Below are 120,688 nucleotides of genomic sequence, written 5' to 3' on the forward strand. Positions count from 1 at the left end.
ACTGACATGAAAACCAATGCACACAGGCAAGTTACAAGTAATTATAGCTTGCTTAAAGACGGAAACCTATAAAAATTGCAAACTTTAATGAACAATATCCTTGACTCTATTTAAGATTTTAGGAATTCCATTAATTTTCAAGGCGTTTAATATTTTTCAGAGGCAAACAAAGAGAAACTTTAAAACTTCAACGTGATTATACTTTGATGCACTCAGCACAAAAAACGTTACAACTCAAAAAACATAAGGCATAGCCAAATTTGTCGAAACATTCTTGAAGCATGCATGAACACTCCTAGAGTGGTAATATTTAGAATAAAACGTTTCAACTTTGTTTTATAGAAATAATTTGATCGCTACTTTCGAACTAAGAGAAAAAAATGATAGGTCACCGAACTCGTTTACGAGAAAACGATGATTTCTCTATCTCGCGAGCCAAGCCGCATAGAAAAAAGCCGCCATTTTGTTTATGTGCGCGCGCTAATTACGCGTAAAATTCTGCGCAGTAAGGATGCGCAATGCAATACTAAGGAATCACCTTAAAACTCAACGGGACTTCTAAAAAATATTTTTTAAGCCTTTATTTAGATTACAATACGTTCCAGGACTTATTCGGATGGCGAACGCTCATGTCAAGTTTGATCGGAATGAAACAGGAAATGGATGATAAGAAATACAACAGATTAAAGGATAAGATTTACGAAAAGACTAAAAGAGAATTATCTTTTCAAATTCTGAAACTCAAACTGTGATTGGAATGATTTCAACACTGATACGGATTTATGGATTCTTTCGCGGTATTTCATTTATATACCACAAGCTTGCACAGCAACACTATGTTCCAGAGGGTTTTTTTTTTTTGCGGCGATCCAGAATACTGGAGAACCAGGCGAAAAGACGCATGTATACAGAAAGAGAAACGAAAAATCGGACAGAGAACAAGGCAGACTCTCGTTGTTTTCTGACGCTCTTTGCGCAATCCAATAGGCTATTTATAAATCTACGCTTGTAAACCGGTTTCCTATGACGGAAAATAAACTAGGCACGTGACACGAGGCAAAAAGTAAATTCGAAACTCGAAACTGAAAACCTTGACCTTCACCGAAACAGAAACCAGGAACTTGTCTTGTTGAAATAAGGTTAAATGATGTCATCTGCTAATAACGGAACTTCCTTGGCGAAGTAAAATTAGCTTTAAATTGGAAACCGTGAGACGGTGGCGTTTTCCGCTATACTAAACTGAATCCCAGATAATCCGACGAGACTAATCTGGGGGATTAAAAGATAAAGTTTACTCGCGCGCGAAAAAAATTAACGCACTCTTGCCCCAGTCGCGTGCGAAAAGTTTCTCAAAGATCTGCTTACAAAAGCAAATTTGGGATTACAAAGAAAACTGAATTTATTCATAAAGATAAAGACAATACATACCTGCTACGTGTTCCAAGAAATAAAAATAGCCTCCCTGAAAAAAGGTAACAAAATAAAAGTGGTTAAAAAGGCGGTTTTTGACAAGGATTCCTGTAGTTCTGTAGCGTGATGAATATTTAAAGGAATGCTAATTGTTCTAAAGTGTTATTTGTTTGATTATTGCTGTTTCATCTTGCTTTTGTTCGTTCATGTTGGCAGCATGCCTTGCACTCGGAATCACAAAGAAACGAATCAAAACAAACGGAAATGATATTGGAACATGATTTTTGTTATGTTATGTTGATATTGAACCAAGGAAATGTTCTAAATTGTTCGCGCACATGGAAAAGGTAAACAGTTTTACGCCCTTTTGCGGCAAACTTTACAATTTTCATTAACATTTCCTTGGGAAGTTGTAAAGATAAACTAATGATAGCGTTTTGGCGCTTGTGTTCAGGGTAGATGTAATTTAAACATTCATAAGATGTAACCGTGACTCGACTTATTATAATTATATATAGAGCAAGAAAATACTGTATGGCACCACCTTGACTTTCCATTCACGCACGAAAAGGTCCTGTCAATTGTTTAAGATTAACTGGCCTGTACATTAGTGTGGTATGTGAACAGGCTCTCTGTTGACAGGCTTATTGATAAGGTATCTTTTCAATCAAGTTTTCATGCCCATCATCTTGGCTTTACTTTCCCCTTTGCTTGTTATTGATACTTCAAAGAACTGAGCGCACATTTCAATATTCGGTTCGACTTCATCTAGTCTCCAAAAACAATCAGAAATAAACCGTTTCTGAGAGCCGGAAAAAGAGATCTTAATAACACTTGTAAATTCCTTGATACATCTCCTGGCTGCTTTATCTGTTGTTTTGACCCAAAACGGGTAAACAAAATTTCAAAATATCGGTTTTAACGTTTGAGCAGCTACTACGCGATGCAAAGGTGTTTAATGCGACACTTTCCAGAAAAAAACCCCCCAAGTAAAAACTTCAACTGACTGACATAATAAATATAATTTTAAGCTTCGCACAAATATGGAGATCAGAGCATTATCTATCATTAGGTGGAAAGGTTATCATATGCTCGATTTTTTAAAAACGTAAACAAAATTCTTTCGCGTATTCTAGCTTACAAAAACAGCCAAATACAAGTTATTTGCGTTGGGCTATGTAATACTTCCGCCCCACCTAAAATTTTCAGGAAGTGTACTATAAAAAGAAAGGGGTTTTAGCGGGGTTAGCGAACTCGTAGAAACACCATTACACACAGTATTTAAAATCATGTCACAACATCCGCATGTCAGGAGATGTCTAAATTTGGTAATTGCTTTTAACGCTCTCATTGAGGTTGAAATAAATTCTCTAATGTGTGGCTTAATTATATCAATATAACTCGAGGTTTTCTTATATTGCCCTTACTTTGATCCACGCCAGAAAACACGCACATTCTTGGAGCTTCGCCTCTGCCTTTTTGAACAATCCAGAAAAAGCCACCCCTGGGCAATTACTTTTTTTGACACTTATTAAAGCGGCGAGCGTTGTATGAATTACTCGTTGACAATAAACATGCAGAGAGAGGTGGCTTTGAAAGACCCCGGGCTTGATAGACGATGTTGGCGGGCAGATTAAGAAGAAACCTTTTATCACCTACCCCGTTTTCATACTTCATACTTTCACGAACACACGTAAAGAATTCAACTAACAGTATCCTTACTAGCATCGGAATAAACTAAACCTGGACATTTGCGGATACATGCTCATTACTTACAGGCTTTAAAACTCTCTTGATTTCCGACAATGCTGCCTCCATGTCGGGCACTGAACACAGGGTTAAAGTGCAAACAACTGCAGCTACCGATTCGTCTGCGATCCCTTCCATGTTTTCCGCGAAGCCGGGAACAATTTCCTTGAGATGCAGGTTTGGAAACTTTTCCGCGTTTTCCACAAGATACGGTTCCATGTGCGGATTGGGTTCCAGTGCGATGACAGAGCTTCCCTCGGGTAGAAACTCAAAGTTCGCCCCGGTTCCTGCTCCGATCTCTAAGATGTCGCCGTCAGCTACGTTCAGGGTCTGTTTCATGTGCGCGAACATTGCCTCTTTGCGTTTTCTTACGGCTCTGTTGTGAATCCGGCTGAAGAGGTTCATGTGGACGGCAAACGCTTTCTTGTAGGTATTTGACGATATCACAGCGTCTCGAACTTTTTCGCTCATCGCTGCAGCTATCACTAACACCACAAGGACAACCGCACAAATTTCGAGTATCATTGTTACCAAATGCGTTTGCGAACGTTCTTAAGGTGTTTCTTGCTCAGTAACAGCGACAGACCAGATAATGCGTCGTTGGTGGACCTATCGGACAAAAGACAGTTAATGTTGACGCTATGAGGAGTCGACGAGATAATAAAAACTGCCAATTTCATTCTCTTACAAGAGGTCAACGTTTTGAATAGGGCACTTCAACAACTCACGTGTCGATTTCGTAGAGGAATTTGAGATGACAAGCGATAAGTGTTTGCAGCGTAATATTTCCTGTGAAATACCGGAAGGTCAGAAACATGCAACGCTGTGACAAAACCACGAATTGAATTTTCAAACAGGTTATAGCTTACGAAACGGCTATGTATGGAAATGTGCTTTTTCGTCGCACTTCAGCGGCTTACGTGTTTTGTTGTTGTGCAATATACCGTGAAACGCTGCCCGTCTCCCGGGGTTGGAACATTAGTCACGCAATACTGATTGAAAAGCGCGTAATCCGATTGGCTAATTACTCCATCTGCTATGGCATTTGCGCCGCGTGAGCGCCGCGTGTGTTTTGTTGTTACGTCGATAAATATTGCGAAAGTAAGCGCAGTAACACTTGAGAATCATCTAGTGTTATGAAGAAAATGACAACGATGAAGTTCTGGCACGTTGTTCACTGTTTGATAAACAATTTAATAGCTTCTGGGTCCTGAAGTGTAAGAGTCGTGATGAAAGTTCTGTAAACTATTGAAGCTCAGGAGGTTAAATAAATTAAACTATGACGTCTAGGCTGTTTAGTTGTTTGAAGGTCACTAGGTGCTAAAGTAAACATACGCGCTCTGCGTTGTTCTTGTGCACCGGCTATCCATAAACGTCAAATAAACAAAAACTGCCGTATGGGTTTTTAGCGAGTACAGTCAAATCCCGATTTTTCGACCCATGGTTTTTCGACACTCCTGATAACTCGCACCAAACTGAGTGCTTTACCTTCGCTCACTCAATTGCAAACTGTGCACTTTGACCCCTGTTTTCTCGAACTCCCCGATTTCGAACCATGCAATCCTCGTTTCTTTGGAGGCTCAAAAACCCCGCAGTCCATTGTAGTAGTTGGCCTTATTTTGTTTCCAAGCTGTTCTCGAAAATCTGACTGACATTAAAACTTCGTTTATCCGGCCACAACGTGCGCAACAGCACAACATCAGTTTTGTGTCCAAACACCGGAACACCCCAATCTTTGAAAACAAGCGTAGAGATACACAAAGACATTAACTAGTTTGCCTGGGTTTTATGTTCAACATTTTTTCGGCAAGAGCTCTGTGTAGTTTCAAAGTATTCTTTAGAAACAAGCGTAAGTTCCTGTTATTTTCAATTAAAGTTTCGACCCTGGGGGCTGGGTAAGCTTGACCTGAATAGAGGCCCTGTTAGGGTAAATTCCGACAGGCGACAAGGCTCTGAAACGGCGACATAAAGGAGCTGAAATGACGACGAACGACGAGATACTCCCGTGAAATAACAACAGCGACAAATAAATAAGCAAAATCGACAGGGACATTAATAAATTCACTCCATGTTCTCTTTGTACCGGGCTACCGGCTCAGAATAAAGGAAAACACGTCTTAGCTACTTCAGTTTTTCAAAATTTTCTGGGGGAGCATAAACCCCAGACCCCCCTACGAGGTGTCTCCTTCAGCGTCCCAAAAAACCTGCAACGCTGTCCCAAATCAGAGTCAAAGTCTTGCTCTTTCCCAACAAATCTAAATGAGAGATCACGAATGGGGATTTATGTGACAAAATTATGAGAACGCATTATTTCGTGTTATGCACTCCGGACTCGAACATTTCCTACATAATCAGTAGCTATGGGCGGACGAAATTCCGACAGCGACATGCGAACCTTTTGAAATTGCGACGAAAAAAGGTTTGAAATTCAAACGGGGGACATGAAGACCCCCCTAACAGGGCCTCTGAATACAGCGTGCAGGATAATCCAGATTTTGTAGCAAAGATTTGAACATGAGTATTTTTCAAAGTATTCAGTATTTTTCCAGAATTATATTGCGCACAATTTTGTGAATTGATATTAACCGTTGCGGTAAACGTTACCTGAATGAAGCAGATACATAGCGGTATAACTTTTCCGCCTGTGTTTTGTTTTTGATGCATTCTTTAGCATAATATGGCTGTATTGATTTTGCAATGATTCGTTTGAAAACAAGCATAGTAATCTGTGAAATAATCAGTAACCCGCTGCGTTCGTGTATTAACTTTACAAAGGGTCTACAAAAGGCCATATCCGTTTGATTGTTCATGTTGTGTAACGAATGTTCACAAAAAGAAAAGGTACGACAGTGATAAATTGCTCAATAAAAGCCAGGGGGGGGGGGGGGGTACTCCAGCTTGTAAATGACGGGGATGATCGAATGGAGGCAAAACTCAGGAACCAAAAAAATCCCTAAGTCTTCCGACATTACCCAAAAAAATCCCTGGACCAAAAATAACCCCTCGAAAAATCCCTTGTCAAATTACCCCTAAATTGCCAGGAGCGGCAATAACATAACACAAAGAACGCTCGTTTTGTTTATTCATCATACCATAAAAACGCCAAGGCCGCGCCAAGGCACTTTAGTTCGTTTTTAATACCCAAAAAAATCCCCTATCTAAATCAAGTCACCCAAAAAAAATACTTGCCAAATTTTCCAACCCAAAAAAATCCCGGAATCAAAATTTCAAACCCCAAAAAATCCTTCGATCATCCCCGTCATTAACAAGCCGGAGTACCCCCCCCCCCCCCGGGAATAAAAGTAAAGAAACTGTGTAAAATAGGTCTACTTTAACAAAAGGAAGCAATTATTTTTTATAACAAAAGCCTTCACATGTTGTACGCATCATGTCAGTAGGCATTGTGGGAAGAAGACGGTGCGGCTTGAAGCATATTACATTTACTACTGGTACAGTAAAAAAACCCGCGAGTAAGAACCTGCATTATCTGAAGTTAGCTCAAACAGGTTCTTACATAACTGATAATTAGCACAATTTTAGGCTATTTAGCCTAAATAGCCTTTGCACATCAAAATTATTCTACATGATGACATAATTTTTGTTGGCTTTGACGTCATATGACGTGACATGACGTCATTAGAAAAATGACGATTTTTTGGCCAGACCTGCTAGTAATTATGATGTTGCCATGGCAACGTCAGATATTATGGTTGACCCCCACGCAAGAACCCTCCAGGTTGTCAGGGAACTGTTTTGGTGTCCATCTCCTAATTTTTAACTCCAAATTCTTATTTAAAATTACATTAAATCTTAAATATTTCTTATTTCTCTCGATTCCACTACTTTGAGAAAACTATTTCCTCCCAAATTTACTCAAAAATCACCCAAAAATTGACAAAACACCTTATAACATAGGTCAGATAGGCTCACGTAATGAGTGAAGGGTTTTTGAATGGCTTGAAACGCGAACGAGATATTTCCGTTAAATCAATGTTGAGCGGCATAAACACGGCCTTCTTACGTTACTGAAGGAGACTACTAAGTACCTACAAGAACATGCAGCACTTTAGCCAATGTTCCACGTCTGCAGCGGATTTTCCCACCTATAACTAGGTACAATGCAACGAAGCTTTGAGTTTCAACCGGCTCTAGAAGTCACGAAGGTCCATTGAACAGGCAGTTGAAATAAGCAGCTTTTAGCATTTAACCAACTTTCGACTTCCGACTTCCGACTTCCGACTTCCGACTTCCGACTTCCTTCTTCTGACTTTCGACTTCCGACTTCCTTCTTCTGACTTTCGACTTCAAGGTAAATCACGATTTTCGAGCTAGTACGACAAACATTGTAGATGTAGAATAGCTGTACTATTTCGTTGTTTGGTTGCATGTGGAAGTATGCTGAATTTAACATATCATAATCTGATCCACCTACTTATAGGAATGCAGAAATTGAAACAGCTACTAATTACTACGCTGTATACGTGTGTACTGTGCATGTATACTTTATTAGCAAGCTTTCCGGACAGTTGCCTTTTAAAATAACACGTATTGTTTCACCTATTTTTCAACATTTTAACTTGTTGTTTACAAATTTAATTCCCGAAACACAAAACAACAACTGTTATACGTCTACAATATTTGTCGTACTAACCCGAAAAAACGAAGATTACTATGAAGTCGGAAGACCCTCCTCGGCTTTTATGAGCAACTTTTCCATTTTCGATAAAGTAGCTTTCAAACATTTGTTTTTGTTTGTGTCACGTTTGTGGATTGCTCCTAAGAACGACCAACGTCTTTAAGTGAGACACATTTTCTAAAGTCGTGAACAATGGACAGGTAGAAGAAAATAATCACCCATTTGTCATATTGATAGAAAGTAAACAGTGAAGCTGTTTATATTTTTGGTAGATGCTACATATTTTAAGTTTTTCCAGCTTGGATGCACAGAGAAATTTTGCCCTTTCAGTTATAATTGTCAATAATTTGTAACCGTAAGGGTAGCGCCGTCTAAATCAAGGTACTTCCATAGTAAATTTTTCGTCCGAATCTCAGAAAAGTACGGAAACAACACAGCCAGCGAAGCTTGCAAAATAGAGAATATGGATAATATTTTTATGAATGATCATTGGTAAACGATTATATTGTAATGGAGCATCAATGTAATTTATACTCATGGCTTGTTAATTACATTCAAGTCAGGATGTTGCAATACGTGTATACAAAATAATATAGAGCGGTTATCACTTCATGAGTGTCGAAAGTAATTCGCGCTTGCTTTTGTTTTGTATTAATACGCTTAGTGATTGGTTTAAATCTCTCGCGACACCTTCTCAGCCAATCAGAAGAAAAACCAAAACTAATCGTGACTCGCTCGCGTACGTTTTTCCGGCTACATGCGTTTGCTTTGAGCTTTGATTCGTTTACTGGATTGTCTGTGACTTTGGAAAGAGTGAATAGCCGGGTTTTGGTTTTACGAAACTCGACTGAAAACTGCTCGTTGTTTAACATAAACGCAGTTATTTCGACAAATTATCCGAGATTCTGGACCACCCAAACGTGCATTACCCGCCGTCGGAGAGCTGCTTATTATATCGACCGTTACCGACTGTCGGGATTCTACAATGTAGAGTTTATAATTGATGAGGTGATAATAGTGAAACCGTCACATTTTCGAAATTTTTTTGTCAGATTAAGTCGGTCTCTGATGGAGTCTCAGCAAGTGACATATTATAGTTTCAGTCTATAAAAAACATTTTTAATAATTGTTAATTAATTAATTAATTAATTAAATAAGAGCGATTTTCTTTTGAGTGTCGCAAAACCAAAACCAATGATATCACTATGTTCAATCACAATGGAAACAGACAATCTATTGAACCAATCAAAACAAGGTGCAGATGCACGTCACTCAGCGCGGGAAAACGTGCGCGAACGAGTCAAGCGATTGTTGGTAGAGAAAGTGGCGCGACTTTTTTAACCAATCACTAAGCGTAGTAATGTAAAACCAAAGAAATTGCGAATTACTTTCGACACTCAAGTGAAAACCGCTCTAATTAATAAGTAATTGAAGTAATTCCAAATAATACCAGAAACCCTGATTAAGGGTGCCGACTAGACCTCTGTTTACGGAATTTACGCGAAATGGAAGAGCTTTTTTTGACAAAAATAGAAAAAAAAATATTTCACACTTTACGATTGCTTACGACACAACCTCGCCCCGAAAACCATACCATTTGACGCTGCACAAACCTAGATAACTTGTATAAGGGAGTACACCCCCCACCCCACCCCACCCTGAGTGGTCGCAAGGCCTTATGAAATTAGCAGTGCTAAAGTACTGTTAGCAAAAGCAGTAATACCATATCTTCATTAACAAATCAAGAAAATGCAAAGTATTTATGGCCCTTTCATGGTTTCACTGTTATTTTTTGTGGGCCGGCTACAATGGTTGATTAAGGAGCATTCACGGGAAATGTAAAAGCCCATCGCCAACGGCGGTACATTGCGTGCGTTGTACACGAAATTAACAGTTTTAATATAATAACAATAATATTTACATTTATATTTACAGTCTTTTGGCTGAATAGTAACAACAAGTAATCTCCCTTCCATAGTTGCAATTATCTACAAATTCTAAAAACACATGTTCAGCTTCAGAAGAGACCGGCACTCTTGGATAGAATATGCGGAACATTTCCGACGGTAAAATAAAAGAAACACGAAACTGCCTTACTCTAGCTTTAGGTAAAGACTGTTTCCATTTTAAGTTGTTCTTGTCTCAATGAATTCGATTTTCCATGGAAGGAGACGGATTATTGAGACAAAATTTCGAGACGGATAAACGGATAAAAAGAAATCAATACAGTATGATCAAGGACCCTTTATTTCATTCTTTTCGGAAAACAGAAAACCTATTTAACCACCTTTTAATTTTATGACATTTTGAATTAAACTTGTTTTTGGAACTCAGGTATTTAACGTTAAATCGTTTTGTAAAACATGCTTTGCATTGTTTAGTATTCTACGCAGTTCTGTCATAATGGTCTGCCCATAATGGGGAAGCTAAAAGACCTGCTGTAAAGACCAAGGAGTAAAATAAGTTCCAGTTCATTTATCCAGACTGCTATTATTCACATTAAAGTGGCAACGGTCGAAGAGAGTCAGCAAGGTTCCATACACTTCTTAAGCGTTTGTTTCGAGACTATAGTTTTCAATTCGAGTTTCCTGTCCGCTTGAATTACATATCGTGAGCCGGAGAATCCCAGATTTCTTCATAGCTCTTGGGTATTTAAGGCTCCTTTACATTTTCTTTAAAGCTTCACTTGCATGAGCCTATTACATATTATGCTGCCAAGGGATACTTCTGCTTGGACGGGCTTTTGCCCATCGCGAGACCGGCTGCTAAACATTCTATATATTCCCCGGGTATCTATCATGGACCGAAGCCTTATTTGCCGCGCAAACTGGCTCAGCCAAATGGGTCGCTTATGTTTAAGTTGAGCAATACTATTAACTAATCTTACCTAAAGAGAAGAATTGTAGAAGAACTCGGCGCGTGCAGCTGTGCAGCTATTTCCTGCGCTGTATTTCAAGTCAAGTATTGGGTTAAAGCTTTTTATAGGCAACTCCGTTAGCAACGTGATATAGCAAACCACAAGGACGTAACATAGAAAGCTTAGCCATTTAAATGTGACTTTGTATTAGGATTATGGACACAGAATAAATACACAGGTCACGTTAAAAGCACGTACTAATCATAATCAGTCCCATTTAGAAGCGAATTAGACGCAATCGCATGTCTCTTGCGTGTTATTACACGATTCTTGCAAGTCTTAAAACACCTTATCTTTTTAATTCTTTCAGCATGGTAATTCCCGCGACCTTTGCTCGGCTGACAGTCTATTTTATTTTAAGGGGGGAATCCAGATCAGCTCAGAAATTTCCGCTCAACGAAGTATCACCTGTCAAGAAGCACTTTTCGGCATATTGCGTGCAAAGGATGCTAAATACACCGGGACCCAATTAATGGCGCAAGGATGGAATCTAAAGGCACTTTGCACTGTTTGTTAAAGTTGACCGTAGGTCATTAATCTATAGACGTCGTGTTTTGTGTTGACGTCGTTACATGTATTTGTATTGACGTCGTGTTTTGTGTGGACGTTGAGTTTTGTGCGGACGTCGATTTTGTGTGGGCCTCGAGTTTTGTGTGGACATCGTGTTTTGTATTGACGTCGTGTTTTGTGTGGACATCGTGTTTTGTATTGACGTCATGTTTTGTGTGGACATCGTGTTTTGTATTGACGTCGTGTTTTGAGTGGACATCGTGTTTTGCATTGACGTCGTGTTTTGTGTGGACATCGTGTTTTGTATTGACGTCGTGTTTTGTGTGGACATCGTGTTTTGTATTGACGTCGTGTTTTGTGTGGACATCGTGTTTTGTATTGACGTCGTGTTTTGTGTGGACGTCGTGTTTTGTATTGACGTCGTGTTTTGTGTGGACGTCGTGTTTTGTGCGGACGTTGAGTTTTGTACGGACGTCGAGTTTTGTGCGGGCCTCGTGTTTTGCGGACGTCGTGTTTTATGTGGACGTTGAATTTTGTGTGGACGTCGTGTTTTGTGTAGACGTCGCGTTTTGCGGACGTCGTGTTTTATGTGGACGTTGAGTTTTGTGTGGGCGTCGAGTTTTGTGTTGACGTCGAGTTTTGCGTGCGTGTCGTGTGTTTGATGTCGAATATTTTGTACGTTGAGTTTTGTGTGGAGGTCGAGTATTATTTGGACGTCGACTTCTGTACGTGTGGAACTCGAGATTTTTGTTTGGTCGAGTTTTGCGTAGTCCAGTTATCTGTGGAAGGCAAGTTTGCCGTGTCGAACGCGAGTTTTTTGTGGAGTCGAGTTTTGGGATTACGATAGTCGTTAGGTGGAAGTGAAGTTTGGTTTGAGGGTTGGGGTTTGGCGGGTGTCGAGTTTATGTGGACTCAAAGTTTCGACGTGAAATTACGTGTGGTTTTGTTTCTGTGAGTGTTCACTCGGAAAACGTTTAAAAACTTTACGAGAAAGAAAACCTCATAGTATATGCTCCGGAAGAATTAGAGAGATTAAGCATGACGTTTGTTTTTCCCGTGAACGACAAAAATTCATCTTCTGCCGTTTTCCATTTGGCGTTCGTATGCGGAAATGGGTAGTTTTGTGTTTGTCGTGAACGTAGGATTTTTTCCCTATTTTTATGAGGGATAAATTTTAGAATTCGATAAAAAGGTAAGAAAATTGAAGGCAAGCTCCCGTTTGCCGTTTGCCGCATAACGTCATGCTTAATTAATGTCTCTATTAATATGACAACATGTGCGCGCGTGTGCTATATATGTCGGGGCTTGGAGTATTGTTGGAGTATTGTTAACCATGGTACAGCCAATTACATTCAGTTATTCGCAATAAACCGCGGGAAGTTTCTAGTCATTCTTTAGTAGAATATAAGAAATCAGGAGCTAAGACGTCATGCATGAGGGCGGTCTCTGCATTTAAAGGGAAACAAACCACTGACACCACCCCCCTCTTACTATTGCGATAGTCAGTCTGGAATGCAAGAATGTCACGACAATTGATTAACCCAGCACCATTTATTGAGTAGTTGATATATATAAACTGGATATAAAACTAAGTTGAACATTTTAATGTAGCTTTTTGAGCAACTACAAAAAATGTTTCACTGTAAGGAAGCTCACTAAAACAACCCCGATTTCTAACCAGTCTTTTTTTTCTAAAAGTCCAACCACAACCAAAGGTTCGGTCTCTATTGTTCTTATACATTTGCCATATTTCACCTTGAGAGAATTTGTTTTTAAGGTCATCATTTTTACGCTTCACTTTTCCTTTTTCTCCTCTCTGTTTCGAAAGTCTGATCTTCACCTTTTTTCTGTTAAGAAAGGGTTTTTTTCTTCTCTTTTATCCAATCAAATTTCAATAAAAAAAATCTCTTAGACCACTGAACAGAAAAAAGGTGAAGATCAGACTTTCGGAACAGAGAGGAGAAAAAGGAAAAGTGAAGCGTAAAAAGGAAAACTGGCATCAAGAAACGGAATTGTCAAAAAGGCTTCCTACTATACTTAATAACAAATATCGCACAGCGGTACACAGCAGTTCAGTATATCAGCTATAAACGGCAAAGCAACTCTATTTATACACGGTTGCTATTTGCTAAATTACAAAAAGTTCACGCATCACGCGCTGATCATAACGATCGTTTAGTTAAAGCTAGACTATTGGTACTGCTTTGCTATGCTACAGGTCTTACTGGATTGGTCATTACATTGACCAGTAAGAGTCAAACTGTCTGTATGCCTATTTACATTACAGGATCGGTCAGTACAAATATAATTGACCTCTTTCAGGCAAGCACATCAAAAAGTCGGTTTATTTCCTGCTGTTTCTTGGCCTTTCCAGTTTGAGCATAGTGATTTTTACTCTGGACTAGCGTGGCTAAGCCGACAACCTTAATTAATGATGTTTTCTATTATGCGTTAAATGTTGAAACTTGCACTTAAAGTTTATCGTATTTTTTTTGGTGCTTTTTAAGCACTGGATAGTAACGCTACGTAATGAAAGCATAGGTAATCTTTCTATGGAAAACAAAATGAATACAATCTACTTTACGTCTGTCACTGCAAGGTAACATTTTAAATGTTGTAAACTGACTAATTATAAAATAAATTATAATACCGGTACACAAATGCCGGGTGTTCGAAAAAAAGCAAATGATAATTTTTTAACTACAATTTATCATGCTACGACGTTAAGTCTACCAAGCTTAAATGATAGTTCTGTCGACGGTTTAAACGGACACGATATGGTTGTAAGCAAAGTTATACCTCTAACAGGAAAGCCACCACGAGACCCTAGTTTGTAATTCGTTTGGCAGGCAATTTCATGTGAGACGCTCTCTAAATAGCCGACGCACGGCAAACCAAAACGTTAGGTAAGCCTCGGGCCAAGCGGTCCAGGAGCTTATCCCGGTTTCAGTAGCATTAAGCAGCTGTGAATATTTTATCCTGCGTCGCAGACGAACTTAACCCTGGACAGGTAAATACTGAGGTTTTGTGACATGTCCAGCCGCAACGCAGGCTAGGAATATTTCTACCCCCCACCCCCCCCCCCCCCCCCGATAGGATGCTAGTCCATCACAGGGCTACCCCAAGCATTATCGCCGGTACCCATTCTGTACCTGGTTGGAGAAAGGTACTATTGGAGTTAAGTGTCTTGCCCAAGAACACAACACATTGCCCCGGCCAGGGCTCGAGCCCGGACCGCTCGACCGCTCGATCCGGAGTCTGGTGCACTATCCATTCGACCACTGCGCCTCCCACAAACCAAAAAAAAGAAAAGCGGAGAACAGAAAACTCTATTCCACGACTATGCCAGAAAATTAATCAACCCAGATAATCCCCCTCTACCTCACGAAATTCGTGCTCTACGGTACAGGAGGTCGACTGTCGGCACCGCTGGAAGCCCCATAAGCACCTCGCAGTCGAGCAAAGAGATGAAAGGAAAACGCGAAACCTGATGATGAGAGTTCAAATCAAATTAAGTGGGCTAATCATAAGTGGTCGCATAAACAATGACACGAACAATGACAATGGATGAATTATATGGAGTTTGCCAGCCTTAATAGTTTTCTATCCAGATCACAGTGAGATTTACGGAGTTCGTGACTATGAATGTTTGTGATCAGTATCGGATACAGATTGCACTGTCAAATACTCACAACCGCAGAAAGTGTTTGAAAACCGAAACCCATTAATAACGCGAATCTTTATCAGTAGTTGGGCACACAATCCGATATATAGTTATCTAAGTGATTCAAATATGCACCCAATATGATCGATATAACGTTTTTAGGATTTTTGTGGGCTCACAGTGAAACAAGAAGCTACAGATATCGATCCGATTACGATCTTTTTTAATTTGTGGGAGTACTTCAAAAGGCGTTGAATATTGCCCGTGTGTCAAGTTAATAAGATCTTACAAGATCAAAATTCATATTTTCATGATCGTTGCTTTTAAGTTGTTTGTGTCGTAATGTTGTTACTGAATTTTAAGAAGAGCTCGATTTTTTAAAGAAAAACGAGAATGTTTTCATTCAACAAAGATAGATTTTTCTCTCATTAAGTTAAATCAGTTCCAAGACTTCAAGGCTTACTATGAGCAAGTTTCCACAAAATCCGCGTATTAGAAATTGCTGCATAGTTGAGTGCTGCATCTTAGCTTCGAAAGAACACGCTTGTGTATTTGCTTCTGCTGTTGTACCTCCTAAAGCTTTGCTGAATAATCTGAAAAGATAGGAAACTCCCAGTTAAAGTTATAACCAAATGAAGAACAACAAGAAATTTATGTTTGTTTGACTTGTGTAAAAACTGCCGATTCCCCCATTCTTTATTTCTTATTATGATACGATCAAGCAAAATGCGAACGACTTCGCGTAGTTCCAGGCGTGTAGCCTCGACGAAGGTCGACGAATTTAGGTCGTAAAATTAGCTACTTAATGGCTTCCATTTTACAAATGCTTTGAAAACCCTCGGGTTCAATAAATTGTTCAAAACTAAAATTATAATTACCCTAAAAGCCTAAGCTGCTAAATATATTCTCTTTTCTTCACTTTACTTACTTTCTTTCACTCCGGTAAGGGTACAAGAGACGGCGAAAGTGACAAGGGGCCGGGGTTTTCAAAATGGCGGAAGCGGGATAAACAAGATAGCATTGATAATATTTTATGACGACAAAAGCGAAAGAGGAAAAGTCAACAAAAGAGGGGGGGGGAGGGGTAGGTGGAAACCAGGATTGATAAAGTGGCGAAATGATGACGTCATTATGATGTCAGCAAAATGAATGAATTCTGATGGATTCTTGCTCGTGGTCAGTCGTGGTAATTCGTGGTCGGTCGTGGTCAGTCGTGGTTACTCGTGTGTAATTTTATACACAATCCTAATTTTTCAGTAACTTGAAAGAAGGAATTAAGACGCCATTCATGTGAGCAAAATCTCAGTCTATATATAAAGGAAAATAAATCCTTGTGTGTCTGAAATGCAGCAAATTCATGACAATTGATTAACCCAGCACCATTAATTATTTTATTAAGTAGTTACAACCAAGCTGATTATATAAATGTAGGATGTATGAGCAACAGTTATCAAAAAATGTTTCATTGTAGGGAAGCTCACTTTAACAATACCGATTGCTTAAAGCCTTGGCCAAACGGTAACCCAAGTGGAAGCAAGTAATCACGAGTTGCGTACAGACTTGCGTTGGGTGACCAAACGGTGAAATACTTGACGAAACCTGCGCTGACTTGCGTGCAAATTTGATCTTGACCGAAGTGAACGTAAGTCATTGCAAGTCATCGCAAGTGCACGAAAGTCCTTCCGAAACGGTGACGCAAGTGGACGCAGGTTGAAAACTTGCGTCTACTTGCGTAACCGTTTGGCCAAAGCTCGGTCACAGCTCTCTCATTATCACGACGTCTAGATCTGTTACCTGCCGCTTTTAATTTAGCGCAACATTTAGCGCAAATAATTTGATCGTTGCCGCCAGTCTTGGTCCCAGAGATTTTCCTTCTTAAAATGTTTTTAAGATTAAAGGAAAGAAACAAAACCTTTGTGATAAGAGACTTGTGGAACATATGGGAAGGCGAAAAAGGGAAAAAAAACATAAACGAGAAACTCGGCATTGAATAATGGAATTGTCAAAAAAGCTTCCTACAATACTAATGATTACAGATATCGGACAGCACAAATATCTCACAGCAGCAAACACCAGTTTATATCAGCTTAAAAGGTAAAGCAAATTCATATGTAAACAGTTCTCGTGTGCTAAATTACAAAAAGTTCATAAAACACGCGCTGATCAAAACGATCGTTAACTAAAAGTCAAACTATTGGTGCAGCTTTCCTATTTTACAGGTGTTACTGTATTTGTCATTACAATTGACCAGTAAGTGTCAAACTATCCGTGTGCTTATCTACATTACAGGATCGGTCATTACAAGTACAATTTACCTCCATTAGTCACGTACAATAAAATGTCCATTATAGGCGCCGCCGCTTATAAGCCATTCCTTTTAAGGTGCCATCTTTTTGCTTATGGAGATAGGCCTTCCCATCCAATTTTTTCCGTATTAACTTACTAATGTTCTCACAGAAAATTGTATTTTAAATAGAAATAAAAAAAATGGATAGGTTTGCAAGCAGAGTACAGATCTGATATTTTGATCAGAGATGAAATCGCTCACCCAAGTCTCAAAGTTGTTTTGTGTCAGCTTATTCACAAACATGCCTAACTGGAGCATAAGGCCACCCAGAAACGTCCTCCATCCTTCACGGTCTTTTGCTCGCTGTTCCACCACATTCCAGCTAGTCCAGCCCAGGTCTTTACGCTCACCTTCCACAGTTCTTCTCCACGAAATCTTGGGTCTTCCTCGCTTTCTCCTACCTTCAGGGGTCCAGGTGAGAGCAACTCGGCAATTTTTGTCTTTTTCCCTCCTCAAGATATGACCTATCCATCTCCATCGCCTGACCTTCACGGTTTCTGAGATGGGTCTCTGCTTAGTTCTTTCATAGAGGTCACAGTTAGAGATGGTGTGTGGCCAGAATATTCCGAGGATTCTTCTTCCCCGGTTACAAACCAACTCAAATCCCCTTAAAGTTGTATAAGCTCAGGGCTTCTAACGGCCATTTTACGGTAGCTAAGGTTTTCTTTATACAAATGCTTACTATACAGTAAGGGATATATCAGCTCAGTACAGTTAGAGCATCGTGATTTTTACCCTGGAGGCAGCGTGGTTAAGCCAGCACTCAGCCTCTCGCCTGGGCTCTATTTAAATACTGTTTTATTTTACTTTACAGTGTTCTAAATTGGCACTACAGTGAATGTAAAAGGCATAAAAAATTACACATAAAGCTGATGGTACTTTTTGGTGTATCTTAAGCAGCTCTACATGATTGCGTTTTCTCATTTAGTGCCTGACTCCCGCTTATTTGATAAATAGCGTTACATAATAAAAGCGAAGCTTAACTTTCTGATAAGAGCGAAAATAAATGCAGTTAGGTTTTCTCTGCACGATGACTTAACTATTTTGCAAAACTCCTTGTAGAATTCATTATAATGCATGAATGTCTAGTGCTCTAAAAATCAAAGTATAGTTTTGAACTACAGTTTCACCATGCTACGTCAATGAGGTTAAAACCAATGTCGCAACATTAAAAAGCTTAAACAGTATTTCTGACCTAGTTTTGAAGGGACACGATACTGCTTGTAACCAAAGTTATATACCTCAAACGAAAGCCATTACTTGTAGAAAACGCGAAACGAAAAGCGTTTTTTATGTGAAAGTTAGTCTAAAATTAGTGACGAGAATTCAAATCACATTCGGAAGAAAACAAAAAGAATTTTTTTGGATTTACTAATAATGAAAACTAACATATAAGAGTATGTAATAATAATTCTGAAAGAAATCGGAGGAAGTACCAGTAAAACGCTGATGTACCTTTAAAAAAGTGAAAACGGCCCGGCCACCGCACGACTCTCTATAAAACGGCAAAGAAGTAAAGTAAACGAAAAGTTAGAGCAGTTTTCAATTGAGTGTCGTAAAACCAAAACCAAAGTAATCACTCTGGCCAATCACAAAGGACGTAGAGCAACCCATTGTCCAATCAAAACTCGAAGCAATTACACGAAACGCGGGAAACCTTGAGCGAGCAAGTCACGATTGGTTTTGGTTTTAGTTCTGATTGGTTGAGAAAGTGGCGCGAGATTTTTAAGCCAATCACTAAGCGTAGTAATGCAAAACCAAAGCAAACGCAATTTACTTTCGACACTCAAGTGAAAACCGCTCTATCGTGGACGAACTTAGGAATCACTTGAAGTGTAGTATGGGTTGGTGAAACCAAGCTCGTATTTCTCTCCTTGTGGCGGTTCCACATAATCGTATATTGCATCATCAGCAAATTTCTCCTTGAGATCCTTGCTGGTAGCATACCCAATGTTGTCGTAGAATTGTTCTGGCAAGTCTGTTTGGTCTTTGCCACATGCAGAGGGGCTTGGCTCGTACACGTTATCCTCTACATTCTTTTCTGGTGGAAATTCACTGCAGTCGTAGGTGGGATTTTCATGACTTGTCACAGCTGATTCAGCGGTAGGCTTGGTATCCTTCGCTCTTCTCTTCTTGGTGCAGAAAGCCACCAACAAGGCAAGTAAAACTGTCGATGACAGGGTGAGAAATCTGATGTTACTACGTGAGTTAAATATTTTCAAAGAGGGTCAGGGATTGGTGGGTGGGGGGGGGGGAGGTATTTTAACAGGGAAAAAGGGCACGCTAATAACGGTAAAAGATCTAAGTCATGCAGATTTCTCGTATTTAAATAAAATGAATGCTCAGTCCAGAATTAAAAAACATTGTAAACGCAAATACAACAATTTATGCACTACGTCTTCACAGGGTAGCTAAGCCGCATCAAGGTTGTATGAACTGGATTATTTGAAAATGCATTTTTTGTATGGAAATTATTTACTAAGTTCCTAAGGGTGTGGTTAAGAGGAATAAAAGTGTTTCGCTTACTCAAGACTACTATAGATGGTACGACAATAAAGACAGGAAGTTTCCATGGCGACTCCTCAGCAGTTTCTTGTTCATCTCTTTTACCCGCATTCTTAGTTGGAGGTTCTTCAGTGACACTTTCCTGAAAATGGAAAAAAAGAAAACATAACCAACAAATAAGTAACCAAGAAAGCACCAGAGACGAAGCAAGTCATGTTGGTGGTGGTAGGGTGGTGGTGGTGGTGGTGGTGTGGTCGGTCGGTCGGTCGGTCGGTCGGTCGGTCGGTCGGTCAGACAGATAGATAGACAGACAGACAGCCGGCCGGTCAGTTGACCAGCCAGATAACAAACCAACCAGCCAGCTAGCTGAACAGTCAGTTAAGAGCATTGTGTTAATGTTCCACTAAATTATTTCAATTAACAGAGAGTTGCAATCAATTAGCCGGGCTACCCAGATTAAAATCTTTCACTGGGTATGCGTAGTAGTGGGCTTCTGGGTAAAAGTTTAATTTTTGTCCTGTTTTCTAATGATCCCTCATGCTCTGTCTATTTTTCTCTTTCCAGCGTCGATTTGTGATGTCGGCGAATCGAAAAATGTGCTGCGGTCTATTAGTTATCATCAGTCAAGGCTTATTCACATTTATCCCCCACCGTATCTGTACTGTGAGAAATGTTCTATACGTACCGATGTTGCAGATGATTTAGTAGTTACAGTGGATTGTTCTTTAGTTGCCGGAATATCAGTCGGCGGTGGTTCAATCTCTATAATATCAAAATAAAAATTGTCTGAGCACCGGGTAAGATATGAATGGCATTGTTAATGTCAACAAACCCGAATAGCTCCCTTAGTTCTTTTAAGCAACTGTCTAGCTACATGACTCAGAGCCCAATGTGATTGTAGCAGCGAATTCATTCCATGAATTCTACTTTAGTGCCCATGACCCGAGCCCTCAATCACACTTTCGACCATTTTCTGCAGATGCGTTCGTTTCACTGAACGCACTGGAAAATCAATTATGATATCGAAGTACTTGAATCGATTCTGTTACTTAGACGAAAGTTGTACGATTATTCGCACTTTACAGTTATTTTAGGTACACATTGTCACGGGTAATGTAAACTTACTTATGCATTGCGATCTATTCACCGCTCCAGTTAAAGTCGTAGTGAGACCCTGTCCACAGGGAAGGCAATCTTTTTCACCGTCGGAGGGCTGGTAAGTGCCAACCGGACACGGATAACATGTTCGGTTAACTGTGCTGTGCGAGCCAGCTGGACAATTGGCTATAAGAAAGCATAAGACAGCAATGTGAGTTCATCTTTTAAACTAAACTGGTGTTTTTACAACCGATCTCTATTAAAAACTTCTTTTCTACAATGAGGTAGCCTACGGGGCAGTCAATTCCTTTCCAAGCTCTCGGGGCGAACGAACGTGCGAGCAAGCGAGCAAGCGAAAAAAAAAAAATGCGACGTAGCGGGAGGGGATAGGGGGTAGGGGAAAAGGATCGACTGCTACGCAGTCATATAGAACGATGCACTTGTTCAGCTTAGTATTTACAGAACCGTTGCGTTGATTTGCTTGTTCTATACCGAGCTTTTTTCGGTATTGGTGTTCATCAACAGTGAGGGACAATGACCCAAGAGCCGTATACGTTCTGCTTGCTTAACCATGTTAATACAAATAAAAAGCGTTGAAATCTCCTATAAACTTACCAATGCAGTGCATTTCTTCCACAGTTCCATTTGAGATAGTAGTGAGATTTTTACCACAAGTAATGCATGAAGGTCGTCCCCGGGAAGGTTGGTATGTACCAAGTGGACAAACAGAGCAGGTTCTGTTCTGTGTACTGTATGACCCAGCTGGACAATCAGCTAAGAAATAAAAAGACATATCAAGCTATTAAGGGCACTGAAATGGAAGTATAGCGTCCCAAAGAATATCAAGCTATATATACAACGTAAAAGTAACGATAAATGTACAGAAACATTACCAATGCATTCTGCTTCTTCCACGGTTCCATTGAAAGCTGTTGTCAAGTTCGTACCACACGGAATACATTCTGTTTGACCTTGAAGAGGTTGATACGTCCCGGGTGGGCATTCAATACACGTGTCATTCTCCGAACTGTAGGATAAACCAGCTGGGCAGTTTGCTATGGAAGTACAAGGATTGCATGTTAGCTTAGAAAGAAAGACAGTATGAGCTATAGACGTTTTTGACCATGCCATTAACTAAGCAAACAAGCACTGACGGAGAAAACAGCGTAGTAGTAAGCTCAGGGAGATGGTTACTTAAATTACGTCTTGTTTGAATTGGGCCAAAGCTTTAAGAAGCAATTATACTCACATCCCATTAATAATACGGAAATGAATAACGCTAACTCATTGATGTACTTTGGTAAAAGCCGTAGAAGTTTACAAATGCTAGGCAGGTGACAAAAGGTCTCGTCGGTCGAGAAAACAAGTCAGCGCCTATTTATATATTTTCATTATTCTTCTTGTCGGCCTCTACCTTAGCTTGGAAAATGCCTTATTTAATGTATGCGCAACAACAGTGTTATTTGTATATCTACACTACGATTTAGCAATTAACTTGATTAATACTAAAAGTTAAAAGATGAAGCTTACCACAAATGTAACCATTTTCACTGAGAGCCTGTCCCTCAGGACATTCCGGAGATAAAGGGTAGACTATAAGGCTTCCAGGTTCTCCAATAAGAGTGGTGGTATTCCAGGGCACTTTAAAGGTCTTGTTTAGTATGTCTGAATTGAACCGTTCCAGTTTCTCAAGCAAGTTAGTCTTAACATCAGCAAGGGTTTCTACAATTTCTATGTACGATGTAAAGTTGTCCTCTTTCCAAGGTTCCTTATCAATGTCTATGATGAATGCGACGGTAGCTGTTGAAGTATTTCTTGAGTCGTAGTCGAAGTCAGAGATTAGCTCAACAGATACGTTAAGCGAACTTGCCAGTGAATGAACAATATCACCCGTCATGTTCTCATTTATCGATGACGGCAATTCAGCTATGGAATCATTGTCACATGGCAGTGGATCTTGCACGGTGGAGCTGTTGGAGGAATTCGTTGTCAGCCAGCAGCGGGAAGTAAGATTTAGGGCAATAAGCAGCCTTGGAAGACCAATGGTGTAACCCAAGACGTCCAGTCGGGCCTTTTGGCTGACTGCTGCACCATGCATGTTAGATACCTCACAATAGTAATAACCTTCCTGATGACGGCGAGGGTTGGTCATGTATAACACAGGTTTGGTCTCATTAACTCGAAAAACGGACGAGTTGGTTGATTGAAAGAACCACTGAAAACTAGGAGTTGGCTGGCCCGTTGCATTGCAAATAAACGTCGCAGGCATTTGACTTCCGAGTACCACTCTTTGTCGCTGTGGATGTTGAGTGATGCTGGGCTTGCTGTGGACTTTTACAATCGTCACGTTGGAAATTGTGCTGCCTTTGTTGTTTGACACAACGCAAACATAAGCACCCTCGTGTCGTTTGCTGACGGCACGTTCATAGAATGTTCCATGCGGTGATTCCTTGATCAGCTTATCATTTCTCTTCCAAACATATTTTAATCCCGCTTCACTTTTAGCAGTACAACTTAACAACAGACTGTATCCTTTCAAAAGAATAACTTCCTTCTGAGAGGAAGAGGTTATAACTGGCTTTCCTCCACACAAAACTGATTCGTCGCGAGTTTTCTTTAATAATGAAACAGCGCGATGGAGAGCTTGTTCAGTTTCTACCATTGTTAAGGCAGCCGTTGTTAACGAAGTCACCACTTCTCTGAGCTGAGGAAGAGCGTCTTTAATCACCAATGCCCTTGGACTGTCTTCAAATTCATAAAATTCCCTTTCTCCTTCAAAAAAGTAGTCGATGCAGTCCTGTGTGCCAGAACATTCTTCAAATCCATTATTCGAAGTAAAAACCTCAAGAAACGCCCTCCAAGCCTCCAGAGTGTCATTCCATGATTGAGAGGAGTCATTAGTCAACTTCGTACTTTCATTTTTCAGAACCTCTATCATTTCAATGTATTCTGTCACGAATGAGCTGTTCTGATTTGCTGAGGTGTTATTCACTGATGAATTACTGGATGTCATACTGCTAAGATGAACTCTGTCAGCTAGAGTTTCAAGATCATGGAATCCAGAGGATAGGTTTGCGTTCAATCCTTTGACTGATAAAATCAAGTTTTCCAGTGATTGAAAAATGGAGCTCAGGTATAGGTGTGTTGTATTGGCAAACAGGCATGCATATGGGTAATCCGTAAAGCTGGAATGCAAGGAATGTGTGGAATTTGCTTGATTGTTATTGTCTTCAGGAGTTGATCGTTTCTTCTTTGAATTCTTGTTACCAAATAGTTTGGTAAGTATGATCTTGGATGCGGAACTGACCGAGCGTTCAACTTGGTCAAAGTCAACCAGAAAACTGACGGCCTTTTTTTGACCATTACCAGAGCTAACATCAGTTTGAAAAATAATCTTTTTGGTGTCTTCTGATACCATGGAAAGTGCAAAGTTCATGTCTCCAACATCGACTGCTTTCTTGTTATCCGACTTTGAGGCGTTTATAGCTTGTGCTATTTTCAAGCCAAAGCCAACCATTCTTCGGACATGGAGCATGGAAGCATTGACAATCTCTACCGCTGACTGACGCTGCTCTGTGTGTGATTTCACCTTATTTAATATGCTAACTGCAAACTCATGGCGGATTCTGGCTTTCTCGTAAACAGAAGTTGCCTTTTTCACATCATCAACAGAATTTCTTAAAGACAAGTATGCCGATTGAAACGTTTCATTCATTGCATCAAGTGTGAATTTAAGCTCAGTCATCGCTACCAGACATTCTTGATTATTTATTACACAGCGAGGATCTAACACTTTTGTTTGGCATCCGTATTTCTTGCAGCAAGGGTAAGGAGGACCATATCCACCGGGCTTTGTCTTTTCTTCCTGACCTGTACACCTTACTTCCTTGATTATCTTTTCAATTGCTTTTGCTTCATAAACTTTGTGTTCGTACTCAACCAGTCGCGGTTCAGCTGGCACTCTTTCGTAAGTATTGGAACATCCAAAAATTTTCTTACTGAAATATCCGACTACCCCTCCTAAGACTCCTCCAGCAATTCCTCCAACAACTTTTCCAACGAGTTTTCCAACAGGTCCAAAGAACCCTCCCACGAGCCCTCCAACAAATTTTCCAATTTTAAATCCTGTTTTAGCATACTTAAATATTTTCTTCAAGGGGACTCCCGATCTGCAGTTACCAGTATATACGGTTTGAAATGTAGCAACTTCAAAACTGCGCGTTTCGGTACTCTTCTGTACAACTTGGATCGTAATGGGCTTATCAACCGTGTCACAATACCTCTCAAGATACGTTATGTTAATGGGATCCTGGCAGAGGTCTGGGATAACACAGCCATTAAAGCAAGTATAGTTGCACTCCCTTATTTCGCACACGAAGTTCTGGATGTTTTTACGAAAGTACACGGTGTTGTTGAAACGCACTTTTGCCAGATGATATTGTAAACGTGCAACTCGAAGTTCCTCTGCGGCTCTTTCCTTTTCTATCCTTAATTCTTCGACAGCAGCCTGTTTTAATTTCAGGACTTCCTTGGCGGCGTCCGCTTTGATTTTTGCATCATTATAGGTAGCTTGGGCTTTCGATAATCTTTTAGTTGCCTCCATGGCCGCCAAGGCAGTTTCGTTTGCAATCATACTCTCGAGCATGGTATATAGATGCGATGACTTGTTCATTGAACCTTCTACTTCAAACACTACAGATTTCCAGTCCACAACGTTCTCAACGTCAGCTGTGACATTCAAAACTGCCTCAAATTGTCCAAACATGGGGCCCGTTATAGCAAAGAACAACTCATGCCCAATCATTCTTATAGTTGTGGTTCGCGTCATTCCAAGCAAGTTAACAAGGCTTTCAAACGTAGTCGTGAACGGTTCGCTGTTACGACTTATTGCCATTCTTAATGGTCGCCCAGCTTGATAGGTTATAACATTACCTAAAAAGATATCTTTCAAGGCAGTTCCTTCAACAATGACACCCGCTTCTTGTCTTGAAGAGTTAGTTACACAAGAGTTGTCACGTAAGGCCCAGACGCTACATTTCATGTTCTTAAAGCACAGCCTCTTATGACATACCTGACCAGTTAGGGTAAAGCGCACACCCAGAAAGTTTTGGTGAATGGATGACTTGGAAAACGAAAGAGAGATGGTTTTTGGGAGGTCTTTCTTAAGTCTGATGAAACTATTAATTGCAGTTTCGATGCTTGTTCGATTCCTGTAAGGCTGTAACTGGGCCACAAGGAGATCAAACACTCTCGATATAGTGTCGAGATCATCATCAATCTCTGCGACAAGCACTTTCAGCTGCAAAACGTCAGAAGAGGAAGAGAGCAGGCGGCGAGCATTGATGACATTAGTGTGCATTTCTTCAACCTTTGCAGACCACATCTGTGTACTGGGTTGTAACTCAGGCACATACTGCTGAACATCGAGAAGGACTCTTTTAATTTCCTTCGTCTGCCATTCCAAAGACCTCAAGTTGTTTTTAGGATCGTGGGCTGCGATATTTTCTCCACCAGTTATTGAGTGGTAGATTTGCAAATATTTGGATCCTCCATAGGTCTGAACGACAGTTGATAAAAGGCTATTTTCGAATGGTTTACAAGATCGATCCAGAGTAAAGACCAATCCTTGAGCAACTCGACAATTCGATGCAAGAAGGGGCGTACCTGCCGAGTGAATAAAAACATACATCTTAAGTAAGCTAAAATCTTCAGATAATACATCTACCCATTGGTTTTTATTTGAATACAAGTAGCTCATTTAAGCACAGTCGAATGTCTTTTTATTGATAATGCGGACACCACAGAGAGAAGGAGAGACTCAAGTGTTGATAATGAGAGAGCATATTATATTTGAGTTTTGGTCTCTCTCCTTTTCTGTGATCAAAAGATGTATCATAGATGCATTCAATATCAAAATTTATATTCCTTGGCCAATGAAAGTTTTTGATTGGAATGTATGGTTATTTGCATCTGAGCAGAGAAGGGAGAGGTCAAGGAGAAGAAGAGTATTTAGTAGATGAGAAAGTAGAATTGGACAAATATAACAATAAAAAGAAGATGAAGACAAAGAAGAAGAAGAAGAAGAAGAAGAAGAAGAAGAAGAAGAACAAGAACAACAACAACAACAACAACAACAAGAACAAAAAAATACAACAACAAAAAATAAAAACAACAACAACACCCAACAACAACGACGACGACAACGACAATTAAATATAAGGCACATTTCTTACCTCCCAAAATTGTTTTTCCAATCACGTCGTTGGCTGTAAACGTCAGAGAGAATTTCTGCCCAAGAGCACGCACTGTAATGTTAAACTCAACTGATCCATGGAAAATACATTTTAGTGGCTGCGAAAAATAGCTGGTAAATAACTGAAAGAGAAAGGACATTTGGTGGTATTACAAAAAATAACGTCTTACGTAATATGTATGTTGTGGAACAAATAAATAAAAATAAATTAAAAAGTAAAGCTTACTGAATCATTCTTATGATCTATACAGGGTGTAACCATGAAATAGTTATGAAATAGTCCTGTCTCGCACAAACACACATTCCTTAATTTTGGATTTAGCGAAATTGGCATTTAACAGAAGGCAGACTTAGAAACATAAGCAAACATTTTGGGATACCTCAACAAGTTTCAATATAGAAAAAAAGAAACAAACATCTATGTATACTTTAACGCCAGCAGAAGGTGTTTTAGCTGAATTCACTTATCCAATTGTCATTTCACCATATCCACGCCCTTCAATTCTTTAAACTACTTAACTAGCTTCAAAGAAAAACAAGATTGTACTCACGCTATCTAAGTCTTCTGCAAATGCAAAAGCTTCTCCAGTCAGTTTCATATTCACCAAAAAATCACTGGAATTTTTCAAGAGGATGTCGGCGCTTCCTTGCCACCACATGTTATAATGATAATCGGAAAAGTGCTCAGCCCACGGACCAACGGGAATGCGATTCATGATGGTGCTGTATTTTCTCCGAGTGGTAAAACGGAGTGATGAGAGTAACAATTTCCATCCACCATCGGCCATCTCTTTCATAAAAGGCATCGTGCTGATTTCTTTGCCAGCTTCTTCGGACAACGATAGGAATGCTCCACCTTTGCAAATGTCATTAGCGAAACAGCAGCCTTTGCTTGATAAAGAAAGCTGCTCATTCTGAACGGAGATGCTAAAATTGACTATTGGATGGTACATGACCACAGCAGAGTTGCTATCAGTTGATGGAAACTTGCAGATTGGGTGGATGTATCGCTTGCCTGTGGTTTGAACAAGGTGAGCCAGCGTATTCTCAATGGCAAAAATATCGCTTTCTTCTCCAGTCATAAGTTTCAACCATAAAGGCACTTGACCCGTAAAATATCTCAGGAAGGACTTAGGCAAGGCGTCTTTCTGAATGAATTCATTTAGGGTTTCCGCTGTTTGATGGAAAGGAGAGCACCCCTGGGTCATTTGTCTACTGTTGTCTGGTAGCGACTGCTCCATAACTTTTGTGTGGCTGATCAGTCTTTTTAGCATTTCGGTTTGGCGTGCTTGAAGAGGTGAGGAAAAATCATACCCCTCTACACTTAGAGGGATGTTTTTGTTGTCTGAGGTAATAATGTGGACAGGTCCGGACTCAATACGAACATCATGTGACACAGTTGAAGTCGATTCAAAAGCCACAGTGACATCACATGGGAAATTGTCCAGTTTTTTCTTTTGGCATCCTTTTGGTAACTCGCCAGCCAACAGGCCCAGTCTGGTGTAAACACTTTCTTGTTTGGATGTATTGTGTCCAATAAATACCGAACTGTTCTTTGGAGAAGCAAAACTGTGCATGTCTACTCCTGTGAGATCATAGGCCACCATTCCAACACCTGGCGTGTGCCCTGTCACTTGAAAATCTGCTTTGGACGTCGGGTACTGAATTACCAGTTCCTTAGGCTCGAAAGTTAAATTCATGGTTGGATTAAACTGAACAGTCAATGAATTGTCAGGCCTTGCCAGCAACGTAAGATTGTCTGAGGGGTAACCAGTCATAAGTTTCGGGAAATTAGGCGGCATAACCACACCAATTTCGCAGAGATCGCCTTCGTATCCAGTGTGTTGACAATCACATGAAAATTTCCGTGAATTAATAATGATGCACTTTCCACCATGGCGACAGGGGTTAGGCTTGCAAAGGATGATCTCTGAAAATGAGTAAACAATTTAATTAGTAAAGTTAGTCTGTCAGTCAGTCAGTCAGTTAGTAAAGGGATAACTAAATTAACGAGAAATTAAATCAAACATGACACTCGTTTAGGTAAAATTACAACCTTTTCTCTTTGCGCATTTTGCGCCTCCCCAGAAGTTTGAAAGGGGGATGGGGTTTTAATTGAAGAAAGTCTTCTATCAGAGTCATTTCCGTTTCCTTTGCTCTGTGCTCTTGCTTGCCTTTTATTTGAATTTCGCGAAAACCTGTTTTCGTTTTACGCTTTAATATTTGCATTAAAACAGATTGAAAATAAAACACTTACCTTCACATGTAAAATTTCCGATGTCCCATGCAACATTACTTGAATTAATCAGTCGGCAAGTGGCAAGATTGTCACCAAGTGCCACATAACCGTCTTCGCAGTCACGTGTACAGGTGGAACCAAAGGTGGTGTAACAGGGTAGCAAAACTTTTCCCTTCTCTGGTGGATAGAGTGTGCCACAACTTTTCACTGTGTTGAGCAATAAATACAAAAATCAGAAACGATGACCGAGATGTCAAGCGACCAAGTAGACGAAACGGCAGCAGCAGCAACAGCAGCAGCAGCAGCAGCAGCAGCAGCAGCAGCAGCAGCAGCAGCAGCAGCAGCAGCAGCAGCAGCAGCAGCAGCAGCAGCAGCAGCAGCAGCAGAAGAAGAAGAAGAAGAAGAAGAAGAAGAAGAAGAAGAAGAAAAAGAAGAAGAAGAAAAAGAAGAAGAAGAAGAAGAAGAAGAAGAAGAAGAGGAAAAAAATGAAGATCAGAAAAATTCAAAATGAGTTATTATATATTTTTGCTCCCTGTAAGAAAACCCAGGACACCTTTAAAACGTACCATCTGAGTTTAAGATACTTAATCTGACCTTTTAAAGCAAATTTATATGTAATATAAATGCCAATTTACATGTAATATAAATTAAAGTTAATGTGACAACCATGGAAGGAGTTCAGAGAAGTCATAAGATCACTCTATTCAAATACGCAGATCTGTCACGCTATATGCTGCAAGACTATCACTCTTGCGTTACATTCAAAGGTCAAACTCACTTCCAGAGTGTGATGCGCTATTCGGGCTGGCCAATCACATCGCCCCTTTTCTATTATGTCAATCAAGGCCATGCGGTTTTATCTAGACTTGAGTAGTTTTACTTCAAATTCTCTGAGCTCCCTAAAAGAGTTTCACAATAATTATTATTGCTGTGATATCCTCCGATTGTTTTTTTTGCTTCAACATCGCTTCATCAGTACTTTATGAGTTATCCTGGTATCTGCCCACGAACTACGTTCCGGTTTTACACATTTTATTCTGTCGTTCGAAGATAAATATGCGGACGATCTGTCGAAGGACTCGCACTACTGAACAGGTATTCGGTCCAGCAACTGAGGAACTTGATATGCACACACAGAACAGATTACCTCTACCGGAATATGGCCACTCTACCGACTCGGCTTCAAGATCCTGTGGTCTCCAAACCGCGGCTAAAACCGACAGTACAGCAAAAAGCATGAACCTCACAAAAACATTATTTGTATGGTGGAGACAACATGCCTTCGTTTGCCCGATCGAGATTATGCAAGCTTAATGTGAATGAACGACTTATAAAGAACAAGACGATTTCTTCAACTAGAAAATACTATTCTCTTGTCAAGCCGGAGAACAGTCAACAAGGATCAAGGCCGTCGTGAATGTCTTTCAAGCCTCGTCTGATCTAGCGCCTTCTCTCCCGCCGAAAGTGGTCAGTAAAAAATTGGACAAGCAATCCGGATTTCCCTAGGGTGCATCTTGGCCAAGTGGAATCCAGGAGCTTGCTAAAAGCTAAGTATAAATATTTATAAGCTGATTCTATTTTGCGTTATATTAGACCGGCGTTAAATGAGATTTCAATATGAAAACAAACGAAACTTAGAGCAATTTGCAGGCTGCCGTTTTCCACCAGCCGTCGTAAAGCCTAAAGGGCTGGAAATTACAAGAATCTTCTGTAATGTTCGAAGTCATGTCTTAATACCTGAGTAGACGAGACCCTTTATAATTTGGCTGCTCAAAGTTGAGGAAGAGCGAAATAAACTTAGCTTTGCTGGAGGCTAGGGTGGTGAATTCTCGTCCCTTGTCACTAAAGTCAAAATAGGACAAATAACAACTCAAAGCAACGAAAGTTCTCAGCTTATAGAATACTTTATGAAGTTTCTGAAAATGTAAACAGTTTTTACATTTAATGCAAGAAATTTGAGGTATTTAAAGGTGCCATTGTCACTGCCATTTTGACAAAAAAATAGGTTATAACTCAAGGGGAAATTGAACAATAATATTATTGTAGCAAGAATTTGATCCAAGACATACAGGGGCGTACCTGCCTTTACTACCACTAAAATTGCCTAGGAACGGCCCTGACATAAAATACAATAACAGGACTTTTTACGGGAGTATGTCACAGGAAATATAAAAGTGAGGATTCTAGGATCAAAACATAAAATTTTGCTTTGTAGTGAATACATTACTTTGTTCATGCAGAAGCATTGAACAACTCATGACATACTCGAAATTCTGACCATTTCAAGCCTGCCAAGTTTAGTGGCACAAGGATAAATCCAACAGGAGCTACTCTATCTACAATGAATGCATGCCTGTGTAGCAAGTGTCTTAATTGTTCAAATACGCCTTATTTTTCGCACCTTCTACCCTGATTGATTCTTGTGCGAGTTCTGCCTTCCTGCCATGTTTCTTAGGTCAGCAATGTATAATTCCAGTGGTGAATAACAAACTTTTGCTCTGTATAAGGTCTTTTATTCCCGTTTTTCCCAGCACTCATTGAATTCGTGCTGTATCATTCAATGGGAAACCATGAATAGGGCATTTTTAGTATTAACAGTCTTGTATTTATATATCTACTCCTTTACGTGTATGAAATGGCTAGATCACACCTTACGGATGCCTTCCTGTACCATCAAAAGGCAAGCTTTGACCTGAAATCCTCAAGGGAGTCAAAAGAGAGGTCGACCATGAAACACCTGGAGACGTTCGCTAAAAGCAGAGATCAAGTCCATGGGCAAGAGTTGGTACCAGCTAGAGAAGGATGCACAGGACAGGATGCTATGACGAGAGACTGTTGATGGTCTATACTCCTGAGAAGGAGTTGAGTGAAGGGCTACTGCTACTTATTTACATGTTAACTTAAACCTATTTTATATTTTCGTGCTGTTCGTCTATGGGGAATACACTTCGTGTATTTGTGGGGATGAAGTGCTCTGTACCATTCGCCCTTTTGCCCCATAGCCTCACAGGGTCAGCTTTCCCCTTATAGTGGAGCCCCCCAGTGTTGCTGTTGTTGGTTGTTGTGATTGCTTCCAAGGGTCCTAGAGATTAGGACCCCAGTTTCTTGGGAACCAGGGCATGTGGTTGTGTTTGTTCCCAAGGGTCCTAGAGATTAGGACCCCAGTTTCTTGGGAACGTTCCCAAGGGTCCTAGAGATTAGGACCCCAGTTTCTTGGGAACCAGAGCATGTGGTTGTGTTTGTTCCCAAGGGTCCTAGAGATTAGGACCCCAGTTTCTTGGGAACTAGGGCTTCCTGAAAGGAAGGAGAGGATTCCAGTCTCTCGTTGCCAACCAACTAACCTGTGATACATGTACCCTGCATGATTCCTATTGATGATTCTGATTGGCAACTCGAGCACTTCATCCCTTACCCCTTTTCTCCCACTGAACTTGTTGTCTTGTTTTGACTTCATGGGTTGGGAACATTAAAGCAAATTTATATGTAATATGAATGCCAATTTACATGTAATATAAATTAAAGTTAATGTGACAACCATGGAAGGAGTTCAGAGAAGTCATAAGATCACTCTATTCAAATACGCAGATCTGTCACGCTATATGCTGCAAGACTATCACTCTTGCGTTACATTCAAAGGTCAAACTCACTTCTAGAGTGTGATGCGCTATTCGGGCTGGCCAATCACATCGCCCCTTTTCTATTATGTCAATCAAGGCCATGCGGTTTTATCTAGACTTCAGTAGTTTTACTTCAAATTCTCTGAGCTCCCTAAAAGAGTTTCACAATAATTCCCACCCACCCAACCCTCTTTGGTTCTCTTTTAGCTTAGTATTTGTAAAAATGTAGGCAATGTTCTAGTTCTATGCACATATCCGGCTATGTTAAGGGTGTTTATTATATTACTATTACTATTTGTAAACGTTAGCCATAGCTGATGGACCAAAGAAGCAAGCCCGCATTTATAGACATTATTCTAATAATTATTATTTCCATTTTGTATGCTTACTTACGTTTAGAGCTGATGGACTTAAGCAGCATGCCTGCTTACAGAAACATTGTTTTTTATATTCTTGGTTTTCACGTGACGTCATCAGAATTATAAAATCCAGAATCGCAAGACCCCGGAGGTTTTATCCTTCACTGACTATTACATGTCTTTAATACATATCTTGTTGGAGGTTTTTAGCACGATAGCATCCGCCGTCTTTAAGAAAGAGCATTTTGAATTTCGGAGTTTCATGCCACACGAGATCAAAGATGGCTGCCAGAAGGCTGTCGCGTATACTTAAAAAAGTGCTTCATCTTGTGATTTGTAACAACCTGAACTGTTAAGATTTTGTGAGAACTGCTTATCTTAATGTTTACTTGTTCATGATGGTGATCTAACCGCTTTTTGTAGCAGAAGTGAATGCCAGATGTTTTTGTTGATTTCCGGCCGCCATGTTGGAGCCCAAGCAGTTAGGCTCCAACATGGCGTTTCCATACTGTGCTCTCTAAATTTGCATGAAACATTTTCATGGATAACTCAAGTACGGAATACCTTACAGACCTGAAACTTAGACAAGTAGTTTATATAGTAGTTTTCTACAACCTGTAATATTCTTAATTTTTTGACTCAATAGTTTTGGATTTATTTTTTCGCAGCGTGACAGGGAAAACCACCTATTGTTACCATTTTGTATGCTAGCTCAGGCTTAGAGCTGTTGGACTTGAGCAATGTGTCTGCTTTTGAGATATTGATATACATGTAACCGTTAGCTTTAGTGTCGAGCTGGCATATACTTACTCGACCATTCTGTTATTCGATTACTGTCTCTTCTGAACTTCTTCAATAGCTTTAGACCATCTTAACTAAGCACTGTCTTTTCTTATAGTTAATAAACCACGGGAGGGGATGAAGTGCACTGTACCATTCGCCCTTTTGCCCCATAGCCTCACAGGGTCAGCTTTCCCCTTATAGTGGAGCCCCCCAGTGTTGCTGTTGTTGGTTGTTGTGATTGTTCCCAAGGGTCCTAGAGATTAGGACCCCAGTTTCTTTGGAACCAGGGCATGTGGTTGTGTTTGTTCCCAAGGGTCCTAGAGATTAGGACCCCAGTTTCTTGGGAACGTTCCCAAGGGTCCTAGAGATTAGGACCCCAGTTTCTTGGAAACCAGGGCATTTGGTTGTGTTTGTTCCCAAGGGTCCTAGAGATTAGGACCCCAGTTTCTTGGGAACTAGGGCTTCCTGAAAGGAAGGAGAGGATTCCAGTCTCTCGTTGCCAACCAACTAACCTGTGATACATGTACCCTGCATGATTCCTATTGATGATTCTGATCGGCAACTCGAGCACTTCATCCCTTACCCCTTTTCTCTCACTGAACTTGTTGTCTTGTTTTGACTTCATGGGTTGGGAACATTAAAGATATACTACTACTACTACCACTACCACTACCACTACCACTACCACTACCACTACCACTACCACTACCACTACCACTACCACTACCACTACCACTACCACTACCACTACCACTACCACTACCACTACCACTACCACCACCACCACCACCACCACCACCACTACTACTACTTTAACTCAGTCAGTATTACAGCGTGTCGTCTATTGAATAAAAGTCATTTTTTGCGCTTCTTTGGACACCTTTAAAACGTACCATCTGAGTTTAAGATACTTAATCTGACCTTTTAAAGATATACTTCTACTACTACTACTACTACTACTTTAACTCAGTCAGTGTTACAGCGTGTCGTCTATTGAATAAAAGTCATTTTTTGCGCTTCTTTGATCTAAAACTTTCATCTAACCCTTGTTCTAGATTCCCACAAAATGATCATTTTTTGGCAATGAACTTGCAAAACAAATATGATAATCTCAAGACTTAGAGAGGCCTTTTTATATTAATCATATTTTATTTATTTTTTTAAACTCAAAGTAAATTGTAAATTATTTAATTAATATTTTACTTTTTAACATTGTCAAGCGCCCTTGAACGTATGGAAAGGGCGCTATACAAATGATTATTATTATTATTATTATCATTATTATTATTATTATTATTATTATTATTATTATTATTATTATTATTATAACAGCGGTTACCATTGCAGGAAGCTTGCTGACCACTCCATTCTGAAGAGTTTAGGCAAGTTCTGTTTTCAGAGCCTTGTATGTCGTATCCGTCCTCACACGTAAACCAACAGGTCTCATTAGTTACCAAGCCGCTGCAGTTCATGCGCCCATGAGGTGGAGCCATGATGGCCTCACAAGGAAGACCTAAATGTAGAAAAGAACAAAGTATGTTAGCCGATATCCATCTGAAAGCGGTTATCGCCAATCAGAAGTTGTCCCGACAACATTAATTATTAGAGTGAATTTCCAATTTAAGCAATAGAAATAAAGAAGCCTGAATAAATTCAGGGCTTCAACGGGATTCGAACCCGTGACCTCCGCGATACCGGTGCGATGATTTACCAACTGAGCTATTGAAGCCACACACTGGGAGCGAGGTCAATTGTTAGTTCATATTTTCCCGGTGGAAATATGGTAAGCGATTTCATATTTTCCTGGTGGAAATTCACTGCGACGATCATTTATCACTCTCATATACATCCGCAGTTCATATATGAATCATTTCATATACATTACAACATTCACTTTGCCCTAACAAATCGGCAGTACCTATTTAACAATGTTCTTCGTGTACTTATTGTCTAATAAATCACAAGAGATTATGCCGAGATAATATATGAAACACGAAGTATGAGCATTTACCTTCACAGGTCCTCAAATCAGCTCTTAGTTTGTAGCCATGGAAACATGAGCAACCATAGGAACCCGGAGTGTTGTGGCACTTGTGTCCACAAGAATGGGCTCCTGTTTTGCACTCATTTATATCTGCGTGACAAAAGATAAATTTTAAGTATGTCAGTCATAGAAAACATGCGTAAAGGTAATAGAAATACCAGAGAGCAGTCAAATTGTCAATCACTTCTAAGTCAGTTACGATCAGTCATGCAGTCGGGCAGTCGATCGGTTGGTCTGTCTTTTGGTCAGTCAGTCAGTCAGTCCGTCAGTTAGGTCAGGCTGGTAGCCACGCAGGCAGGCTGGTAGACAGGCAGGCTGGCAACTGATCGGAAGGACCCCAGTTATTGATAAGTGTTTTAAGTTTTTGTTTTAAGCTTCAAAAAACCACAGAAACTTATACATGTACCTCGGCACCGTTGTCCATCATATAATAGCTGAAATCCTTGGTTGCAGCTGCAAGTGTAATTTCCTAGCGTGTTATGACAAAGTTGATCGCATCCTGCAGGTATTATTGTTTTGTTGAGACTCGCTACATACACGGGATCGCATTCATTCACGTCTAAGAAGGAAAAAAGCAAAACAAAAATAGTTACTTGCTCGCCATTCATAGGATTTCTTATGACGTTGAGTAAACACGAATTTGAAATACATGTCATTTATTTATCGTTTATAGGTCGGACCGAAATATTATTTTGATAGCTGTCGGGTCTACTTATGGATATGCTAACCAATTCAATATTACCTCCTTTATGCTTTAATATGTATTTTTCTAAGAATCGTGCTTCTCACGTCAAACGAAGGAAGAAATAGACCAGCAAGAAGACCAACCAAAAACACAAGCATACAGACAGACAGACAGACAGACAGACAGACAGACAGACAGACAAATAGACAAAGAAACAGCCATAAACTTTTTGAGACCACTACTCAACTGTAATTTCAATCGTAGGGGCTGTTTGGCTCGTCACTTACTGAATAACACAATAGTAGGATACTAACCTGAACAGGTCTTGTTGTCGTTGTTTAGTGCATATCCACTACGGCACGAGCAAAAGTAACTTCCAAGGAAGTTTTTACACTCATGCTGGCAACCATGGTGGCTCAACAAACATTCATTGTGATCTGAAAAGAAGTTAAGAGAACAAAAATTATCTATTTTTTTAATTTTACTTTAGGTTCACCCCAGCTATACCACCCATGGTCTGGTCTGACGCTAATCAGAGAAAGTTACACAAGTACCGTACACTGCATCTGCACGCTCGTAAAATATTTTAATAATCTGTAACCGTCGTAAACATAAAGCGCCACTCCCCTATATCTCCAGAAGTCAACACAGCATGACAACACAACAAGACTGGCAAAGTGAAAGCGTACAGCATCCAGAGTTGGTGTATATTTTGTCAATACATATTAGAAAAATAATATCATCCTTTTTTAAAAAATCGTTATTTTGGTTCCGCCATCTTGGATTTCAAAAGTTTTCAAACATGTCAAAAAGCGAATTTTAAAACGCCAAAAGTAACGTTTAAATGACAAAACTGTTAAGATAGTGCATGGCCCACTAATAAATACTTTTCAGACCAAATTTGGCTTAAACAACGAAATGTCATGTCACGTGAACGAATAGTCGACACATCAAAACGTTTCACGTGTGGTCCGTAAAGTATCATAAGTATGAAACCATAACATGCAGCGTTAGATAGAGTTTGTACCAACAATACCGCCGTACCTGAGCAAGATCTTCCATTTGAGTCCAAGAAGAATCCCACGGGACACTCACAACGATAAGAACCCTCAGTATTGACGCACGTGTGAGTACAGAAACCGTTACTTGACTGGCATTCGTCTATGTCTAGAGTCATGAAAATTGCAACAAACATCTTTCAGGTAAATTGCTGGTGTAGTGTATGTCACTTAAGCCTCACCCTCCTCACCCCCCATGTATATATTACCCAGCATGACACTGGAGTTTTGATGATTAAATGTACACGAGTGTAATGGCGTCGTTCTATTTTATATTGGTTCAATCCGGATCATCCACGGTTAAATTCGCACATCCACTACAGCTGTGTTGCTGACTTTCGATTCTTTGTATTAATCCACTATGGGACTTCATTCATTATGGGATCTGAATTCGCTAGGAGTTTATTTTCAACTCCATCGACGGATTTTGTTTAGCCGGTGTGTTCAATGCACAAAATCACAAAGTTCAGTGCTACGTTGTGTTATCGTCTTCAAGTACTAATATATCAAACACGAGAGAGAGTGTTCATTACATTTTCGAACACCGAGAAGAGAGTAGAAAATACGACGCGCACCGGAGGATCTTTGACAAACTTCGAGGTGTTTGGGAATGTGATAAAACACTCTCTCCAGTGTTGTTACATCTTTTCAATCGAAACTAAATCTAAGGAGACAACGAGATAAAATCGTTAAAATCTATTCTAATCAAAATCGCTTACCTAAATCGATGAGTTTAAGAAGCGAAATTCGATTCGGTGCGTTGTAGTGCAACAATATCTCATGGAATAACTGTGACAAGTTGGACGCTCCATCAAGAAAATATCAACTCATGAAGAAAAAAAGATTCCTGTCGTAAATAAACGCTTTTCCTTCGTCGAAGAACGTTTCTTAATTTAAGACCTTAGGGAGAAAATTTATATTGTACATGTATTGACCGGACCCAACCTTCTCAGATGGTCGATTTCGCCTTCATTATCAATTCCTACATACATAAGACTTCAATAAAAGCCGGTACTTCAATTTCAAAGGATATAATTTATATTAACACGAAACTTATCATACCTTCACAATGAGTAGTACCATTGCTGTGGCTGATCAAGCGATATCCACTAAAACATCTACACAAGAATTTTCCAGGGAGATTGTGGCATATCTGTGGGCATCCTCCGTTTGCTGTTGCACACTCGTTGATATCTACAACACCAAACAACCAAGTGAGACTCGTTTCTATTTTAAGCAAATGTCTTCACTTGCAAATACGACAATTTACACCATTTCAAAAGCAACACCAAGATACTCAGCAACCGAGAGCAATAAGAATAGATTGGCTTATTGACACTTCCCAGGCAAAGCACGATTAAGGAAATCCAGGATTAGTTCGTGAATTTTAAGCTTTAGAACTTTAAGAGTTTGTGTCCGTAAAATCGATCTAGTCGATCTGGCTTGAAAAAAGGTTTCGTACATTTCTTTGTCTTGCAAGATTTTCATGTACTTATACTAAAACCACAACTTGCTTGATAGAATCATTTTCTTTTTGAATTTTAAAGGATTTTTTGGTTCAGACCAGGCCTGGGTTTCCGTCACAGCCTCTTAATTTTCAACGAGGCTTCTAGTTAACAGTTTCTGTCCTTCAGTTTTGGCGACGACTAATCTCAACCTTTACAAAACTGACATCAGCAATAGGGAATACTTTTGTAAAAGAAAAATTTAAAAAATTCGATCACTTGTTTTAATTCTGGATTAAACGGCTTTCAAAGAAACCGGCCTAGCTGTCTTAGTCGTGATTTGTGACACATCTCGTCAAAAAACAAAATTTTTACCTCTCAATTGAAGCTTCAAAATCAAATTGTAGAAAGAAAAAAGGGTTACCATCACAGAATGTTCCACCACTTCGGAGCTGGAATCCTTTTGCGCATGTGCAAAGGTAGTTTGGCACAGTATTTGTACAACTTGCGCCACAAGGCTGCCCAGGTACTCCACAACTGCAGGGACTGGGAACTAACGTCTGACACTCATCAATATCTGAATAAAGAAATTAACACGTTTAGGAACGTGACTCAGTAGGAGGTTCTAGAAAGTTCTGAAATGGTCATTGGCATTTGTCAAAGATCCGGCTTTATTCCGCTGCTGCTTGACCAAGTGGCCTTGAATTATCCTAGAGTTACCTCAATTACGATATATCGTGACATTGTTATTCCATTAGGATTTCCTCATAGGTGGCTGCTATTGAAATCGGAGTAATGCGAAAGAACTGATCTGCCGAAAGACGAAACAGTAACCTAAAATACTTTATATGTGACAGGCGCGATTCCAGAAAATTAAAAAAAGGAGGTAGTCGAGGAAATTGTGGCGAGGGCGAAGTGCCCCCACCTCCAATGAAAAAGTAACTTCATGGACATGTTGCTTACAACAATCTAGGAACATTTGTGACGAAAACATAGAGGTTCGGATGATAAAAGAGCGGGCCACGTCCCCTTTGGTTTCCCCTCTTTCTGTAATAAATTTTTGTCCAGGATATTGTGAGACAAGCTCCAATCATTTGACAAATTTGGACAAGGTCTTTACCTTGACAACTATGCCCATGTTTGGTGTATCCCATGTGGCAGCCACATCGATATGAACCAGGTGTGTTGGTGCAGATTTGGTCACATCCGCCATTGTTTGTAGCACATTCATCGATGTCTATGGATAAAAACAGAACGGACTTCTAACAACTTCCAGGTATGCTTGTTGAAAAAATGTTTGTGGGGAGCTATTGATGTCCCCCTACCCTTATCGATCCTGCTACCAATCCAGAATTCCTAATCTTTTCTTTTAGAATCAATGCAAGGTTTCGTTACCTACGACAAAGATGTTCACCACTTAGGAACTAAAAGAAACACTGAGATAAGCAAACTGAGCCAAAAAAAAACAAACAAACAAACAAACAAACAAGCAAACAGAAAAAAAGAAACAAAGACGTGAGCGAAAAAGAACAAACAAACGAAAAAAAAAAAGGATGTAGAAACCAAACAACCAGCCAACCAACCTACAAACCAACTAATTAACAAACAAAAAAACAAACAAACAAACAGAAAACAAATAATTAGGTAAAATGAACACCATAGTGTGTTGAAAAAAAAAAAGCAGACAAAATAATCCCACCATGGAGCGTGCAATAAAGTTTCATGTACCTCTTACACAGGTATTACCAGTCCATCCAGTTGAACATCGGCACGTGTTGGGTGCGATACAGGATCCATGACTGGAGTGACATCCTTGGGAACAGATTGCTTATAAGGAAAAAAAAGCAAGCCAGTATGTAAATAAGTTAAATGACCAGTCAGTATCATGCCAGTAAGTAAAGGGTCAATGAGAAAATGAGTTAACGAATTTGTGATTCAAATAATCCAAAACTCAATGAGTGGGTCATTGGGTTAATGGTGGGTCAATGGGTAAATGCTTTAAAACATTTTCCTTTTTTTTAGCCGCGGCGGTGATTTCTGTCTCTATCTGGACTTGAAAGTTGTGTTGAAATCGTATTCAATGAAAAGTTTGACATCGATATTCTCGCAATCATGTTGATCGGATTAATCACGTGATGGTTGTTTTGTGTCAAGGTCAAATGCTCATTGGCCATACACACGTTGGCAATGTTTTGTGAATCTGGAACTACTTACTGAGTGCCCCAGAAATAAATATTTTCATATTTACCTTCTCTGCATTCTCTCGAACTGGAGTAACTCTTTCTCCATCCACTGCAGCAAAAAATTACTTTAACACTGACACTTCTTGTTCTTTGGACATTGCGGTACACTGTCCTCGGTCTTGAAAGCAATACGTCGGATACAGAACATTGATCAGTAACGATTGGTGGGAAGTCGACTGATGGATCCGCCATTAATTAACTTCCTCATGTTTGAAATGAATATAACATCAAGGCCAAAATATCAACAAACAAATCATCCCAGCTGGTCCCATACCTTTCTTGGTGGTTATTTCCTTTTAATAAACCCTTTAAGCCCTGAATATCAACAAGCAAATTCTACTAGCTGGTCACCGCATAACTCTTATGGTAAGGCTGGGGGAAGTTAACAAGAGGTCATGTACTTTATTTAATTACAGTTCATGGTTCGCCAGGGTAAGAGGTAATGAGATCTGCTTATCATTATCAGGGCCCAAAGGGGGTGATTATTGCATAGCTATAACATTGCTGAGGAGTGGGTGACAAAGTGCTCCACCAAAATATGTCAGCCCCTTGTACTCCTGGAGTGTCAAACTAAAAAAACCTACAGCCCAGGGAGAAGGACATGCCGGATGGAGAGGAGGGAGTAGGGACACCTCTCAGGGCCGACAGTGAGCATTCCTGGGTAGAAAAGAGGAAGTTGGGCCCCTTCTCTGATTGGAGGGAGTTGGGCCTCCACTAACCTAAATCCTCAAATAATATGGGGTCTAGATCTATGGGGACAAAAGTGTGACAGGAAAAGCACTCCCCCATTGACGAGCCACAACAGTAGAATACTGACTTAAGTGTTGCTCGTGTTGAAACTGAAAAAAAGACAATTATGGGCTTTGAATACGCTCTTTACAAAAGGCCCGATGCTATTAGACGGTCGATGATGGTTTTGGACGATGCTATTTGACGGTTTCCTGGGGTACTCGCGTGAAAAGATCACATGAGGTAGATTACTTGACAAAGAGCTATTGATTAAATGAAATTTATTTCTGATGGTCAATAAATTGTGATAATACTAAACGTCTTTTGTGTCTTAACTATTTAAAATATATATACACTCAAGAAACTTGCAAAGAGCTAGCTATTATCTTTTTCGCCAATTAGAAGCAAATAAATAAAACTGATTCGCTATTTTGGACACTAGCGTACATCTATAAATTTTAAGTTCTTATTGGTCTGCTTGTCCTACTTTTCGCCGTCGAAGTGACGGTAATTTCGATAATTACTTGCTATAACAGCAGGCGATCATGACGTACAAGGAGCATAAAAGTGTGATCACTTTTAACTACTTCACATTCTTGTAAGCTCTTCTAAAGGGTGGTAAAGGGTACTTTCGTGAGCCATGATCGGCCCTTTTTATTTGCCATGAATTGTGAAATGGCCTTTCCCCCAGTAACTGTGAACCGTGATTTTCCAAAACTCTTTCTTTTATTTCCTGTGAAGCGAGAAGTGTCAACATAACATTCTCTGTGAATCGTGAAAAAGTCGTTTTATTTCCTGTGATACGTAATTTTTACCCCCTTTACAACTCTCCTTCTAGGGTCTTCTAGTGTTCAGATTGGATGGCGATTGCAGGAACGAATGTCAATTAATTAAAAGTGATCACAATTTTTTTTACTGTAATATCATCTCATAAATCGCATTTATGACTAGCAGTACAAACAAACATGAACGCAACGCAATACGAACCAAGTGAGTGCTCCAGCATGATATGTGTCTTACCTTGATGAGCCGCATCTACTCCATCCCCACCACCCACAGCTTGTAGTTGTGTATGTGTAAGAGGTAGTTGCTGTTACTGTGTAATACGACTCGATCTGCGTAGTTTGCCTGGTACAAACGTTCCGCCTGAAAAAAAAAAAAAAAAAAAAGGGTTAATTTAGAACATTCTGTTTGAACTCAAAAGTTTAGTACACACCTTTTCACTTTTAAGTAGAATTCTAGTAGTTTACCAATGCATATGCTGCAATTTGATTAGCTACTCTAGTTGTACGGAGTCAGTAACTATATGAGCAGGAACTGGTTTGTACTGTCGTGAATTGTAATAAACGTCGTGAATTGTAATACCTGTCGTAAATTGTAATAACAGTTGTCGTGATTTGTAATAGCTGTCGTAAATTGTAATAACAGTTGTCGTAAATTGTAATAATGCACCTATCGCAAATTGTAATAACATGCTGTCGTAATTTGTAATACACCGAGCTGTCGTAAATTGTAATAGCACATTGCCGTTTTTGTAATAACCAGTATTATCATATATTATTTTGCCATTTAACTCTGGAAATCTGTTTATCTATTAATTGCAAGCATTTCACAGCGAAGGGAGTCAGTAAGTGGTTCCGATATTCTTTTTAATAAAAATTGCATAGAGTGATTTCATTTAACCCGTGAAACACTATCTACCAGTAGTCGCAATAGTAAAAATATACAAAAGAAAAATGGAATAAGTTCTAATAGTATCAAAAAGTGTAATAACTAACGGGTTTATGAAATCACTCTATTTGATTAAAGGACTAGTCATGGATTTTAGCCAGAATTAGGCATCGGAAATGACCACCAAGTTCGGTATAAATAAGCCCCAAAAAAGTGAAGGACATTCAATAATGTAATGAATAATCTTGTAATCCCCGGTTCAAGACCTGCCTCTGCCACTAGCTGGATTTTTTTTCGGTTGTCCCGAGTTCAAATCCTCGACCACGCTAAGCCCTGTGCCCCCTGCCAGTTGGGATTTTCTTGTTTTTTTTTAAAATTTTCATGTTTAGTGGCTCTTTAGCTTGTAGGAATAGTGGACTACAAAGAGGTGGAGGCCAAAAGTGATAAGATTGAATTCAATGGGTTTTTTGAATGGCGATTTTCTCGCCGGGAGAAGGGATTTGGAGGATCGATAATGCTTAAATTTCTCAGCCGTCCAGTTTTTAAAGAATTAGTGAAATAACCTACCCCTTAAAAAATAAAGAAGTGTTGTAAGGGACGATAGAAATCATTTTTTATGCGCATTCAGTGAGAAAATAGTTGATAGCCTAGAGATATCAAGAGTTTTGCCCGCTTTTTTAAGAAAAAAGTTAGATTTTTTTTTTCAGGGCTAGAGAGGAAGAGAGGCCTGCTTTTAAATACCCAAAATTAAAAAAAATTTCAAGAAATATCAACTCTGAGAGAGCTTGGGCTGCCCCACACCCACTTGAAGATTTGCCGTTTAGGTTGTTGTTCGGGTAGTACAAACGGCTTTTTTCATTTACGACAGCAGAGTTTAATTCGGCAGTTGTTTTACAATTTGCGATAGGTGCATTATTACAATTTACGACAATGTTATTACAATTTACGACAGCTATTACAAATCACGACAACTGTTATTACAATTTACGACAGGTATTACAATTCACGACGTTATTACAATTCACGACAGTACACTGGTTTTCAAATGTTTAAAGGGCACCAGTTTCGCTTTTGATGTTTCTTAAGACGATTTAGTGCTCAGTGATGCAATTCCACAATGGACAAAAGAGGCAACAAAATTTCCCACGGTAGGAAACTTTGCTGAATATTTTTTGATTGCAAATGATAAACAGCAAATAATAAACAGCGTTCCGTATACGATAGCAATAAATTAAAACAGTTTTTTTTTTATCAATACTACATTTCTTAATCGATTCTTGAATGAAATTAGTAAAGCTACGAAGTCACTAGAAAGTGCGCAGTGTGGAAATCACGTGAGAGTTTTTTTGTCAATTAACAACATTAAACCTGGCTTCATGTCAATTAGCAAATTTAAAACTGAAAACGCTAATTCAGTTTCCTCAAGAAAGCATGGTTTCGACAGTTCTTTGTGTTCTCATTGATTCCGTTTACTATTCAATTACAGTGAAAAATCCTTCGGATAACTCGAAACAAAAGTTGTTTCTCTTTCCTCGAATATTGCAATTTTTACCCCGATTTCACGAACCAATTTTCGTTTCCCCTGGAGATTCGAGAAATCGGGATTCTACTGTGGAATATTAGCTATCGATTTGTATGCGTGATAGTTAATTAAGCCTATGGACTCGTCAACCATCATGCAATAGATCTTATTAGGCATTTAAAAGAGTGGTATGAGTTTGTTTTTCTCGAGGTTTGCAGTATTTTTGCGACCCGCAGGCAGAGTTTAAATGGCAAGTAAAAATGTAGTGACACTACACGCTGAAATTCCTACAAAGATTCATTCACTTAGCCTTTATCTTTCTCCAAATCCTGAGATTGAACTGTGTTTATTCTCAAAAGAGGTCTGCACTGAAACCTGATCGGACGCCCAGGGTAAAATTACCGTGGGATGTTGAATATTGATGGATATATCGCATTTCATTTTTCGTACCGCACGTAAGTTAAAGTCTTAGCTTCCATTAAGTCAGAAATTAAACTATGCTAATAGTTTTCTTCAGTTTATAAATCGCCCATTACCTGCCTGTGCGCCTTATTATTATAGACACCAAGAAAATTGTTCTAGCTTTATGGTGGATATATTTCATCTTCAGGCACAGATTAATAAATTATTCAATGCGATGTTATTTTTCATAATTCTCGGAAAGTCACTTCCCTGTTCTGGGAAACCCTACTTGGACTGATGATTTGTGACAAGCTGCCTTTGTTTTGGCTGAAACCAAAACATTGTTTTGCATGGGTAGGTTTCAACTTATAAGCTTATGCTAATAACTTGTTTTTGGTCTCCAGTTTTTAATTTGACGCGATTTGTGTTATTGATTATTTTGTCATACTCCAGTAAATTGTATCACACTAGTTAAAGTCGTTCTTTCCAAGAAAGCAGATCAAAACATTCAATTCAGGCTTGCCTGAAGTACACTTAGCTCTTTATAGCTATAAACTGGCTGTTTGAAAAAGAAATGATGGGTTCGGCTAGCAAGATTATCAAAGACTTCTTCGATTTTTCAGACCATGGGTACCCCCCATCGAGAAGTCAAAAGCGAAAGTAGTATGTACTTTTTGGACCACCGTCAATTTCTGTGCTTTCGAAGATCTTAACTTATATTTTTTGTACGCTGCATCTGAAGACTGAGTACGTAACTCAACTTTGACATACAAAACGTTTTTCTATTCCACAAAACTTATCCTTCACGAGAACTTGGTGCCAACCAAACGGAAGTACTTCCGGTTAGGTCTTTATTTTCTTAGCGCCGTCAACTTAAACATAACTTTAAAATATAATGCGACTAGTTAACAAAGCTTTATAGAGGTATTTTGTTTTATATATGCTTAATCAAGTCAGAAAAACTTAAATTTGCCATGCAAGGTGAAGATGTATAAACAATATTTCCTTGCCCCAGGTGCTTCCTGCACAAACGCACTTAAGTTCGATCTAGTTTAAATGCTAGAAAGCAATTATACAAACTTACCCATATTGATTGAGATTGGACGGGTTTATAACGGTTTGTTGCGTTTTCTTCAAGCATAAAATAAAACAGATAACGAAGAACACTTCGCTGGTAAACATGACGAAACGCAGTCACATGTCGTCAACACACACCCTAGTGATCTGACTGCGTATCATTTCTGTTCCCGTTAGTGCGGGCTGATTAACATTATCAATTCAGAGCCACAGACTATCGTTTGTTTTAAGATAGACGATTGGTCAGCGCCCGTCGTATTATTTTAAATGACAATAATAATAATGACAATGTTTATTTTTGGGTGTCTATTTAGACACTCGATTTCATTAAATAACTAAATTTAAATAACAAATTGGAATTATAAAATTGCTCAGCTCTGTAAAAGAATCGCGTCAATGCTTTTCCATCTTACTCTGTGGCTGGCGTTGCAGAGTTCTAAAGGAGAACTAAGTGCTACCAATCAAGCGAAACTGTTTTAAGACCTGTGTAGAAATTTTCTCAACTAAATTTGATTGCCGCTTCTTAATACAGCTTCAATTAGCAAGTCAAAAGTCATCAACAGTTCCCACGAATCCATCAGCTAGGGTGGCTGTATGGCTCTCTCAAGTGGAACAAACGAAACATATCTAATCGTATAATCTTTGGCTATTAAGCATTACAAAAAGTATAATAAGAAAAGAACAGTGACTTTCGCTTTGTAAATCGGATTTTTAATTTGCCCGATACCCTCCTTTTGGCCGCCACCTTGGATTTTTGGGAAAGGCTACAGAGTTGCTTGTATTCTTTTAACGGAAACGAATCGCTTTTTAGAACGAGTAGGAACTACAAACATGATTTCTGTTTATTTTTGGGTTTAAATTGTAGCTACGTGACAACATATGTGACGTCGCGACAACTGATTATTGGTCTCAAAATGACCCTTTTGCACGTATAATCATTTGCAAGAAAAAGGCTCACTCTTTTTGTTTTGCCTAGACATCTGTTTGGATGTGACAAAACGTGGACTCCGGGTTCCGTGCTTAAAGGCCCACGCAAGATTGCCCCGTGGACAGGTAGCTTGGGCCCTGACCTACTTTTGAATTGCAGGCCGGCTGGAGGGCTGGCTTAAATCAGCTTTTTGGCTTGCTGTGTTTCCGCAAATAATTTGGTTTGAAATGTGGCAAGGACTGTTCCCGGCTTTTGTTTTTCGGGGGGAAGGGCTCAGAGGCCTCCAGCTCAGCTGTGACCGGGCATGGGAAGGTTTCCAAGCAGTGCCCCTGGGTTCTCTCAAACCCGCAGGGGGGAGGGGAGGGAGGGGAGGGCTAAGAGAGTTGAAGGCCTCTTGCAAATCCTGGGGCCTTGTCAGGACATACATATATTGCTTAGATGATACTTCAAGTGTGGGATCATTTGGGGTAGCTATACAGCTAAGCCTCCATCCTAGCATTAGCACTGCACTGATGAGGCCCAGAAGGCCGAAACAGTACTGTCGGTAGTTATATTTAGAAAAATAAATTTCTGAGAAATGGTTACGGTTATTTAAGCATGCTGCATGCCGAACCTGCCTCTGAACGCTTCTGTCCTCCACTTTGACACGGGGAATTTGGCGATGTCAGGCTTATAATTGTTCCATGACTTCACCGTATGGGCAGGGAATGTGCTTTTGTATTGTATACTGTCAGAGATGGACACCCTTTTCAATCTTAATATATTCTTGATTGATACCTTAAGATACATCTACGCGCCTTATGCCGGTACTCGTTGCCAACTTAAACACTATCTCAGTGACCACATGAAACGTAGCTGCAGAGAGATTTTTCAACTTCGAATTCTGCAAGACTGCTATTCCATCTGAAATGCTGTTTGCGTTCTCTGGGCAGTTCTCGGTGACTATGATGCCTAGCTCTAGCTGTTGGGTGAGTTTGACTTTCCTTGTCTTTCGCGGGGTCCATAAGGACCAGTTAAAAACCGAGCGAAGACTCGGGAAAGAGGATCAAGAGGTACAGGTAAAAACTACTTTCATGTCAATCTGATTAAACTGTCCGGACAACCAGTGGCAGCGGAACGAAGGTCGCGTCACATGACCTCACTGTTTACTCCGGTCGAGAGGCACTGGTTCTATTTCTTAAATGTTTCGATACAGAACTATTATGGAAAAAGTTCTTTAAATTTGCGAAGATTGCCCGAACACCCCGCAGCGCAGAAAATTCCGATCATTTTTAGGCGATGACAAATCGCCTTATGCTGTGGCCCTAGTTTGGTGTGAGAATTACCCTCGTCCCCAGGTTCTTCTCGGCAAGGAATTTTCGAGTTAAGGATGGTACCTAAACACATGCGACACGTTTATCTGCATCTCGTCCCCATATGGAGACCGAGGTCAAGTTTAGGACAAGAAATCACCGCAAAGAACACAAAGAAAATACCAGAATACTCCTGAAATTAGAAAGGAATAAAGATATAAACGAAGAGTCAAATTATTTTGCAGTTTTAGACAGTAAAAAAGACTTCACTTTTTTCTGTTTAAAACAATTACGAGACCGCGTTTGACCTCGGCGTCAAAATATCTTATATCATATATCAGGCTTAAGGAGATGTCACGCAAGGAGATAACACATTTTTTTGATGAACAGTCATTTAATACAGAAGTTGTCATGTTATTTAGTGTACGTTATTTTTTTTAACAAATTTTCTGAAATATTAAAGATATTTATTTAAATGTCATCGCCTCTGCATGCACTGCATGCCGTTTATTGAAGAATGCCGAAGAATCATTCCGCAATGTGTCTAAAAGATTGGCGAGAAAGACCGTACCTCAGGCGTACGTTTATATACGAATCTTCTCAGTAGGAAATTTCTATTTTCGCCACCAGTTCTCGTTCCGTAAACGTCGCATATGCTCAGAATATCAGAATATTGCGAATGTGTGCTATCTATCGGCACTTGCATGCTATTGGGGTTTATAGTTCACCACTAAATTTTCTCCGATTCTGATTAGTTTGAATGATCACGTGACGCAATAGTGTTCACCACTAAATTTTCTCCGATTCTGATTGGTTTAAAGTGAACACGTGACGCGATAGTGCCCGTCCGCCGGAGGGCACTATCAGCCCATAATACCCTCCCGTGAAAAATGCCCGGATCGATAGTGACCGCCCGTGACTGTTTTTTGTAAACAAGCGGCCTGCAGACAAAAAAAAAACAACCAAATTCACTGCATTTCGTGGGTTTCTCATTTGGTTTTGTTTCGTTTGTTAAATTTCGGCTTTCAATTGAGTTTTTTTTCCTCAAAAGTAAAAATAATTCTCGATGCTTGTTTTTGTATGTGCGCGCGGAAGAAAATTTAGTGGTGAACAATAAAGACAATAGAGTGTTTCTGTCTCGGAACTATCGGTCTGATAGTTGCCCCTTGAAAATTTGATGTTCTTAAAACTAGCATATTTGCCCTCGAAGCTTCGCTTCTCGGGCTAATATTTGTTTTAAGAACATCAAATTTCCGCGGGGCAACCATCAGACCGATAGTTTCTTGACAGAAACACTCTATTATTTAAATAGTTAACCATGGTACAGCCAATCAGAAGGAAGCCAATCACGTGAAGTGCCCAGTTATTCATCGGTAAAATACATCTTAAATCAGTAGTTAACAAGTCATGCATGAGATCGAATCTCAATATATAAAGGGAAATAATCCCTTGTGACAATCAGTCTGAAATGCATCAAATTTATGACAATTGATTAACCCAACACCATTTATTAAGTAGTTGATATATATAAAACTGGATATAAAACCAAGCTGAACATTTAAATATAGCTTGTTTGAGCAACAATAGTCAAAAAATGTTTTACTGCAAGGAAGCTCACTTTAACAATTCAGATTTTTGGCCACCATTTCTTTTTTGAAAGTCAGACAACAACCGAAATTTTGTTCTTTCTTTTGCTTACATTAGCTTTATTCCAACTTGTGAAATTTTTTTCGTAAGATCAAAGCTGCTTAATTATAAGAAGACTAGTACTGCGATTTCCGCTTTTAATTCAAGAGAGTTTCTTCTAAAAGTGTGATTGGATTGAAAGAGAAGAAGTAAAATCTTTGTGATCAGAAAAGATAAGAGAAAAGGAACAGACTTGCGGAATGGAAAGGCGAAAAAAGGAAAAAGGGAACTGCCATCGAGGAACGGAATTGTCAAAAAAGCTTTCTACTATACTTAATAAGAAATATCGGACAGCGGTTAACCGCAGTTTATATCAGCTCTTAAAGCCAAAGCAACTGCATTTTTACATTGCTGTCTGCTAAATTACAAAAAGTTAATGAAACACGCGCTGATCAAAACGATCGTTTAAGAACACACTACTGATATGGCTTACATGTCTAATCGGACTAGCTAGCCATTAAGATTGACCAGTAAGAGTCAAACTATCTGTGTCTATCGATATTACAGGACGTCCATTGATTTTTGGTCGCAAACGGTTCGTATACAACAGCGATAAATTACAACAGTTTTTTTTATCACTAGTTGGCTTTCTTGATCGATTCTTGAATAAATTTAGCAAAGCTACGAATTGAAGTCACTGGAAAATGTGCGGTGTGGAAATCTCGTGAATTTTTTGTCAATTAACAACTTTAAACCTGGCGTCATGTCAATAAGCAAATTTGAAACTGAAAACTTTAATTCAGTTTCCTCAAGAGAGTATGGTTTCGACTTTTCTTTGTGTTAATTCATTAAGTTTTCCATTTTCTATTCAATTACCGTGGAAACACGTTTCTCGATCCCTCCATTCCTCGAGCCTTCGGATAAGTTTAAAACAAAAGTTGTTTCTCTTTCCTCGAAGATTGCAATTTTGACCCCGATTTCACGAACCAACTTTCGTTTCCCTTGGAGATTCGAGAAAATCGGGATTCTACTGTGCAATATTAGCTATCGATTTGTATGCGTGATAGTTAATTCGGCCTATGGACTCGTTAACCATCATGAAATAGATCTTATTAGACATTTAAAAGAGTGGTTTGAGTTTTTTTTTCGAGGTTTGCGGTATTTTTGCGACCCGCAGGCAGAGTTTAAATGCAAATGACAAGTAAAAATGTACAGTGACACTACACGCTGAAATTTCTACAAAGATTCATTCACTTAGCCTTTATCTTTCTCCAAATCGTGACATTGAACTGTGTTTATTCTCGAAAGAGGTCTGCACTGAAACCTGATCGGACGCCCAGGGTAAAATTACCGTGGGATGTTGAATATTGATGGATATATCGCATTTCATTTTTCGTACCGCACGTAAGTTAAAGTCTTAGCTTCCATTAAGTCATGAAGTGTTAAACTATGCTGATAGTTTTCTTCAGTTTACAAATCGCCCATTACCTGTGCGCCTTATTAATTATAGACCCTAAGAAAATAGTTCTAGCTTTATGGTGGACTTATTTCATCTTCAGGCGCAGATTAATAAATTATTCAATGCGATGTTATTTTTCATAATTCTCGGAAAGACACTTCCCTGTTCTGGGAATCCCTACTTGGACTCATGATTTGTGCAAGCTGTCTTTGTGTTGGCGAAAACCAAAAATATTTTGTGCAGTGATTAGGTTTCAACTTATTAACTTATGCTAATAACTTGTTTTTGGTCTCCAGTTTTTAATTTAACGCGATTTGTGTTATTGATTATTTTGTCATACTCCGGTAAACCATATCACACTAGTCAGAGTGATTCTTTCCAAGAAATCTAATCAAAACACTAATTCCTGTGTGCTTGAAGTAGACTTACCTCTTTAAGTATAGACTTTGCTCTTTGAAAAAGAAACGATGCCTTTCAGTTACGAAGATATCAGAGACTTCTTTTTCGACATTCCTTTCCATGGGTACCCCCCATCGAGAAGTTAAAAGCGAAAGTATAGTTTGTTCCTCCTTAGAGACCACAGTCTTTTGCACTTTCTGTGCGTTCGAAGATCTCTGATTATATTACTTCTACGCCGTACCTAAAGGCTGAGTACAAAACTAAACTTTGACATACAAGACGTTTTTTATATTCCACAAAACTTATCCGTCACGAGAACATGGAGAAAACCAAACCGGAAGTACTTCCGGTAAGGTCTTCATTTTCTTAGCGCCGTCAACTTGAACATATGCTTAAAACATCTAATGCAACAAGTTAACAAAGCTTAATAGAGGTATTTTGCTTCAAACATGCTTAATCAAGTCGGAAAAACTTCAGTTAGCCATGCAAGTGGAAGGTGTATAAACAATATTTCGTAGCTCCAGGTGCTTCCCACAAAAGCATGCTAAAGTTCGATCTAGTTAACATGCTAGTAAGCAATTATAACAAACTTACCCATATTGATTGAGATTGGACGGGTTTATAACGGTTTGGTGCGTTTTCTTCAAGCATAAAATAAAACAGATAACGAAGAACACTTCGTTGGTAAACATGACGAAACACAGTCACATTTCGTCGACACACACCCTAGTGATCTGACTGCGTATCATTTCTGTTCCCGTTAGTGCGGGTTGATTAACATTATCAATTAAGGGCCACAGACTATTGTTTGTTTTAAGATACACGATTGGTCAGCACCCGTCGTATTAATTTAAATGACAATAATAATGACAATGTTTATTTTTGGGTGTCTATTTAGACACTCGATTTCATTAAATAACTAAATGTAAATAACAAATTGGAATTATAAAATTGCTCAGCACTGTAAAAGAATGGTCAATGCTTTTTCATCTTACTCTGCAGCTGGCGTTGCAGAGTTAAAAAATAGGTCACCAAGGGTGACATGAGTCTAATGCCGTATGGCATAGTGATACAGATTGCGCGGTTTTCGTAAGCCGGTTAAAATTGGTTAGAGGTTTGTGTTCGGGAGTTTAATTTAAAATGCTTATAGCAAGCTAGGGGCATCGTGGATGATTATGGATGAAAACGAAACAGTCATAAATGTTATATGCTTCACAAAATTTAAAGTATGAACAGGAGTTGATGTTACTTCTTCCGTATTGTCCGTAAAAGCAGAAACGATTAAACATTTGGACAAGATTGCGTGACGATTTACAAAAAGCATGTTCATTACAACAAGGGTTGAAGAACTTCACATCGTTTTCTTTCAGATTTTTCACCATTTTGATGATGACTCTTGAAACAGATTTTGCAATAAAAGCACTTGAAATAGTGACTGTTACTCCATTGTACTGTAAGCACTTAGTGACAGATTTTCCTAAAAACGGGTGTAAATGCTCACGTCAATATAATGATGACCTTTTGAACGCTGGAAACTAGGCAATTATTATCGAGCTACCATACACAGGAGCGAAGACTGTTTATCATGATGTACAAATTTCGCGAATCATCACTTCCATATCAATGTAACCATTTTATGATTTTTCTAGCTGTAAGAAGAACTTAAGATCTCTGAGAGTCGTAAAAGTATGAAATTCGATTTCAGTGTATGGCAAAGGCCGGGACAGTGTAATACTGCAAAGCGGCCAAACAAACGCATTTTGATTTAGTCGCGTAACTTGATTTACATTTATCCATGTACATCTTTTATTTTTGAAGGTTTTTGTTTGCACTGTAAAGAAAAAATTGGTCAAAATTCGAATGACTTAAATACAAAATACGAGGTAAAGTTTTCTATTTTTTAAAACAAAATAAATATTTGGTCGCATTGTGTAAATAAACGCGAGTCGCCGTCGAAATATTTTTTCTCAAAGACGTCTTGCTTTTTAAGCAAGACGAAAACACAAGTGCTTAACTGAACTGAAAACGAAGATTTATTTTCACAAAAAGCTTACAAATGTCTTAACTGGAAAATTATTTCGTCCTGTTCAAGTGTTGAATAATCGTGACTTGAGAAAGAACTTTTAATTATGCGTGGGAACACGTGTCGCTGATTGGCTGTTTTTAATTGAAACTAATCGTGCGTGTCCGTACGGAGTCCGTTCTTGCAGCTGATCATTGTTTTCTACATTACAGCGAACGATTATCGATCCCGAACCATTCCCTTGGGATTGCTAACAGCTTTTTTCATATAACAAAGAGTCTAATGCGCATGCGCAAAGCGCACGCAAGCATTAGACTCAAAAAATGTATAATAGCAAGAATAGAACAGTAACTTTCGCTTTGTAAATCGGATTTTTAATTTGCCCGATACCCTCCTTTTGGCTGCCATCTTGGTTTTTTGGCTACAAAGTTGCTTGGATTCTTTTAAAACAAGTAGGAGCTATAAATATGATTACTGTTTATTTTAGGGTTAAAATTGAAGCAACGTGACATCATATGTGACTTCGCGACACCTGAATTATTGGTCTCAAAATGACCCGTTTACACGTTTATTTGCGAAAATAACAAAAAAATGCTCACTTTTTTTCGTAGACATTTATTTGGAATAATACGTTTCTGAGATAGTATTTTAGAATTGGTTACGGTTATTTAAGCATGCCGCATGCCGAAACTGCCTCTGATCTCTTCTGTCTTTCACTGTGACACGGGGAATTTGACGATCGCAGGCTTATAATTGTTCCATGACCTTCACCGTATAGGCAGGGAGTGTTTTTTTGTGTTGTGTACTGTCAGATGTAGACACTTTTTTCAATCTTAAGACATTCTTGATTGATACCACACGATACATCTAAGCGCCTTCTGCTAGTGCTCGTTACCAACTCAAACACTCTCTCAGCAACCACATGGAACGTAGCTCCAGAGAGATTCTTCACCTTCTGCAAGACTGCTACAGTAAACACCCGCATATAAGAACAAATGGATTAAGAACACCAGGCTGAAATTTGGCCAATAAAGCCCCATTTTTATAAGAACAACATCAGCCTGAAAAATTTAGCATGTTCTTATAAATTGGAAAGGGTGTCATAATTACATAAAAAACAAGTGATTTTATTCATCATTACCTATAATGAAGGAAAGCCAGTCATCTCATCTATAGGCTCAATGATACAGTATTGATTGTGATCATTAAAATCAAAGAATATTTATTAATTTATGCTAATTTTACATCTAGGGGCATTTTTGGGTAGTATTACTAATATAGAAATTTAAGAACATTTTAAGAACACTTTGAGGCTGATTTGTCACTAAGCACCCATTAAATAAGAACCCGATCAGCCTGACCTCCGAAATCATGTGTTCTTATATGCGGGTGTTTACTGTATTCCATCTGAAATGCTGTTTGCGTTCTCTGGGTATTTATTGGTGACTATGATGCCTTGCTCTAGCTGCTGGGTGAAAGGTGCCCCTGGGGAAAGAGTCTTGCCAGGCCAGTTCCAAACAGTTCTCTGAATACTGCCTCCTGATTGGGCGGAAAAGTTCTTTGTATTCCATTTCTATTATCTGCCCAATCGGCGGCCTAAACAAGCATATTAGCCCTCGAAGCTTCGCTTCTCGGGCTAATATTTATTTAAAGAACATCAAATTTCCGCGGTGTAACTATAGTTAACCATGGTACAGCCAATCAGAAGGAAGCCAATCACGCGAAGTGTCCAGTTATTCATCAGTAAAATACATCCTAAATCAGGAGTTAAGACGTCATGCATGAGATCGAGTCTCAATATATAAAGGGAAATAAACCCTTGTGACAATCAGTCTGAAATGCAACAAATTCATGACAATTGATTACCCAGCACCATTTATTAAGTAGTTGATATATATAAAACTTGATATAAAACGAAGCTGAACATTTAAATTGGCTTGTTTGATCAACAACAGTCAAAAAATGTTTATTGCTAGGAAGCTCACTTTAACAATTCCGATTTCTGGCCGCCATTTCTTTTTTGAAAGTCCGACTACAACCGAAATTTTGTTCTCTCTTTTGCTTACATTTGCTATATTCCACCTTGTGAGAATTTGTTCGTAAGATCATAGCTCCTCAATTATACAGATGACTGCGACTTGCCGCTTTTAATTCAAGAAATGTTTTTTTTTCTTAAAATATGATTGGATTGATAGAGAAGAAGTAAAATCTTAATGATCAGAAACGAGAAGAGAAAAGGATCAGCAAAGGGAAACTGGCATTGATGAACAGAATTGTCAAAAAAGCTTCCTACTATACTTAATAACAAATATCGCACAGCGGTAAACAGCAGTTTATATGAGCTATAAAAGGCAAAGCAACTGCATTTTTACATTGCTGTCTGTTAAATTACACTGAAAGTTAATGAAACACTTGCTGATCAAAACGATCGTTGCAAGTCACACTATTGATATGGCTTTCTTATATTACAGGTCTTATCGAACTAGCCATTAAGATTGACCGGTAAGGGCCGAATCGCACTAGCGGACAAATTTTGTAACAAATGGTAGATTTCATCATTAATGAGTCACTTGTTGCAGAACACAAGTGCGATTACGTTTTTCGAGACCTACAACTTGTCCAACATTTTAGGAAAACAAAGAAGCGGCTGTCTTATGATTGGTCCGCGTTGCACGCGCGATACATTTTGTCAAACAATTGCAAAAACAAGTGCGTACGACTTGTTGGACAAGGGCAAATTTTGTCAAAACGGACAAATCATCCAAGGGGCCGAAGTCCTGCCTCGAGGCAGGACATTTCATGACAAGTCGCATTCCCATGCCCTCGTAATGCCAGATAACAATACGTTGTTGATTGGCTATTGTGTTTGGCCCAAACTGGACCTAATAACAACACGCACACCAAAATGTTTGCGATAGTATGCACCGTGATGTGGCTCTCACTATCATAATTCAGCCGCAAAATCTTTCCGCGATAGGCAAGGCATGTTTATAAGCGAAGTATTTGCCCAATGTAAGAATGAGAAAAGAAAAAGTTATCTTGAGACGACTCATTATTCCACTGCATGAGAACACGCGTGCTCTAAATGCAAATTTTTTTAGAATTTTTTTACCGCGTGGTACTGCATATTAAATGTTTGCCCAAGACGGCCGTGCTGAAAAATGTACAGGGATGCCAGAAGCACGTGCAAAGCTATTGTACTAATAATTTCACCTTTTGTTCTCTTCAAGATGTCTCTGACTTGTCGCGACAATTTTGTTTATGTCAAAAATGTCATGACATTTAAAACTTGTCCGCTAGTGCGATTCGGCCCTAAGAGTCAAACTTTTTGTGTGACTTTTCTACTTTACATTACAAGTACAATTGACCTCTATGAGTCACGTTCATTGATATGCTGGTTATTGGCCCCGCTGCTTACAAAAGCCCTTCCGCTTAACGACTCATCTTTCCGTTATAAGCCCCTGGGGTAGATAAGCCCTCCCCTTCGTCCAACGTTTCCATATTATTTTACCAACGATTTCACAGAATGTAATATTGCAAATAAAGCAATGAAAATGATTAAGATTGCAAGCTGAGTGCAGATCTAATCGTTTGATCAGAGTTTATATCCCTTATCAGAGTGTGAAAGTCGCCTTTTTAAGCTCATTTCCAAACGTTTTTATACCGGTTGTAAGCAACTCCGGATAGAAACTTCCCCAGTTAAAAGCCCACCCAAACTAGATACAAACATATATAGGCTCAAGGCTTGTAACGGCGATTTCACGGTAGCTGTGTGTTTTCTTTTAACGTGAGGGATATACCAGCTTAACACAGTAAAACCATGATCATTTTTATCCTTGAATCAGCGAGGCTAAGCCTGTACTCACCCTCTCGCCTGTAATCTATTTAAATGTTTTCTATAAGTTAACAGTGTTCCAAAATAATTGGCACCACAATCCATGTAAAAGCCATGGGAACTTACACATTATAGCGCTACATAATAAAAGCGAAGTTTAAATTTGTAAAAAAAGTGAAATAAAATATAGTTACGTTTTCACTACAAGGCCCTATGTGCCACGAGGCACGAAGAGGGTAGATGATGACATTTTCACTACAACATAACATTTCTAACTGTTATATAAAACTCATTGTAGAAACAATTATAATACACAAAAGTGTAGTGTTCTAAACAGTCTCACATGCTATGTCAGTGGTTTTATAGCTTACAATGTCGTAAGATTACAAAGATTAAACGGTAGTTACGACCCATTTTTTTGAGGGACACGATTTTGCTTTGTAAGCATAGTTATAAATCTCAGGCGAAGGCCGCTAATGTGCGGAAAACGCGAAACGAAAAGCGCTTTGTATGAAATATTTAGTCAAAGGTTGGTGATGAGACTTCCAATCAAATTTGAAAGAGAACAAAAAGAAAGGTTTTTCGGATTAACTAAGAGTGAAAACTAACATACTGAAAGAGTATGTCAAAATTTGATTCTGAAAGAAATCACAGGGAGCAGAGGAGCCAAATTCGACCTTTGTATTAAAATGTTTGATCTATTTCGTAGCGCTTGTCATACGTTATCTGATCTTTTTGTTTACGCGACAGTAAAACCAGTGGAAATCCTGTTTCGCTTGGCGTAGCCGCAGGCTCAATGACCTTGGGCGCCACAAGATCACTTCGTGCCTCGCTTGGAAAACTTTGCTTCGCTCCACGCTTGCTTAAGCGTCCCGTAAACAAAAAGATCGGATGACGTATGACAAGCGCTACGAAATAGATAGAACATTTTAATATTTACAAAGGTCGAATTTGGCTCATCTGCTTCCTGTGAAAAAAAACAAAAAAACAGAGGAAGCACTAGTAAGGGGTTGCTATAACTTTTAAAAAAGGTGAAAACGGCCTGGCCACCATACGACTCTATAAAACGGTAAAGAAGTAAAATAAGGGAAAGGTGATCGTGGAAGACCTTAGCAATCACTTGAATTGTAGCATGGGTTAGTGTAACCAAGTTCGTATTTCTTTTCTCGGGGTAATTCCACACAATCGTTTATTTCATCATCTGTAAATGCCTTCATGAGATTCTTTCTGGTATCGTCCCTAAAGTTGCCGTTAAATTGTTCTGGCAAGTCTGTTTGGTCTTTACCACATGCAGAGGGGATTGGTTCGTACACGTTATCCTCCGCCTCGTTTTCTGGCTGGAATTTACTAAAGCCGTACGTGGGATTATCATGACTTGTCGTCGCTGAATCAGCGGTAGGGTGGTCGGATACCTTCTGTCTTCTTTTCTTGGTGCAGACAAACACGAACAAGGCACCTAAAACTGTTGATGACAGGGTGAGAAATCTGCTGTTACTTCGTGAGATAAATAATTTATAAAATAGGGTAAGGGATGGGGGGATAATTGATCTTAGTCATGCAGATTTCTCATCTTAAATGAATGCTTAATCAATAATAATAATAATATAAATAATAATAATAATAATAATAATAACAATAATAATAAAAATAATAATAATAATAATAATCAAAACAATATATAATTATAATAAGAACCTTTCCATAATTCTATGCAACTTAGAAAGTTTAAATGTGAAATAACTTTCTTAATTTAAAGCAAAGAAGTAAACTGCGCCACAAAGAAGTAACCCTAAGCGTAAAAGACCTATCGTACAAAACTTAGGATGGTGACGTCATCAGTCACGTGACTATGCTCAAAAGTGCGTTGTTGCCCATTATGAGAAAATTACTTGGCCAATTCAAAAGCAATCAATTTAATGTAAAGGAAATTGATTTAGGGTATTTGCCAGGTTACATCTGAACAAAAGTGGGAGTCTGGGTCCCAGTGCGTATCTTGGCTAAATTTAAACGTAGGGAAACAAAAATTTGTATGTTGATAGATATTTTTATAAAGATAGGATTTGTAATAATCTTTTTACTATGACGTCATCGGTCACTTGATTAGAACGTGTGAAATGTTTTATATCGCCTTAAAACTTTATTCAACTCCCTAAATAAGGATCTTTTTTAGCCAAGTTGTAGAGTTTTTAAAGTACTTTTGTAAAACAACCATTATAACTCTCTCTGAAAATAATATGGAAGGGAAGAAGAGCACCGCACTGGTATCGCGGAGGTCATGGCTTCAAATCCCGTTGTAGAGTTAAATTTTTGTTTTCAGGCTAAAAAAGCCGTTGATTAAATTGCTTACTCACTGCAAGGATCATTTCATTCATCTAGTCTTATACTTAAGACGGATTCCGCTGAAAGTTCGAGCAATGAGTGCGAAAATTAAGTACCAAAAATCTACTCATTGCACGGCAACATTTTGTATACTATTTAAAACATCTCATCGAAATTAATTTGTCTTAGTGACCCCGCAATTAAATTCTAAAGCATTCTCGAGAAAATTAAAGTCAAACCTCGAAAAAATGTATTAAACGCGTGCCATTTTGTTTTGAACTGGCGCAAGACGTCCGTTTTAACTGAAATGAAGACAACTTCAAATCCATTTTTCACTCGCGGGGTCAGCTTGAGTGCTAAATTTTTGGCAGGTTTTTGTTAGTTATTTTTGCCCGTATTGCTCGAAAATTGTGCGGAAACCATCTTAATTTCTTTCTAAACTTTTGCATTATTACTTTTACTTGATTTATTTCAAAACAATTATGAAAAACAGGTGAAGATGTCAGTCTTGTTAATCGATGGTGGGCATATTGAGTGTGTCAGTCCAAATTTGAGCGCATCTAGCTGCTCTGCGGTGAGAACAAACGAGGACAGGTTTGTAACAACCTCGCTTGATGTGAAAGGTAGAACAGAATTCCTTGTGAGGTTTTTTAGCTTCTTCTCGTGAGTCTTAATGAACTGATTTGCCGCTTTAGCTACACTGTGGGCAACAGCCTTACGTAAAATGTAGCTGTCCAGACTGTTTAAGACGCTGGAGATTCTGGTCATCAAGTTGTTTCTTTTGCAAAGTAGCTTACGATGCTCCTTAAATCGTCTGTTGATGGCGCTTTTCAAAAGATGTTTTTTAATTGCCAATACGTCTTGCCGGGCGGTGTTTGAAGGTAGGTGAAAACAAAGAAACTTCCGGTAAACATTGAGCGACTTGCAGTTTCGCAGGAACGGTAATCCAGTTCCGACTTTCGTGTCTTTATCGAGATCTTCTCGAGTTTGCGGAGGTCAGAAGAGCTGATCCTTCCATCATACTTGGCTGCGATGTCGTAGATTATTGCTCCAAATGGTCGAGACAGCAGCAAAAATGTAGAAATTTTCAAAAGTAATACGACTTTTTTAATTTTCACAAACATGTTTCGACGGTACATCCGTCACCGTCAGTGTGACGGGTATGAAAGTTTACAGTGATTTAAAACGTGCGCTTTCGTAATTAAGTATGCAAAAACGTGCACAAGACTCGCCCGAAACTCCTAGCAACCAGGAAACAAATATCCTACCTGTGCCGCGTTTTAAAACAGCTTTCGAAAGAATGTTTTTGTTATTTGGCTCGTGAAATAATTGTTTTTAAAACAACTACCGTCGATGTGGCCGTGAAAAAACAACAAAGGTATCATGTTACATCATATGTTAAAAATAAAAGTATCTTATTACAAACGAACAAAAGTATCGTGTTACGGTTGTAAAAGTGTTAGGAACACCCGGGTGGGAACGCTATTGGCGTTTCAACGTGTAATGAAAAGTGAAAAAAAGTGATAAACATGAAACATAAAGCATCATTTCTTTAATTGATCGCCTCAATTGCATTCTGCACTTTCCTTTGAGTCTCTGATTTTATTCTTCTTTTTACAGCATTTGTATATAAAGGTACACAGTCTGATTGACACACCAAACATTTTCATTTGTACCTACTTTTCATGGGAAATATATATACCTATAAATTGTTTTTACTGGTTTCACTTGTAATAATAATAATAATAATAATAATAATAATAATAATAATAATAATAATAATTATAATAATAAATAAAACATTTTAAACGCACATAAAACAACTTCTGCATTACGTCTTCACAGGGTTGCTAAGCCGTAACAAGGCTGAATGAATTGAGTTGAAAATGCATTTTTGGTATGGAAATTGTTTACTAAGTTCCTAAAGGTGTGGTTAGGTGAAATAAAAGTTTGACAGAGTTAAAAGTTAAACAGAGTTCTGCTTACTCAGGATTACTACTGATACGACAATGACAGGAAGTTTCCATGGCTCCTCATCAGTTTCTTGTTCCTCTGCTTTACCTGCACTTTTAGTTTGAAGTTCTTCAGTAACACTTTTCTGAAAATGGGAAAAAGAAAACACAACCAGGAAGTAAGTAGCCAGCAAAGAAAGCACTAAAGACGTCGTAGGAAGTCTGTCGATCAGTCATTTTGCCGGCTAGCCAGTCGGTTGGTTGGTCGGCCAGCTAGACAGTCAGCTAAGAAGCAGCTCGGCTATATGGTCTAAACTATCACTAAACTCTGAATTAACAGAAAAATAGTGTGGCAATCTATTAGCTATGCTACCTAGAGAAAAACTTGGGTTCATAAAAGTGGACTTCTGGAAACAATTTTAATTGTTGTCTGCTTCCCTAATATAATGATCCATCATGCTTGGTCCATTTGTTCCCGCTCTGGGGTCAATTTATGATGTCGGCGAATCGAAAAATGTGTTGCAGTCTATAACTTATCTTTAGTCATTTTTTTTCATATGTGTACTACGAGAAAAGGTGCAGGATACTAACCGATGTTGCAGATGATTCAGTAGTGACAGTGGACTGTTCTTCAGTTGCCGGAATATCAGTCGAAGGCGATTCAATCTCTATCACAATAAAATTAAAATTGAGCACCCGGTAAGATAATTATGAATGGTAGTGCTAATGTCAAAAAACTTGAAAAGCTGCCCGTCATGTTTTTAAGCAACTCGCTATAGCTAACGACAGGGTTTGAGGGGCTCAGAGTACAGTGTGATTGTAGCAGTACACTCATTTCATAAATTCTTGTTTAGTGCCCACAACCCGAGCCCTCAGTCACACTTTCTGCAGATGCGTTCCTATCACGAACGCATTCATTTAAATCAATTATTCTATCGAAGTTTAATAAGACGAAAGTTGTACGACCAAGGCAAATATTATTTATAGGTTAGTAATGTTCTTTATTCGCACTTACAGTCACTTTTGATACACATTGTCACGGGTAATGTAAACCTAGTTATGCATTGCGATTGGTGCATAGCTCCAGTTGAAGTCGTAGTAAGACCCTGTCCACAGGGAAGGCAATCTTTCTGACCGTCGGAGGGCTGGTAAGTGCCAAGCGGACACGGATTACATGTTCGGTTTACTGTGCTGTGCGAGCCAGCTAGACAATCGGCTACAAGAAAGCATCAGACAACAATGTGAGTTCTTCTTTTTTTTTTTTTTTTAAATAAACTGGTGTTTTCAAAATCAATCTCTAGCTAGCTGTTCCAAACTTCTGTTATCTAAAATGAGGGCGCAGCCATACAGAAGGATAAAACTTCAGTTTGGTATTTACAGATTAAACCGTTGCGTTCGTTGATTTGTTTGTTTCGGTATTAGTGCTCATCAACAGTGAGGAATAATGACACAAGAGCCAAATTCGTTCTGCTTGCTTAATCATGTTAATGCAAGTAAAAAGCCGTCAAAGTTTTGGTTTTTAGGTTAGGTTGAGGTTTAGGGTTAGGGTTAGTTTTATTTGAGCTGTTAACATCTACTATAAACTTATCAATATGCAGGGCATTTTTTCCACATTTCCATTTGCGACAGTAGTGAGATTTCTACCACAAGCACTGCATGAAGGCTGTCCCCGAGAAAGTTGGTATGTACCAAGCGGACAGACGGAGCATGTTCTGTGTACTAAATGAACCAGCTGGACAATTGGTAAAGAAATATGAGGACATATCAAGCTATTACCTATATCTTTAGGCCAATTGAATGGATGTACGTCGTCCCAACGATTATCAAGCTAAACAATGTGAAAATAACGATGAATATACAGAAACATTACCAATGCAATCTTCTTCTTCCAAGGTTCCATTGAAAGCTGTTATCTGGTTTGTACCACACGGCACACATTCTGTTTGACCTTGAAGAGGTTGATACGTCCCGAGTGGGCATTCGATGCACGTGTCATTCTTCGTACTGTAGGCTGAACCTGCCGGGCAGTTTACTACGGGAGTAAAATGATTTCATGTTAGCTTAGAAATTAAGACACTATAGACGTTTCCGACCAGGTCATTAAGTTAAAAACAATTAATGACTGAGAAAACGATCTAGTAGGTAGAAAACTCAGGAGACCCTTGCTTAAAATATGACGTCTCGTTTGAATTTGGTCAAACTTGAACCAATTATAACCAAATCTCAGCTAAAATAGAAATAAATAAAGCTAACATATAAAACAACTTGATAACGTGGAGATGTACTTTGTTAAAGCTACAAATAGTTTACAAATGCTATGCTGGTGGTAGAGTATCTAATCTGATAAAAAAACCGGGCAACGCCTATTTCCAATAGTGTTCCTGTCGGCTTCTACCTTACCATGAAAAATGTTTTTCAGTTTCGTACTATTCACAGCAACAGTGTAATTTGTAATATCATTACTGAGATTTAGCGATTTACGTGATTCGGATTAAGAGTTAAAACATGAAGCTTACCACAAATATAGCCATTTTGACTGAGAGCCTGACCCTTGGGACATTTCGGAGATAACGAGTAGACTATAAGGCTTCCAGGTTCTCCAATAAGAGTGGTGGAATTCCAAGGCACTTTGAAGGTCTTGTTTAGTATGTCTGAATTGAACTGCACCAGTTTCTCAAGAAAGTTAGCCTTGAAATCAGCAAGGGTTTCTGCAATTTCCATGTACGATGTAAAGTTGTCCTCCTTCCAAGGTTTCTTATCAATGTCGACAATGAATGCTATGGTAGCTGTTGAAGTATTTCGTGAGTCGTAGTCAAATTCAGAGATGAGCGCAACAGATATATTAAGTGATCTTGCCAATAAATGAACAATATAACCAGACATGTTCTCGTTTATCGATGACGGTAGTTCAGCTATAGAATCATTGTCACATGGCAGTGGATCTTGCACGGTGGAGCTGTTGGAGGAATTTGTTGTCAGCCAGCAGTGGGAAGTAAGATTCAGGGCAATAAGTAACCTTGGGATACCAATGGTGTAACTCAACACGTCTAGTCGGGCCTTTTGGCTGACTGCTGCACCATGCATGTTAGATGCCTCACAATAGTAATAACCTTCGTGATAACGGCGAGGGTCGGACATGTATAACACAGGTTTGGTCTCATTAAATTTGATAGCAGATGAGTTGTTCGATTGAAAGAACCACTGAAAACTAGGCGTTGGTTGGCCCGTGGCATTGCAAATAAACGTTGCAGGCATTTGACTTCCAACAACCACCCTTTGTCGCTGAGGATGTTGAGTGATGCTGGGTTTGCTGTGGACTTTTACAATCGTCACGTTGGAAACTGTGCTGCCTTTGTTGTTTGACACAACGCAAACATAAGTACCCTCATCTCGTTTGGTGACGGTACGTTCATACAATGTTCCATCCAGTGATTCCTTGATCTGCTTATCATTTCTCTTCCAAGCATATTTTAATCCCGCTTCACTCCTAGCAGTGCAACGTAACAACAGACTGTCTCCGGGTAAAAGAATAACTTCCTTCTGAGGGGAAGAAGTTATGACTGGTGTTCCTCCACACAAAACTGAAACGTCGCGAGTTGTCTTCAATAATGAAATAGCTAGACGCAGAGCTTCTTCAGTTTCGATCATTGTTAGGGCAGCCGTTGTTAACGACGTTACCACTTCTCCGAGCTGAGGAAGAGCGTGTTTAATCACCAGTGCCCTTGGACTGTCTTCAAATTCATAAAATTCCCTTGCTCCTTCAAAAAAGTAGTCGATGCAGTCCTGTGTGCCAGAACAATCTTCAAATCCATTATTCGAAGTGAAAACCTCTAGAAACGCCCTCCAAGCCTCCAGAGTGTCATTCCATGATTGAGAGGAGTCATTGGTCAACTTCGTACTTTCATTTTTCAGGACCTCAATTATTTCAACGTATTCTGTCACGAATGAGCTGTTCCGATATGCTAGGGTGTTGTTCACGGATACCCTGTTGGATTCCAAATCGCTAAGATTAACTCTCTCAGCCAGTCTTTCAAGATCTTGGAATCCAGAAGATAGGTTTACGTTCATTCCTTTGACGGATGAAATGAGGTCTTCGAGTGATTGAAAAATGGTGCTCAAGTATAGGTGTGTTGTATTGGCAAACAAGCATGCATATGGGTAATCCGTAAAGCTGGAATGCAAGGCATGTGTGGAATTTGCTTGGTTGCTATTGTCTTCAAGAGATGATCGTTTTCTCCTTAAGGGTTTGCTACCAAACAATTTGGCAATTATGATCTTGGATGCTGAACTAATTGAACGTTCAACTTGGTCAAAGTCAACCAGAAAACTGACGGCCTTTTGTTGACTATTACCAGAGCTAACATCAGTTTGAAAAACGATCTTCTTGGTGTCTTCTGATGTCATGGAAATGGCAAATTTCATGTCTCCAACATCTACAGCTTTCTTGTTATTCGACTTTGACGCGTTTATAGCTTGCGCTATTTTCAAGCCAAAGCCAACAATTCGTCGGACATGGAGCATGGAAGCGTTGACAATCTCTACCGCTGACTGACGTTGCTCTGTGTATGATTTCACCTTATTTAATACGCTAACTGCAAACTCATGGCGGATTCTGGCTTTCTCGTAAACAGATGTTGCCTTTTTCACTTCATCAATAGAATTTCTCAAAGACAAGTATGCTGTTTGAAACGTCTCGTTCATGGCATCGAGGGTGAATTTAAGCTCAGTCATGGCTACCAGACATTTATCGTTATGTTTTACACAAAGATGATCTAACACCTTAGTTTGGCATCCGTATTTCTTGCAGCAGGGGTAGGGAGGTCCATATCCACCTGGCTTTGTCTTTTTTTTCTGGCCTGTACACTTAACTTCCTTGATTATCTTCTCAACTCCTTTGGTTTCGAAAGTTTTGTGCTCGTACTCGACCAGTCGAGGTTCAGCTGGCACTCTTTCGTAGGTATCAGAACAACCAAATATTTGCTTACTGAGAATTCCAACAACCCCTCCCAAGACTCCTCCACCAATTTCTCCTACAATTTGACCAATTTTTTGGCCCTTTACTCCAAATAACCCTCCGATGAGTCCTCCAACATATTTTCCAATTTTAGATCCTATTTTAGCATAGTTTGCTATTTTCTTCCAGGAAACTGCCGATTTGCAGTTACCAGTGTATACGGTTTGATACGTCGCAACTGAAAAACTGCGTGTTTCAGTACTCTTCTGTACAACTTGGATCGTAATGGGCTTATCAACCGTGTCACAATACCTCTCAAGATACGTTATGTTAATGGGATTCTGGCAGAGGTCTGGGATAACACAGCCATTAAAGCAAGTATAGTTGCACTCCCTTATTTCGCACACGAAGTTCTGGATGTTTTTACGAAAGTACACGGTGTTGTTGAAACGCACTTTTGCCAGATGATATTGTAAACGTGCAACACGAAGTTGCTCTGCGGCTCTTTCCTTTTCTATTCTTAATTCTTCGACAACAGCCTGTTTTAATTTAAGGACTTCCTTGGCGGCGTCTGCTTTGCTTTTTGCATTATAATAGGTAGCTTGGGCTTTCGATAATCTTTTAGCTGCCTCCGTAGCCGCCAAAACAGTTTCGTTTACAATCATACTCTCGAGCATGGTATAAAGACGTGAAGACTTGTTCATTGTACCTTCTACTTCAAACGCTACAGATTTCCAGTCCACAACGTTCTCAATGTCAGCTTTGACATTCAAAAGTGCCTCAAATTGACCAAACATGGGGCCCGTGATAGCAAAGAACAATTCATGACCAGTTATTCTTATGGTCGTGTTCCTCTTAAATCCAAAGAAGTAAACAAGGCTCTCAAACGTAGTCACGAATGGCACGCTTTTACGACTTATTAGCATTCTTAAAGATCGACCAGCTGGATAAGTTATAACATTACCAAGAGAGATGTCTTTTAAGACTGTTCCTTCAACAATGACACCGGCTTCTTGTCTCGAAGAGTTAGTTACACAAGAGTTGTCACGTAAGGCCCAGATGCTACATTTCATGTTCTTAAAGCACAGCCTCTTATGACATACCTGACCATTAAGGGTAAAGCGCACACCCAGAAAGTTTTGGTGGATGGATGACTTGGAAAACGAAAGAGAAATGGTTTTCGGGAGGTCTTGCTTAAGTCTGATGAAACGATTGATTGCAGTTTCGATGCTTGTTCGATTTCTGTATGGCGGTAACTGGGCCACAAGGAGATCAAATACTCTCGATATAGTGTCAAGATCATCATCAATCTTTGCAACAAGCACTTTCAGCTGCAGAAAGTCAGAAGAGGAAGAGAGCAGGCGACGAGCTTTGATGACATTAATAAGCATTGCTTCCAACTTTGCAGACCAAATCTGTGTATTGGGTTGTAACTCAGGGACAGACAACTGAACATCGAGGAGGACTCTTTTTATTTCCTGCGTCTGCCATTCCAAAAACCTCAAATTATTTTTACGATCGTGGGCTGCAATATCTTCCCCACCCTTAATTGAGTGGTAGACCTGCAAATATTTGGATCCTCCATAGGGCTGAACGACAGTTTTCAAAAGGCTATTTTCGAATGGTTTACAAGATCGATCCAGAGTAAAGACCAATCCTTGAGTAAATCGACAATGCGATGCAAGAAGGGATGTTCCTGCCGAGTAAATAAAAAAGTACATCTTAAGCAAGCAAAGCCTCGAGATAGTACATCTACCCATTGGTTTATATATATTTGAACAGAAATAGCTCATGTAAGCACAGGTGAATGTATTTTATAATTCGGAAACCACAGAGAGAAGGAGAGACTCGAGTGTTGATAAATGGGCACATTATTTTTTGTGTTTTGGTCTCTCTGCTTTTTGGGATTGAAAGATATATCATAGATGCATTCAATCTCAACTCGGCAGAAAAATGTATATTCCTTGGTCTCGAAATGTAAAGCGCACTGTTCAAGATTTTAGTCGTCATCTACATCTAAGCAGAGAAGAAAGAAGTCAGCAAGTAGAATATATAGAAGGAGAGGAAGTGAAAGTTGAAGAAGAAGAAGAAGAAGAAGAAGAAGAACAACAACAACAACAACAACAACAAAAACAACGACGACGACAATTTAATAAAAAGCACATTTCTTACCTCCCAAATTTGTTTTTCCAATCACGTCGTTGGCGTGGAACTTGAGAAATAAATTCTGCCCAAAAGCACGCACTGTAATGTTAAACGCGGCTGATCCATGGAAAATACTTTTTATTGGCCGGGAAAAATAGGTGGTAAATAACTGAAAGAGAAAAGGAATTTGGTGGTATTTTGCAATAAAATAACCTCATACGAAATATGTATGCTGTGGGACAAATTAAGCAAAGAGTAAAGCTTACTTTACCGTTCTTTATTATCAATGCAGGGTACGGACCGGTGTAACCATGAAATAGTTATGAAATAGTTCTTTCTCGCACAAACACACTTTTCCAAATTCCAGAAGTAGCGACATTTGAGAAATTGTTGCATTTAAAAGAAGGCAGGCGTAAAAAAAGGCAAACATTTTGTGATACGTCAATAGTTTTAACATAGACAAAAAAATGAAACAAACATCTGTGCATACTTTCACGCCAGCAGAAGGAATTCCCTTGTAATTCTGCTTTGCCAGTTGCCATTTTACCATATCCACGCCTTCCTTTAAACTAATCAAATAGCACTTCGAAGAAACGAAAGGCTGTACTTACGCTATCTAAGTCTTCTGTAAATGCAAAAGCTTCTCCAGTTAGTTGCATATTCACCAAAAGTTCACTGGAATTTTTCAAGAGGATGTTGGCACTTCCTTGCCACCACAGATTATAATAATAATTTGAGAAGTACTCAGCCCATGGACCAACGGGAGTGCGATTCACGATGGTGCTGTATTTTCTCCGAGTGGTAAAACCGAATGATGAGAGGAACAATTTCCATCCGCCATCAGCCATGTCTTTCATAAAGGGCATCGTGCTGATTTCTTTGCCAGCTTCCTCGGACAACGATAAGAATGCTCCACCCTTACAAATGTCATTTGCGAAACAGCAGTCTTTGCTTGACAAAGAAAGCTGCTCATTCTGAACGGAGATATTAAAATTGACTGTTGGATGGTACATGACCACAGCAGAGGGGCTACCAGTTGATAGAAACTTGCAGTTTGGATGGATGTATTGCTTGCCTGTGGTTTGAATAAGGTGAGCCAGCGTATTATCAATTGCGAATAAATTACTTTCTTCCCAAGCCATGAGTTTTAACCATAAAGGCACTTGAACTGTAAAACATCTCAGGAAGGACTTAGGCAAGGCGTCCTTCTGAATGAGTTCAATTAGGGTTTCCGCTGTTTGATGGAAAGGAGAGCACCCCTGGGTCATCGGTCTGTTGTCGTCTGGCTGCGACTTCTCAAGAACTTTTGTGTGGCTAATCAATCTTTTTAGCATTTCGGTTTTGCGTGCTTGAAGAGGTAAGGAAAACTCATACCCCTCTAGACTTAGAGGAATGGTTTTGGTGTCTGGGGTAATGATGTGGACAGGTCCGGACTCAATACGAACATCATGTGACACAGTTGAAGTCGAGTCAAAAGCCACAGTAATATCGCATGGGAAATTGTCCAGTTTTTTCTTTTGGCATCCTTCTGGTAGCTCGCCGACCAACAGGCCCAATCTGGTGTAAACACTTTCGTGATTGGAGGTATTGCGACCAATAAATATCGAACTGTTCTTTGGGGAAGTAAAACTATGCCTGTCTACTCCTTCGAGTTCATAGGCCACCATTCCAACACCTGGCTTGTGTCCTGTCACCTGAAACTCTGCTTTAGACGTCGGGTGCTGAATTACCAGTTTCTTCGGCTTAAAGGTTAAGTTTATGGTTGAATTAAGCTCAAAAGTCAATGAGTTGTCAGGCTTTGCCAGCAATGTAAGATTGTCTGAGGCATTACCACAAGTAAGCTTTGGAAAATCAGGAGGAATGACTATACCCATTTCGCAGAGATTTCCCTCATATCCAGTGTCTTTACAATTGCATAAAAACTTCCGTGAATTGATTACAATGCACTTTCCACCATGGAGACAAGGATTAGGCTTGCAGAGGATGATCTCTGAAAAAATGAACAAAAATTTTTAAATTAAATTAAGTCACTCATTCATCCATCCATTCATTCATTCATTCATTCATTCATTCATTCATTCATTCATTCATTCATTCATTCATTCATTCATTCATTCATTCATTCATTATTCATTCATTCCGTTTGGAAATCTTATACAATTCATAATGTCAATATATGTAAAAATTAAATAAATTATAATGTTCATTGTGCTTGTAAGTTAAGAAGCTCTTTCCTTTTTTGAAACATTGAATGTATATATTTACCTACTACTTTTGATGTATGTTCATTGTCAGCTCTAAGTAGGTACTTAATCCTCTCGTTCTCACTTAAATATATGTACCTTACATCAACCTTAGAAATGTGAGAACATAATTCATGTCTTATGGTTGTAAATCCCTGGCAACACATCAAAAAATGCTTTTCGTCTTCTACGCAATTTTGTTTACATACCAAGCATGTTCTTTGCTCTACTGGGATTGATGCTCCTTTATTTTCATATTTTCCAGTCTGTATTCGTAATGTATGACATCCTAATCTAAGAATTGGAACATGATGGAAAGGAACATGTTCCATGTTCCAGAGAATTGTCATTTCTCCTGATTTTCCGTTTGTTTACAGAACTTGATGTGGACTTGTTCAATTGTGCTTTTATCGAAGTGCGTTTTATATGACAGTAGTTCTGGTCCCCAAATTTCGCACGCATAAAGTAACATGGGCTTAACAAGGGCATTGAAAAGTTTGTTCTTAATCGCAATAGCTGCTGAATCAGTGTTAGAAAAGGATCGTTTAATTATCGAGAGGACCTTAGTGGCTTTTTTGCTGAGAATTTCCCTTGCATAAGTGTAACGACCGGATGAGGTCATTTCTATACCTAAATATGTTTGTTTGTCGACAATTTGCAAAGATTCATTGTCGTATTTAAAATTTATATTATTTTTGTTTTGTCCGTTACCGCTGAATATGATTATGTTCGACTTTTTGGTATTAACTTTGAGCTTCCATTGCTGAGCGTGTCTATGAATTACATTAAGGGATTCTTGCAACCCTTCGGGAGAAGGACTGATTATTAACAAATCATCTGCATACATTAAGCAGTTTATAGTTCGACTTCCTAACATCACACCTGGAGATTTGCTCTGTTTAAGATATTGCGGTAGATCATTCATAAATAAAGAAAACTAACGAAGAAATGCATCAAGAAACAGAACCGATAACCCGGCAACACATCAAGAACGGTCGATTAACCATGAGGAAAACCCTCAGAAATAAGTATTCACAAAACTGGCTGGGCACCCAGAATAGTTCATCGTCAACTTCAAGAGAAAAATTTACACACAAGGAAGTTAAAAAGAGCTATGAATTTGAGAATTACCTAACAACAGTTAAAAACCCAGCGCACAGAATAAGCCTGACAAAGCTTAGATTAGGATGTCATACATTACGAATACAGACTGGAAAATATGAAAATAAAGGAGCATCAATCCCAGTAGAGCAAAGAACATGCTTGGTATGTAAACAAAATTGCGTAGAAGACGAAAAGCATTTTTTGATGTGTTGCCAGGGATTTACAACCATAAGACATGAATTATGTTCTCACATTTCTAAGGTTGATGTAAGGTACATATATTTAAGTGAGAACGAGAGGATTAAGTACCTACTTAGAGCTGACAATGAACATACATCAAAAGTAGTAGGTAAATATATACATTCAATGTTTCAAAAAAGGAAAGAGCTTCTTAACTTACAAGCACAATGAACATTATAATTTATTTAATTTTTACATATATTGACATTATGAATTGTATAAGAATCAAATTTTTGTTATTTCTTGAATGTATTAGTAAATGTTAAAACCTTTGTTGTAAACAGACCAATACCTCCCTTTGGAGAGTAAGGCGCAATAAAGATATACTATTACTATTACTATTCATTCATTCATTCATTCATTCATTCATTCATTCATTCATTCATTCATTCATTCATTCATTCATTCATTCATTCATTTATTCATTCATTCATTAATGTTCCCAACCCATGAAGTTAAAACAAGACAACAAGTTCAGTGGGAGAAAAGGGGTAAGGGATGAAGTGCTCGAGTTGCCAATCAGAATCATCAATAGAAATCATGCAGGGTACATGTATCACAGGTTAGTTGGTTGGTAACGAGAGACTGGAATCCTCTCCTTCCTTTCAGGAAGCCCTAGTTCCCAAGAAACTGGGGTCCTAATCTCTAGGACCCTTGGGAACAAACACAACCACATGCCCTGGTTCCCAAGAAACTGGGGTCCTAATCTCTAGGACCCTTGGGAACGTTCCCAAGAAACTGGGGTCCTAATCTCTAGGACCCTTGGGAACAACCACAACCACATGCCCTGGTTCCCAAGAAACTGGGGTCCTAATCTCTAGGACCCTTGGGAACAATCACAACAACCAACAACAGCAACACTGCGGGGCCCCACTATAAGGGGAAAGCTGACCCTGTGAGGCTATGGGGCAAAAGGGCGAATGGTACAGAGCACTTCATCCCCTCCCGTGGTTTATTAACTATAAGAAAAGACAATGCTTAGTTAAGATGGTCTAAAGCTATTGAAGAAGTTCGGAAGAGACAGTAATCGAATAACAGAATGGTCGAGTTGATACATGCCAGCTCGACACTAAAGCTAACGGTTACATGTATATCAATATCTCAAAAGCAGACACATTGCTCAAGTCCAACAGCTCTAAGCCTGAGCTAGCATACAAAATGATAACAATATAAAAACAATGTTTCTGTAAGCAGGCATGCTGCTTAAGTCCATCAGCTCTAAACGTAAGTAAGCATACAAAATGGAAATAATAATTATTAGAATAATGTCTATAAATGCGGGCTTGCTTCTTTAGTCCATCAGCTATGGCTAACGTTTAAAAATAATAATAGTAATATAATAAACACCCTTAACATAGCCAGATATGTGCGTAGAACTAAAACATTGCCTACATTTTTACAAATACTAAGCTAAAAGAGAACCAAAGGGGGCTGGGTGGGTGGGAATTATTGTGAAAACTCTTTTAGGGAGCTCAGAGAATTTGAAGTAAAACTACTCAAGTCTAGATAAAACCGCATGGCCTTGATTGACATAATAGAAAAGGGGCGATGTGATTGGCCAGCCCGAATAGCGCATCACACTCAGAAGTGAGTTTGACCTATGAATGTAACGCAAGAGTGATAGTCTTGCAGCATATTGCGTGACAGATCTGCGTAATTGAATAGAGTGATCTTATGACTTCTCTGAACTCCTTTCATGGTTGTCACATTAACTTTAATTTATATTACATGTAAATTGGCATTTATATTACATATAAATTTGCTTTAATGTTCCCAACCCATGAAGTTAAAACAAGACAACAAGTTCAGTGGGAGAAAAGGGGTAAGGGATGAAGTGCTCGAGTTGCCAATCAGAATCATCAATAGAAATCATGCAGGGTACATGTATCACAGGTTAGTTGGTTGGTAACGAGAGACTGGAATCCTCTCCTTCCTTTCAGGAAGCCCTAGTTCCCAAGAAACTGGGGTCCTAATCTCTAGGACCCTTGGGAACAAACACAACCACATGCCCTGGTTCCCAAGAAACTGGGGTCCTAATCTCTAGGACCCTTGGGAACGTTCCCAAGAAACTGGGGTCCTAATCTCTAGGACCCTTGGGAACAACCACAACCACATGCCCTGGTTCCCAAGAAACTGGGGTCCTAATCTCTAGGACCCTTGGGAACAATCACAACAACCAACAACAGCAACACTGCGGGGCCCCACTATAAGGGGAAAGCTGACCCTGTGAGGCTATGGGGCAAAAGGGCGAATGGTACAGAGCACTTCATCCCCACAAATACACGAAGTGTATTCCCCATAGACGAATAGCACGAAAATATAAAATAGGTTTAAGTTAACATGTAAATAAGTAGTAGTAGCCCTTCACTCGACTCCTTTTCAGGAGTATAGACTATCAACAGTCTCTCGTCATAGCATCCTGTCCTGTGCATCCTTCTCTAGCTGGTACCAACTCTTGCCCATGGACTCGATCTCTGCTTTTAGCGAGCGTCTCCAGGTGTTTAATAGTCGACCTCTCTTTTGACTCCCTTGAGGATTTCAGGTCAAAGCTTGCCTTTTGATGGTACAGGAATGCATCCGTAAGGTGTGACCTAGCCATTTCATACACGTAAAGGAGTAGATATATAAATTCAAGACTGTTAATACTAAAATGCCCTATTCATGGTTTCCCTTTGAATGATACAGCACAAATTCAATAAGTGCTGGGAAAAACGGGAATAAAAGACCTTATACAGAGCACAAGTTTGTTATTCACCACTGGAATTATACATTGCTGACCTAAGAAACATGGCAGGAAGGCAGAACTCGCACAAGAATCAATCAGGGTAGAAGGTGCGAAAAATAAGGCGTATTTGAACAATTAAGACACTTGCTACACAGACATGCATTCATTGTAGATAGAGTAGCTCCTGTTGGATTTATCCTTGTGCCACTAAACTTGGCAGCCTTGAAATGGTTCAATGCTTCTGCATGAACAAAGTAATGTATTCACTACAAAGCAAAATTTTATGTTTTGATCCTAGAATCCTCACTTTTGTATTTCCTGTGACATACTCCCGTAGAAAGTCCTGTTATTGTATTTTATGTCAGGGCCGTTCCTAGGCAATTTTAGTGGTAGTAAAGGCAGGTACGCCCCTGTATGTCTTGGATCAAATTCTTGCTACAATGATATTATTGTTCAATTTCCCCTTGAGTTATAACCTATTTTTTGTTAAAATGGCAGTGACAATGGCACCTTTAAATACCTCAAATTTCTTGCATTAAATGTAAAAACTGTTTACATTTTTAGAATCTTCATAAAGTATTCTATAAGCTGAAAACTTTCGTTGCTTTGAGTTGTTATTTGTCCTATTTTTACTTTAGTGACAAGGGACGAGAATTCACCACCCTGGCCTCCAGCAAAGTTAAGTTTATGTCGCTCTTCCTCAACTTTGAGCAGCCAAATTATAAAGGGTCTCGTCTACTCAGGTATTAAGACATGACTTCGAACATTACAGAAGATAACAATAGCGAATTCCACCGGTATCTTGTAATTTCCAGCCCTTTAGGCTTTTCGACGGCTGGTGGAAACGGCAGCCTGCAAATTGCTCTAAGTTTCGTTTGTTTTCATATTGAAATCTCATTTAACGCCGGTCTAATGTAACGCAAAATAGAATCAGCTTATAAATATTTATACTTAGCTTTTAGCAAGCTCCACTTGGCCAAGATGCACCCTAGGGAAATCCGGATTGCTTGTCCAATTTTTTACTGACCACTTTCGGCGGGAGAGAAGGCGGCGCGCTGGACGAGGCTTGAAAGACATTCGCGACGGCCTTGACCCTTGTTGACTGTTCTCCGGCTTGACAAGAGAATAGTATATTCTAGTTGAAGAAATCGTCTTGTTCTTTATAAGTCGTTCATTCACATTAAGCTTACATAATCTCGGGCAAACGAAGGCATGTTGTCTCCACCATACAAATAATGCTGTAGTGTCGGGTTTAGCCGCGGTTTGGAGACTACAGGACCTTGAAGCCGAGTCGGTAGAGTGGCCATATTCCGGTAGAGGTAATCTGTTCTGTGTGTGCATATCAAGTTCCTGAGTTGCTGGACCGAATACCTGTTCAGTAGTAGTGCGATGCCTTCGACAGATCGTCCGCACATTTATCTTCGAATGACAGAATAAAATGTGTAAAACCGGAACGTACTTCGTGGGCAGATACCAGGATAACTCATAAAGTACTGATGGAGCGATGTTGAAGCGAAAAACAATCGAAAGATATCACAGCAATAATTATTATTGTGAAAACTCTTTTAGGGAGCTCAGAGAATTTGAAGTAAAACTACTCAAGTCTAGATAAAACCGCATGGCCTTGATTGACATAATAGAAAAGGGGCGATGTGATTGGCCAGCCCGAATAGCGCATCACACTCAGAAGTGAGTTTGACCTATGAATGTAACGCAAGAGTGATAGTCTTGCAGCATATTGCGTGACAGATCTGCGTAATTGAATAGAGTGATCTTATGACTTCTCTGAACTCCTTTCATGGTTGTCACATTAACTTTAATTTATATTACATGTAAATTGGCATTTATATTACATATAAATTTGCTTTCATTTATTCATTCAATCGTTCGTTCGTTCATTTATTCACTCATTCCTTCCTTCCTTCCTTTTTTCCTTCCTTCCTTCCTTCCTTCCTTCCTTCCTTCCTTCCTTCCTTCCTTCCTTCCTTCCTTCCTTCCTTCCTTCCTTCCTTCCTTCCTTCCTTCCTTCCTTCCTGCCTTCCTTGCTTCCTTCCTTGCTTCCTTCCTTGCTTCCTTCCTTGCTTCCTTCCTTCCTTCCTTCCTTCATTCGTTCGTTCGTTCGTTCGTTCGTTCGTTCATTCATTCAGTCAGTCAATAGGTGACTAAAATATGGAAAATCGATCATGACACTTGTTATCGTTTTCATGTGCAGAATGTTGTATAAGTGGAGAAAACGTTTCTATCTACGCACGTCGGTATGTTCTTGGAATAACAGCCTGTGCTCTTGCTTTTTTTTTAATGGTTGTGGTGGTAAAGTGCAAAACGTTTGCGATAAGGCTGATTGGACATTAAAACACTTACCTTCACATGTAAAATTTCCGATGTCCCATGCAACATCAGTTGAATTAATCAGCCGGCAAGTGGCAAGGTTGCCACCATGTGTAACATATCCGTCTTTGCAGTCAAGTGTACAGGTTGATCCTAAGGTGGTGTAACAGGGAAGCCAAACTATTCCATTTTCTGTTGGATAAAGTCTGCCACAACTTTTCACTGTGTTAAGAAATAAACGCAATAATCAGGAAGCGAAGAAGAAGACGAAGAAGAAGAAAAAAAAGAAGGAGAAGGAGAAGAAGAAGGAGTAAGAGGAGAAGGAGGATAAGGGGGAGGTGAAGGAGGAGGATGACGATTTCGAGAGCAGAACTCCAACCAACAAGTACAATTTATTCGAACTGACTTAAAACAACCGTTACAAGCATATATAAAGTCAATTACATAATGACACTCACATTCCACACACATTCCACACGCACGCATTTATACGCTTATTATACATCCCTCTTTGCAAAAATAAGTATATTATAACAAAGCTAGTGAAAGCGAAATAACAAGCACAAAAATTCAGAAAGTAAAGCAGTCAAAACAATGTCAGTAACAATTCTAGTGGCTGAGCAAGCTCATAGACGGTAAATGTCTTAAGTCAAGTTACATAGTCCTGAAACTTTGGATTTGGTCTTGAAATCCTCCCCGAACTAGTAACATAACGTTCTGAGCCACGTGCTGAGACCTGGGGTCTGACAGGTGCATTCGCCGAAGAGTGCTTTGGGACTGCAGATTTGAGGCCCAACGGCATGCGAAGAAATCGGTAGTCACGTTTGATTTGCAAGAAACCACTTCTCGCGTCAAGTGTGGAGAACACTGTGGCATTGGGCATGCGCGATGCAACATCTTCAACCGTTCTTGGAGTCTTCTAAGGGCTTTGTTGAGATTTCTCGGATCGATGCAGATGCGGATACTACCGTCTTTCTTCTTCTTCAGTCGGTTCGGACACAGGTACAATTGCTCCAATCTTAACCATCTTGTCAAGCTCTTTTTTCACACTCTCTTCTATTGCAAGGGGTATTCTGAGAGTTGGTCTGACAACAGGAGCTGCATTGGGGTCAAGCCTCATCTTGTAAACGACAGCTAGATTGCCCAGATCGCCTTCAAATAAATCTTTGTAGTCTTCAAGTATTGTTGTACGGAAGGCATCAGCAGCTTCAACTTCGAGGACCTTGCTGTGCAACTGAATGAGATTCAAACTTAGAGAATCCGAAAGACCAAGAAATGGCGTTACTGCGGGTTTGTCAGTGACGTGAAATTCCAGGCAACAGGATATCGACTTCGTGTGAAGCTGGAACGTCACAGTTCCCAGTGTAGCCAATGTGTCTCCGCCGTAGGCAACTAATTGCGCCGCTTTCGTGTGATCAATCTTCTCATTGCGGCTGATCCGAACAAATCAAGTGTGATGACATTGCATTTAGCGCCAGTGTCAATTTTGATTTCAACTTGTTTGCCATATTTCCATCGTGCAATAGATTTCACGCTTGTAACATGGGATTGAAGTAATGACATCGATAACAAATCAATCATTATCTTGTGCGATAGGAAGCTCGGGAGAAATTCGTCAACAGGAAGCCTGCGATTGGGCCGTTGAACATTTGAATCTCGATTGAACCGGTGACCATTGAAACCTCGACTCGTACTTGGATGCCCGCCAGCGCGTTTTAAACGACAAACTTTTTCAAAATGATTGAGCTTTCCACAATAAAGGCACTTCTTGCCAAACACTGGACAGGATTTCTGCTTAGGTGCATGGTTGCCGCCACAATTCTTGCAATTTTGGACGTCAGGTTTCAAATCTTTCTTCGGAAATTATCCTCTTTTGCCAACGCTATGAACTTCTTCCTTTGAATCGCTGACATTGCTCTAGGGTTCGCTGCTGTTTCTGTCGGATACTTCGTTTGCAACACCAATGTCGATAGTGCGGTCGAGTGTGAGCTCTCTTTCTTTCAAAAGCTGCATTCTGATGAGCGGAGAGGCGACACCATATACTATTTTTTCGCGAATAAGCTCTTCCTTCAAATTGCCATACTCGCATGTGTTTGCTAGGATTCTTAGCTCGGCCACAAAAGACTGAAATGGTTCACCTACTTTCTGTACTCTTGTATTAAATTTATGTCGTTCCACGATGACGTTTTCACGAGGGTCGCAGATTTCGGCAAATTTTCTTTCGAATTCCAGCACTTCGATACTTTCGCGAGATTCTGATGCGATTCGAACGCTTCCATCTTCGTTCAGCACAGCGGAGCGTAAACAAGATAATTTTTCTTTTCAATGGCTTTCCTTACTGCTAAATGTAAGAAAGTGTACGCTTTAGTTTTGTCATCCTTTTCTCCGTGTGCGGCAGCGATAAATATTTCCACCTCTTGCTTGAAGTTCTTCCAATTTAACGAGGCATTTTCCTCGAAGTCCAGCGGCTCAGTTTTTCGGAGTCCATCTGCCATTCGACGAGCGAAGCTTGTAACTGTTAATGTATCAGAGGAACCGGGCGATGCGGATTTTTACTCCTGACACCATGACGATTCCGAGAGCAGAACTCCAACCAACAAGTACAATTTATTCGAACTGACTTAAAACGTCCGTTACAAGCATATATTAAGTAAATTACATAATGAAACTCACATTCCATACGCACGCATTTACACGCTCATTCTACAGAGGAGAAGAAGAAGGAGAAGACGGAGGAGAAGGAGGAGGAAAAAGAGTAGGAGGAGAAGAACAAGAGGGTATCATTATATATTTTTGTTCGTTCTCAGAACAAAACGTTTAATGTCTTAAAAAAATGTTGTGATTTGTTTTCTTGTCTGGCTCATAACTTAGAGACTGTTTTCCAGTCACTAGTATTCTCGTACAGAATCTGTGTGTGTATTTCATAACGATTTGTTACTTCGAGTTTCTTTATTTGCATGCTTATTTGTTTTAAGAACAAAAGAAGAAACCACGTCAGTAGGTTGGTTGTAGCTCTGCGGCACTGCGCCATAGTCGGTTCAGCGGTGTTTATTGTTGTATTTAAGGCCGGGCTTTCAGTTCCTAGGTGACCGCCATCTTTGTCTTATCTTGTTCTTATTGCGTGAAGATATCGCTTGTATTAAAGTTTACGCTTGCGGATCATCAGGGCCTTATGTGTCTATGAAAACTACTGGCGAAGATACCTTTGTATTGCCACCTTTTAAAAACGTAAAACAGTAAACTCAGTGAAAAATGGCGCCTTCTATTGGATAGACGTCACTTCGTGTGCTTCTTATTTTTTTTTAAATGTCATCTAACCCTTATTCTAGATTCCCAGACGAACGTGCAAACCAAATAAAATGAAAAGTTTTACCAATGCATGAAGCTTGCTGACCATCCCATTTTGAAGTGTTAAGGCACGTTCGCTTGTTAGAGCCTTTTATGTCGTATCCTTGCTCACACGAAAACCAACAGGTCTCATTAGTTACCAAGCCGCTACAGTTCATGCGTCCATGAGGTGAAGCCGTGATCGTCTCACAAGGAAGACCTGACATTAGACAAAAACGAAGAGTGTAAGTCGATATTCAGCGGTACTGGTCAATTGCAAATTGCCCCGACGAAAGCAATTTTGTCGTTTACTTTGCCCTAAACTTTGTCAGTACCCGTTAGACATTGACTTTGGTTTACTCGCTGTTTGAAAAATCACAGGAAACATTCTTCAAGGTAGATTTATTCCGAAATAATACACAAAAGCAAGCTTTTACCTTCACAAGTCCTCACATCAGATTTAAGTTTGTAGCCATGGAAACATGAGCAAGCATAGGAACCGGGAGTGTTGTGGCACTTGTGTTCACAAGAATGGGTCCCTGTTTTGCACTCATCTACATCTGCGTAACAAAAAATAAATTTGAGTATTAATGACAGAAAGCAGTAAAATAGTCAGTCACTTCCAAGTCAGTTACGATCCGTAATACAGTCGGGCAGTCGATCGGTCGGTCTGTCATTCGCTGAGCCAGTTATTCAGTCCGTCCGTCCGTCAGACGGTCCGTCCGTCCGTCCGTCCGTCCGTCCGTCCGTCCGTCAGTCAGTCAGTCAGTCCGTCAGTTAGGTCAGTTCGGTAGGCAACTGATCGGAAGATATTTATAAGTGTTTTAAGTTTTGGTTTCAAGCTTCAAGAAATCACAAAAATCTATACCTCGGCACCGTTTTCCATCATATAACAGCTGAAATCCTTGGTTGCAGCTGCAGGTATAGTTCCCTGGCGTGTTATGACAAAGCTGATCGCATCCTGCAGGTATTATTGTTTTGTTGAGACTCGCTACATACACGGGACTGCATTCATTTACGTCTGAGAAGAAAAAATGGAAAAATATAGTTACTTGAACGCCATTCATAGGATTCTTACGGCGTTGAGTAAATATGAATTTAAAATGCATGCCATTGTTATATACTTTGGAGTTCGGACTGAAATTTTTCTTTAATAGCTGTTGAGTCTACTTGTGGAAACTGCTAACCAATAAAATATGACCGTCTTTTTTTACTTTAAAGTGATTATGAAGTAAAAATAATTGTCACTTATTTAAAGGCCATTTACAATAAAGAACAATGGCGTTGTGTGCAAATAAGGAAAGTGATGATGTCATTAATCGTTCCACTAGAAGATAAAGCACTAAAAAAATAAAACGTAAAACGTAAAACAGTAAAAATAAAAATATTACAGCGGTGTTCTTTAAACTTGGCACCATTGATGTAGTTTACAAAAGGTACAAGAAGATATTTCAAAACGGAAAACGCCATTCTTCTTTATTTTTAAAAGCCTTTCAAATAGGCATCAATTAATTTTTACTTCATAGGCACTTTAATATGTATTTTTATTTGCATTGTTCCTCTTACAATTTCCCAAAGGCAAGCAGACTAGCAAGTAGACCAACAAAAACACATACAGACAGACAGACAGACAGACATGCCAACAGACAGACAGGCAGACAGGCAGACAAACAGACAGACAGACAGGCAGGCGGGCAAACAACCAGACAGACATCGAATTATTGGGGCAACATATTTATATCTAAACCATCTGTTATATTTTCCTAAACCTCAGAGGCTATTTTTGGGTCGTCACTTATCACACCACAATGTGAAACTAACCGGAACAGGTCCTGTTGTCTTTGTTCACTGCATATCCACTACGGCACGAGCAAAAGAAGCCTCCGAGGAAGTTGTTACACACATGCTGGCAACCATGATGTCCTGTCAAACATTCATCGTGATCTGGAAGGTAACAATGATTATGTTTTTGCTTTTTTAGTTTTCTTTAATACTCCATGGTCTAGCACTTAACACGTGAAATATACTTCTCAAATGCATTAATAATTCATGCATTTACAAGCCAATCAGGACACGCCAATTTGGTCAGGTGCGTTTGTTTTGAAACCCCGATAGTTTGATGACACACTCGTGTGATGTACGTTTATCCTAGTTTAAATATTAATGACACAAACACCGACTGAATAGAAAAGCTTCTGCTTAGAATCACTGTTAAGTTTAGGTACGTTTACCGTGCAATTTAAAAACCTTCCGGATTTTCTCGTTGCAACCACCGTTCTTATTTGCACCGAGTTTTTGACGAATTTCGTAAGCCAATTTAAAAACAGACAATCCAGGTCCTCCAACTTTGCACGCAGTGAACAACATGATCCTTAAAACACTTCACCGGTCAAGTAAAGGTCTCAAAACCTCAGCGGTTCACTTGTCTTTGTACTGTGTGCTTCTACGCATGGACTATACAAGCAAGAAATTTTCTTGCATACTTAAATCCTCAGCTAACCCGTCCACCCGCCAACACTTCTTTTAATTCGATCGGGAATCCAAAGGGAACAGGTTTTTTAGTCGCAAGACTTTAAAGCACAAATGACTCTCGTTAAACAAAGTCAATTTTATTTATTTTTACTTACCTGAGCAAGACCTTCCATTTGAATCCAAGATGAATCCCACGCGACACTCGCAGCGATAGGAACCCTCAGTATTGACGCACGCGTGAGTGCAAAAACCGTTACTTGACTGGCATTCGTCTATGTCTAAAATGTATGAAAAATACAACAAAAATCTTTAAGGCAAGTAGGCAAGTCGCTAATTTTAACCTTAGGAAAAAATGTATTATTGCAACTGTTTCCATTTAGGCGAAACCTCATTTAGTCGAATTTTTTATTATCAAGTCCCATATAACACTAGTTTTTGAACTTTAAAGGATAAATATTTGACAATAAAAATAAGCGACAGTAAGACACAACGTTTCGATGTCATCCTGACATCATTTTCAAGTGACAAATAAAATAACGGTTCAACAGTGTTATATATGCGGTTAGAGGTGTGATGTTTCATTAACATATTTGTTTTAAACAAATAGTTTCGCGCGGATAGAATCCGATTGCGTGTTCAGGCTAGGTTTATTCTTTCTAATAAACAACATTTCGTAAATCAAGCAGTCCAGTTTTCCGCTGCATTTCTTTAGGACGGAAAAATTACTGGTAAGGTCGCCGATGTTATTAAGGCCGTGATCGTTCTTTAAATGCTTCCCGATTGCGGAGAACCTATGTTCATCAATACGTTGGTGTAGGTGCCGGCTGGTATAGCCGACATAATCTGCATCGCACAGATCACATTGGTAATTGTACACAACGCATTGTTGATTTATTAAAGGTGGTTTTGGTTCACGCATCTTGAGATCTTCACCGATTTTGCGACTCTTGAATACTGGTTGAAGAGCGTGATCGATTTTCTTGCTCAGGTCAGATAGTTGTTTTTTGACTCCGTCGGCCGACGTTTGATCTTTAAAAGGTAATACCACTCGGTGAATGATATCCTTGTTGTTAGGTACTTCAGCTGGCACGAGAGGATCTTTGGTCATCACTGAGGTGACAAAGTGAGAAATGGTTGAGTTAATTAGGCTTGCAGGGTACTTGAGGTTCGTAAACATCAGCTTCAGGCGGTCACATTCAGTCACGAAAGACTCCCATGTAGATGACAGATGAAAAGCACGGTTTACCATGGTTTTTATGAGCGACTTCTTGTACCTTTTGTCGACATGGCTTTGGTGATGGAGCAGCAGGCCGGTATTTGTTGGCTTCCGGTAAACACTGGTTTCCAGTTGGTGACCTTTCTTAAGTATTTCCATACCAACAAATGGTAACTTGTTGTCAGAAGCTAGCTCCATTGTGAATTGTATGGATGGGTGACAGTTGTTAAGTGTTGTTAAAAAGGCTTCTGCTGCTGGCACATCTTTCATCGTGGCAAGCGTGTCGTCGACATATCGCCTGTAAAACTCTGGGAGCTTGTTGTCATGTTCTAATTTCTCTTCGATGGAGCAGAGAAATGCATTCGCCATAAGGGGTCCCAAAGGTGAGCCCATTGCCACTCCGTCAGTCTGTTCGTAAAGCTTGCCATCGAACTGGAACAATTGGTTCTTAGTTGCTACTTCAAGAAGTTGAATCAGATCAGGCTGAGTGATGTTCATCTTGTGGGTTTCGTATGGGCTCACCTTTGGGACCCCTTATGGCGAATGCATTTCTCTGCTCCATCGAAGAGAAATTAGAACATGACAACAAGCTCCCAGAGTTTTACAGGCGATATGTCGACGACACGCTTGCCACGATGAAAGATGTGCCAGCAGCAGAAGCCTTTTTAACAACACTTAACAACTGTCACCCATCCATACAATTCACAATGGAGCTAGCTTCTGACAACAAGTTACCATTTGTTGGTATGGAAATACTTAAGAAAGGTCACCAACTGGAAACCAGTGTTTACCGGAAGCCAACAAATACCGGCCTGCTGCTCCATCACCAAAGCCATGTCGACAAAAGGTACAAGAAGTCGCTCATAAAAACCATGGTAAACCGTGCTTTTCATCTGTCATCTACATGGGAGTCTTTCGTGACTGAATGTGACCGCCTGAAGCTGATGTTTACGAACCTCAAGTACCCTGCAAGCCTAATTAACTCAACCATTTCTCACTTTGTCACCTCAGTGATGACCAAAGATCCTCTCGTGCCAGCTGAAGTACCTAACAACAAGGATATCATTCACCGAGTGGTATTACCTTTTAAAGATCAAACGTCGGCCGACGGAGTCAAAAAACAACTATCTGACCTGAGCAAGAAAATCGATCACGCTCTTCAACCAGTATTCAAGAGTCGCAAAATCGGTGAAGATCTCAAGATGCGTGAACCAAAACCACCTTTAATAAATCAACAATGCGTTGTGTACAATTACCAATGTGATCTGTGCGATGCAGATTATGTCGGCTATACCAGCCGGCACCTACACCAACGTATTGATGAACATAGGTTCTCCGCAATCGGGAAGCATTTAAAGAACGATCACGGCCTTAATAACATCGGCGACCTTACCAGTAATTTTTCCGTCCTAAAGAAATGCAGCGGAAAACTGGACTGCTTGATTTACGAAATGTTGTTTATTAGAAAGAATAAACCTAGCCTGAACACGCAATCGGATTCTATCCGCGCGAAACTATTTGTTTAAAACAAATATGTTAATGAAACATCACACCTCTAACCGCATATATAACACTGTTGAACCGTTATTTTATTTGTCACTTGAAAATGATGTCAGGATGACATCGAAACGTTGTGTCTTACTGTCGCTTATTTTTATTGTCAAATGTTTATCAAAATTTAGTCTTATTCGAAAGGATAAATATAAATGATAACATAACTTTACCTTTACAATGAGTACCATTATTCTGGCTGGTCGGTAGATATCCACGAAAACATCCGCATGAAAATTTTCCAGGAAGATTCTGGCATCTCTGTGGGCATCCTCCGTTTGCTGTTAAACACTCATTGATATCTAAACGACAAAGAACGTCAGTCACCTACATAAAACAGTCAGTCAACAATTGGCAGCGGTATATATTTCAGTGTTTCAAAAGTTATGACCGTTTGAAGCAGCACCTGTACGAGTAATAACGACGATATAAGCGGAAATGTTGTTATTACTCGCACATGTGCTGATACCTGCAGATGGATACAAATGGTCATAGCTTTGATATACTGAAAACTTACATGCGATTTTGCATATTTTAGCCGATAAAGGACTACACTTTTCGGCTGTGTAGCGTAGAGTTATCAGCTAGGTCCCGAAGTTAAAATATTCGTTTCTGAATCAAGGTCATTTTTCAACCTTCGTTCGATACCAATCAGTAGTGGCCATTATATCCTTGATTTCGCATTTCTAGATAAATCGAGGGAAAAGTTGCTCCTTTCTTCGAAAACTAGAAAAATGCTCGAAAAATGTCTATTTTTCTACTTTTCCACATGTTGCAGCGGGCCCGAAGGGGCAAAATATTTAAGACCAGAAAATCATTTTGAATCAAACCAGATCTGTTTTATTTCTAGCCTTGGTAGCTTTCAGTTACCAGAGTTTTAGCCAAAATTATTATTTGACGGGAATTTGAGTGGGTGTTTTTGAAAGACAGCCTTATTAAAAGATGCAGGTCAAGCAAAATTTGGCTTCATGAATTTATCCATGCTGTAGGTATCCCCCGCGAGCTTAAAACAAACACTTTTTACAAGGGACATAAAAAACCCATAATCGTCATTTAATCTTGGTTGGTGATAATCGCCTTTGTCGTGTTTTGTTGTTACATCTCTCCTTAAGGCAAAACTTTACCTCAGTTATAACTACGATATCAAAACAGGAAAATAATTACCATGGCAAATTCTTCCACCGCTTCGGACCTGGAATCCTTTTGCGCATGTGCAAACATAGCCTGGTACAGTATTGGTACAATTTGCGCCACAAGGTTCTCCAGGTACAGCACAACTGCATGGACTGGGAACTAACGTCTGACACTCATTTATGTCTGGATGAAGGAATTACAACACAGAGAAGTGTAATTAAAATGCTATTAATATTTCTTAAATAGGAATTGGTATTTTGGTTTTTCATTGTTTTTCATGCACGAAGGTTATGATTATTGCATAACGAACAACAAAAGAGATAATCGTAAAAGCTTCTAATTCATAACCCGATGGGGATTCCGCCCCCCCCCCCCCCCACCCCCCCCCCCACCATAACTTCCAGAATATTTTAGCAATCACAACGAAACTTGGAGGATCAATAGTATATCCAAAGATCTACATGGTGTAGGTCACGTTGGATGATGACGTCACGACACGTGACAATTACATCATGATGTCAAAAACGCCGTCAGAAAACCGACTAACATTACAGCAGAGTACTCAAAATCAATAAAACTGTGCGATTCAAAGTTATCTTTCATTATTAGAAACACGAAAATTACAGATTTGGAAAAACATGCCTGTAAATTTTCCGTTGCCATGGTGCTGTCAAGTTTCTGACACAACAGCCTATCCTACTAAATTATTATCTAGATAAATGTTAAATAAACTCGCAAACTTTGGCAGCATTTGGTTGAATCTTTAATAATGTTAATAAGCGTTCAAAGTCAGCGCGGGCACTTTCCGCCCGTCCCACGGTCTGGATAGGGTTAATGAACTGTGACTCATTTTCTCGAGTCATTTTTCAAATAAAAACATGACAAACTATTTATCCTTAGTTGAACGATATTTAGAATATACCTTGACAACTATACCCGTTTTTGGTGTATCCTAGGTGGCAGCTGCATTGATATGAACCAGGTGTATTAATGCAGATTTGTTGACATCCATCAGTGTTTAAAGCACATTCATTGATGTCTGTAGATGGAAACAGAACGAACTTTTTGGCCTTAGTATTCATTTCAAACTACCAGGTGAGTGTCAAGTACACGGGGAGTGGTTACCCAGTATCCCGAGCCAGAGGCTCATGATAAAAGTGTTTGACAATTTAGGTAATAAAAATAAATGAATTCATATGAAAAACAGGATTTAAAACTAAATATTAAAAATACAATATTATTATATTATTAAAATCTTAAAAATCCGCGTAAAAATACAACATTAAAACGATTAAAAGTACAAAATGTCTGTAAAAGTATCATTGAATGCAAGAACTGCATTGGCAGCCACCAAAGTTTATAGAATTTAAATGATTTAAAATAAGTATTGTGGGGATCCCCCGATCCTGCCCCAAAATATTATTTTGTTTAAGAGACAAATACCTCTAAACACTTAAAAAATCAAATTCGACTCAATTTTTTTAACAATACTGTGTACATGGTTAATCAAATCGAGGTATTTAGGGGATATAAGTTGAAAGACAAATTTCTTTATTATCACCAGATGATTCCGCTACCCCTATGCTTGGTTATGTTAAAACTGGTAATTTTAACAGTTATAATGGACAAACCTTAACACCTCTCAGGACCCAGAAAGCAAATGGACGAACAAATTTAACAAGTACAAAAGCAAACAGATGAACAGAAAAAAAAAACCCACTAACGAAAAAAGGGACAAACAAACGAAGAGAAAACGATGCAGAAACCAACCAACCAACATAAAAACCAACCAACAAGCAAAAAAGATACAAGAAGACCAAAACAAACACATTGTATTGAAAGTACGCTATGGCTATGAAACGCAATGTAGGGTATAGCCTGCATGGCCGGCGTTCAAAGGGGAAGGAGAAAGGGAGTTCGAGCGTGAAGTGCGAGGTGCGAGGAGTGAGCGCGAAAACTCCCCTTTGAACGCCGGCCACGCAGGCTATGTAGGGTACACAATTTTACTTCCACCAGGAAGCGTGCATTGAGGTTCGACGTACCTGTCATACAAGCATTACCAGTCCATCCAGTTGAACACCGGCAAGTGTTGGGTGCGACACAGGATCCACGACTGGAGTCACATCCATAGGAACAGATTGCTTTTAAAGAAATAAGTAATTCAGTAAGTAAATAAATTAATTGATTAATACGTAAACAAGTATTTAAGCCAGTGAGTAGGGACTCGATGAGAAGACGAGTCAACAAGTCAATAATTTAAATATTTTTTTTTAATTTATTTAATAATAGACAATTTTTTTTACAATAGACAGTTTTTTACAAACAATAAAATAAAACAAAATAAAAAAAAAGACAACTCACAGAAATAAAGTAAACATGTAAAGTAAACTATAAAGTAACTAGGTCTCGAATCTTCTGTTTGTCTATCCCGAGCTTGTTTTTCAAAAACTTAAGAAAGGCAGTGAAACAGAAAGGGTCTTCATTTTTCGCGGCAAAATAGATGTACTGTCTGGCCACAAGCAAACAAAAAAAAAAAACTGCCTTACCCGTGAGATGGGTTTCTCAAAAACGTTTTTTGTTTGTATTTGTCTTAGTGTCTTGCTTGAAATACTTTGTATGTCAGTAATCTTATCTTCGCAGTCGTTATTTTCAGTTTCCCCGTAGGTACCCTTGAGCAACTTTTTCCAGCTCGAGGGGATAGCATTTAAAAGCCCTAAATATTGCAAGAAGTGTGCTTTTATACCGAATATACACTGGAACTCGTTAAACGTCAATAAATTTCCGTTCTCAGACATCAAATCTTATATTTATTTAACTCCGGCTTCATAACACGGCCTAAAAAATACAACATCGTTTTTGCTTAAGGGCATATGAGCCACAACCCTCTGCCATGCATCGAGTACATCTTTGTAAAATAATGGTAAACAAGAAAGCTGCGGAAGAGTTTTTAGTTAAAAATTGCAATCAAAAATAAGTTTTCCGCCAATGTCTCTCAGATAATCAAGTGGCAGTGATTTCCACTTAGCGCACTCGGGAGCGAATAGTCTTTTGACCCAAGCTGCTTTAAGCGATTTGTTGATTATATCAAAATCAGGCATACCTAAACCTCCTTCTTTTCTTTCGCCTATCATCGTTGTCTTTTTAATCTTTGGGTTCTTGTTGCTCCAGATAAAATCCACAATTTGCTTATAAACTCTTTTTACAAAATCTCCGGAAATGGGAAGAACAGCTGAGACAAAGGTTAATTTAGAGAGTGCTAAGGATTTTACTATGTTGATTTTCCCATACAGAGTCAAGTCTCTGGAAGACCAAACGTTTAGGCATTTTTCTAAGGAACTCAATCTTTTTTCTAAGTTTTTGCTATCAGAAATGTTCTGGTTTGTTGTAAAACAGATACCAAGAGCATTAACATAATCCTTAGGCCAGCGAATACCAAAGGGTGTGTCGGTTCTGTTCTTGTTTGAACCTAACCATAATGCCTCCGTTTTGGACCTATTTAGTTCGAGCTGAGCACAGTTTAAACAAATCCAGCTTTTTGAACAGGTTGCTGGCTGATGTAGTATCTCCAACAAGGCAAGTAGTATCATCAGCATACTGGGATAATTTAAATACTTTTGAGTTAAGCGATAAGCCCTTTATCGATTTGTCGCTTCTAATAGCGCCTGCTAGAAGCTCCACCCCAACAACAAAAAGAATTCCAGAAAGGGGGCACCCCTGTCTAACTCCACGCTCCAAAGAAAAAAAGGTGTTGCAAAGCCATTGTTAATAACACAGCTTTGTGGGTTAGTGTAAAATGTTTTGATCCAATTAACTAGCATATCTGCAAAGCCAAAAGTTTTTAATGTTCTGAATAACAAAGACCATTTAATGCCGTCGAAAGCTTTCTTGAAATCTAAAATTAGCGCAATGCCCTGGAGTCTGCGTGTATTGACAACGCTCAATAACATCTGAAATCAGGCGAATATTTTGTCCAATAAATCGCTTTTTTACTAAACCTGTTTGATCACTGTGAATAATGCTTGGCAATATTTTAGATATTCTCGAAGCTATTGCTCTGGTAGCGATTTTATAATCAGTGTCCAATAGCGAGATTGGTCTCCAGTTGTCGAGGAGCGTTTTATCTTTATTTTTCTTTGGAATAAGAATGATTATCCCTCTTCTTTGAGAAATAGTTAATTCTCCACATTCAAAAGCATAATTTAGGCTATCAACTAATTCTTGCCCTACACAATGATTTAAATATCGTTTTTATTCGATTAAGCGCCGTGGGTGCTTATTAATTTTTTTTTGACCTTGGGAGCAGGCGCTTATTCGAGGCTGGGAGCTGATTAAATTTACACCATGCATTTTTAGGAAGTAGTAAGTCATAGTATATTGCCACAAAACAATAAACGATAACAAAACTTGAAGGTGTGCCAAAGCAGAATTTTACCTGATCATTGGAAGCTTCTGTAAAATTTCATGAAAACTCTGTCTTCGGGGGCAAGTCTCTTGGTAGTACTTAGTCTATTTCAATCTCATGGAGAGTCAATTAGCGAACTCCTCTTTAGGGGAGTGCAGGCGTTTATTCGAGGCTTGGTGCTTTATTAAACTTTTTTTAAGTTCAGGGTGGGCGCTTGTTTGAGATTGGGAAATTAATCAAATAAGTACGGTTATCAAAAACTCAGTGAGCGAGTCATTGGGTTTATGATGGGGCAATGGGCCAATGTGTCATAAAATGAAAGAGTCAACCTTCTCCAAAGATTTCTTTTGCCACATTTTTTAGCCGTCACTTCCTCTATGAAACCACGACGGTGATTTCTGTATCTCTATCTGGACTTAAAAGTTGTATTCAGTAATAAGTGTGACATCGATATTCTCGCAATCATCTTAATGGAGTTAATCACGCGATGGTTTCTGTGAAATGTTTTAAGTCAAGGACGAATGCTCATTGGCAATACACGCATTGGCAATGCATATGCTTTTTTTGGACTACTATTTTGGTGGTAGAATTGCAGCAAGCGGTAAGTCTAATGGATACATACTTATTTACCTTCTCTACATTCTCTTGAACTGGAATAACTTTTTCTCCATCCACTGCAGCAGTAAATGACCTTTACACTGTCACTTCTTGTTCTTTGGACCCTGCGGTACACTGTTTTGGGTCTTCAAAGCAATATGTCGGAAAAAGACAATTCGTTAGTAAAGAATAACTAAATTATGGAAGAACGAAGCATATATTTCATCCATTCATCCATTTTATATTTCCCATGGCTTAAAAAGTCTTGCAGATTATGACCTTGGCACTTCCCTCCCCCTCTATTTTATTAGATTAGAAGCTCGAGATTTTATGAGCGAATGGTTGAATAAGGGGCACAGCCAAGCTGCTATAATTCGTAGGGCGGTTTGGTAAAGGATGGTAGTCATTACAATTTCTTGTATAAATTAATTTTTATATTTTTTTAACCCTATTCGTACTGGGCTTTTTTGGATCTTTTCAGACTGGGGGGGGGGGGGGGGAGGGGGTTGCGGATTCCGCTCCCCCCTCCGTAACTACCAGAATACTTGAGCAATCACTATGAAACTTAGAGGATATATAGTATGTCCAAAAATCTGTCATTTGGTATACGTCCCGTGGGATGATGACGTCACACATCATTATGTCTAAACAGCCGCCATCTTGGATCCGCCATCTTGGATTTCAAAAACGTGAGAAAACCACCCAAAATCACTGCACATTTGGATTTGTCTACAAAAATTAATTCAAATTCCTTTGAAACTGGAAGCTCTTCTAGTCTTCAAATTGGATGGTGATTACAGGGGGAGAATGCTTACTGATTGAAAGTGGTCACAATTTTGGGTTTCTTGCCGTAATATTATCACATAAATTACATTTATGACTCGAACTACTTTACCAACAGATGCATTACGAACCATGAAATAAAATTAATGCTCCAAGGTTGATATTACTTTACCTGGATGAGTCACACCTGAACCAACCAAACCAACCACAGCTAGTAGTTGTGTATGTGTATGACCTTGTTGCTGTAACTGTGTAATACGACTCGATCTGTGTAGTTCGCCTGGTACAAACGTTCCGCCTGAAAAAAAGAACCTTAAGGTGTTTTTAGATGATTCTTTCGCATGCAAACTGGCCTAGCACACACTTTATTTACTTTAATTATTACAATTGAATTACTATATCAACACACAATTTGATTGGCCACACTGTCAGTTAAAACTTTATAAGTAGGAGGATGGCTTTTAAATGGTTTGTATTATTCGGTTTTCTGGAAATTTGTTAAGACGCTCCGTGCTCAGTGAAGCAATTCCGCAAAAGACAAAAGATGCAACAAGGGGTGCAAAATTCATGGACATTTCGGTTGGAATTCAATTGAAACAGTGATACTTCAGAAAATCCGTTCGGAAATTGTAGACTACGTTTTGAGGTAGTCCCACTCCTTTCATTTCTGTGGGTACGAACCGTCGGCAATTTTCTTATCATTTGAACGAATCTTCCGTTTCCAGGCCCTTTTAGGACTTTCGCGCGGTTTAAGTCGTGTTTTCAATATGGCGTCTGTATACCGATATAGATCGTGCGTGTTCACCTCGACCATATACATGCCAGCACTTGTTCAACAGGAGAAATAAGCTGCCTGCCTCTGGTATTGGTTGGAATCGTTCATGTGTTTATAATTTCTCTTCACAGGATCTCGAACGCCGGTGCCAAAAGTCACTTGACTGCGAAATTCATTCGGTGCGAAGGTGGGAGCAGTTATGGCAGGAGATCTCAGCAAGCTCTATTGAGCTTTTCTAGGAAGATCCCCTTATTATTAGCTTAAAAATAATTACATGAATACATAAAGAGTGCTATACATATTTAACTCATATATATTAAAAATTTTAAAAGATTTGAATATAGCCCTGGATTCATCCTGAAATTTTGAAAAGGTCATTATCCGTACTATTTTTTTCTGTATAGTGAATATCGGTTTCAGCCTGGTTGGGTAAGTGCTTGTCCATATAATGCTACAATATGTTAAATATGGTTACACCATAGTGTTATTAGTTATCTTTCGTGTTTGGATAGATGAAACATGTCTAGCTTTTGCCATAATTTCTGTCATTTTCGATTTTTTCGTTGAAATTTGGTCAATATGATATTTCCAAGAGAGTTGATCATCTATTTAAATCTAAGAGTATTCACAAGAATATTTCAGCCTAAAATCGGCAGAAAAATAAGAATATTCAGCCTGGGTCGGAAAAACAATATTGTTATAGAAAAAAAGAGTGTATGCGTTCACTAAAGTTAGAGCGTCGGTGTGTAATTTAGCATAGAGACATGACCGACACCGGAAACCGCGCAAGACAAACCTCTGGCACCCAGGGTACCAAAATTGTACCCCTGCCATTAAATTGCGAAGTGTTAACAGGTTAAGGTTACAGATAATCTTTTCGGGGTGTTTGGTATGAGATGTCAACACCTCAAAACCCTGTGCGGTTTTACGGGAATGCTCACATTTAAATACGTGATTTATTTACCAAGAGTTCGTGTTTTATTTGTTGTCCATGCGAGGAGATATGCAGGGCAAATTTGTTAGAAAACGACCATGGAACAAGCAGAGAAGTCTATAATCAATAGTTAGTGAATTCATGACGTTGATCAAAAAGCGCTTCGAGTTTCTACAGTAGGAGTTTCAACGCATAATTGCGGTTTTCTGTCTTTTAGAACTGCCTTTACCCCTTACCCTATTAATTGCATTTGATTTCCGCACAAATGCAGTGGCTGCAGATCGAGCAGCGATCGCGAATATTTTTATTGCGAATTCGAGACTGTTTTGTAACAAAATCTCAAGCCGTATTCACACACGCGTTGTGCGAAAACTAGTCAAATCGTTTAGGCCTGAAAACTAGAGTTTGTTTTTTTAGGAATAACCTCTCTTTGAATGTTTTGATAAGGTATGTGAATTTGATGGATTTTTACGAAAGGACTTTGGTGCAAAAAAGTGTATCGAGCTTTTAAAATATGCGAAATATTCTAACTGTGACACAACGACTATTTTCTCAGAAACCTATTGAAAAGTCCATTAATAAAGCCGACATTCCTTGGTATATTATTAAGTGCTGATTGATATTGTTCAGGGCCGGGTTGTTCGAAAGCCGATTAACACTAACCCAGGATTAAAAGTTAATCGAGGGTTCCTTTTGTCTTAAATAAAAGAGTTTTTGATGCTTTCGTTTTGTGGATTTTGGGATAATTCGACGGCAAAACTAAATGGCGGATAATATATAAAAAAAAAATCACTGAAAAGTTGAAAAGCTGAAATCAAAATTCGTGCTAATCCTGGATTAGCTTAATCGTGCTTTGAACAACCCGGCCCAGTTTACTTTGTTCCGAAGGTAGGTAATTCAGCAAAGCGCACAGTGAGGATTTCGAGTTTGAAGGCTCGCACGCGCTAACCGAAGCCGTAAATTCCTAAGATTTTAATATGTTTGGATTTTTGACTTCACAACCTTTCCAACGATATATAGTTTTCCGTGATTCCACCGAAAATGACTCGCGCACGAAACAATTTCCACAAGGCAAACCGAAAAGGTTACCAGTATAAACCTTAAGCTAGGTTGAAATTTTCATTGAGATTACAATTCGCCCACTACGTATACATGTGCGTCCTTTTAATTATAAACTCTAAGAAAATTGTTTGCTAGCTTGATGGACGATTTAATTTATTTCTTGGTCAGACAAATATTTATAAATAATCTCGAAACGATCTCGAAAGCCCCAGAAACTTTTCAGACTTTTCAGGCTTGTGGGTATAGGCCTGAAACTCTGTAGAAGGGAAACTCTGTTCATATTCAATACATGTGAATAAAACAGCTCTGTTTCAGCATAGGGTGAGAGATTTGCTTTGCCTTTCCGGGTGCGAAACTGTTTGGGACCTTCGTGAAACGGGCCCCTGTTCTTGGAGTCCCGACATAGACTCATGATTTGAAACAAGCTGTCACGGTGTTGGCAGAAACCAAGACTTGTTTTGTATGAAGTAGTTTCAACCTATTAAATAATGCTTATAACTTGTGCTCGATCTCATTTAATTGGTGTGGTTTGGGTTATTAATTTTTTCTCTATTTTTAAACTGTCATACAGTGTACCCCACAAGAGTCGTTCCCTGATCAATTCCCTGATCAAAACATTAAATTTTATGTGTGCTTGAAGAAGACTTAGCTCTTAATCGACATATTAACTGGTCCTTCGAAAAAGAAACGAGACCTTTCATTTACCAAGTATCAGAGAACTTCGTTTTCCGTCTTTTCCCACGAGAAATAACACCAAGCTTAGTTTGTTTCGGCAACATTTCTAAACATGAGTATTTCCCGTAGATAAGTCAAAACCGAAAGTAATTTAAGCCTACTTGGAACCACAGTCTTGAGCAATTTCTGTGCTTTTGACATTACTTATAATATAACTTCTAGGCCGTTTCTGAAGACTGAGTACGAAACTTAGTTTTGACATACAAAACGTTTTCCTATTCCAGTAAACTTATCCCTGACAAGAACATGGAAACGACTAAACCGGAAGGACTTCCGTTTCGGACCGTTTAGGTCTTCCGTTTCTTAGCGTCAGTCATCAACTTAAACTTACGTTTAAAACATCTAATAAAACATCTAATAAATAAATAAATTCACTGAATGCAACTATATATAGTTAACATGGCATTTTAGAGTTATTTGGCTTCACATATTGGTAATCAAGTCAGAAAAAACTTAGATAACCATGCAAGGTAAATATAGATAAACAGTATTTTGTACTTCTAGATGCTTCCATAAAACACATCTGTGATCTAGTTAAAACGCAAGTAAAGCCTGGTTTCATTGGCGACGCAAGCACAAGCGTAAGCACGAGAAGAGGAAAAAAATTGACCCTTTTGCTTGTGTTTGACGCAAGCACAAGCACAAGGATCAAAATGCATTGCGTTTGTGCTTATGCTTGCGTCGAAGCCGTTTTTACGGTGAAATAAAAGCTGTTATCTTGCGCTTGTCCTTGCGTCGCTAGTGAAAACCAGGCTTAAGCTATTGTAACAAACTTACCCATATTCACGGAGATTGGACGGGTTTATAACGGTTTGTTTTGTTTCCCTCAAGCATAAAATAAAGCAGATAATGAAGAACACTTCGTTGGTAAACATGACGAAGCGAAGTCACATCTCGTCAATACATACACACTCTAGCAGCCTAGTGACCCTGAGCATCATTTCGGTTCTCTTCAAACTGATAAACATTATCAGTTAAATTCTACAGACTATTGTTTCTTTAAAGTGACGCGATTGGTCAACGCCGGTCGCGTGTTTTTAAATGACATTGATTGTAATGTCAATGTTTATTTTGGGTGTTTATTCAGACACTGGATTTAATTCAATAACTTAATCTAAATGGTAAATTGAAAAAGAAAACAATCGTTTCAGTGCTTTTCTATCTTACATGTCTGCTGGCGTTGCAGCAATCTAAGTTCGTAACTAAATTCTATTGCAGCTTTTAATTTAGTTTAGTAACTCAAAAATCACGAAAGTTTCCACTTACGAGGGGTCAAATAGCAGGTGCAAATATACATTCGCACCGTCACGTTTTCCCAATATTTGGGGAATGTGTAGCGGGAAAATGTAAAGGTAAAGTAAAGTATCTTTTACGGCTCGATACGGCGTCCCAAAAAAAAGACGAGGAACTAATTAACAATTATTCTTTGAAATCGAGGTGAATAGTGATGTTTTAGTATATACACACGAAGTGATCTCAACAACAAGCGATCTCAAAGTTTTCAGAAGGAAACCATTTAAAGTCGATTTAATTGACCTCTCAATTCATGCGTGGAAAACGTACATATAAGCGGCACTAACCGACATGCGCGAAACAGTTTACAGAATCTTCAAACATGGCAAATCTAGTTAATCTTCGATAAAATCCTCGTCACAATCTAGCAAAATGGTCCTTTAACACCACTTAAGCCTGCAATCTGATCAAAAACCTGCTTGCAAAACATTTTAACCGTTGAATCAAAGCTTTTGAAGTTCACTTGAATTGAAAATTGAAAGAGCAGTTGGCAAAGGATCCACCTGAAAGTTTGGATTATAAGCTTACTGAATGTCTGCAGAACTGTGGTGAAAACTGGATGTTTTCTTGCACAAAGACTTTTTCCTGAATATTTGTGGAGGATCTTGGTTGAATAACACTTGATGTTGCTGCCGATAAATCCACGGTATTCATTTCTGCCGATGCCGAGCGAAGAGCGACTTGACGGTAAGCAATTGTTTATCGTTTTAGTACTCGAGTTGTGTGGACATTGTGCTTCAAATTGTGAAATATGTAGTCTTCTCTTACTTTGAAAACCATCAGGCCAAATTTCTTAGCCTTTTTTTGTTTTTTCTGGTTCAGCATCTTCTTGTATTCTTAGTTTTTGCGATTCAGAAACGCCGGCGAAACGCGAGTTTACGCCGGCCATTTTGTTTCATTTTGGATCAAGCATTATTCACTCCGTAGAGAGTGAATAATGCTCATTAGCCCGAGATAGCGAACCAATCAGATTGCTTGAAACACTAAGATCACTGAGTGTGTATATACTAATTGAAGTTGTAAAGAACAAAGATGTCTTCATGTTGACCCAGCAGATATTGCAATTGAGCGAGCTCATCGTCTAGAGCTAAAGAAACCTTCTTTACCAACAGAAAGAATTAATTTGCCGTTCTGCAATCGCACTGAAGGGAACGGACTTTGGTCTAGGTGAGCAGTTTCAAAAAGAAATACATGAACGTCGCAAGACACTGTACCCAATTTCAAGAAAGCTGAGCAAGAGGGCAAGATTAGTTTAAGACAAACTGTATATAAATGGAACAGATTGCCCTTGCTGCCGAAGGTTCGACCCATATGTCATAATAAATTAAGTATAATTTCATCCATATGAACAATGGTTAATTTCCCACGTAGGGGCCAAACCACCCCCCAAATGTTTCATGAAACCTAATTTTGGTTATTTTCAACATTAATTTACTAAACTTGTGGTGTTAGCTCAAATTGATGTCCACTTCATTTTAAGCTGAAGAATTTCTCAAAATTTCACAAAGTGACATCACAAAGGATGACGTCACAAAAACCAGTAAAGTAAAATTTTGAATTATTATTTAAAAAGTGTCTCATCTGGAAGTGGGTATCAAGGGGAGTAAAACACTGAAAACCGTTCATCGCTGCGATTTTTTGTTCCCGAATTATGGCCAGTTAAAAACAGATCAGTGTTCCCCCCGGAACTATAGGTTTCCATACTTTCTTTGTAAAAGTTATGTCCTTGGTATTTTTTTGTCAGTTTTTTTCCAGCTGAGCTGGTATTTTGGTAAAAGAGACTTCTTACTGTCCCTAAAAATCGTATGGTTTTAGTTTTTCCACTTTTGCCTCCAGGACAATAATATGGCAAAGGAATTATTGGTCACGTGACCTTTTATTACGTCACAAATCTGCTTTTATGCTTCCAGGAATTACAAAAAATATTTTTTTCATAATTTTCTTTTCCCTTCTACTTTCTGCATTTAATACAACCAATGTGTAATGTTAATTGCACTACTATTAAGAAAAAAGGCAGTCAAATTTAGCTTTATTACCGAAGGGGGGAGGTCCCATTTATTGACTTAAAATTTTTCCAACTTTAAAATGTCATATCTCACCCAGTATTTGCCGCATGTACATACTGTTTTCGGTTTTCAACTTCTCTTGATGCGCTCTATCTTAAACAGTAGAAAAATTGAAACAATTCCAAACTTTAATTTTAAGAAAATATTACGTCATCAGTTATGACGTCATATAGTGACAAGTTCGACAAACAAGTCTTTCAAAATGATTGGCATGTTGTCTTATATTAACCTACCAAGTTTCGCAAGCATGCGATCAACATCAACAAAGTTATTAAAAATCTCACCAAATACCCAATTTTAGATGAAACATTTGGGGGGTGGTTTGGCCCCTACGTGTCCAGTTACTTTCGATCTTCAACATAACTACCTCCAATGCTTGCTCAACATGTAATCGTCAAATTCTAGGCAGCAATGAATTAGAATGTAAAAGCTGCTAGCTGTGCTAGTTGTTATTATTTGAATACGATTGTCTTCGCTTTAATAGCTGAAGATCAAATGTCAAACTTAGACAAGAGCTCATTTACATGTCACTTTTCAGTGTTTAGAAGCAAATTTACCATTCCGTTCGAGCCTAACGCTCAGAAGAAGATTCCTGGGCTATTTATAGCACGAAAACAAAAATACTCTTGAGTTTGTTTTCTTGCTTTCAACTTATTTTATGTCACTCTGAAATATCCCGGGAGAGAATGACAAATGAATGAGGTGGTGATCTCATGGTTAATCATCGGTTGACAAAAGATAGAAAAAAAAAACTAGAAAAGTGAGCTCACTTTTCTTGTTTTTATTTTTTACTTTCTCTTGGTTCGCGTTTATATCGGGAGGTTCGAGAAATCTAAAATAATAATAAATTGGAAATATAAAATTTCCCAGCACTCAAGAAATAGTTTCATTGCTCTTCCATCTTACATGGCCGCTAACATTGGAGCGATCTAAAGGCATACTGAGGGATAGCCTGCGTTGCAGACGAACAAAGCCCCACTATACCGGGGTTTTGTTTGTCTGCAACGCAGGCTAACTGAGGGACAGACCATTATTTTGTGAAAGGGGGATCAAAATTGTTTCAAGACAAACAATTTTTCTAGGGTCTTTGTCTGTGTAAACAATTTTTTCCGGCTGCATCTTCCTGCAGGCAATGTTTTCTGATGCCTGCAATCAATTAATTTGGCCTTTTTTCTCCTTGCAAACAATATTTTTGAGGGTTTTTAATTTTAAAATAATCTTCGAATCAACATTCAGACTGTCCTGTCACAAATTCAGATTCGATGTTTTACAGAGGCTTTTTACTGGAAGACCTTGAAATGATGATACCATTCAAAACCTCGAAAAACATGGCGGCGTGAATTTTACCAAGTTAGGGAATGTTTAGTCGTCATCAAATATTCTATGGCATCTTTTTAACGTTATGTGTCACTGGTGACTACTCGTAATTAGAAGTAATAAGCCAAGATACTGGAAAGCGGCCGTTACCAAGAGCAAGCAATGATAGCAAATTTTATATCTGCAAAACGTTTGTTTTGTTCGCCATTTTGTTTGCTGTGCTAAGCGGCCGCCCGTTCCAAGGCAAACGAAAATTGGTTCCCGAAATCGGGAGTATCGAGAAAAATGAGGGTTTAAAGAAATCGGGATTCTACTGTACAAGTATCACGAATCGGAGCACGGTGCATGCCAGTTCCCCAACCCCCTTCCCCGGATTGTTCCAATGTATCGATGTCCCCCAACAGGAACATTCATCCCCAACTCCCTGGCCCTTAGGCAAGCTTGCATGTAAGAGTACGTCTCTGTAATTTTACCGCCGCTTTCTCGAAGCAATTTTCATTTCCCCTGGAGGTTCAAGAAATCGGGATTATACTGTACATTTGCCGTTATTATTAACATCGGTCTTCCGAACTACAGTATTTTGCTTCGTAATTCTTTTTTAAAGTTCAATAAAGCCGTTTCGACTGTAGCTTAGCAAATTTACAGGTCATAGTCTGCATGGTTTCCTGTTAACATTCGCCATGGCGAGTTGCGCATATTTATTTGACAAGTAACAAAAATTTTCATGTAAGTTGCAAGAATATACAATTCGTGACTAATCTTACAGTTGTAAGTGTTTCTCTAAGCTTTGCGATAAAATAATTATATATCTTGTGTTGCCTAACACATGGAATTTGGCTCTTGGCATAATGAAGTTACAGTTACAGTTTAATACAGCCCAAGCAAATATTTAAAAATCAGTGTAACTTAAGCTTTGCAAAAATCTAACTAAACCAAAATTGAAATGATCCGTTCTCAATAAGAATCTATGTATTCCACTTTCAAAGGCCGTTCATTAATATATATTTTAGAATGGATACTGTACCTTAACTTAGGTAAACGTTGATTGCGAATGAATCAATTCAAGCGAAGAACCATCATGGTCCCTCATTCGCTAACCTAATGCTTTATATTTTGCTTTTGCGAGGGTTTTGTTCAGTTTTATTTTCGCATATCGATAATTACACCAAAAAAGAAAGGTTTTTCATATGCATGGTTCATTTCTGTATTAATAGCATTTATATAATGCCTTCTCATTGCTACTAAGTAAAGTAGGAAGGTTCAAACAGATACCGTGTCAACATTCACTGGCAACGGATGTAATAACCCAGTCAAGTTTAGCTCCTAGCAATTTCAATGATATAAATTGTTCAGAGAGCTATTACTGCTGAATCCAAGCGTAAAGGTTTTTGTCTTATCTCACGATTTGCCTTGGTTATAGGAATTGCGAGAATCACACGTCGACGAAACTTACGAGAAATCATGGCATACAGGATAGGGTTAAGAAAGAAAGAGGTTTTGGCAAAGACACTACATGCGCTGGTGGCTATAGGGTTTAAATAACCCCTTACAATTAAAAGCAAAGACACTATGGCATACGGAGACCACGACAGCATAAAAGTGGCTATGACAATTAAAAAGTACATGGCGGACTCTCGATGTTTTTTCGTAAGAGCCTGTGTCATTGTCATTGCTAAGCCACCCATCTGGGAAGTGTTGCCGACAATTTGTTTGGAAACTTGGTAGATCTTGTAGTAGCAAAACGAGATCACGGCCATGGGTAAAAAGTAGCAAGCGATAAATATGACTACGAAATATGCCCTATCGCCTGGACTAGATGATTTCCATTTTATTGAGCAGGTTTCGTTGGTCCCTTCTAGGCCATATCTCGACCACCCCATCAAAGGTGGCGCGCTGAAGACCAAAGAGTACATCCAAGAGGCCAAGATTATCATCAGCACTTTCTTTTTGTTAAAATAGGACTCTCTGGAAAGAGATCTTGTGATAGTCAAGTACTTTCCTACTGAAATAGCAGCCAAGTGTGTGATGGAGACGAGTGCGAGCAGAAATATCATGAAGGCATGAGCCTGACATCCAGCCATGCCAAGCGGCCATTCCTTCTTGAAGTGAATGGCCATGGAAAATGGAACTGCTACAGCACAGGAAAGAAAATCACTCACCGAGATACTGAGAATGAGATAACTCGACGCTGAGAGGTAACGAATGTTCTTACAAATTGTAAGAATTACTAATCCGTTCAGTAAAATTCCAAAGAAGCATACAATGAACTTAATAACTGCAAATATTATGCTCCAGCTGCCAACCGCGTCCATGTTTCATCTATATAAATCCATCAACCTCTGTTTAGGTTATATTTTGTTAAATCTGTGCTTGTTCGATTACAAAAGGCTCTCTTTCAGTCTTTTTTGTCTGTTTCTGTCTTTTTTTTTTTTGCAATCAAGGAAACGGAAAGCCGGCTGTTTTGCACGGTAGCTCTTTTTTAACCATTAAGACAGAGTTATGGTTCCGCTCAATGGTAAAACACCCACGCATCAAGGCGTGTGTTCTAATGCCATAATTCATACAATAATAAACGGGAATGTGATAGAATAGGAAGTTTTTTACACATGCCGGATCAGTACCTTTTAAATTTCTTCTTGAATAGCCTGTAAAGACGGAAGCGACAAGTTTTGTTAATCACACCCTCAGGAAAGCTTTCGCACTCTTTTCTAAAACCCAACTTTTAAATTTTGCATTTAATTAAACTCAAAATTTAAGAAAGCGACAAAGAATTTATTAATATCATATATGTTTTCAATTTTTACACCATAATGGACAGAACATTACTGATTTTAATCTTCCCTCTTAGCACACTGCTAAGAAAATTATACTCAGTGATTGTCACCCTTTGTTGTCGTCTCATATTTGTAGTTAGCGTTGCAGGTAGCACTTTATTAACCATAAATCCTAGTGAAGATATCCACGTATTCGAAGATGTCAGGCAACTTATTTTTACTTATTTTTGAGGGAATTAATTTTCGCGACTTTCGGCATTGCAGTTACATACACAAAATTACGGTGTAAACTTCAAGGAAAATGACCCTTTAATAATCCTAAACATCACATAAACTTCATTCCCTTTTGCATAGAGTTGAATAGACGGGTAGATTTTCTTTTATTGTCCTCCTTTGGCAAGGCCTCTAATTTATTCAAGGGGTAGGGGATTTATAAGACTAGACAACTAACAGATTCTTAAATAAATACTCAATAGATTCTGTCAATTGACTTGAGTGAGTGTAGAGTGTGAAGAACGTAGACTAAATAACGCTCATTTTCCGTTTCTTGTTGCTTGCTACATATCTAAGACTGAAAACAAAGCAAAAATAAAAGAGCAATTCAGTGCTGCAAAATTACCAAGATACGGCCTAAATAATCAATTTTAAACATTTAGTACCGTAAACGATTGATGTATCGAAATTAATCTAGATACCTAATGGTTTTAAGCGTTTAAAACGTGCCACCTTTGGCCATGGACCAAAAATAACAAGCAAAAAAATATACAACGGCCATGATACTTTGTGTTGTTGACTGGCAGAGATGACACCCGGCACTGTCGTTTTAACGCATATTTTCCATTTGTCCAGTTTTGGTGCTTTTACAAAGCCACTGTTCGCTTACCAACAGACATGCAGTGATATCTGGTTCCTTAAAATGGCGTCAGTTTTTTGGTCCATTTAAGTGTTATGTTTAGCCTAGATTTCAAACGAGTCCTGTCAAGTTGGCGTTGCCATTTATGGAGGTATACTGAAGCTTTGGAGTTTCACTATGAACACCCACGTGAGTAGGATGAAAATGTTCAATTTGTCGAATAATCTTGTTACGATACTATTTGATGCAACTGAACCTCCCATATCATATCCTACCACGCCATGCACTTTGCTTCTCAGCGGAATTAACGAGGCTGGGTTTTTTGAGCGTGCTGCATGCATTGGTAATCCGTCAACTTGGGGCGCTTTCCCTTTGTCAGAACAAATCAGCCACGCTGATAGTTTTGAATGTAAAAATAGTCCTTTTCCACAAGACTTACCACACAAATCCACCTGTATTGATTACTGATTTGATAGGACAAATCTGAATAAAAGCGAAATTCTGTTCTAGAATATATCGGTCTTGCCAGCCAGTATTGACAAAAGGAAAGCGCTGGTGTTCCTAGAAAACGCCGGTGAAAAAAAAAAAAAATCAGGAACAGGCTTCGCATAGAAAAAGAAAAGGAATATGCCGAAAAGAGGAATTATATTATTCTACATAAGTTCTGTAGCTGCTATTTTACTAACCGAATCATTGAGTTTTCTCGTGCTCAATGGAAAGTGGATTGCTCCTTTAATGAATAAAAATATTTTACAATCAGAAGTTGTCACTGTGAACATGTTTAGAAGAGGCTTGACAAATATTCGATTTTGTTGACGATTTAAAGGCATTTTGGCCAATTGTTAAGCTGTGCTTTCATAAATTATGTGTCTAACTATCGCTCTGACACATTTCAATAGTTTGATATGAATAAATTTTTCTATTACTGTAGATAGCAACATTAAAAACAATTTTGAATAATAATGTGCATTTTAGCAACCTGATGGCGTATTTGCTATTAAGTTATTCATCGTTTGGTAATAAACAATAGATAAAATGGAATGATGGAAACGGGTTATCTATGTATTTTTGGAAATTAAAATTGATTATGTTATAATTACCTCCAACCCAACAAAACAACGGAAGTCACGTTCGTAATTATTGGACACCTGCTCGTGACAGAAGCCAAAACAACAAACGTTGCAAAATAAAATAAAACAGAGCATAATAAACCAAGAAAGGACTCTTGAGGTTTCTTTTCTTTGCGTCTCGATGTACAAACAATAAGCATCTCTCATAATTTTATTCATTTTATGTAAAATCAGTTGCTTTGATATTTCTTAAGCCCTGGCTAAACGATAAAACATTTTCGTCTAACATCATTTTGGAAGAGCATGTTTGACCGTTTAGCCGCCTCTCTCAACATTGTATTAAATGAAATGGTTTCCCATATTTGATCTGTATCAAACATTTTTATCCAACATTTTATTTCTCGAGCAAATGTTTCGATCGTTTAGCTACCTCTGCAAACAAAGCAAGCCCAAGCGGGAAAAAGCAGCCAATCAGAAACTGAATCTATGTGACGTTTTAGCAGTAAAGTAAAACGCACAAAGCGCTATGTAGACTCACTTACTTCCATGTTTGATCAAACATTGTTTGCTCGTTTAGCCACTCCATGTTGTGCGCGACAAACACGATGTTGGACAAGAAATTTTGATCGTTTAGTCAGGGCTTTAGAGAAAATGATGCAGGAGGAGCCGAAGCAGGAGGAGCAGCCACCGCGAACGTCGCCACCGCCACCTCCGCTGCAGCAGTAGGAAAAACAGAGGCAACAGCAGCAGCAAGTGGTTGCGTCTTTATTTTCAGTTCGGATGAGCAAATTTTCAGAGATATTTCTTCTCTTTCGAAAAAAATATTTTTTCATATTTGATTCTACAATATAAGCAGTAAATGAATAACGAGTTTCATACTACACTAGCAAATTTTCCGATTTTCGTTGGATAACATATTTTTTTAATTGGTAAAAATAAAGAATTCAATTAAGAAAGTTTTAAACTCTGAGCCAATTTGGAGACGACTTTCTGCTATCAAACGTTTGCTTCCATTTTGTTACAGAAGGTATGTTTCAGTCAAACAATCAACAGTGAATAGCCAAAGACTCGAAAATGAAGATACAAACCATTTCCAACTGCAACGTTTAAAACGAATAAAAATTAATAATTATGTTCTCCCGCAAATTGAAAGGCAACAAAGTGTTACCTTATCGCCTTGAAGAAAACATTTCCACTATTATTTTGAAAGAAATTCTTTATTTTTTTTACATACAACAGATGATTTTTTTGGCAAAGAAAATGTTGTTTTTTCAACGCCAAAACTTTCGCCTATTTCCAGATGGCCCACTTTTTTGTCGCTTTTAGTGCTTCTGTCCTTTTCGCCCTTATTCAGGGGTTGGTGCATAGTTCAATTGCAAGTTATGCTTTTAGTTAAAGGTTTGACACCCACGCTAAATTTAATCAATTTAATCGCTTTAAACCGGTTACATTATCATGTGATGTAACTTAACTTCCCACATAATATCTTACCACGCAGTACACTTGGGGAACGACGGTTTCTTAAACTGGTGTTTGAATTTTTCAATTTAGCCTATGTCTGAGTTCTTTTAAAACGAAGAAGAAGATGAGACCACATACAATATGGGAATTATTCCGAAGAAAGAAATTGTTATGATTATCTTTGTTTCTTTGCAGTCATATACTATTTACAACACCAGTTTGTGTTATTTAAGACTCCCCTGATTTAAACTTATGATTATATAAAATAATAAATATGTTTTTCACAACAGGACTGACACACTCAGCTGATTTTCTTTTTTGCTAAGATTCACGCGCGGGTGGAAGAGTCAGAACCCACAAAATTAGACATTTTAATATCGTGGCCCGGCTTTTACAGTTATTTTACTGATCAAAGGCCGAGCCCGAAACGTTTGGTTGTTTTAGTAAAGTTGGCGCTATACTGTACAACTCTTAACTGGTTATCAAGTGCCACGTAGCCAAGAAAGTTTTACCGTAAATTACGCCCATGTCAGTGGCCATGTGTATATGCAAGATCAAGAACAGTGAAATCCCAAAATGTGAAGGAATATCGGCGATGTAGAGTAAAAATAGAACTCGATGACGAATGATTAAACTACGACAATCGGCTTCGTAACCTATCTTGAGGAAGCTTTCACCGGCGCGAGGGTTCAGTTACTTTGAATCTTGTTCTAAACTTGCTTTCTTTCCTTTTGTATATATTTTTTTAAATTATTAACTTGTGTCACAGTTACTACCTCCAATTGTAAGGTATTTAAAAGTTGTTTAATATTTTAAAAGCTATTTGATTTGATACAACCTAGATAGGCCCTTAAATGGTACAAAGAGCATTGGTAAGAAATTAAAAGTTCTTCGCTTGTAATTAATTCACTCTGAGACAGCGTATAAAAGTGGCAGAAAGGCATCCTACACGTGACTTAAAGCAACGATAAGAGTTTTACACGTGACAAGGAGAGAGAGTTTATGTTTATTTTTGAGAGATTGCCCACGAGGAATATAGTAAAGTATTTGTGGAATTTTAATTTTTTGTGTATGTGCAAAAATTTAATTTTTTTTATATATTTTTTTTTGTTGTGTGCTCAAAAAAATTTCGTCTATTAAATGACACCGCCAATGAAGAAAACACGTTTCGTCCGATCTAAATTAAACTGAGTATAACATATTTGAAAGGGGCATTGAAAAAGACTTGTCGTTCTTACCACACAGTTAGGAAGTATTGAAAACAACATTCGATATTGCCCTCCCTGTTGACTTCCTGTGAAGGAGGAAAATGTGTTTGATTATTCTTTTTATTATCTGTTCAATGTTGCGTCACTTTGTATTTTCAATGATTGCAAACTCCCACATTAAGAGTGCAAAAAAAAAAAAAACGTTTTATAGACCTTCCTTGCAGGTTTTAAGGAATCGTCCGGGCCGCAACCAGACCTTTGCGAGGTAGACGAGGCAAGATATTGCTAGGGGGTTCTGGGGGCATGCCCTCCAGACAATTTTGAAATCTAGAAGCGCTGAAACTCTTAGATATTTCGCGAGAAAAAACAATCTTGTTCAACTGGGGATTATTTTCCCAACAAAATATATATTTTTTAATTTTGGGTAAAAATCTAGACGAGGCAAGTGCCTCGCCTTGCCTCTTGCTAGTTACGGCCTTGAACATCACATAAACTTGACCGAAAAAGTTGGTTAAGAGTTTCGTGGCTGATGGCTAGGTGTGTTCCAACTATCGTTAGTTGCCTTAGCGTTTGTATATTGGACCAAGACTTTCGCTGAATCTTTTTTTGTCTTGCTTAGGGTTTGTTGGAAAGTTGAATTTTCACATTTCTGAACTTCTATTGATCATTTTTTTTTGTTTTCACAAACTTTATTCATGAACTTCAAAATGCAGATTAAAGTGATGTTGTGTATTTCTGTCCATTTTCCTTTTTAAGGAGGATATCATACAACCGACAGAATGAAATCAATGGCTGCGTTTATTTTTTATATCATGCGGCCTTACAAACGATTATTTTACCCGTGCACCTGTGTGCGATTATGGAGTAAAGGGTGTCAACGATACCATTCAATGATGATAAGCAGCTTGCGTGTGCTGTTCAAAGAACCAATGTTCTAACCATTTTCCTTTTCATAGAGGATTACATATAAGCATCAGAATGAAATAAATTGCTGCGCATATATTTTTATATAATACAGCCTTGCAAACGATTATTTAACGTTACACTTGTATGCGTTATGGAGTAAAGGGTGTCAACGACACCGTTCAATGTTAAGCAACTTGCGTGTGCTGTTCAGAGAGCCATGCAATGCTCTATCCATTTTCCTTCTTATAGAGGATTACATAAAAGCTGAAGACTTAAATAAATGGCTGAATACATTTTTTATACCATTCGGCCCTACAAACGATTATATACCGTCGCACCCGTGTGCATTATGGTGTCAAGACTGTCAGCGACACCGTTCAATGTAAAGCAGCAGGCGTGTTCTGTTCAGAGAGCCAAGGTTCGTGAAACAGAAGGTAAAACAGCTGGTCTTACAGCTCTGTTTGGTCTGGTTACTGGAACTGAAAGAATCAAACGTCGTCGAAACTTGCGATGAAAAATTGCATACAGAATTGGATCAAGGAAAAACGAAATCTTGGCAAGCACACTACATGCACTGGTAGCTACAGGGTTAACCTTTCTTCCTAGAACTAAAAGGAAAGACACTACAGCATAAGGAGACCACGGGATTACAAAACCGGCTATAATAGCTAAAAAGTAAAATGCTGATTTGTGATGCTTCTTCAACAAAGCGTGTGTCACAGTCATTGCTAAACCAGCCCTGTGGGTAGTGTTGAAAACGATCTGTTTAGAAACTTGATGGATCTTGTAATAGCAGAAAGTGATCACAGCTAAGGGTAAAAGGAAGCAAGTGAAAATTACAACTCCAAAGTATGCCTGATCGCTTGGAACAGATGATTCCCATTTAACTGAGCAGGTTGCATTTGTTCCTTCTAGGCCATATCTTGACCACCCGACCAAAGGTGCCACGCTGAAGCCAAACGAATAAATCCAAGAGACCAAGATTATCAACAGTACTCCTTTTTTGTTGAAATAAGAATCTCTTGAAAGAGATCTGGTGATAGTCAAGTACTTTCCCGCTGAAATGGCGGCCAAGTGAGTGATGGAAACGAGAGCGAGAAGGAATATCAAGAAGGCATGTGCCTTGCATCCAGCAATACCGAACGGCCATTCCTTCTTAAAGTGCTTTGCAACCGATAGTGGAATAGCTATCGCACAAGAAAGAAAATCACTCACCGCGATACTGAAAATTAGATATGTCGGTGCTGAAATGCGACGATGGATATTTCTACAAATTGTAAAGATCACAATTCCATTAAATGTGATTCCTAAGAAGCTCACCAGCAATTCAATTATTACAAACATCGTGTTCCATTTTTCAATGGATTCCATTCTCTCAAAGTGAAAAACAAGCAGGCTGTTGTATTAACTGAGTGGTTCTCTGACCGCAGTTTGCTTTCGTTTTTCCTCTTAAATTGCCTACCCTAAAGATACGAAAGACATTCAGACCTTCAGATAACGTTTCCTTTCAAGCATTGGCATTGCTTTCGTTTTCAAGAACTCGCTCTTTTGTTTTTGTGTTATCACCTTTCACGCCCACCTGGTCGTGGTGAAATTGGCCAATTTATCATAAAACACCGGTTGTATATCACATAATTTGCTTAATTACACGTAATATCCCACAACTTGCACGTTTCTTTTCGTACTCATACACGTGTTTCAGAACAGAACGAGATCTTTTTGCACGTGATGCTCTTTCCTTGATTTATTTAAGGTATAAACGGAGCGGACATGTTTTTTCTTTTTTCTGGGTGTTGCAATCAATTGAAAACCGGTCAAGCGTTCCCTCAAGTAACGTACTAAGGAATACGTTGATGGAATTTTTTTTGTTTTAGATATTCCAGTTTTATAACGAACAATTCAGTGTTCAAGGCAGAATTCGATCGATATTAGGGTATCATTAACTATTTATAGTTTCTGTCTTTTTCGCAATTGTAATATTTCTGTTTTTTTTTTTTTTCACTGTGGACCTTGTGAACTAAGTGCAACTTTTTGTCCAAAAGCTAAGCGGATCATTCTATTCAAAACTCTTCCTCGTATCTGTCAGTAAACGTTTCAACCAAGCTAGAAGGCGCAATGCATCCGGCGACTTCCGCTTTTGTTGTGCTATTTTTATATTTTTTATTCAGGAAGTTTAGGCTTCACTTAAAAATTTTAAACCCTCCAGTCGGCAATTTGAGAAATTAATTGGTTGAAACTGTTTCCTGTTCCTGTAAAATTTAGTTATCATGATGCATTGCAACTATTGGCCATTATTGTTATGCATACTTCATGATGGCAACCTTGTAATCTATTTGATCGATTGACAAATTTACCAAAAAAAAAATTAATTGCCATCTTGTCTGGTTTTCAGTGAATAAAATGAACAGTTTAGTGAAGCTCTTTTTTTCTTGACGTTATCCTATCATTTTTAACTGTATGGTTCTATAATATCTGCTTTTTGAGCAAATTTTGTTTACACAGAAGGGTCATATACAAAAAAAAGCCATATCAAGTCAACTCTCCTTGCATCACTAAAATATGTTAAGAGGGATAGGAAGGTCGTATTTAATCCGTATTACGATTAACAATGTTTTTTAAGAAATTCAAATTTCTTATATATTAATTAGTTCTAGCTGCACAAATAAAAAGGAAGGCCTTCACAAGGAAAGCACCGGTGCCTTGAGACGTTTCCATCAGCGACGAAACACATTTTCGATTTCAGGTTAATAATTTGTCCTCGTGTGTTTCTAATGCTCTTTTGTGAAGAATACCACAAGTAACTTCAAAGTTTTTAAATGTGAACTATCAGTTGTCTTCTTCCACTCATCAGCCGTTGTTTATAGATCGACTGAAAAGAGTTGTCTGGAAACATATATTTCTTTGAGTTAGATTTATTGTAACGCTTTTGGCAAACAATAGAACACAGAAACACTATGCCAGCAATACGCTATATCATAAACCCGCTATTTTGGTTAGGTTTATTACATCGTTGTAAATTCAATTTTAAGCGTGGATTTGTTCTATTGTCTAGTTCCAACGAGTTTAATTTTTTGCGAAATCTATGATAGTTCAAAATACCCCTTAGGAGCCCACAGCGGCGATTGGTGAAAACGCAAAATGGAATACTTTTAAGACTTCAGTCAAACAATAAAACGATGAATAAACCGGCTTAGTTCAAATTTCTAGAAAATTCTAATAGAATAATTTAATCCATGTTTGAGTTTATACGAGGCCTTAACTGACTTAACGACTTCCTGGTTGTGTCTAATTGGGATATCTTTGAACAACAACCGTTAGAAAAACAAACGCATACAATAGATTCTGCCGGAAAAGCCAAAGCGTTAACCCTAAATTATCGTCTGATGTCGTTCGCCGCTTTTTTCAATGCTTTTGTTGTTTACTTCGGCTTTAATTTAAGTTCAAGAGCAGTGTTTCATTCAAAGCACAATCGGTTACATTGGAGGCGAGGTCGTTATTCCTGATTATTTTATGGCAGGAGCTTGATAAGATATAACGGCCGCTGTGATTGGCTACTAGTCGGGGCAGGATTTTCCCGTAATACCCACGAGCATTATAAGCGATGCTACTGTCCGGCAGGTTGGCAAAACGCGGGCAACAGCGGTGGAAAAATGTTAAGGAGAGCCATATAATAAACGAGATTTGCCATTTAAACGTTCACTTGCTCGGGACAGTTTATAATCAATTCTGACATATTTGAAATATCTCAAAATCTAAGATAGCGGAACCCATAGGGCGCATTTTGACATTTTGGACGGCATTGGGAGCCATCATAATGGACAACAGACCACTTCTAGGAAAGAAAATTGGGATGCTGTCCTAACACACAATGAGAAGAAGAAGAAAAAGAAGAAGAAGAAGAAGAAGAAGAAGAAGAAGAAGAAGAAGAAGAAGAAGAAGAAGAACTGATAATCTAAAATCTACTTTTTAGCCTTTTTATTCATTTCTTGATTTACAAACTGCAGGTTTGGCCAATCTCAGTCTCGTTTGAGTAAACGTACAAGGCCATCGAGGCTTCGTTATTGGGACTGCCTCTCGACCCTTGAGAAAATCAACCACGTTGCTTGCCAGATTTCTTGTCTTTTTGTCTGTTCCAAAAACAATTCAATATTTTGTTGAAAAATATTGAGTTTCCAATACTTATTTTTATCTTTTGCCGTGTTACAAAATAGTTGAAATAAATTAGAAGCTATAAATAGTGCACGGAAGCATCAAATGAACAATCAAGAAAAGGAAGAATATTTGTCTTATTCTGGAGTTTGCATTTCCTTGTTTGCACATCAAAGACATGAAATTGTCTGGACTGTTTGAATTGCCAGACTGGAGATTTATTAAAAATCGTTGAGACCAATAAAGAAACAGAAATACATCGTTAAGAAGTTTAAATTTGACAATTTATTCTTATCGTTAGATCATTATTTTGTTGTAATTTAAAGGTTAAACAAAACGGCTAGCCTGATTGATGAATTTATTACACAATCTTGCACTTCCGCATGTGAACCGCATGTGAATATCCTGAACGTTAATTCTCATTTACCAAATGGCCTCTTACTTTACACAAATGTAGACTTCGCGTTGTCGAATTACAAATTTTATTAAAAATTTTTAGCTTAAAATAACTTTACGAGGACAGTGCGAAAGCAATATTCATTTTATGACTATCTGGATGGAGCTACAATCCCAGTCACAATTGTTGGGACACTTGCTGTTTTTTACAATTAAAACAGGAAAAAAATCCTTTACCATGTTGTGTACCTTTAAAAAACAATGCCTCCCGTTGCCGTCTATTTTGCAACATTGCTTTTGGGCTGAAGGGGGTTTTGCATTTCTGAGCATTCACAATGAAATGTCACGTTACTGTTGTTGAAATGAGTGCCCCAAGGAATTATGACTCGGATTGTAGCTCATAACAAACGATCAATATTTTAACAGGCAGAATGATCCTTCAGCCGGCCTTGATTAGTATATTTGAACCTGTATCCATACACACAGTCTAAAACGGTATGAGATACAGTCACCGAAAATTGAAGGAATAAAACTTGTCGCTTAAAACTAAAAAAGTTAAGAAATAGTGTAGAAACTTTTCTTCTGGCTCACATTCAATTCTCAGCACATATAATGGAAAACAAAAAGCTACAATTCCATTTCGTCACCAGGGACAAAGAATGATTTTTTTGTGGTTCAAAACCGAGCAAACGTAAGCGTACATATATGTTCATTTGGTAAATTATTACAAGTAAGTTTGTATATAAATTGTATGGCCACCAAGCGTAAGTCCACAATTTCACTACACAGGAAAACTGACACATTCAGTCGAACGACTGCTCAATATTTTGAGAAAATTTATGCCACCGGTTTTTATGGTCAGCCAATAACACAATTCTCCCAGAATGTTATTTAAGGTACTGTTGTGAATTTTTCTCCACGTTTTTTGCAGGATTTGTTATTTTTTTCAGGATTTTAATTTTTAACAGAACTGATCAAAGGTAAACGATAATTAACCGTTGCATGTGCGATTTTATATGTGGTAATTAAAAGGTAAGCGTCAGCGAAACCGTTAAAAGTTAAGCAGCAAATGTTGATGTACGCTGGTCAAAGAGCGAATGGCAGGCACACTACATGCACTGCTAGCTACAGGATTAACCCTTCTTCCTAGAACTAAAAGGAAGGACACTACGGCATAAGGTGACCACGGAAGTAAAAAACCGGCTATGATAGCTAAAAAGTAAAACGCTGATTTGTGATGCTTCTTCAACAAAGCCTGTGTCATAGTCATTGCTAAACCAGCCCTGTGGGTAGTGTTGAAAACGATATGTTTTGAAACCTGGTGGATCTTGTAATAGCAAAATATGATCACAGTTAATTAAGGGTAAAAGGAAGCAAGTAAAAATTACAACTCCAAAGTATGCCTGATCGCTTGGAACAGATGATTCCCATTTAACCGAGCAGGTTACATTTGTTCCTTCTAGGCCATAACTCGACCACCCGACCAAAGGTGCCACACTAAAGCCAAAGGAGTAAATCCAAGAGGCCAAGATTATTAACAGCACATTTTTCTTGCTGAAATAAGAATCTCTAGTAAGAGATCTGGTGATAGTCAAATACTTTCCCGCTGAAATTGCCACCAAGTGAGTGATTGAGACGAGTGCGAGTTGTAATATCAAGAAGGCAAGGGCCTTGCATCCAGCCGTACCAAACGGCCATTCCTTTTGGAAATGTCTTGCGATCGACAGTGGAATATATAGCTATTGCACAAGAAAGGAAATCACTCACCGCGATACTGAGGGCAAGAAAGGTCGGTGCTGAGAGATATTTTTATATTTCACAGCTCCATTAAGCGTGATTCCTAAGAAGCACACCACCAACTCGGTGGTTACGAAGGCCGTGTTCCATTTGCTGATGACATCCATGTTTCCAGACTTCTTAAGTGAAGTTCGAGTTTCCCGGCACATAGGTTTTGTTGAAATCCACGGATTGCCCCCAATCAGTTTCGTGTTTTGATTAAGATGATTTTTAAAATTAGGGTTCTTTCAAACTTTTTCTAGTTTTGAGTTTTGATGTTTTCCGCCTTTAATGAGGAAGTTTAGGCTTGGCTCGAGGACATTAAAACACCCACTGGGTGATTAACTAAAACTGTTTGCTCCATTTCTATTATTAAAGTGAACTGTAGCTAGGTACCTCCATTTGACAAAAAAGTGGTCAGTGAACATCATAATCTCCAACAAGAGTGTGAGTTTCGAGAAACACATTGTGGGCCTGTTATTTGGAAAAGAATTGTGCCTGTTAGGAGGGATACCCTTCATATAGAGCCACCCCAAGCAAAGGGGCTTATTTCACATTTATTTATATAATAGCTAGCGTTAACATAGCAAAGAGAAAGTTGGTTCTGGGGACAGGGTGCCCCCGAGTGGACTAACCCTCTGCTGGTACTTTCCATTTTCATTTTCTTGACGGGATCATTTGTGGTCATTTACAGCCCAGGATCATTGGTGAATCGTTTGCGTTAGATGAAGTCACAACGTTTCCAATTTTAAAAACGCTTCTTTAATTTGAATCAAATTATGGTTTGAATATTGAACTTTTCATTTCGTATGATCATAAGATTAATTCAAGAATAAATAAGTGTATTAGTTAATTATTGAGTGAAACGCTTGAGAGGATTTGACTGCAACAAAGAAAAACATGTCCGCCCCATTTATACTGAAAAATCTATCAGCGAAAAGTCACGTGCAATAAGCTGCCATTCTGTTCTGAGGCACGTGTATGAGTGCCAGAAAACTGAAAAGGAACGTGCAAAGTGTGGGAAGATATAATGTGTAATAACGCATTACATAACCGGGGTTGTGAAATAAATTGACCAATTTCACCACGACCAAGTGGGTGTTTAAAGTTTTATGACTTTCTGATAACGCATAAACAGAAGGCCGAACCATACAGAACGAAATCAAGGCAAAGTTCCAAAGATTATTTTTTTAATATATACTAGTTATGCAACGCTTTCGAGTGGTATACTATGGAATATCCCACGAGTCACTTGTATTTTCTCGGTATACACACGAGCCTTTAGGCAAGTGTGTATACGAAGAAAATACAAGTGACAAGTGGGATATTCCATAGTATACCACAAGAAAGTGTTGTGTAACTATTTTATACCATGCCATAGAAAATACGCTTACTTAATTTTATCGAGAATAAGATCGCAGCGCACGATGGGAAGGTTGGGTTGAATACCGTCGAATATACAACGGCTTTCCTGTATTCTGATTGGCTGTATTTTCTATGGCATGGTATAAATATGTACATCCTTTCATATCCTTAGTTCAGGCAATTTAAGAGACTGGGGTCAAACAGCCGCTTGAACAACCCATTTGTGCGTGAAAACTAGAAAACTCACTTTGAAAAACTTTAAGGATTAATGCTATCAAATAATGGAAAATCATCTTCGCCATAACTGATTTGATGGTGCGCTCCTTAACTAGGAATCATGTCGAGATGATGAACTAAATCTGAATTTTAAACTTAACCTTGAGGTTTAAATAAAGGATAGACTGTTTCATTCAGTATTCTGGTGGAAATTGTATTTTAAATTTAGTTGAACTGTGTCAAATTGTCGATATCAAATTAACGTGTACTGCGTTCTATTCGCTTTGTAGATGACATGAAAAACGTCTGCACTATAATAAAAATACTAAGCCTAAAACCGGAGCTCTCCAGTTATTATACCTTCTGTCTCGCCTACTATTGAAGTCTCGCGTTAATATATTTCTATATATATCGTCATATCGAGGGCGGACGAGTCTAACATAACTTTACTGTAATGTAAAGCTCAAGTAAAGCTGAAATAAAATTAGATGTATAGTCAGCTATACGCTAACTGTACACCTTAAGCTTTTAAAAATGACCTTTTTGCCAGCTTTACACTCAAGTATAAAGGTAGATAAAGAGACTCCTTTCCGCCAACTTTAAATCATATTTACACACGGTAGCGAACAGGTCGGTTTAACCACCTTTAACAACATTTAATTAATGGTGTAAAGTTGGATAACCAACTTTACACCAGATTTAACCACCTTTAATTTCACGTAATTCCCAATTTTCATGCTGTAAGCTATTTGTCATGAATGAGTGGCTCCGATCTGAAGAGAACTGAATAATATTTGGTCAATCAATCTGTCATGGCCGTACGATCTATGTAATCAGTGCCACAGTGTTTACTTTATATCATAGATAATGAGATTTTCTCACGAAAAAACGATTGCGTACAAATGATGCGTAAAATGCATTAGCCAATAGGAAAGGCGAACGATGAAAACTCACTAGTGAAAAACGTCGTTCGTCCAATCACAATCGCGAACGACGAAAAAAAACTTGTGAACAACACCGTATCGCCATTTTGATTCTCGTCGTAAACACCGGCGACATGGCGGAGACACGTTCAAGGTTTGTTTGTGTCTTTAACGGCTCCACTGAGTCGTTTATATTGCAGAACAGGAAAACCAAAACACTAAAAAGAAAACGAAACAAGACGGACTTGTTGTCACAACGTTTCTTCAAACAAAAAGAAAAACACGAAGCGAGATAACCGAAATTCCTCCTGCCGAGTTGAATAAACCTTTGAGTAAATTCGTACAAGGAAGGACAAGAATACGGGCCGTCTTCACTCCGAGGGATTGTAGCGAGTTTTGATTCAGATGATGACTAAGACACTGCAGGTTTGTCCTTGGTTTTGGCAGACTGTTTTCTTGATTTAATTTGGTAAAGGTTCGCTCGAGTTCGCGTTGAATTATTCAGCGTTTAGCGCTGTTTTGTTCTGTTAAAACATTGAACTGGAACTTGCAAGGGCAAGTTTTGTACAAATCTCAGTCAGGTTTTCTATCAAAAGTTGTTTCTGTAAAAGTTGTGAGAGTATAAAACTGACGTCTCATTTCTTGTGCTACTTCATTAAAGATGTGACTTTGAAAGACAAACGTGTTTTAGCTATTTTAGTTTATGGCAGATGAATGGGTTTCCTACTCATCAACTCGTGAATAAAAATCGTACGCGCGCAATTTCCATGGAGTAATCTCTATATCTCTTTAATGCCTCGAGCCCCATTTGTTGAAAATATTTATGGTCCAAAAGCTTTTATAGACAACTGTCAAAATTCCCAATGCTTTGAAAATCCAGGACTTGGAGTGAATTCTTTAAAATGAACGACAATTTCATTAAACAAATGAGGCCTCGTTTACTTGTCTGGGTGAAATTTGTGCAATACATATATTTTTGTCCGTAATGGATAGGCACGTATCCACAACGAAGAGAAGATAATGATTGGTGGATTATTACTGAGGTAAAATAATAATTTTTTTATTGGAATGCAATAATGCTTTCAATATTCTGGTAAAAAACGGTCAAAATATTAATAGTTCGGCGGCCCATTGGTGAAAGATAAAAAAAAAAACAACGCATGACAAAAGAAAATCAACTCAGTACGGTAAAAGAAAGTCGACTAACGGCTTAACTGAATTTTAATTGAAAAGCTCTACACACGAACATACGGTACAACAAAAGCGGCTGAACGAAGACGAAAAGCAGCAAATAATTAACGGGAAGATCCGAAAGGCAGCCGATACCATTTCTTCCAGAAAGTGAAAACAGATATTTTCTTCATAAAATTAGGATTAGCAGTTCAGTAAAAA

At 38.8% G+C, this 120,688-nt stretch overlaps 7 protein-coding genes and 1 pseudogene across 11 annotated transcripts in view; 1 reads left to right on the forward strand and 7 right to left on the reverse strand.

The window, feature by feature from the left end:
- The window catches only part of LOC144654420 (thiol S-methyltransferase TMT1A-like), a 13,321-nt gene extending 2,559 nt beyond the window's left edge, over positions 1 to 10,762 (reverse strand). The window contains exons 1-3 of one of the 2 annotated variants that reach the window (XM_078514569.1): positions 10,683 to 10,762; positions 3,187 to 3,768; positions 1,429 to 1,462 (exon numbers count right to left, since the gene is read on the reverse strand). In XM_078514569.1, the coding sequence (XP_078370695.1) occupies positions 1,429 to 1,462; positions 3,187 to 3,684 (532 nt within the window). In that variant the 5' untranslated portion in view covers positions 3,685 to 3,768; positions 10,683 to 10,762. Of the gene's footprint in view, positions 1 to 1,428; positions 1,463 to 3,186; positions 3,769 to 3,887; positions 4,100 to 10,682 lie in introns of those variants that run through there. The other variant, XM_078514570.1, reaches the window with a different exon arrangement.
- A 5,492-nt stretch (positions 10,763 to 16,254) lies between these two features.
- LOC144654268 (uncharacterized) lies at positions 16,255 to 49,149 on the reverse strand. 2 transcript variants are annotated; one of them, XM_078514350.1, is made up of 22 exons: positions 46,971 to 49,146; positions 43,312 to 43,437; positions 41,568 to 41,680; positions 41,048 to 41,146; positions 40,440 to 40,556; positions 39,744 to 39,896; positions 38,937 to 39,068; positions 37,861 to 37,983; positions 37,131 to 37,253; positions 36,538 to 36,690; positions 36,099 to 36,221; positions 35,427 to 35,600; positions 29,347 to 29,535; positions 27,641 to 29,019; positions 27,070 to 27,211; positions 22,367 to 26,500; positions 21,730 to 21,891; positions 21,452 to 21,610; positions 20,864 to 21,022; positions 20,424 to 20,500; positions 19,760 to 19,880; positions 16,255 to 19,400 (listed from the first exon to the last, which is right to left on the reverse strand). In XM_078514350.1, exons 1-22 carry the CDS (start codon positions 47,066 to 47,068, stop codon positions 19,051 to 19,053), a joined length of 8,406 nt encoding a protein of 2,801 aa, XP_078370476.1. In that variant the 5' UTR covers positions 47,069 to 49,146; the 3' UTR covers positions 16,255 to 19,050. The 2 variants fall into 2 exon arrangements, with proteins under 2 accessions (XP_078370476.1, XP_078370477.1); XM_078514351.1 differs by lacking the exon at positions 21,452 to 21,610 and having other exon boundaries at positions 46,971 to 49,149.
- On the reverse strand, positions 16,255 to 98,453 carry LOC144654269 (uncharacterized). 3 transcript variants are annotated; one of them, XM_078514353.1, is made up of 22 exons: positions 98,301 to 98,453; positions 94,190 to 94,315; positions 93,268 to 93,380; positions 90,278 to 90,376; positions 89,158 to 89,274; positions 88,266 to 88,418; positions 87,275 to 87,403; positions 84,490 to 84,612; positions 83,684 to 83,806; positions 82,731 to 82,883; positions 82,300 to 82,422; positions 81,909 to 82,082; positions 78,569 to 78,757; positions 70,507 to 71,885; positions 69,923 to 70,064; positions 65,313 to 69,446; positions 64,667 to 64,828; positions 63,854 to 64,012; positions 63,388 to 63,464; positions 62,831 to 62,942; positions 59,619 to 59,987; positions 16,255 to 18,762 (listed from the first exon to the last, which is right to left on the reverse strand). In XM_078514353.1, the coding sequence occupies exons 1-21, from the start codon at positions 98,396 to 98,398 to the stop codon at positions 59,635 to 59,637; spliced, it is 8,238 nt and encodes a 2,745-aa protein (XP_078370479.1). In that variant the 5' UTR covers positions 98,399 to 98,453; the 3' UTR covers positions 16,255 to 18,762; positions 59,619 to 59,634. The 3 variants fall into 3 exon arrangements, 2 of the variants coding, with proteins under 2 accessions (XP_078370479.1, XP_078370478.1); XM_078514352.1 differs by lacking the exon at positions 16,255 to 18,762 and having other exon boundaries at positions 56,539 to 59,987; XR_013570889.1 differs by lacking the exons at positions 16,255 to 18,762; positions 59,619 to 59,987 and having other exon boundaries at positions 62,884 to 62,942; positions 63,812 to 64,012.
- Positions 84,784 to 86,048, reverse strand: LOC144654368 (uncharacterized). Its single transcript, XM_078514503.1, has one exon. It carries the CDS (start codon positions 86,046 to 86,048, stop codon positions 84,930 to 84,932), a length of 1,119 nt encoding a protein of 372 aa, XP_078370629.1. The 3' UTR covers positions 84,784 to 84,929.
- LOC144654378 (uncharacterized) lies at positions 86,063 to 87,248 on the forward strand. Its single transcript, XM_078514512.1, has one exon. The coding sequence runs from the start codon at positions 86,063 to 86,065 to the stop codon at positions 87,074 to 87,076; it is 1,014 nt and encodes a 337-aa protein (XP_078370638.1). The 3' UTR covers positions 87,077 to 87,248.
- Positions 98,454 to 103,548: 5,095 nt separating the features above from the next.
- On the reverse strand, positions 103,549 to 104,511 carry LOC144655092 (melanopsin-B-like). Its single transcript, XM_078515310.1, has one exon. The coding sequence runs from the start codon at positions 104,509 to 104,511 to the stop codon at positions 103,549 to 103,551; it is 963 nt and encodes a 320-aa protein (XP_078371436.1).
- Positions 104,512 to 110,876: 6,365 nt separating this feature from the next.
- On the reverse strand, positions 110,877 to 111,842 carry LOC144654389 (melanopsin-A-like). The gene has a single exon (XM_078514529.1). It carries the CDS (start codon positions 111,840 to 111,842, stop codon positions 110,877 to 110,879), a length of 966 nt encoding a protein of 321 aa, XP_078370655.1.
- A 4,225-nt stretch (positions 111,843 to 116,067) lies between these two features.
- On the reverse strand, positions 116,068 to 116,920 carry LOC144655094 (melanopsin-A-like; annotated as a pseudogene).
- Between the last annotated feature and the right edge of the window lie 3,768 nt (positions 116,921 to 120,688).

Source organism: Oculina patagonica, chromosome 5 (genome assembly GCF_052425735.1).
Source record: "Oculina patagonica isolate OP01 chromosome 5, crgOcupat, whole genome shotgun sequence".
NCBI classification, from domain to species: Eukaryota; Metazoa; Cnidaria; class Anthozoa; order Scleractinia; family Oculinidae; genus Oculina; species Oculina patagonica.

Coding starts and splice junctions, on each gene's coding strand:
- LOC144655092 (XM_078515310.1), bottom strand. CDS start 104,511: ATGGACGCGGTTGGCAGCTGGAGCATAATATTTGCAGTTATTAAGTTC.
- LOC144654269 (XM_078514353.1), bottom strand. CDS start 98,398: ATGTTTACCAACGAAGTGTTCTTCATTATCTGCTTTATTTTATGCTTG. Junction 88,419..89,157: donor AAACGGGTATAGTTGTCAAG/GTATATTCTAAA, acceptor TCCTTCATCCAG/ACATAAATGAGTGTCAGACG. Junction 62,943..63,387: donor CTGAATCATCTGCAACATCG/GTTAGTATCCTG, acceptor TCCCATTTTCAG/AAAAGTGTTACTGAAGAACT.
- LOC144654268 (XM_078514350.1), bottom strand. CDS start 47,068: ATGTTTACCAGCGAAGTGTTCTTCGTTATCTGTTTTATTTTATGCTTG. Junction 29,020..29,346: donor CGGAAATTTTACATGTGAAG/GTAAGTGTTTTA, acceptor ACTCATTTTCAG/AGATCATCCTTTGCAAGCCT. Junction 19,881..20,423: donor CTAAATCATCTGCAACATCG/GTACGTATAGAA, acceptor TTCCATTTTCAG/GAAAGTGTCACTGAAGAACC.
- LOC144654389 (XM_078514529.1), bottom strand. CDS start 111,842: ATGGAATCCATTGAAAAATGGAACACGATGTTTGTAATAATTGAATTG.
- LOC144654378 (XM_078514512.1), top strand. CDS start 86,063: ATGGGCTCACCTTTGGGACCCCTTATGGCGAATGCATTTCTCTGCTCC.
- LOC144654368 (XM_078514503.1), bottom strand. CDS start 86,048: ATGAACATCACTCAGCCTGATCTGATTCAACTTCTTGAAGTAGCAACT.